A 121,896-nucleotide genomic window follows, 5' to 3' on the forward strand; every position below is an offset into this window, starting at 1 on the left:
CTCTCAAAGCCCCAGGGCGCCTGGGGACTGGACTAACCTGGCACACACCCTTGTGTGGCCAAGAAAACCAAGTTCCCATAATCAGGACCATCCGGTACCTCGCACAGAATTGGCATCTAGTAAGAACGAGGAACACCTGTGTGAGAACACAGGCCAAGAGGCATGAATGACCAGGTCTGAGGTCCAAGGTGAGAACAGAGGGGAGGGCACAAAGCCAAAGCTGGGTCACCCTGGTGCGTGTCATGGTGTTAAGTCCCAGGTGTCAGGTTTAGGATGATGGTCCTTGGGGTCCTCATGGCTCAAGCTAAGGGATGGGGGTTTGGGTCTATGGCAGTCTGGGGAAACAACAGTGAGGGAGGGGCTGGAAAGGAAGAGACAGACATGAGTGGAACAGTGAGGGATCAGCCAGAGGATGTGGGTGGGAGAGAGGGGAGAGAAGCTGAGAACGATGCAGAATTGTGTAGCCTTCCTGAGTGCACAGCACCTACCTGCGTGCCTTTGGGAGTGACTTGGCTCTGAGGCCTGCTTGGCAGAGGCCTCGAAGCAGAAACAGGGATTCTAGTACACCTTGAGAGGCTGCACTCTGGACAAACTGCATACATAGTGCAGTTGGATGGGTACCACCTGACTCCATCACAGGATCTAACTGGGTGAGACCACTCAGCAGCAAACAGGCCCTTTTCAGACAGCCCAGAAGGCTCCATTCACTATACAGAGGTCTTCATTGCACTATACAGAGGTCTTCATTGAGAGCCTTCACAATCGTAATGGCTGAATAGAAATGAAATGGCACTCTGAATTCTACAGCAGACACAATTTTATTTATTTACCTATTTTAGAGACAGGGTTTCGTGTAGCCCAGGCTGGCCTCAGACTCACTGTGTAGCTAAGGATGATCTTGGACTTCTGATCTTCCTACCTTCACCTGTGTTGGGATTATAGATGGACACTCACACATTTAAAAGCATTCTTCACACTTAGAGCTTAACCGATAATCATAATACTCCATAAAAGTATTATTTATTTTAAGACAAAAACCATCAGCTAAGCTGCTCGGTCTGCTCTGGAAGTGTCAGGGCAGAGAGCTGTGAGATCTGTTTGTTTACAGCGGGATCTCTGAGGATCCATACTGAAAAGGGGGAACAAGGGAGGAGGAAATTCTCCCTGTCAGCTTCAGATCGCCCTCCACAGAGCCATAGGCTATAAGACTTCAGAGCAGAGCAGAGCAGCAGGGGACAGAACCCAGGGACACAGGGAAACTTCAGATGCCACAGAGTGACACCAGAGCCCGATGGGAAGGACTGGATCGTGGCAAATGGGCTGGGAAACCCCTGTGCAGAACAACAAATGTGCTCCCTATTTAATTCCACGTGACGATGATGGGCTTAGAGTCCAAGAAGAGGGATGTAGAGCTAAAAGCTAATAGAAGGGAATAGACAGTATCTTCCCAAAATAGGGAAGGGAGAAAAATACTTCTAAAATTAAAAAACAAAAACAAAAACAACCCCCCCCCCACCAAACTAGGGGGTTGGAGAGATGACTCTGCCATTAAGAGCATTTTTTTTTTGCCGTTTTAGAGGATCCAGGTTCAATTCCCAGCACCCACCACATGGTAGCTCACAATTATTCATAACTACAGTTCTAGGAGATCTGATGCCCTTTTCTGAACTCTGCAGGCATCAGGCAAGCACATGGTGTATATATATATATATACACACACACACACATACATGCATGCAAGCAAAACACTCATACCGATAAAATAAAACCTAAAGGCAAAAAAAAAAAAAAAAAAAAAAAAAAAAAAACACACAAAAAAAAAAAACACCAAACTAGGGACATTGAGATGACCCACTGGATAAAAGCACTTGCCGCACAAGCCTGATGACCTGAGTGCAATCCCCAGACCCATGGTGTCAGGAGAGAACCCACTCCCGAAAGTTGCCCTCTGACCTCTACATTCTCTCCGTGGTAAGTATGCACCTTCCCAACACATATACCATGCACACAATAATAAATAAATTCCAATTTTTTTTTGGTTTTTGGTTTTGTTTTTTTTGTTTTTGTTTTTCGAGACAGGGTTTCTCTGTGTAGCTTTGTGCCTTTCCTGGATCTCGCTCTGTAGACCAGGCTGGCCTTGAACTCACAAAGATCCGCCTGCCTCTGCCTCCCGAGTGCTGGGATTAAAGGCGTGTGCCACCACCGCCCGGCAAATTCCAAATTTTAATGCCAAACTATAAGCCAAACAAACCAATGAACTTGATTAGAAAATGTATGTGAGAAAAAACGCAGCGGGCAGAGATTGGCAACAACTGAAATTCACTAAAGACTCGTCACTAGAAAGTAGATGAACCTCTTGCAAATCAGTGAGAAAGTCCCAATAGAAAATGGGACAAAGATCCAAACCATCAGGAAATCTGAATGGATGACAAACAGCAGAGATGGCAAGCCTGTTAGCAATCCGAGGAATGCAGAGTGAAACAACACAGAGCTTTACTGTAGCTGCCATCGGGCACAAAATAATAATGGCATGGGGCTTGGGTTTGGCTCAACCAGTCACAATCTTGCCTTGCGAGCTTGAGGACCAAAGCTCCATCCCCAGAAATCATAGGGAAAAAAAAAAAGCTAGACACCGTGTTAGGTTGGTTTGTAATCCCCGCACCAGGGAGGCAGAGCCAGGCAGATCTCTGGGACTTGATGGCCAGGTAACCAGTCTAGCCTACTTGGTGAACTCCAAGCCAGAGAGAGACTCTGTCTCAAAAAGCCACGGTGGGGCTGGGGAGAAGCAAGGCAGATGAAGTTCTCGTTGTGCAAGTGTGAGGACTGGTGTTCACATTCCCAGAACCCACACGAGAGAGCAGCCGGCGTGGAGGTTCACTGCAATCCCAGCATTCCAGAGGCAGAGACAGGGAATCCCTGGAGGAAGCTGGCTAGCTGGACTAGCTGAAACAGTGACTAATGTCAACCTACAATATACACCGCCCCTTCCTGCCCTGCCCCCACTCACACAGACCAGGTGGACAGAGTCTGAGGAACAACAGCCACGATTGTTTTCTGTCTGAATACACACACACACACACACACACACACACACACACACACACACACACACACACGTATAATAGGAAATGTGGTAAGATATAGATAGAGACATGAGGTGCTGTGGCCTGCTGAGGGAATGTCTCCATCAGTTTACACATGCTCACAGCTCTTTATCTGGGAGTGTCTTTGTGTCTGCCTCTTGGTCTCATATTTTCTTTCATTCTGTTCTGGTTTCTGTTTTAAGTCAACTAGTTTCAAATGAGTAATCCTCCTGTCTCAGTCTTGTGAGTACGGAGATAGGCCTGTGCCATCATACCCAGACTTGATTTGTCTCTCATTTGTCTCAGGCTGGCTTTGAGCTTAATAGATAGCTAAGGATGGCCTTGAATGTATGACCCTCTCTCTACCTCCCAAGCAGCACTGGGAATCCCAGTGCGCCCCACAATAATGGGTTTCTGTTCATAGCTTTTTTTTACCTTCATCATAAATCAAAATATGTGCATAAAATACAAATTGTAGAAAATGCTTATAATCAAAATAATCATTAAAGATATTAAGTAATTACAACATAAAGATCTGAATTCAATTTGAATAGGTGGGCTCTTCCAGAAAACATCTGAGCTTCATGCATCCTGGGCAAGCATTTACCAACAGAGAACATCCCTACCATCTATGATGTAATCATTAATAGTGTCCCCATTCACTCTCTAAGTTGCCCTTGTTTGAATGATATATGGCTATCTCTCCATGACCCATAATTTACTTGTGGCCATCCGCTCTAGGGAAATTCTCAAGTCCTGAGAGACATGCCTGCAGAGATGGTCTTAGCATCAGTCATCAGGGGAGTTGGAGGTAGACCCGATTGTGGAACTGGGAGGAAGGACAGGTGAAGTGTCATAGGTACACACACAGAGGATGATGCAGGTATGAGAAACAATGAATGCCATAAGCCCACGGCACCATGGGTGGGCAATGAAAACAGTGATGAGTCAGGGGTGGGGAGAGCCGATGGAGATATAACCCATTACCTTTATCATTTCTATAATCCAAAATATATGTATACAATACAATTTGTAGAAGATGTATTAAGCAAGCATGCATTAGATGCATTAAATAATTACAACATAGAGAGCTAAATCCGGCTTGAACAGGTGGTCTCTCCCAGAAACTATCTGTGGAGATAAACACTCATGGGTTAGCCAGTACTCTATCTCAGTTGCTAATTCATGTTTGCTGTTTTGTTTCACTGAGTCAGGGTCTTGCTGTGTAGCCCAGGCTTGTCTACAACACTAGCTACTTCTGCCTCGGCCTGCCACATTGAACTGCTGTTGGCTGAGAATTCGTGGAGCTTTGAGGAGTCCCAGAGGAAAAGTGACCACAGTGATGGGCTGAAGAGGACTGAACCTTCTCTGCATCAGACACACATCTTCCAGGAGCCAAAATCTGCCTTGCCCTACGGAATCTCTGACACACGTCACTAACAATACACAGGGAGATTCAGACCAAGTAAATCTGGCCTTATAGGATTTGAGAGTCAGTGGAGTATTTAGAGAACACTCCAGTGGAGGGAAGCTTGGCTCCTGAGTGGTATTTTAAGAGTGGAGAGGTAGTGCTGAAGGTGGTAGTCCTGACTGAACATACCACCAGGCGGTGGTGGCACACGCCTTTAATCCCAGCACTCGGGAGGCAGAGGCAGGCGGATCTCTGTGAGTTCGAGGCCAGCCTGCTCTACAGAGCGAGATCCAGGAAAGGCTCCAAAGCTACACAGAGAAACCCTGTCTCAACAAAACAAAAAACAAACAAACAAGATGCCAGAGGACAGGGAGGTGCAGAGGGGTCCTGGGGAAGCCAGTTTAGATAAATCAGAGCTGAGACTCTGAGATACCAGAACATCTGGGTGAAAAGCCTTATTGTCGGAGAAAGTCTTGAAATGTTTAAGAAGTTTCTATTTTCTCTGGGATACCTTGGTTGACCAATGGCCTGGGCACAGCACTCGATGGGTAATAATCTTTCCTTCCAGCTCCTGGGTGAAGAGCTGCGGGTCGTTTGAAGAGGCCTAATAAAGAATGCTTCTCCCCGTGACGTCTCTTTTTCCATCCGGGCTCCGAGACGTGGCCCTAAGGCTTCACTGCTGATGCGGCTGCCACTGAGGAATGTGTGCAAAGGGACAGCCTCAGAACTAAATGGCAGAATGGATGAGGGTACCTCCCGGTCAGCGGCAGCCTTGATCTCCTGCGTCGCCTTGAGGGATGGAGCAGAGGGCTGGTACTATGAAGGCTCCAAAAAGCCAAGCAGTGCTGGAAGGGGCTAAGGGCCCTTGGTGCTGGCTCCAAAGGGTAAGGGCAGCCTACAGGTGCCAGAGGAGTCCTCCACACAGCCAGCATGCTGTTCTTGTGGGCTCCTTCACAGTGAACAGTTCATCTCCCTGACAGGAGTGAAGTCTCCCTCAATTAGAAGGTCTTCTATGTTGCCAGTTCTGAGAGAAGATAGACAGGCTGTAGAAGTGCTGGAAGGAATCGAGGCCACCAGAGCTTCAGGGTCCCATGACCCAGTCCGGCCACATTCCTATGGGCTTCTCTACCCACCAGTGTGTGGAGGTCCCATCGCTGTCTAGGAGGCAGAGCAGGCAGGAAACCATTCTGAGATGCAAAACAGCCTTTTGTTTGTGAGTGACTTTTTCTTTTTTTTAAAGACACATATAGCCAGGCGGTGGTGGCGCATGCCTTTAATCCCAGCACTCGGGAGGTGGAGGCAGGTGGATCTCTGTGAGTTCGAGGCCAGCCTGGCCTACAGAGTAAGTTCCAGGAAAGGCACAAAGCTACACAGAGAAACCCTGTCTCGAAAAACAAACAAACAAAAAACAAAAACAAAAACAAGACACATATATATGTATATCATATAAATATATAGCATATAAATATATGATATTTATGAGTGCTTTTTCTACATGCATATAAGTGTACCACATGTATGCCACATGTATTCCTGGCGAGAGGGTGTCAGGTCTCTTGGAACCACAGCTACAGGTAATGGCAAGCTATTATGTGGATGCTGGGAACCAGAACTTGGGTCCTTTGTAGGAGCAGCAGTAAGTACTTTTTAACCACTGAGCCATCTCTCCAGACCCAACTTGATCTTTTAAAAAAAAAGAGTTTTCAAAATGAAAGCGAGCCTCGGGAAATGGGTACCTAAGGCCCCCAGTTTGTGATTGGTAGGTCCAGAAGGAAAACATGTTCTAAAATGCTTAGGTAGGCCCGCCTTGAGAAGAAGCAAGCTGCCCGGGGGTGGAAACTCTGCCACCATGTGTGAGTGTATTGGGTGGCCATTGCCACGGGCTCTCTGAATAGGTTTCATCGCTCTGCAATGAGGCAGGTGGATGGGACATCCATCGAGGCCAGTCTGAGGACACAGATCAATTTGCTGGCAAGATATTCCTCCTTATGTAGAGGTGGAGCAAATGAAGGGTTTGGGCACACAGCCCAGAGGGAACCTGCCAGATAGGAAGACCCATGGCCAGCAGTTCAGGCTAGTATACACCACAAACGAGGGGAAATTCCATCCTCGGATATTCCTAGGTCTACGGCCCAGAATGACCAACAGTCTTTGTTCATGCAGAGAATGGAGAGTCTGTGTGCACAGGCCGGCAGCCAGCCTGTCATATCCCCACCTCCCCAACCCCCATGAGGAACAGCCCCTGCTAGTGGTGTTACCAGGGAGTGCCAAGCCTGCCCTGAGAGATAAATGTTGGACCCAATCCACACGACAGATGCTAAGGCAAAGGATGTACACACACACACACACACACCTAGCCTGTGCACGTTTCATCTGGCTTGAAGAACATCTTGAAGAAAAACCCAAAAAGGTTCAACTCACTGCCAACATTTAACAATTGAGAGATTTCATTAAAAAAAAAAAAAAAAAAAAAAAAAAAAAAAAATCGTTTCATGACTTTTTGGGGACATGGGACATTGGCAAGACAGGGTCCACATTCTAGCTTGACAACAGCCCTCCTAGTCATCCTCCTCCTCCAAGTCCCCAGGCCCTTCAATCTGCCTGCATCCTTGTCTGTTACCAGGCCAAAGTCTGAAGTGACTGCCAATACTCAGTTACTGATGGGGCAAGGGCCAGACCCTGTTCCTGGAGTCTTAGGGCTCCACCACCCACTGTCTATGCATTCCTGAATAAAAGTCCCAGGGTCACCTGAGGACCCACCCTGAGGAATTGGCTTGGAAATACAAATCGACCAAGTGACAAGGGCAATTTCTTAGACATGCAGGGGAAATCTGGTAAACTCCAAACAGCCAGAGGCCAAATTGCAATAAAGTGTAGATTTCAGGGTCTTCTCCTTGCAGCCGATCCCTTGCTTAAGAAGAGACCACGTAACCCAAAAATATTTGTCAACAAAATACGCGGTCATATTCAGTCATGTTTCAGCCTAGGTTAAAGCAGTGCTTAAGATGTTACAAAGAAGAACTCATTCTGGAGGGAGTCTTTAAGATCTAGCACAGCACACACAATACATGCCACAGAATCTTATTTGCTGATGTGTCAAAAAAAATTTCTTTTGAATCAAAACAAATTTTAAACCTGGTGGTGGTGAAGACAGAGGCAGATGGATCTCTGAGTTCAAGGCCAGCATGGTCTATAGAGTTGAGTTCCAGGACAGCCAGAGCTACACAGAGAAACTCTGTTTTGAAAAGAAAAAAAAATCAGAAAACTGGAAAATCTTCAAGCTTTTATGTCAAATCTCAGGATCCAGACAGCTACATGTATGTCAAGCCATCGTCGTCGGCATCACAAATAATACACAGCTTCATTTCATAGACCTTCACTGAGTTCTCTATCTTTTGCGAGACTCCATCCCAGGCATCCAGACACCAGGACTGGAAAACGATGGCCTTTCCTGGGGGTGGGGGCAAGAGAGATTCATGATTTTTGTTTGTTTGTTTTTTGTTTTGTTTTTGTTTTTCGAGACAGGGTTTCTCTGTGTAGCTTTGGAGCCTTTCCTGGAACTCACTCTGTAGCCCAGGCTGGCCTCGAACTCACAGAGATTCACCTGCCTCTGCCTCCCGAGTGCTGGGATTAAAGGCATGCGCCATCATCACCTGGTAAGACTCATGATTTTAAAATGCTTACTGTTTATATTTGCAACTAAACAATTAATAACTTTTTAAAAATCTGGAAAATAGGGTGTTTCACGTAAACAGATTTCTTTCCATATGAATCTTTGCACAGTAAAGACAGGACATTTTTAGACTATTGATTGTCCTGGTGAGGGCTAAGTAGGCTTTATCTAGAATACTTTTCTTAAATTCTGAAGATAATGGGATGAAATACTAATATTCATTAAATCTATAAACAGTGGGCACACATCTGTAGACTGAATTCCCTCCCGGAAACTTTGAAACATTAAAATCTTTATAAAGCAAAATAGGGTCTGGAACGACGGCTCAGTGGTTAAAAGCACTGGATGCTTTTCTGCAGGGCCCGGGTTCAATCCCCAGCACTGTCTGTAGCTCTAGTCCCAGGATATTCAATGTCCCTTCTGACCTCCACGGGCACTGCCTGCACATGGTACGCAGGCATACAGGCAAGCAAAACACTCATACACACAACAACAAAAATATAAAAAAAAAAAACCATTTAGATGAAATAATGTATTTTCTGAAAGTATGCGAGGGTACATGTCCTTGCTCTGAGACATCACCGCTGTGATTGTCAATCCACTCCCAAGCTGTGCTGTGTGCCCTGGGAGCTCCTGAGGAATGTGCCCGTGCCTGTGAGCCCAGGTGCTGAGCTCTAAACCCGTGTCTGTTTAGTATCATCAGCTGCCTTTGTGACCAGCTGTCACCTACCTGACACCTGGTCTTCTGGTCGGCTATGCAGCCCATCAAGCTTATTGGAACCCAGTGGTGGGGCTGGGACTGTAGTTAAGTTGGTAGAGTGCTTGCCTAAGCGTGCAAGAAGCCCTGGGTTTAGTCCCTGGCACTCCATAAAACCAGGTAGGGTGGCGCAAGTCAGCAATCCTGGCACCTGAGAGGTGGGGGGCAGGAGAATCAAAACCTCAAAAAGTCAGTCTCAGCTGTAGAGCAAGTTCAAGGCCAGCCTGAGCTCCGTGAGAACTGCCTGAAGGGCCACAACAGGACAATCACAACATGAAATGAGGATGGGGAGACGGCTTCACGGGTAAAGCACTTGCCATGGGAGTGTAACGGCCTGAGTTTGGCCCCCAGAGCCCTGGTAACACTAGACAGAGTAGCACATGTCTATGATCTCATCTTCACAGGAAGATGAGAAACAGAGAGAGGAGATTCCCCAGAAGCTCACGGGCCAGCGAGCATGACAGAGGCCAGGGTGCACAAGAGACCACGCCTTAAACAAGGTGGAAGGTGAGGACCAACACCCGAGGCTGTCCTCTGATCCTCCTGTGCCTACCATGGCACAGCCACTCCTGTACTCACACTCCTACACACACCATCATATACACATTCACACACAAAGGCCCAAAGAAGCAGCAGAGAACACAATGAACACTGTAAGGCATGGACTTCAAGGGGAACCTAGAAAACCTCTGAACACACATGTAAATTGTTGTTAATATTTTGGTTTTGGGCAGCGCTTTGGGAAGTCAAGGTGGTTAAGGAAAAAGACTTCTAGGTAAACCATATCATGGCTAGTCATCACCCCAGCAGACAGGCGGGATGGCACAAGGAAGGTAACCTAACCTGAGAACCCAGCTTTGGCAGTAACTAGTAGTGACTGTTCATTTGCTATGATACATTGCCCCAACATCTACAGGGCCCCAGGCACCGCTCCAGTCCTGACGGCCTGGTCAGCAAACCAGCCAGGCAGGAGTGTTGGCTTTTGTTGAGGCAAACATTAACAACTACAGAGTAACCATGGGCTGGAAGGGAGCCCTGCAGATGAAAAGCTGGCCGGGAAGTGCTCCCCAGAGCCAGGTATTTGGGTAAAAACCTGGGGGACAGAAAAGGCAAGGCTGCTAGATAAGGGTGTCCCTGAGAAGGGGTAGGGGAAGGCTTTGAGGAATGGGGACCCCTTTGAAACAATCAAGAGCCCTGGGGAAACCAAGGTCAGAGTTGGATATGCGACCGAAGCCCTAGGAACTGATGAAATGACCTAGGAAGGCAGGCAGTGTACCCAGATAAGGGCCTGGTCTAGGCTACCCTAAGGTGGGAAAGGCTGGGTGGGGGGTGGGGGTGGGGGGATGAAGGCAGGGCAGAGAACACAGAAACCCTAAGAACAGAACATTTGGGGTGGTGTTCAACTGTGTCCTAGGCGGGGCAGGGAGGTGTGGCCCCGGGAATCAGCAAGCCAGACGTAAATGGCAGTGTTGACAAGGGAAGTCTGCTATTGGAGGGAGAGCTATCCATTCAAGTCCTCAGCTTGCATTCTTGTAAAATGGGGGTATCTGAACAGGTCTGGCTTGGGATTCCTCCTTCTCCTAGTTGTACCACAGGCTAAGAAGCTAGACATGTTTCTTTTCAAGACAAAGGGAAAATGATTAAAAGACAAGTGAATATTACAGTATCAGAAGATATGCTATCTGGGAGTTATTAGCCAAACAACTAGTATGATCATTAGTACTCTTTTCCATAAAACCTTTAAGGATATTTATACAAATTGTTCAATGAGAAAAACTGTTAAAACAGCTATGGGCAGCATGCTTCTTAGCAAGCTGTGTGTCAAAACTGACCCTGGGCCAGGCGGTGGTGGTGCATGCCTTTAATCCCAGCACTCGGGAGACAGAGGCAGGTGGATCTCTGTGAGTTCGAGGCCAGCCTGGGCTACAGCGTGAGTTCCAGGACAGGCTCCAAAACTACACAGAACAACCCTGTCTCGAAAAACAACAAAACAAAACAAAAACAAAACAAAACAACAACAAAAAAACCCTGACCCGGACACACCCTGGCTTACAGTCCCAGAGAACTCCTTACCACGCTTTCTAGATGTAACACACACCTGGACACAGCTGAGCGGCCCCCTTCGGGCTGCTGAGTCTGTGTTGTTTACCCACCCTCACCCACTTGCTTAGAAAGGACTTGTTGCCCTTCCAGAAGCAGGAAAGGGAATTTCAGTGCTATCAGGAATTTACATGAGCAGACTTTATAAGATTGTGTTTCTCCAGACAGAGCTCCCTGTCTTTAATTTTCACGCAAGGTTAAACGTTGAAGGAGCACCCAGATCCCTGGCTGGCCAAGGGCACTCTACATAGATGTGTTTCCCTATCATTTATTGATTGTCCTTTCAAAGCTAGAGACTGGCAGTCTTGGCAGACTTGTCTTAATTGATGGAGATTAGCCCAGCACCTGTGTGGAGACAGGCTCCCAGGTGGTCTGATAGCAAGGCTAAAGGGTATGTCAGAGGAAGTGACTTCTCAAACTACCTATGGCCAGGGAGGCCCCTGTCTGGTTTGGGTTAACCTTGCCCCAGGAACTCCAAGCAAGGCGCCCAGAGTCTTTCTCCTGGCTCCAGAGGAAGACATGTGATCACGCTCCCCTGCCTGGAAAGCAGAAGACCTAAAATATGGTTTCGGTCAGAGTAAATGGCCAGACGAACAGCTAGCGGGACAGTATCCATGAGCCCTGGCTACACCGCTTGGTTTCTCTTTGCCGTCAGAGACACTGATCATCCTGTTAGCAAAACACTACTTTCTGATGACGGGTAAGAGCCTCACAAAGGGTAAAGGGACATACAAGGCAAGCAGCACACATCAGGGTCCTTCTGTTCATACTCCCCAAGTCAGATGTTCTCAAAGTTACATGTGTATCACCATCAGCGGGAGTGGGGGTGGGGAGGGGTGATAGGAGGGTTTGCTAAAGACACAGCTTTCCAGACCACTGCCCTGGACAGTCTCATAGACTGCCTTTGTAGTTCAGATTCCTGCAAGGTCTGGGCTGAGGGGGTTTAAGTCGGAGAAAAAGAGATGACCCTTGAAACATCCTCCTAAAGAACTCCTTAGACGTAATATATGCGGCTTTATTGGAAGGAGGTTTTTCACTGTACAGAGACATCTAAGTGTAAGTTTTAGGGTTGATAGTAACGGGAGATGCGTGAGAAAACCATATACAAAATATGGCTTTGTGATGCTAACTTATGCAAGAAAGAATATGTATACGTTGAATGTACAGTGCTCTCCTTGTCTGACTCAGCAGCTGTAAGGATTCTACAAGATACGTACTATCACCTTTACTTTAGGGACGAGGAGATTGGGTTGTATGGCTTGCCCAGTGACCAGCTGGAAAGAGCTGGAGACAGAATACAGCTTTTGTTGTTGGTTTCTAAACCCTGTCATCGTTTTATTTTTACCACACCACACAGGCTATCTTTCAAAATTCCTCTGTAGGGCAAGGTTCAGAAAGGCTTCGAAAGGCCTCAGGCCACAGCTATTTCAAACTGTAAACGGAGTGAGATCCACACTGGATTAGATGCCTAGGCACTGCCAAGGTATGGGGGAACAAGGCAGCCAGCGAGGCTGTTAGGAGTCCGTCCGATGATCTGAGATCTCTTGCTGTAGGTAATTTGAGCATCTTCCATACTTTATTACTCATTTTAAGATTTTCATTTTAATAAAAAAAAAATTCCATCTGTCAAGGGAATAGACTTTATTGATGAGAGGCTGTCTCAGCCACAGCCTCACTGGGCCAGGCCCCTGACATGCCTAGACATGCAGTTAGGAGCCTCGTGACCACAACTGCCTCGGTATTACTATTCATCCAGCACTACACTAATTTCACATGTGTATTTCATTGAGGTCTACAGCTGCGTAGGCGTTGCTTCTGCGGTTCCCTATTCTACAAATTAGGATACGGAATCCCAGAGGAACTTTTCTCGGTCACTGGTTATACTCTATCCCGGAATGGAGCTGAGTGCGTTTCACATTCAATCCCTCTAATCCTCATTACAAGCCCTCGGAACAGGTGCCATAAAATCGGGCAGTTTTGCCGATAAGAAAAGCCAGGCATCAACCCATCCAGCAGTCCCCCACCCCCGCCCCAAGTCCGCACGGGAAAGTTACTCGGAGCAGCTCAGACCTCAAACCTTCACCCAACACCAACCACCTTCTCAAGTCCCAGGTGGGGCTTAATGCTCTGAACCAGGCTTTGAGAAGCAATATCTTAATCACAGCTCAACAGATTTCACAGATCACCAGGGTACACGTACCCTGGAGTGTTACGGGGGATCCCTTTGAGAACTATTAGAAAAAATAAACCTTCAGAAGTACTTCTTAGGTCTTTAGAGGCGACCCCTTCGGGGGGGGGAGCCTTTTGCTAGTCTAGTCGAGTAAAACTACAAATTAGTTAACTAAGGCACACGGGATGGGGGTCTTCCACGCGCCGTCTCCGTCTGGGAGGCTGCGCGGGCCACGTGCACGGAGACCCGGGGCCGTGACCGGAGTGAGACCCGGCAGCCCCACCCACGAAGGGCCTGGTGGCCGCCGCCCCCACCACGTGGAGCTGCATTTGCTCGACTCCGCTCAGGACAGCGCGGAGCACCAGCACCCTCCCTCTCCGCGCTCGCCCGCTGCACCCGACTCGGCGGAGTCGTGAGCCGGGGGGCGCGCGGAGGGAGGTCCCGGGGCCCGTCCCGTCCCGTCCCGTCCCGTCCCGTCCCGTCCCGTCCCGTCCCGTCCGGTCCAGTCCCGAGCCCGCCGGGCCGCGGCCATCTTGGCGGGCGCACCTCGCGGGTCGTGCGAGCCTGCGGAGGGGAAGGGGCGCGGCCCCGGGACCCCGCCCCGCTCGGTGCACCGCCACGTGCGCTCCCCGGAGGGGCGGACCACCCGTGCACGGATATGGGGTCCCCACGCGTGGGGGAAAAAGGGGGAAGAGTGGAGCTCAAGCCACTGTACGACCCTCTGTCCCGGGGCGGGGGTGGGGGGGAGGGTCCTTCCCGAAGCCGAGGCGCAGCGCGGGCCGCGTAGACACGCCCCCTCCCGGCCGCTCCCAGTTTGTGATGAAAAAAAAAAAAGGGGGGGGGAAAAAAGTGTTTCTCAAAAAAAAAAAAAAAAAAAAAAAAAAAAAAGTCCCGCAGTTGCGGTTTCAGCGCTGGGGCAACGGTTGCTACACGAAGTGAAACTCGCCGGGGCTCGGCCCCGCTTCCCGCGCGCCCCCGCGCCCCGGCCCGCCCCGGCCCGCCCCGCCCCGCGCCGGGCTGGGCGGTGACTCACCCGGCGCCGCCCGGCCGGTTCTTAAGCTCGGGGCTGCGGGGCGCGCTCAGGGCTTCCCTCCGCCTGCCAGCTCCGGACGCCTCTCAGCTGCCGCTGCACAGCCGACTTTCCCCGAGGACCCACGCAGCCACCAGCCAGCCAAAATGCCCAAGCCAGTAAGTCGTCGCTGTCGAGGAGCAGGGGGGCGTGCGCCAGGCTGGCTTCCCCCCGGGAGTCACCTTGCAGGGGCTGCTGCGAGGCAGTTTTTTTTTTTTTCTGGTGAAGGGCGCCGGCTGCCCTCTCGGTACCTGTTGACGCCTTTGTGGCACTCTTTAGTCCCCGTTGCTGGTGTTTTTGGGTCGCTGGCTTCCCCCAACCCCCTCCTGGGTCTTCTGGCTGCTTGAAAAGTGTCTGCTAATGTCACTTGGAAGTTTCTTAACTAGTGCAGATCGCACGGAGACTGGGTGGCTTCTAACGACCTACACCTGCCCGCCCAGTTCCTCCGAGCGACCGAAACCACTTGCAACCCACACCTTCCTGGGCGATTTGAAGGGCATTTGAGAGAAGGGAGGCTCTGTGCCTGGGGTAGCCTGGTCTCAGCCCTTTCTGGAGAGGCGCGGCCGGGCTAAGCAGGGTTTTTGCTGGTTGCTGCAGGATCCCTATCTCGGAGAGGGTCAGCCATGGACCTGAATTGCAGATGAGGCAGTCCCAAGAGGCTTGATAAGGAGGTTCATTGGGCCCTGGTGGTGAACTTGGGCTAATTAACGTGCTGCGTGCCTGCCTCTCCGTTCTTGAATCTGATTGTGTTGAGATTGTTGGCGGGACGGGGTTGGGGGGTGGGGAGAAACAACTGAAAAGCAGGTCCTCAGCGTAATATATTCTACCTGCCTTAACACGGGGGGGGGGTGCGGGGGGTGACTGGATAGAGGGAGAGAGTTTTTTTTTTTTTTTGGTTTTTTGAGACAGGGTTTCTCTGTGTAGCTTTGCGCCTTTTCCTGGAACTCGCTTTGGAGACCAGGCTGGCCTCGAACTCACAGAGATCCGCCTGGCTCTGCCTCCCGAGTGCTGGGATTAAAGGCGTGCGCCACCACCGCCCGGCGAGGGAGAGAGTTTTATATCTGTATTTTTTTTAGTCGAGATGAAGAAAATAATCAAGATTAATAAAAACCACAAAGATGAGGAAATTATTCCTTCTGCTTTTACTACTTTTACCTTTTATGTTCTCTGAAAGGAGGTTCTTCCCTAGAAATCTTATTACTCTTAAAATGATAATAGATCCAGGTATCAATATAATTTTTGGTCCGAGTAATTCATGAGAGAGTATTTTAACCCTACGCAAAATGCGTTTCAAAAGTGACTCATCCGCACAGTGCCTGTGGTATAAAACTGGCCCAGGATGTCTTGCTCAGGCGCCACGCGGATGCTGGGGGGTGGTCAGTACATTAGTTCCGGGTGTGGTTTTCTTGATTTCATTAAAACACACAGAGATAGTGCCCAGAAAAAAAAAAAAAAAAAAAAAAAAAAGGGTCAGGCGCCTGTTCCCAGTCGCTCCTTTTTCTTCTCTCTTTACAAACTGTAGTTTCTCTTTTCTTCTTTTTATTTTCTTAATTATAAGATATACCTAGCATATAATTTATCTTTATAACTAGTTTTAAATGTGTAGGTGAGTGGCATTAAATATATTGTTAATCAACCGTCACTGTCGTCCATTTTTCCAACGTCACTCACTGTTTTACACTGCAACAGTCTCCCTTTCCCTGGCAATCACTGTACTATTCTACCTCTGTGAATTGAGTGTTCTGGGGACCTTATTGTGGATGGAATCTTGTTATTTGTCCTGTCTCGTTTCCATTAAGATAAAGTGTTCATAATTCCAGACACTGCACTGTGTCAAAACTGCCTCATTTTTAAGATTCTCTCTTTGTCTCTCTCTTTTAAATGGCTGGTGTGTTTCAATTCTGTCCTGGTCTCCTGTGGTAAGAACCTCTACTTCTGAAGAGGTAGAGAGTCGATCAGCTGTCCAGTAAGCTGTGTGCCGATCAGCTTCAGTAACAGAGTAACTTTTTTGAAGTCTCTGGTCCACAATAGCCAGAGTTAACAATTTCCAGACTGCTGAGAGGGCTCCTTCCAGGTGCAAGGTGCATGCTTGCTGAAGGAAATCCCTTCCTGTCCCTTTGCAGCTAGCGGGGGAGGATGTTAGGGATGGACCGTTGATAGTGGCCATCTCTAAGGCTGTTAATGAGAAACCAGGTTTGTTAGTTTAGTTTATTGTGGTGGGGGTGGGGGTGGGGGTGGGGTTTGTTTATTTCCTGCCTGGGTAAATGTTAAATGAAGCATCCACCAGCAAACTGTAGGTATGTCCTTTAAACAAAAGGTTATTGATTGTATTTAAGCCTGAAAGGAGCCTTTGCTTGGGTGGCTTCAGTGAGACCCAGACGCTCCACTGTACTAAGTAAGAGGCGACTGAAGTCAACAGAAGACACATCTGAAATAGTTCGTTTCGACCTTCCACATGGTGGTTGAGTTCTTCTCCAGACTGAACCAGCTTTGTTCATAAAAGAGTGCACATGACATGATAGTTAGACCCTGTTTATTACAAGGTTGGATGTTTGTTTATTCACTCAGCAAGCAGGGTGCCTGGCACAGAGGTCAACGTGGTCCTTTTCCTGTGGAGATTCACAGTCTGGTTCTCCAACCGAGACACAGACCAGAGCTTGGTGCTCCCATACCGTGTTTTCAAAGAGGGAAAGATTCCCCAGTAAAGTGCAACCGTTAAGACAGCCTCTGGGTGGGGTGAGGCGTGGGGGAAACCTGTGATCCCCTGAAGAGGACCAAATTTTGACTGAATCCTGCTTGGAAGGCTTTTGGGGAGGGGGCTGGTACTCAAGGAAGGACAGCTGTGTCCTGTTGTCTGCTCGTGGATTTTCCATGGTCACTTTGGAGCTCCGTCTGTTAGGACTGGTGGACTTCCAAGTAAGGCAGTCCGGGCGGTGCTTTGGAGTCCACCTGGGCCTCTGCTCGCCTGGTGTCAGGACTGGATGCTGTGTCGTCTCCTTGGAGACCCAGGTGGGGTTGGGGTGAGGAGCCGCTTCAGGAAGCAGTTGTTGCACAGTCTTTTCAGGCAGGGTAGCCCGGGAGGGAGCTCCTCTCTTTCCCTCCCTTCTCTCTGTTCTCCCCAACCTGCCATCCTGGTCTGGTGGGAAGCTGCCGGCTGGTCTCAGAGAAGGGTGTTGCCTTTCAAGCCACCATCTCAGATATCTCAGAGCTTCAAGGGGGAACTGCCTCTCTGCGGCACCAAGATGCCTTAACCAGGCTCGAGTCCAAAGTGGTGGTATTGACCTTTCTAATGGAGAAAGTTTACCCTTTGTGCGACCTCGAAAGTGTGTTTGAATATCTACTGTGAACTAAAACTTTCTGTTTTGCCCTGCTGCTAAGAATTGAACCCAGGGCTTCATGCATGCTCCAAGATAATTTCTGAGACATTCTTTACCTCTCTGGGAATATTGCTTTTCACTTGATATTTTAACAGGGACAGATTTTTAATGAATATACTGGTAGGCTTTAAGTGCATATGTGCGTGCATGCCCACACCCCTTCATTGAGAAGAGCACATGCATGCTGCTCCCTACCCCCATCCGTTTCACCCAGGACAGATGGTGAATTAGGTAGCTAAGGTTTTGGCATGGGGCAGTGAGAAATGCTGGCTAGGGTTACCGATCTGCCGTCATCACACAATAAGGCGTGATGAATATTTATAGCTCATCCAGGAGTTCAACAGACGTTTGCTAAGTTCCTGGGAGGTGTTGAGGTGCTGGATGGCAGACACAGACGTAACCCCTGTTATTGGGATTCATAGTCTGGTTTCAGGGCAGGCAGTAATCACAGGAAATGCTGAGCTGTGACTCTGGCAGTTGTGGGAAGGAGTGCTGAGCAGTGAGGAGCAGAGGGGGTACTGAATGGGGGTAAGCACGCACCCTGGCCCGGAAGTGGGAGGAATTAGGGTTCCAGTTGGAGCCTGGTTGCTGTGCCTTGTCAGCCATGCTCTGGCATTTTAATCTTGACTCAGGTTTTGACCTTCTGGCCGGAGCCACATGGTGAGTGGCATAAGAGAGTGTGGCAGCCTGGACCAGGGGAGGAAAAAGTGGAAAGCATTGTTGGTAGCTTTGGATACACAGGACCACAAGGGCTGGGTCAGGTGGTTCTGACTTGCGCAGATGAACGCGTGGCTGGGAAAGAACCAATGATTGGACGTTTGAGAACTTGCTTTTGTATGTGTTATTAAAGTTGAAAGAAAAAAAAAGTTTTATTTTTTTAAAGTCTGACCTCGACCTTATATTGCCGTTTTGGACTCTGGCTTGTGACTGAGGTGGGAAAGGGGTTTAGTAGGGTGGGCCTCTAACTCTAGCTAGCTCTGATGCAAGGTGATGCAAGCCAATGATTTGGCTTCTCTCTACATGGGGTCCAGGAGCAGAGCTTAGTTTGGCAGGGGCTGTTTGTTTTTTGGGGGTGTGGGGGGAGGAGCCCTTATCCCCGTGAGACTCCCCTTTCTCTCCTCTTTCCTTCCCCACTGGTCTCTGTCGGTCGCTGTCGTAAACCATAACATTGCGATTTCTCAGCAAAATGTAGACTGACTTGATTCACGTTTCTAGCTAGGGAGAAGAAGACAGCACCACCTAGTGAGTTGTCATTCTTAGTTTTTGAGACCGAGACTTGTGACTCTTTGACCCTTTGGCCACCCCTAGTGTGGCTCGGTGTGCTGGGTCTCCTTAGTCATTGGATGAGTCCACTGTCCTGTATGGAACAGCTCAATTTCACAGTCTGCTTCCAAGATCAGGAGAACATACTGAGTTTTCTTTCTTTTCAGCATTAACTACACGTGGACTTCCCATTGATTCTTAGTTTTTTTTTAAAAATAATTTATTTAACTTTATTTTATGTGCATGAAGGAATCAGATCCCCTGGAACTGGAACTGCAGACAGCCGTGAGCTGCCATGTGGGTGCTGGGAATTGAACCCAGGTCCTCTGGAAGAGCAGCCAGTGCTCTTAACCACTAAGCCATCTCTCCAGCCCCTCTTAATTAGTTTTTAATTTGCGCTGTCACTATTGAAATATGAAGTGCTTGCGGAAGAGCCCAGAGATCTATCTTGTCATCTTTCCTAACATGCTTGCCCGCCATAGCTGTTGGCCCCGGAGTAAAGGCGGTATTTTAGATGTTGGTGGAGAGTTCTCCTGTAGTCCCCAGGCTGCCTAGAACTCACTTTGTAGCTGAGGATGACCTTGAATTTCTGCTCTTCCTACCTCCAACTCCAGGTACTGACTGGGGTTTCAGGTTTGTGCTATCACACCCAGTGTATGCTGTGCTGGGATCAAACCTAGCGGTCTGTGCGCACTAGGCAAGCACTCTGCCAACTGAGCTATATCCCCAGCCCAAGAGTTTTATAAATAACCACAGTAGGGCTGGAGAGATGGCTCAGTGGTGAAGAGCACTTGCTGCTCTTGCAGAGGACCTGGGCTTGGTTCCCAGCGCCCAACATGGTAGGAAATGTGACAGCCTCTTCTGGACCCCCCGGGTACTGTATGATATGCAGGCTCATACATATAAAAGAAAGTTAAAGGACCAAATAAAACCATTCTGTTACACTGTGACTTAGAAACTTTTGACTAAGATATTCAACAGATGGCCAATATACATTATTTTCTAATAAAATGCAGAGAACCACAGAAATCTCAACTATACTGCTTGCTCTTAGACATTTAGTATCCACAGAACTCCGTTTGTCCTCTTTAAGTGCAGAAGATCTACTGAGGATACAGTGAGGCAAGACTTGTATCTGCGGAGTTCAAACAGCTAATCTCACATACTCCAAGCTTTGTGGCTCTCAGGTCCACTTCTGGGTGTAGACTGTCAGTGAAAAGTGGAGTTCTCGGTCAAGCTTGTCCATGACTTCACAGGGAAAGAGCCGCAGGAAATGTTCAGTCAAAAAACCGAACCCCCGTCTCTCACATCTCCTGTTATCAGAATCCCCTGAGATTTGGGGTTCCTGGGTGTGGTGAGTTGTCGGGTACCACTGTGGGCCTGGTACAGGGGCTTTGCCTGGGAGAAGTTCTAATGGAGAAGGTGAGTGTGGGCAAAGGTCATACACGGTGAGGTAGGAGAGTGACCAGCAGCACACGGGGCCAGGGCACCCCCCCCCCCCCCTTGGCCAGTTGCTAGGGGGCAGATAAGGGATCCGGGTTGAGGGCCGAGAACATTTCTGGCCTCAGGCTGGTTCCATTTTTTTTTTTTTTTTTTAATTCAGTACAGTCCTTTTAAGTGCTCCAGATAGATGGTAATGCTGTTTCAAAGGAAAGGAAAACTTCATGAACATATTACCCTTTTAGTTTAATGTATTTGAGAGAACAAACTTTAAAGCCGAAAACAAAAAAATTACTAACTTCAACTCCACTTTCTCTGATGGAAGTAAGGGGCGGACGGGTGTCACTGAGTGGGACCACACAGGTCAGCACAGGCACAGCAGATTTTGGCCTAGCTTTTTGTGAACTACTGTTTGTTGCTTTTCTTTCCTCCTGCCCGAGAGAAAGTCACCCAGCCTTGCTTGGGGGATATTCGTCACAGTAAGTAGATGGTGGAGGTTTCTGTTTTCATTTAAGGAAGGCACAGGTGAACCAACACGTAGAAGCCAGTGTTTTTTTCTGAGGTATCCCAGCTAAGAATGTTTTTAGGTTTCTGAAGCCATACGTGTGGACACCAAATAAGGCCCTCAAAGCCTGAGGTATTTACCCTCTGGGCCTTTACAGAGAAAAGGGCCAATCCCTTGCTTCCAGGATAAAGGTAACTATTGTTGAGCTTTGGTTAGGCCTTGTGTGTGTTTTATGACTAGGCCAATATTTGGAGGGAGGAACACTCCTTTTGCTTCTGGTTTTCACAAAACTGTTCTCATAAAACAAAGACGCCGTTTTTGTCAGTAGACTCTCAGTGCACGTCCTGAGCACAGACCCCTGCTGGGAAGCCTGTCATGGGGTGCAGGCAGGGTTGGGGCTGAAGTTGTGTTTCAGCGAGGCTGCTGTTGGTGACGGCCCGTTGTTTCACAGGGAAAGTGGCCGTATCTTGTGTCACCTCCTAAGCCATGGTCTAATGACAGACTTTTGGCACATGCCGAGAGCAATTTGTACCTGATATTTGAGTTGGAAAGAGAATGTCTGTAAGTGAGTTGCTTTGTTATCCTTGAAAACTTAAAAATGAAACCCAGCTGGAGCGACACCGACCCCTTGTCTTCCTCGTTACGTTTCCTCGTTACGTTTCATAGACCTTAGCTCTGCCCGTCCTGGTGTTTGATACCTGTTTTGTTAATGCCTTTGCTGGCTGTACAGTGAGCGGTCAGACGGTTTAGAAAACACACAAAAGCATCTGCCTGCAGAAAGACCTCTGCATTCTTGCATTATTGACGGTTAGGGAATGGTAGAGTCGGTAGGAGCTTGCCTCTCACTGGGCGCTTTCACTTCCTCTGTGCCTATAAACAAGAACCTACCTGCCGATTTATACGGAGGCCGAGGAGATAGGGGTGTGTGTGTGTGTGTGTGTGTGTGTGTGTGTGTGTGTGTTTCACATACTCGGCCTTGTGCCTGACCCTGGTGGGTTCTGCTTGCAACTACAGAGTTCTCCTATAATTGCAAGTGTCCCTGTCCCATGATGCCCGTTCTTTTCCCTCTAATTTAGAGAGCCCACTGAACTAGGCAGCAGATACAGTTTGCTTTTGCTCCTTCGCTCTCGTGGTCAGTACTGCTCACACCCCTCCAGCATACAGTGTTTGTCTCCCGGGCCCGGGGTTTCAGGTCCTGGGAGTACACTGGCTAACAATCACTGGCCTTCTAAGAGACTGGATCACTGTCACCTTCATACCCCTACATAGTCACACATCACGGCTGACCAGTTCCCATCTGATGTGCATTCTAATGCCTTTCCTGAATATGCCCCACCCTCCCTTAGTGGCCAAAGGCCAAGGAAAGTTAGCATAGGCCTGAGATCGCCTTTGTGCCAAGAGGCCTCAGGGAGCAGTGGTCCCTCTGCCCCTCCCTAGGGTAAGACCTAGCTGTTCTCAAGAAGGGTTGGTACATGATAGGGGTCGAGGGGTAGAGAGGGGGAGTCTTAATAAGATGTGGAAAAGCAGACAGACAGCTACTGCCTGTGTTCAGCTTTATTCATTTGTTTGATTTTTGTTGACCAAAGTGACCACAGTGGGCAAGATGTGATGTTGTTTGTTCTTGTAAATCACTTCTGTTGTCAATGAGCCTGTACAGAACACTGTCTTGAAGGACATTCCTCTAAAACTTTGTTTTCACATCGATTTCGTGGTGGGTATACACCAACATCTTCTGGGTCCCCTGAGACACGTCTGTCATTTCTCAGGTGCTGTGGGTCAGAGAGATTGGCTGAGAAATGTTTGCCTATGTCTCCATGGTGGCTCTGTAGGTTCCTCTTCAGTGTGTCTTGGCAGGGGATCCAGCCTTGCTTGGTCTCTATGCTCCTGAAGGGAACACCGGTCTGGACATGGTCTGGAGATGACGTGGTCTGCACAGCCTAGAGTGAGATCCGTTCGTTGGCTGTTAGTGCTCTCACTGAGATGCTGCCGTACTGGCGTACACAGAGCATTGCTGTTTGGGTGAGCCTCCTCAGGAGGCCTTAGCCAGGGAGGTAGTGTTGGGACAACTGTGCCTCTTCCTAAGAAGCTGGCTGGAGAGGACAGTGTGGAAGTAGTGAGAAGCAGGGCAGCAAAATGTATTAGTTGGATTTGGACAGACCAACCATAAAAGGACCCATGGGGCTGCAGGCTGAAGTGGGTGGGTAGATGGGATTGGAGGTCCTTAAAATATACAAGATTCATCCTCCCAGTAGGTGAAGCATTCCAGGGAGTCTGGTGTCACAATAAGAAGGAAGTGCATGTGGCGTCTTACTGTAGCTCTCCTATTTGTTGTGACTGTTTGGGTTGTCTGTAGGAGAGTTTACATCTTCACAGTTTGATATGGAAAAGGAGGCAAGATGGCTCAGTGGGCAATGGAGCTTGCCGCCAAGCCTGAGGGTCTGAGTGGAGTTCCATCCCCAGGTTCACATGGTGGAAAGAGAGGAGCAGTCCTCTGACCTCCATACACAAAACACGCACGCACACATGCACACGTACGCACACGCCTGCACACAGAGACACAAACAGGCACACAAAGCTTATTACAGGTGCAGAAAAGGGGATAATTCTTCACTTCATTTCCTCATAACATGTATGCACCTTCTTCCAGTTAGAAATCCAGACAAGGTGACGCCCCTGATTTGGGGAGCCTGTCCCTGGCCGGAGACTCAGTGGTATGCTGAGGGGTTCTCCATGAAGTCTTGAAGAGGTGTCGCAGCACTTAGGTGACCTGTGTGTGCCGATCAAATGAATAGCTGATGTCGTGGCACCTGGGCCTTCACCCTCCCCTCAACACACATGTTTTTAAGGTGATCTCTCATCAGAAATTGCAGTTGACATGGGAACCCACAAACTAGGTTCCCGGTGACCCCACTGCTGTTTGTCTGTAGTTTCGAGATTTGGGGTGGGAGGGGGGTGTCTTTACCAGCAGCTTTGTCAGACTTGAAAATGAACATCATGAACTGTGAGGTATGGCTGAGTGGAGAAGGGGGTGTCCTGGTGCTGGAGGCAGGACAGGCGGGGTGGGGAGGGGAGGGAGAACACCAGTGGTGGGGGTGGGGTAGGGGTGGTTGTCAGCGGTAACAAGGGCTGAAAAGTGTACAACCCCGTGTTCTTACCCCCAGTCAAGTACTTGTGCACATAACCCCTTTGTGGTATTTGGTTGTTACAACATGCAAATTGAAGAGTTTGGTTTAACCTAATGTAACTTCAGAAACAGAGAAGTTTTAAAAATAGAAACTTTTTTGAAGTCTGCTTATTCAAGCAGATTTTACAAACATACCAATTTACAGTGGATTTTTTTTTTTTTTTTTAAAGAAAAGTAAAGCTGTTGGGAGACTGGCTGTAATTGCTGAAGGCCAAAGAAAAGACTTCATAGGCATAAATTCAAATAACCCTTATCCAAGCCTCTTATAGGAAAAATGTTCTTTAAACTGCAAAATATTCCTGCTCATGTGGTCTTAGCTAGGGCAGATTTGTCTCAGAAATCACACTGGATTTCAGTGTGGTTGGCTTTATGGTCTGGTCCCTAGAACAACAGGTTAGCAAAGAAATCGGGGCGGGCGAGCTGACACTTCCATTGTTTCCCGGCCCCTCCTCCTCCTCCGCTGGGTTCGAAAAGGAAAGTCTTCACAGACTTCTAAATTTACAAAGAAAACAGTACATTCCAGGTGGGTTTAGTCCACAGGCCCTTCGTGTCCTATGTTCTGTTCTCTGAGCCGAGAATTAAAAATCAGCGTAGCGTGTAGTAGCCATCCTGGCCGTCCCTACCTTTGCTCTACGGGCCTCTCCAGTTTGTGTGTCTAATTGGGCAGGTATTTCAGTGAGCTGCATCCGAGCTGAAGTATGTGTGATACAGCTAGTGAAACTGAAATCAGATGTCATGGGATCCAGACTCCTAGCTTGTTAGCTAAAGAGAAAGTGCCCTTGAATGAGAACTAACTTTGTCTGCCTTGGTGGACAGAGGGGGGTGTGAGTTATTTGTGCTTCGCCTTGGCAGCAGGTAAAATCCTTCGCTTACTTCTCTCTCCTGCCCTGTGTGAGGTGGTTTCTGAGAATTCTTGTTTGATTCCCGTGGAAATCCCAGGCTGGAAGAAATGGGTACCCACTTACAGACAGGCACACACAAAGCATGTGAGAAGTTACAGGTGCCGGGCACTAGGCAGCCTTGCCCTAGACTCGGCAGTCCAGAAAGGGTCCTTTGGGTCGCTCTGCCCACGGGTCGGTCTCTTCTCACTCTCTGCTGTCTGCAGGTCCGTGGGGAGGGCTCAGCACTCCCTGTTCCCAGCCAGGTTTTGAAGCAGAGGGACCTAGCCCTCTTTTGAATGTGAACGCTCAGAAAGTTCCTTTCTGGTTCTAAGGTCAGATTTTTTTCCCCCCCTGATCATAATGAGTACAAACAGGACTGGTTTGTCCGCTCTTTGTGTTTGTTAAGCAGCCTTGGTCTGACAGGAAGTGGGTCTGGGGGCAGGAAGTGGCTTACTTTCTGAGGCAGAAAGGAGCTATTGAGAAGAACTTGAGATTTCATTACATGTTCTCGAAGTTATGGGAAAGTATTAGTTCATCTGAGCTCTTCGCCATTTTCACTCTGCAGTTGAGTAATACAGACTTTTCTATTCAGAAGCCCGAAACTGTTGGCCTCGAGACAAGCTTAGAAATAAACCATAAGGGCTATACAAATAGAAGAAAAATTTTTTGAGTATCGGAAGTTGAGAAAGTTGCTTAAGACAGCTGGGGCTCAGTGGCCTCGGGTATTAAAAAGATTTGACTACCAGTCCAGGCAGGTGGTGTCTGCGTGCTGCCCAGGAGGCTGAGGCAGGTGGATTGGGACTTTGAGGTTTGACTAGGTACTTAAAGAGACCACCACCATCTCAAACAAAGAGATAGGCAGATATATGCCGATGCTCATGCACATGCATGGGGGTGGGCTGAAGGATGACAAAGACACAACACGCGTGCGCACACACACACACACACACACACACACACACACACACACACACACACACTCACACTGAGTGAGGTCTAGGAGTTCCTGGGCAGGAAGCGGTAGCCATTCAGAGTCACCTACAGAATAGTTAACCTTGTCACTGTTGGAGCTGTAGTGAAAACACACACGTTTACGTTACAGGGCGGAAACCTGCCCGGGGAACAGTTGCCAGGTAGTTTCCAGGCCCAGCACCTATGGCAGTATATTAAGGATTTAATGTTGATAGCAGTCTAGTGGTGGCGGCGGTGTAGTGAGAACTGTTTGGAAAGAGAAGTGAGGAGGACGCTATGTTAGCTTTCGTGATCAAAGTTACCCACGGAGTTCCTTGAAGTGCACTTGGCATCTGTAAGGTGAGGGGTGTGCACCTGCCATGTTCCTGGGAAGCCACATCAGGCTGGCTGTGCACACACCAGGGATGAACAAGGCATGGCTTATTATGCTTCACACTAAGTGGGGAGAAAGCCATCCTAGTCATGTTGAAATATACTGTAAGTATCCAAGTATCCCAGGGTGCAGGTATAAGGTGTTTGTAGACAGCTGTGAATGTGGACATAAGCAGAAATGAATCTTGAAAAAATGTGGCAACTTCCATGTTGCCAGACCCGCTTGTGATTTAAAGTTGAAGCGATGGCTTTAGACACTTACTTGGTTTAAAATTTACACTCACATTTTCTCAACACTGAGGGAGAGCTGTGAACTGGAGAGGGAACTGCCTGCTTCTTCCTGCAGTCAGGCTGGCTCCATTGGCTCTGACCTCTCACTTCTCCTTAGTGATTAGTGCAAGGGCAGACGCTAGCCAAGATGGCTGATAAAGAGGCATCAGCCTGGTGGTGGGTTAGCCTTAATCCATGCTACCACCAGGAAATCTGCCCTTCCACACACACAGCCCTGCTTGAATCCCCCTGCTCCTTGACCTTATTATTGGGGAGCCACAGCTGCCCCCAAGAACAGAGTCTTCAGTGGAACTGCTGGCCCTGGCCAGTGCTCCAGATGTTGCCACCATGTCTCAGTGACTTCATATTTCTGTGAGTGGGGTGACTGGCGCTCAGGGTTCCTGGGAAAGCCAGGCAGTAGAACTGCTGACCAGCACTTTGACCTCTGTGGAGCGGCTGTCTGGTTGAGTGACAAGTGGACCCTTGTCAGCTCTGACATTGGATTTTATTATTGTTATTAGGCAATAAAAGATACATACCCTAGTATCGACTCATCATATGGAAACAGTGTTGTTATTCTGAAGACATGCATCCTAGTCAGATGTCTTTTGCCTTGCTTTGCTAGAGACAGTGATGCGTACAGATTTTCCCGCTTGCCTGACGGACGGTTTCTGTAGTAACTGACCCAAGGCTGAGAGCTTCGTTGTGCATATGGCACTCTTCCTTCCTAAGAGTGCCGACGGGGCTGCTTTACACTCTTAGACTTAGAGATGGAGAGCTTGGTGTAAACGGACTGCAGCTTCTCCGAGGGGCTGTTTCATCCCTACTGTGCAATAATCCTGCTGTCCCCACCTTCTGCACACAGCAGCAGAGTGTTCAGGACGCCTGGCAGCAAGAGCTGGAGCTGAGATGTCTGCCAGCCTGCCTTTGAATGTCTGGGTTCAGCTCTAGCTGTGGGCAGGAGGTTTGGGGAAGAACCACACTGCCAAGGCTAGATTGGCAAGCATGTGAGCGTTGTAACAAGTGTGAGGTTCCTAAATAAACAGCCCTGTCTTCAGGACCCCATGTCGTGGTACTTCTCTCCGCAGTACTCTTGCGATAGTTTGGTCAACTCTGGTTCAGCATAGTAGTGCTTGCTTTGGCCCTCTCCAAAAGAAGGGGTAGCTTCATGGAATTGGAGGGGGGGTTACAAATAATTGCTTTCCAGAAACAGTAACAGTATAAAACACTGTCCTGGGAGTTGCCACTGCAGCAATTTTATAGACCTTATGCATATATAAACAGCCCCAGTGCAGATGTGGGCAGTCATGTTGTTACAGATGGAAACAAGGTTATCTTGACAATTGGCCCCTGCGGGTGTGTGTGTGGGGGGGATTGGCTCAGCAGGTAAAGGTGCTGTGCACAGGCTTGGCTATGTGAGATCACTCCCTGGAGCCTACATAAAGGGGGGTAGCAAAAACCAGCTTCACAGTGAGTGGTCCTGTGACACTGTGGTGGGTCCGGGCACACAGTAATAATCATAAATAAAAAACCAAAAACTTTTAACTAGCCATTGCTGTGATGGCTTCCAAAGGGGGTTGTATTCGGAGGGAGAAGAAAAATCCCAACAGTAAGCCACAGAAACTGTCCCCCTGCTGTGGGCTGTAGTCTGCCTTCCATAGGAGGGTGGTTAAGGTGTGCTAAGTCACTGGCAATGTTTTACAGAATTTGGTAATTTGTTAGCCAGCATTTGTACAAAATGGCCACTGTGTCTTAGCAGATGCTCCAAGATGACATTGCATTCGCAGAGACGGTGGTTTGTATCGAAGATGAGAAGGTACCAGAATCCCGAGGACTAGAATATGGGCCCCTCTGTCTCATCTTCCCCCATCCCCCATGCAGATCATGGTCAGCAGGTGCTTTAGTCCCAGCTGAAGAAGTTGCAGCCTTCACCATGTCAAACTCTCTCCCGTGAGCACGTCATTGACTTCACCCCTCACGTACAGCCCTGTCTGACCCAGGGCCTAGGAAGCAAGTGTTTCATTTGTTGGACTAATACCGGCTACAATGTGGCTAACATCCCAGAGGAACACCCAGGTTAGTATTCAGGTGTAGCTGACCACACTTGTTAGACCATTAGGAAAGGTTGTGGCCTGGGTTTCCTCCTCTGGTTGGACACCATAGAAAGTGTATTTCTGCATATCTCCTTCAGCAGGAGCAGGCTCTTAGGGGCGGGGGAGGGGTGGGGGGAGGGGATTCTGTTAATATCAGAGTGTGGTGTGAACAGTATCTTTGGAGTGAGATACAGACCTGAGGACTGAGTCTTGCTTCTGTCTAGGGAGACAGGACCCAGGGAGAGCCTATCTTTCACGTCTGCCCTGGAGGGGTGGACCACAGCTTAACAGCTCCCAGCTCAGCAGCCCACTCAGTCCCAAGGGCTGACCCTGCCCACCGGGTGGGAGTGGAGTGGGATTGTATGTTGCTATGGTCAGGCCCGTTTGTTTGATAGCTAGTCTTGCCATCCCAAGAACATGGAATATTTTGATTTTAAAACTTTAAAAAAAAAAAGCTTCATTAAACGTTTTAGTTTTTGAAAATCAGTCCCCTTTCGTCTTTGTTCCGTCAAGCTGACCATACATAGTCTGGCTTGAGTGACATTGCGTCTTAGCTGTCCTGTCTGCAATCATTAAAGCAACAGGGAACAGACTAGCAAATAAAATGCTTACCCAGTCATTCATCAAGTAGACCGAGGAAGGGATGGGTCCACACAGTGGCATGTCATGTGGCAATAAAAAGGAATGAAGTACTAATACGTGCACAACAGAGGTGATCTTAAACGTGCTAAGCGACAGACAGGGGATTTCATTTATCTGATATACCCAGAATAGGCAAATCATAGAGCCGAAAAATAGGTTATCGGTCAACAAGGTTTGGGGGCTTAAGAATGATTGGGGGGGGTGATGCTAGTATGCACCATCTTTCTTTTTGAGGTGGTTGAGAGCATTCTAAAACCAGCTGGGTATGACAGTGCACACCTGAAATCCTTGAATGAGGCAGGGGGATTGTGAGTCGATGCCAGCTGTGCTATGTAGCAATACCTTGTCTAAAAAAACAAAAAACAAAACAAAAAAACTAAAACTAAAACTTGACAACAATATTTGTGTGTAATTCTGTGAATGATAGAAATCCCAAATTGCACATTGCAAATGGGTTGGTTTTTTTTTTTTAAATGGCATGTAAATTGTATTTCCTCAAAGCTCTTAAAAAAGCATTGATTCAACATGAAAATCAAAACACAGACCTGGCTCCATTATCCAATCAAGTAGCCTGAAGCAGCAGGTGAGCATTCATCTGATGTCACCTGTGACGCCCCCCTTCCTCCCTCTGTGGGAGAATGGTACTACGTCTGCTTCCTATCCCGACAATTTCCAAGCATGTCAAAGGTCCTCCCCAAGTACATGCAGGTTGTTAGAAGTTGCTGAAGTGGCACTCCTGGCTGGAATGTTGGGAAACAGCGCTGACATTTGCATTGATAAGGAAGGCTGACCTCAGCACAATCTTGGGCCCAGACTGAGCTCTGAGCCCAGACAGGTGTGATAACTGGGTGCCGTCTTACCACCGAATCCCCTGCCTGAAATCCGAACATTCAGATGCCACTTTCTGAATTTCCTTTCTGCTCCATGGCATTCCTGATACTTGAAGAGAGGTTCACCTGTAGTCTGCTCCCGGAAGGCTGTGTCACGTGACTGTGTGTGGTGGAATCAGTCTAGAATGATCCCTTTGTCAGAGCTTGTATTGATGTGATTGCACTTAACTCTGTAAAAGTGAGTGTAGAAACTGGCCATGGTGGCGTACGCCTTTAACCCCAGCACTCGGGAGACAGGTGCAGGCGGATCTCTGTGAGTTCGAAGCCAGCCTGGTCTATAAATCAAGTTCTAGGGCAGCCAGGGTTACATAATATAGAGACCCTGTCTCAAAAACCAAAACAAACAAGAGTGAGTGAGAAATCTTAAGCTAAGTTCAAGTCCCTCAGTGACATTACCCAAAGGAAACTTGAGCAACAAGATTGATTTACCAAGGCCAGAGAAAGAGCCAGGAGATAATTTGACATAAGTCAGACTCGGCAATTACACGTGGGAGAGATAGGAGAGACGGTACAAGGTTTCACCGTCGGTCCGTCTGTTTTTTCCCTTAGACTCTTAGAAGGTGTTTTAGATACCATTTTGATAATTAAACTGTAAAGACCCAGAAATGGTGTTTTTCAAAGTGCATTCTGGAAAACCTTGCATCTTTGAGATGCCCGTAGGCAACAGAGTCTGGGAATATTAGCCTGGGCCATCGTGGAATTTTAGTTTGCCTTAACTAAACAAAGGAACAAGAAAATCACTCCACACTCACATGACCTTGGGACATGGCCCCATCCCCGTGTCTTTCTATTCTCTTTAAAGTCACATAACTCCCTAGAGGATCACACAGCCACTGACGTGGCCAGAAGATGCACAAGACGTATTTCAGACTATATGCATGGTGCAAGGTGGGGAACCCCTCTACGGGGGATGAGAAGCGGGGGGGGGGGGGGTCCCAGAAAAAGATTCTGACCTTCTGACCTTTCTGCCCAGTGATTGAGGGACCAGCAAAGGGGAGGCGGGTTTATTTTTCTTTAACAGGGTAGCTGCACCTGGTTTATTCAAAACAAAGCCGGGTTGGGCTGGGTTGGGTGATTAGGTCTTTAATCTCTGAGGCACAGACGCAGGTCAGCCAGCCCTGGACAGCCTGTCTGCCCAGAAAGGTCGTTCTGAAAATTAAGTAGGTGTCCATGAACATGTCCCCCTGGCCGCTTGTCACTAGTCTCTGTTGTTCGTGTCCTCCCTATGGTCAGGTGATGCTATTGACTGTCCTGTGTTCCATCTGCATGCCCCAGAGAGGGCAGGCCATCTGCACCCCAGAGCCACGTCTCTGGACAGACCCTATTCCCCTGGACCAGCCCCAGCTAGCTGAGAACATCGACCTAACTTGGCATCGAGCCTTTCAGACCTAAGGGAGACAGGACTCAGGACTGGCCTTGTTCAGATCAGGTGACTGAGGCCCAAGGACAGAGCATCTTCTGCTCTGGGTTCAAGGACTCGGTCCTTCGTTTTTTATTTTATTTTGAGATAGGGTTTCTCTGTGTAGCCTTGGCTGTCCTGGAACTCTCTCTGGAGAACCCCTGGCCTTGAATTCACAGAGATTCTCCTGCCTCTGCCTCCCAGTGCTGGTATTAAAGGCGTGAGCCACCACTGCCCGACAACACCTTCCTTCTGGCCAAGGTCCGGCTGATGCCTGCATTTGGCCTGCCCTCAGAAACTCTTGACATAGTTTTAAGAAATATGAATCCCTGAGCCAGGTGTGGTGGTGCACACCTGTGACCTCCAGCACTCTGGGGGGTCAGGGGTCGTGAGTTCTAGAAGAACCTAGGCTAGATACCTAGACCTTATAGACTCTGAGACTGACAGCTGGGCATTTAAGCAGTTCCAAGGAAGCTCATGAAACCCACCTAAGGCAGAGGAAGGGCAGACTCCTGGGAGGCCCAGTTGCTGTCTGCTCGTGGTGCCCACAGATGCCTATATGTCCTGAATGAGCCTAGGACGTGGGAGGTACCCACCAGCAGGGCCAGGCCTGTTAATCTCATCCGTTCTGGGGACAGTAGGTTTAAGCTGGGCTAACCTAGAATGACAAACAGAATACTTTGAAAAGATTTAGTAAGCAGAGGGTGGTGGAGTCAGTGTTGATCAGGCCACCGTGCTGTTCTGACCCCAAATACTGTGTGCATCGTGTGGTTGTGTGGTCCCCGTGAATGCTTGTGAAATGCTAGTTGCTTTTCATTAAGAGCAAAAACAAAACCACCAAGTTTTTTCTCTTAATTTTTACTGGCTAGTTTCCTCCTTATTTTTTAGAAATAAAATTTCAGTTCATTCCCGTTTTCAGTTTTAGGTGGTTTGGTTTAAAGAAAACCCTGCACCATGTTCGGGCAGAAATGAGAAACTGGCCCTTCCCACTGAAGTCATTCCCCTGAGTTGTGCTGCCCTGGGGCCACTAAATAGGATCAATGTGACACATTCGTGTATTTATTAGAAGCCCACTTTCTTCACGGAGCTCTGATATTGTCAGTACCATGCTGACCTAGCTTGTGTCCAAGATAACCTCCTTTAAAAGGGATTTTAATGTTTAACTTTAATTAAAATTAAGTTTAAATTACATTTATTTGTGTTGTTGGTGCAGGGATTGTACACATAGGCCACTGGTGGAGATCAGAGGACACATTCAGGGAGTCTGTCCTTCCTTCCACCACGTGAGTCTGGGAGCTCAGACCCGGGTCAGGCTTAGTGGTGGCGCCTTTACCTGCTGAGCCATCTCATGCCAAGATGAGTCATTCCGCTGGGAGTCTGTCCTTCCTTCCACCACGTGAGTCTGGGAGCTCAGACCCAGGTCAGGCTTAGTGGTGGCGCCTTTACCTGCTGAGCCATCTCATGCCAAGATGAGTCATTCCGCTGGGCGGTGGTGGCGCACACGCTTTTAATCCCAGCACTCGGGAGGCAGAGGCAGGCGGATCTCTGTGAGTTCGAGGCCAACCTGGTCTACAGAGCGAGATCCAGGATAGGCGCAAAAACTACAGAGAGAAACCCTGTCTCAGGGGAAAAAAAAAAAAAAGTCATTCAAAGTTCTGACAGCAAGAAGATATTGAAAGACTCCATTATTACCAACCTAAAGGATGCTACATAGTTGGACTTACCTGTACATTTCCATCATAAGCAGTTAGTGTGATTATGTCAGGTTGTTTAGGGATTTTAACATCTTAGAACCCTAGGTATGAATTGTCTTACATCAGCCTCACAATTGTGTGTGGGGAGGTGCACAAGAGGCACACCTGTCTGTCCCCCACCACCATCTCAGATAGGCATGATGCTTTAGAGTACTTTGGCACCCCTGTGTAGCTAGAGTTTTCCTGCCTGGCCCACAGTCAGGATAAATCTCTGTCACCTGCCAGTCCCACAGCCACTCAGACCCAACCAAGTAAACACAGAGACTTATATTGGTTACAAACTGTATGGCCGTGGCAGGCTTCTTGCTAACTGTTCTTATAGCTTAAATTAATCCATTTCCATTAATCTATACCTTGCCACATGGCTCGTGGCTTACCGGCGTCTTCACATGTGGCTTGTCATGGTGGCGGCTGGCAGTGTCTCTCTGACTCAGCCTTCCACTTCCCAGCTCTATTCTCCTCCTCTTCCCGCCTACACTTCCTGCCTGGCCACGGGCCAATCAGTGATTTATTTATTGACCAATCAGCAACACATTTGACATACAGACCATCCCACAGCACCCCTGAGGTAAATCCTTCTCTTTTTTGAATGTTGGGATTGGATTTTAAGTGACTGAGAGGAGTGTGTGTGTGTGTGTGTGTGTGTGTGTGTGTGTGTGTGTGTGTGTGTGATGCATATACAAGTGATTATGCTGACATCAGTCAGTCTTGGCAATTTTGGGATGTGTATGTAGGACCCCAAGTACTAAGAGCTCCAAGCTACACTGCAGCCCTTCAGCATTGCTCTTGACAAGTCTGAGATGTAAATTATCCAGACAATAAGAACTGCCACAGGCTCTCTGCTCTCCCGTCTTCACAGGCAGTTTGGAGTTGTGAGTCCCTTGAGTTCTTTGTGGAACCGCCCTCCTGTCAACAGGACCACTTAGTTCTCCTTTATCCTTGCTATTCAGGCTCCAGACGCATCCAGATCCTCCGAGTTCATTAAAAACCATCATTTACCATGCAAACCTATCATGAGGGGGGGAGAGGGGGGCACGACACGGGGAAGCTGGAGTGGCCGCAGTTGTTGCTGATTTCTCTCAGGCTCCCATAATGTGTATGTGAACGGTCCTGTTAAGTTACTAAAGGTTGCATTTAAATTTTGATGGACGTTTATGCTGCATTGCAACACGTTATTAAAGATTTATACACTGAAAACAATCCTACTGGTCTTTCTGAACACGAAGTAGTCCACTGTGCCATAGACTAGGGCGGTGTGTGCCGCATTTTGGAAATGTGTGTAGTTGGGGAGTATTGCTTTTTATAGGTCCAGTGATGTGGAACACATGTGCTTGGGAACTGGATCTGAGGGATATTGAAGGATCTGTGGTGCTTAGGGCGATCTTGTAGAATGATCACCATGCTGTCCAGATGCCAGCAGCTTCCTCAGCTCCTAGGCCATGACTGGTGAGCAGCACATGCCCACCAACTGAGAACAGTGCAGCCATGGACAAGGGCTGTGCTCACTCGCCGGTCTGTTGCCTCGGTTGCTTAGCACGCCTGTATCGGTCTTATCAAGATTGTGGAGACGGCACTGTATACATGAATCTATACTTAGGTTAATATTGACTGGGCACCTTTAGGGAGAACCTTTTTGTTTGTTGCCTTTGCTTTGTGTATGGTGGTTTTTAGAGACAGGGTTTCTCTGTGTAGCCCTGGCTGTCCAGGCTGGCCTTGAACTCAGTGATCTGCCTGCTTCTTGCCTCCTGGGTGCTGGGATTAAAGGTGTGCACCACCACACCTGGTTTAGGGAAGGATTCTTAAAATCCTGACGTATGCCCAGCCAGACCTAGGGATTGTCCCTTCGGATAGGGCTGGTGGAGAGCTATCACCTTGTCGCTGCAGCTTTGGAGCTTAGGCTCCTGCAGTGGAAGGTATGGAGTCATAGCTTCCCACAGACCTGAGCACGTTTAAGGAGTTCACGTCCCACACTCGACTGAGCGCTAATAGCCTACGTCAGCAGAAGTACTTAGGGAGTCACTTGCTCACCTTTCAGAGTTGTCTGAACTTTGACTAGAATAAAACCTAATCGGAACCCAAAGATAGCACATAGCTGGGTGTGGTGACACCTGCCTGGAGTCTGGGCCGAGGCAGGAGAATTGCCCACGAGTTAGAGGCCAGTGTGGTCTGCATAGTGAGTTCTGGTGAGACTGTCTCAAAAAAAGCCTCCAAGGGGAGACGGGTATTACATTTTACATTTCTAATAACGTGTTCCATGTAGTTTTCAGAACAGTTGGTATCCGCTGTGTGTGTGCGTACACGTGTGTAAATGTGCCTGTAAATGCGGGTACATACATATGGATAGATGCACATGTGCATGTATGCCTGCTAAGGCCTGAAGTCGATGCTGGTACTCTTCTTGATTGCTGTCCCCTCTATTTATCGAGGCAGGCTTTCTCCTGGCACCCCAGGCTCTCCAACTCCAGCGGGTCTGGGTACCAGACTCTGGTCCCCACACTTTTGTGTCAAGCACTGTGTCCATTGAGCCGTCTCCGCAGCCCGCACAGCCGTGATGCCAGCTCGCAATGCTCCGGGCCTCTGGGGTGTCCGTTAAAGCGACCCCTGGTTTGTCCAATCTTTAACAAACCTTTTGATTTTTCCCCTCCCTCCTTCTCCTCTTCCTCCTCTTTCTTCTTCTTGGTTTTTGTTTTTGTATTTTAGAGGGGTGTCTCACTGTGTAGCCCTGCATGATGAAACTTGGTATGGAGACCAGGCTGGCCTCAGACTCAGAGGTTTGCCTGCCTCTGCCTCCCTAGTGCTAGGGTTAAATGTGTGTGCTGCCACGCTGGAGAGAAAGCAGACAAATTCTGTTTCTGGCAAAGGAACTCGCATCTGGCGCCTGCTCTCCACTATTACATCCAGTATCCACTGGATCCTGAGCTGTGTGGACTAAATACTGTCCTCACGACAGGGCCCCTGTGCTGGGAAGAGACCCCTCTGGCCCTGTCTGAATCCCAGCCGCTGTGTGCTGTGGTCTTTCCCTGTGGGAGGGTGACATGGAAAAGCCACCGAGAAGGTTTCCTGTACTTAAAGCCTGGGTTTTCTCAAGCGCAAGGTGTGAGAACTGCCTTGACTTTACTTTTAATTAAAAAATTTTAAAGTTTATACACACACACACACACACACGCCTGGTGCCCATGGAGGTCCGAAAAGGGCATTAGATGCTCTGGAACTGGAGGTATAGCTGATTGTGAACCACCCTGTGGGTGCTGGGGGACTGAACCCGGGTCCTCTGCGTGAGCGACAAATGCTCCAAACCGGTGAGCCACCTCTCCAGCTTCAACTTGTTTACAAACAAAGACGAAAAAACCCTAGCGGGGTGAGAGTAGAGCCTTTTAAGGCCCAGCCGCCAGCGAGCCTGAGGGAGGGCCCCAGCCACTGCCTTCCTCTTACATCTAACACATGCTAGCACTGATAGACGCCGCACTGTTTGTCACGGTTTTCATGTTAGACGCCGTTTTCCCTTCTGCTTCCTAATTACCCTCTTAAATGGCTGCGTGCTGTTCTGTCCTCCTTGGTTTTGATATTTGCTCATTGCACCCTTTTCTCTCAGCTTCTAACGTCCCCCAAACTGTCGGGCACATGGCCCCTACTCCTCCTCGTTCCTTTTGCCTTGCTGTGAACCTCTGGCCGGTACCTCAGGAGCCCCGCCGGCCTCACCTGACCCTTGTGCAGACCTCAACACGAATGTGCTTTCTTGAGGCAAAAGGCCGCATATGAACCCAGATCCTGAACTTGCTGAGGCTCCAGTCAGCTGCCCCTCGTTTAGGACCTGCGGCAGGTGTTTTGTGATTGGCGCGAGGACAGATGTTACAGAGGAGTGTGTGCACCAGCCCCACTGCCAAGCAGCTCTGGGTTTCGGTGGGAGGCCCCTCCGGGGAAGAAGGCACAGGGAGATTCAAGTTTCTCTTCCTGTTTTCCAGATCAACGTCCGGGTGACCACCATGGATGCAGAGCTGGAGTTTGCCATCCAGCCAAACACCACCGGGAAACAGCTTTTTGATCAGGTCAGTCTCCGACACTGGGAAGGGGAATTGACCACTTAGGAGATGTCTGTCAGAGGCCTACCCTTTGCTCTTCTAAGTAGATTATCTTGTTTGGTTCACTCCGGGTAACGGATGAAAAGGGCTTTTGAGAAAGTAGAGTGCTGTTTTAGACCTCGGTCACATCTACCATGAAACACCCATGAAGTCGGGTCTTTTTGTTAAGTAGCTATTCGTTGATAACACTCACTAGATATTGGGGTTTTTCATAGCAACACTGCTCCAAATACAATTTTGTTAAATGGTTCAGCCCTTCTCAAAGTGGGCTAGAAAACTTTATCAAACATTGTTTAATAACCATGTGTCACGTGTCAGCAAGTTCTTTCTGCAGAGGGCCAGATAGTCACTCTTTTAGGTTCGAAGACCATGTGGTCTGTGTTATAACTGCTCATTCTTTCCACTGTTACTGAAAAGCAGCCACAAATCCGTGAATTGTGAGCACATGAATTGATGACCTTGTTCAGATAAAAATACGATACGGGCACCGCATTTTAAAAGGGATTTCCTGAACCTTCAAAAACCAGAACCCTGTTCTTACCTTGGGCCACACAGGCAGTCAGCAGGCCAGATCTGGCATCTGGGCCATAGCTGGCCGCCTCTGCTTTATTTAGAATCCTCTTCTGTGGTTGAGACAGAAGCAGCTTTGCTAATGTGAGCACCATGACAAGGGTGTGGTGGTGCTATCTGACACCTGGAGTGGATCTAAGTGCATCAACCCTGTGGTCCTGCTTGCTTTCGTGAGGAAACAGAATATCCTATATTCATATTCTGTTTCTTAACAAAACACTTCAGGCAGCCAGCTCCAACAGGTGGTTTCATTGCAGAACACTTGGTTTTTGGAAAGCAGTTTTTCCAGAATGTCCTACGTGACTCTCAGGTAGAATGGGGAGAAAGGGCACCTCTTGTTCCCGTCTCGTGGTAGGTCTTGGAAAACCCTCCTTATCTCTTTGCTCTCTGCCCAACTTCATAGAGTAGATGGGCCCAGACAATGGCGAGGGATACGTCAAAGATACCTGTGCCATGCTGGCCAGCAGCTCACCCTTGGCATCCAGGCCCTCAGTGGGGTCTGTACAGGCTTTGTCTGGAGGAAGTAAGGCAGGTGCATCTGTGTTCCTGTGCCTCCTGAGGCCTGAGGTGAATGGCAGAGGGAGATGAGAGCAAGCTCTAGATAGTAGACAAGGGTCTGGGGCACAAGGCCAGAGCAAGGTGAGTCATGCAGCACCTGATCTGGGAGCTTGCAGTCCCAAGTGGCCCCACCACCACGGGCATGGCACTCTGCATTCAAGGTCTAAGCCTGAAAATGAGCACTGTTGCTGGGGAAACCCGGGAAGGGGATCTCAGCACTCCTGCCCATGCTCCATCCAGACTTCTCTGGATAGTGAGCTCAGGGTATAGTGCCAAGTGGCTCTCCCGGCAGCAGAACCCTGGGTGCCAGGGCGTGCCCAGACCTGTTCGGCAGGGCTGGCTGCCGGTCACCATTGTTTGAAGGTTGTTCTCTTCTAGTGAGATTTAAGATACTTTCTGCTCTGGGGTGAGGCTAGATTAAGGATGAAATCTTAAAGGTCACCCTGAAATTCCCAGGGGAAGCCGGACACAGCCACTGAGTGCTGTGCGGCGCCATGTCCAGGACCTTAGCCTGATCACTTTAGACTTCCTTACCAGCAAAGGAGTGGTGGGGCCACAGGCAAAATTGCTTCCAAAGCAGAGCAGGAAGCTGTAGTGTGATCAGAGAATTGAGACCAGAGAGTCACAGATCCAAGAAAGGAGGCTTGTTCCAGGACCAGACCCTCCAGCCTGACGGAGCCAAGGGCATGTCAGCACCCCCGTGACAGCACCCCACTACCCTGCCTCTGCAGCGGCCTCTTGCCTCTCAAGTCCAGCTGCAGCGTGGCACTGGACTCTAGATGGATATCCATGTGGAGCAGGAACTGGGATCGGATGTTCTGTGGGGACTGGAGGGATGGGGCACAGCACTTCAGCTGCTGCTCATTTGGCTGAATCAGGCACCTCTGTCCTGTGTCATAAAGCCTGTCACCCAAACCCTTCCCAAGGCAGAGGGTCAGCCCCCAAGCTGCTGAGACACTCCTGTGGGTGAAGCTGAGAGAATCATAGGACCTTGAAGGCAGTAGAAATGGATAGCTTTGTGGGAATGTGGGGGTTCCCCTCTAGGGAGGACCTATGAGCTAGGGGGTGGCTTCAGAATGTACCGAGGGGAGGCTGTGGGGGGCGGGGAGGCTGTGGGGGGCGGGGGAGTCCCTTCATTGGGAACAGTACGGAGAAAGTGGCGAGTCAGGGCAGTGGGGGCAGCTCTTCACTGAGAGTGGTAGCCTTGGCTGCACAGGATGCTTGCAGACTGACCTGTCCATCCACACAATGCAGGAGAGAGGACTCTTGAGTGGTGTCACTTGGACGTCACTGGAAGCCTAGAGCCATGGAGAGGGAGGTCGAATGGACAGGAAGTTCTCACTAGGAGCTCAGGACCAGGCTGAGGCTGCCTGCAGTCGGGCAGGTAAAGAGGAAGGGTCAGATTAGGGCCGACACCCGCTCGTTACGTGCGTAGGACTTCGTTGTGCAACCTCGGGTCACCGCTGGTTTGTGGAGAGTAGGAAGTCGGCAGGAGTGGACATCGAGTCCTGTGCTGAGACACAGTGGGGATAGCATGTCTCTTCCTCATGGGTCTGATGGGCAGGCCTCTTTCTGACCTGCCTGCTTAGCTCTGCCTGGTAACCAGGGACATTCTTAGCTCTGCCTGGTAACAAGGGCGTGGGCTTCACAAGTCCTGGGAGCAGTGTGTGGAGGAAGCCACATTTCCCTCACAGCATCCCATGGTAAAATCCTGGATGTGGTGTAGCTCCACTCTTTTGTGGGGTGGGCAGAGGGGGAGAATCGGCAGGGTGGCCCACTGCGGTTAACGAGCAGAGACTGGAGGGGCAGCGAGCATCTGCCCCTCCACAGGTGAAGGCGACCGGTCTGGCCAGCGCTCCTTGTTCCCCTGTTTGTGTATGGTTTCTCTTTTTAGGAAAGACACCTTTAATCCCAGCACTCGGGAGGCAGAGACAGGCAGATCTCTGTGAGTTCGAGGCCAGCCTGGTCTCCAAAGCGAGTTCCAGGAAAGGCGCAAAGCTACACAGAGAAACCCTGTCTCGAAAAACCAAAAAAAAAAAAAAAAAAAAAAAAAGATGAGACATTTCACTGTGTAGCCTCTGATGGCCTCTGACTCCCACCCTTCCTGCCTTGCACCCCTGAAAGCTGGGATTTGGTGTTTACCATCAACAGCTGGCTTCCCATGTGGTTTCTGGTGTGTTTAGTCAGTCTAGTGTGTCACGTGAAGCATCTCGGGCACTCTCAGGAGGAGAGCGGTAACCTTTTTTAAAGGTTTAATGTTTCCTGTCATGGCGTTTAAAATTCTAAGATTTGGGGACTTAGTTCTTTTTAGTGTGTGTGAGAGGTTGTGGGGTGTGTGTGTGGTGGGATGGAATGTGGGGGTATGTGAGCGTATGTGTGTCGTTATTTCCATGGGCCGCGTGTTGTGCTGGTTCTTTTCGGCCATCCCCCACCTGAGCATCCTGATGCGGGGCAGTGTGCCTGGACACTCCTGGAGGTGGGCTATTGGTTCTGTGCGCTCATCACAGCCTGCCCCGCAGCCTGCAGTGAAGGGAGAGGGGTGAGAGTTGGTGGAACTTAGAGATAACCTTGAATCTGGTCAGATTCAGGCTAAAGTATGCCACTTGTACTTTGACGTAACATCTGTGGGTCAGAGGTTAAGCTTGAGACTGCCTGTTTGCTGTACCAAGCCGAGTCCCAGTCTCTCTCTGGGGACTGCTGAGCACGTGGGGGGGGGGGGGCACCCGCCGGCTGGACTGCCGTTGCCCGTGTGAGGGTGTTTCTCATGGTGGCCTCTCACTCTCTCACAGGTGGTAAAGACGATCGGCCTCCGGGAGGTGTGGTACTTTGGCCTCCAGTATGTGGACAATAAAGGATTTCCTACCTGGTTGAAACTTGATAAAAAGGTAAGTCGGAGTTAACCATTCGCAGGCTGTTAACTGGGAGCAGATCCGCTCTGTGGGCACCAAAACCAGAATGCCTCAACTGTGTCTCTGTCTGCCTTTTTGTGCCTTGTTATTTGTGTAAAGATTTTTATAGACAGAGAGGCTGCAAGCTTCCAGGAAGGGAGACTGCAGACTAGAGTTAGATCCTCCACTCCTCCCCCGGCTGCCCTGTTGGGGCAGGTGATGGTTAACTGCCGAGTGGCCTGGTTTTTGTTTGTTTTTTTTTTTTTCATGAGATTAACCTAGAAATCATGAGTCACCCACCATATTGTCAGAACCCGCTGTTTTGTTCGAGTCGGCAGTAAATTATCTTCTAGCTCCGAAGATTGGGCAACCTCGCTCATAGGAAAGAAAACACTGACTGAGTGTGTTTTCTTCAGACCCTGGGCAGGCTCTGCTTTTTTCCCTCCGCCTCATTTTCCATGTCACTGTACGGAGGGTGAGTGGAGACATGGCCAAGTGTGGGGGTCAGTTCGTGGTCCGGGACAGGCTGGCTCAGGGCAGGTCACAGCCGGAAGGACATGGCGTCCTTCCTAAATGAGTTCTCTGGGATCGATAGCACTGTCCCAAGAAACGGTGATGTGGCGATTGGTCCTGCTGGCCAGTAGCTGGGTTTCCAGCAGAGCCAGGGTCTTTGGACTAACTTATTACATCACGTGCTACAATGATGAATTTCAGGGCTAGGGAATAATGTGTCTGAGTTGGTAAAATGCTTGCCTAGCATGCATGAAGCCCTGCATAAACCAGCATGCATGGTGGGTCATGCCTTTAATCCCAGGACTCAGGAGGCAGAGGCAGGCATATCAAACTCAAGACCATCCTCCGCAGTGCAACAAGTTTGAAGCGAGCCCGGGATACTCTCAAATGATAACAGCAACACTTGTATAATAACTTTTGTATCACTGGTGTTCGAGGACGGCCTGGAGTTGGTACTGAGAACTGCCTTCTCTCACACAGGTGTCTGCACAAGAGGTTCGGAAGGAGAACCCCGTCCAGTTCAAATTCCGGGCCAAGTTCTACCCCGAGGATGTGGCCGAGGAGCTCATCCAGGACATCACGCAGAAGCTGTTCTTCCTCCAGGTCAAGGAGGGGATCCTCAGTGACGAGATCTACTGCCCCCCAGAGACAGCTGTGCTCCTGGGGTCCTATGCGGTGCAGGCCAAGTTCGGAGACTATAACAAGGAGATGCACAAGTCCGGCTACCTTAGCTCCGAGCGACTGATCCCCCAGAGGTGAGCCGATCGATCGATCGAGGCCGGCCTGGGAGTGGGGAGCAGGGAACTCTGCCAAGGTCATGTGCTCCCTGAGGCTGGGACTCTGGTACTCTCCTGAGTGCTCCTTTAGGAATGTTCTGAGTCAGCAGGCTCCTCTGATGATTAACTGAGACACAGTGGGGATAGCATGTCTCTTCCTCATGGGTCTGATGGGCAGGCCTCTTTCTGACCTGCCTGCTTAGCTCTGCCTGGTAACCAGTAACCTGGCCTCTGGCAAGTCTGCCCTTATTCACTGACGGTGACCTAAAAAAAAAAAAAAAAAATGACCCCTTTTGGAAGAAAAGTCATCTTAAATAGTTTTTAAAAACTTACGGTGGGATTGGGGTCTTTGCAAGGCTACATCTTCAGGCTTATGCTCAAGAAAGAAAAGCAGAAAGTCGGAACAAAAGCCCACCATGATGGTCTCATTCGAAAGGACAATAAGGGTTGAATACACGTAGGAAGTGGCACTGTGGCTCACATCTCACAGCCCTTGAAGGTGACAGTCCTGTATCTCTCCTTTTGGAACCTAGAGTCATGGACCAGCACAAGCTCACCAGGGACCAGTGGGAGGACCGGATCCAGGTGTGGCACGCGGAACACCGAGGGATGCTCAAGTGAGTGCTGCATTTTCAACTTACCTTTTCACGGGATTCCAGGTAGCGAGTGTTTCCAGAGAGGTCAGCGTTCGGTCCTCGTGCTTGGTGACGTCCAGGACAAGTGGGGTTCCCTTGGGGGAGAAGAAAATTAGAGTTTTGTTTTTTAAACAAGGTTCTTGCCTGGGGAAGAGAAGCAATTCAGTTTAAGCCTCCGATGCTAGCCCTACCCATCCCTTCAGAGGAAAGTCCTGTTACCTACACTTATTTAGCTGAGGGGAGCATTGTTCACCATTGTGTGTGTGTGTGGGGGGGGGGTTGTCTCTTGTTGAGGATGCCAGTTCATTTGCTCATTAAGGTTATTGCCTTCAACACGACATAATGTAAGCATGGGCCCCGGGTGAGAAGGGCTGCGAAGCTTGAGGGACAGAGGCTTGGGGGCTTTAGGATACTCAAATGAAGATTCCAGTCCCTGCCTCCGGCCTTGTTGTGCACACTACTTCTTTTCAGTGTGGAACTTAGAAACTGTGTGCCACAGAATTCTTGCAGGTCAGGAGCCTCTGAGAGTCACGTTGGGATCCCTGATTGCTCTGATTGCAAGAAACAGGGTTATCCCTAACAAGAGAATAAAACGAAGAAAAAAAAAATCTGTCTCCTTAGAAACGAGAGCAAATCAGTTAGTTCTACCTAAGAGTGTAGGGCAGATAAGCTAGAGGGTTCAGGCTAGCACAGACCCCTGACGGGGAGCCGCTTACAGGCCTGGCTCATCCGTACCTCCCAGCTAGCTGCCTTTGGTTGCTCCTGGCCTTGCCTGCCCGTATGCCATGCCCCGCTCTGCTCTCCATGGCTGGCCGTTACTCTGAGCATCTGCAGAGGCTTGTTTGTGTCTTTGGGTGTGAATGCTGCTAGCTATAACGCCTGTGTTCTCTTTCCCATTAGGGACAGTGCTATGCTGGAGTACCTGAAGATTGCCCAGGACCTGGAAATGTATGGGATCAACTATTTCGAGATCAAAAATAAGAAAGGAACAGACCTTTGGCTTGGAGTTGATGCCCTTGGACTTAATATTTATGAGAAAGATGACAAGTGAGTTGAAGTTGATCATTGATTTTATCTGTGGGGTAGCAGGTCTGCCAAACCAATGAAGTACTAGGTTGTTGTTTTTTTTTCTGTGTGTGTGTGTGTGTGTGTGTGTGTGTTGAACAGTGCAGTAGTAGCTTGGTGACCCAGAAGTCAGTTGTACTTGCAGTCTATTCCACAGCACAAGGAGTCTGTGGCAAGGGAAGGCCCAGAGTGCACTATCCTTAGGACTCTGAGCCCCGTGAAACAGAGAGAATGTAGCTCCCAGAGATCATTCCCCTCCACAGCTATTCCTAGGCTGTTGCCTAGCCAGAATGGACTCCTAGCTCAGGGCTTGTGCTAATCCAACCAGGAATGTTGATAATGCCACCAGACACTCCAGGATTCCATAAACAGCAGCCGCCTGTATGTAGGAACAATTAGCTAAATCCCCTGAGCCCACAGAAGGTGTCTAATTGCTTCACAGCCATTACATTGTCTGTCAAGCAAGGTCTCTGAGCAGTCAGAGGAAGAGAGCTGCCTGGCGCCATGAGCCTCTTGCCAGCTGCCGGTGGTCACCCCTGAGTTTCCTTCTTCCCACCAGGGACAGTCAGCCAGCAAAGGTGAAGGAAGGTTCCTGGCCTGAGTGCAGGAGGTGGGCTCTGGCTGAGGAGGTGGGAGACAAGAGTGCCCCAGGATCTCGATGTCTTATTTGTGAAACGGAAGCCTGGAGCCCTGAGATGCAGCCAAGCCCTGTGAAGTGTGTCAGGATGTGATGCTCTCCCTCATCTCCTGTCAGCCCCCCATAGCTCACGGTCTCTGCAGTTACCTAGGAGAGTGACCTGCTGATAATAAATGACTTGTACATAAAGAATCCAGCCAGTGGCCAGGTGTGGTGGCACACGCCTTTTATCCAGCACTCAGGAGGCAGAGGTAGGCAGAGCTCTGAGTTCAAGGCCAGCGAGGGCTACATAGTGAGACCCTATCTAAAATGTAATAAATAAATAACTCATTCAGGACATCCGGGGAACCCTGAACCCTTGGAGAACCTAGAAGCGGACTATGGAGGGCTTAATACTTGCTTCTGCACAAGTGTGCATGATGAGGTATTATAGAGAGGCAAGGGCGGGCCTTCCTCCAAGCCCAGAGTAGAGGCTGGGGGCCCTGAGGCACCACCATGCCGGAAAGCCCTGCCTGATGTCAGAAGGTGAGCACTGGGTCCTGGACTTTGTGGAAACGCATGTGGGAAGCTGCCTGTCTTTAGCTCCATTTTTAAATGGCCAGATTTTGTAACGAGCCCTGGGAAGGGCTGTCCAAACAGGTTTTTCCAGCTGCAAGAAACAGCCGTGGGCAGGAACTTGGTGATGTCAGCCTGTAACCACCCTAGCCCACAGAAAGGTTGCCTTTCCCCCCCCCCCTCCCAAATAAATTTTGAACTGTGCCCTACTGGGTCAGCCCCTTCCCAGTCCCCTTAAGACCCCCTCCCCCAGGCTCCCACAGCAGAGAACTGTAATTCTCCCATTGACCTTCAGTCTTCTACCCTGGTGGCAGGAGGCAGTTCCCTCCCATCGCTGTATCCTCTAAAGAAGGCACACGCTCCCTTCAGAGGAAAAGCCTGTAGGTAGACACTGAACCGGCTGACAGCAAAGTTCTTGCCCGTTTGCAGTAGCCACAAGAGATTGTCCCAGGCTCCAAGGGACCAGAGCTCTAAGGTCCTGGGTATTGAATTGCATCCTTCACCAATAGAACTAATTAATGGTGGGGATTGGATATTCTTGATACATTGTTAATAGGGCAATTTGATACACAAATAAACAGATATATCTTTGTCGTAGCCTTTTTGAAATGAAATGGGTTCTGGCTGGGAAATGTCTCCCAGGTACCCCCTTTTCATGATATATATCATAGAACAGTGGGGGCATAGGTACTGGAAGCATTTGTCTGGCCCCCTTCTTTCACCCTTGGCTGGAAGGAGGGGGCTGTAGGCAAACACCACCCCCCAATGGGCTGTAATTCCTCCTGGGATTCTCATACCAGAACTCTGTGACACAAAAATAAATGAAAACTAAGGACACCGAGGCTGACCCTGTGTCCTTTCATCTGTTGCCAGCACGTTTCCCCCTTAGCCTCCCGCCCCACTCCATCATGAAGTAGTAGTTGACCCGGAGGAGCTTGGGGAGATCACTCCATCCACGTGGTCACTGAGGATGACTTGATACACTGTCGTGTTTTCTAGATGGTAGCACCCTAGCAGGTGTGTCTCAAAGTGATGTGTCTCACTGTGAATTGTGGCATCTGTACTTGTTCCAAGAAATGAAAACGCCAATCACTTCCTAGGGCTCAGTAGGTTTACCAAGACATAGAATGTTTATTATCTCAGCTGGGCCATGGTGGCGCACGCCTTTAATCCCAGCACCTGGGAGGCAGAGGCAGGCGGGTCTCTGAGTTTGAGGCCAGCCTGATCTACAGAGCAAGTTCCAGGACAGCCAGGGCTACACACAGAGAAACTCTGACTCAAAAAAACAAAAAAAAAGAAAAGATCATTTCCATTGCCACAGATTTTGGATTAAAATTTAAAAAAAACTATCCTTAAAAAACTGGTTTCAACTTGTTTAAAATGGTACAAAGAATTCCCATAACCTTTTACCCATCTTCCTCCAGCTCTAACATCTGTAGACCCAAATGTGACCCCCCACAGCGGGTTTCGGCCGGCCAACGTCAGCACCACCCTTAGCTGTCCCCGGGGTCTGGATTGCAGTGGTCTTCATCCTTGCTGTCTTGGACTTTCCACGGACTTCTTAGGAAGTCTTCGGCTTGGCATTGCCGGCAGTTTGCTTATAATCGGATTTAAGTTTTGCCCTTGGGGTGAGAATCCCATAAAAGTGCCTCAGCGGCCCCCCACAAAGTAACATGTGGTGTCAGTGGGTCTGTCCAGCCCCCAGTGGGAGAGTCGGTGCGAGCCAGGAGCCTCCACCGTCATGCCTGTCCTCTAGGTAGTCGGCAAGTGTGTTTTAGGGAGACTCGGTGAAACTGACTTCACCGACACAGATCCTTAGACGTTCAGCTATTGATTCTGATGTCCGTGGATGAAACCTTCATGAGATTATTTCTGTGTCAAGAACTGGCAGTCACACATAGACTAGCTAGAAGGAACCAGTTTCTTTTTTCCATTTATTCGGCTCTCTGTATTAACGTGAACTTGTGGGTATTTGTTAGCAGTGGTGTTCATTTTGTTACTCAGGCTGTTTGAGACCTTGACATTGGTAACCGTGTCCTTTCCAAGTAACTCCATTGTGCTGAGGGTGTCCTTACCCTCTCAATCTCAAAACGCCCAAGTCCAATTCTGTGCATGCCCAGCAAGCAGCCATCTCCAAAATACCTCTGGTTCCGGTTGGTTGACAATCCCACACTGTCATTGTCAGCCTCCTCCACTACCCTAGAACTCACAACTCTCCTACCCCGAGTGCTGGGATTATAGGCATGCATTTCTCCCCACCCCCTTCTCAATGGGTGGCACATAAGGGCAGTTACAGTAGAAATCCTGCGGCAGTCTTCTTGGTGGACCATGCCATGTCCTACGTGTGATCTCTGTTTGGACAGGGAGAGGGAAAGAGAATCCTGGGAGACTTCCATTCTCCAACCGGTTAAGAATTAAAGGAAGTCCCTTAACTCAGGAGCGAGTCACAACTACCATGTTTAGCCCATGTGTTTTGATACCGCAATTGTGCTTATGATTGTCACACATGTGAGCTTTCAAAATCTTAAAGGCCACGTTGGACCCAGCCTTTAGAAAACAAGTGCCTGCTGAGCTTGGAGGCCTGGCTCTTCTGGGTCAGAGACTAGAGGGACCTGTAGAGACAAGAGCTGTGGGACAGAGCCTGGCCTCTTTGAGTTTTAGGAGCTGGAGCTGTTGACCTGGCCGCCTGGCAGTGTGACTGTGGACTGAGCAGCTGTCTCCTGGTTCTTAGCTCTTCTGGGACCGGCTTTTGTTCTTGGGGTCTGGAGCAAGTGCTCCGGAGGCTGCCGCTTGTCATTGCTGTGCCTTAGCTTTCCCCTGTGAGGCGGGGCACAGGCAGGAGATGCTGGTGTACCCGGGCTGTGGCTGCATTTCAAGTGTTTTGAGACCCGCCAGCAAAACTATGCTGCTGAGAGTTATATGTGTCCCATGCGTGACGATAAAGTGCATTGGAGTGCCATGACGCATGTTAGTGATGGGTGACAGGCGTAAAGGATGAATCCGTACAGCCCCTACCAAAGGCTTCAGCCATGAACCAGCCTGGCCAGTGTCCTACATGGCTTCTGCAGTTGTGCTGTGACTACTGTGCCCCGGAAGCCAGCCACCGTGCTTAGAAGCCCCCTTGTGGCCTTCAGAGACTGCCTTTTGTTTCTGATCCAGCTTTTGCTGCCCAAGCAGGACCCGCCCTGCCCATTATGTCGTTCGGCACCGAATTTCACCCCAAACCCCAGCCTTGCTGTGACCTGCTGAAAGTAGAAACTGTAGGAAATGACTGGTTGTTTTTCCCTCCTCCTTTTAATTTGTATGTTAGGTATGTGTGGGACAGTGTGGGAGGTAGATGCACACGTGGGTGTGGGTGTGCGTGCACAGAAGCCAGAGAACATCAGGTGTCCTGCTTGATCATGCTCCACTTTATTCCCTGGAGGCAAGGCCTCTTACTGAGCCGGAAGCTGGTCTGGTTGCCAGTGAAACTCACCAAAGCGTGTCCCTGCCGACGTAGTGCCAGGATTACAGATGCCTTTTGTAGGAGTTCTGGGGATTCGAACTCTGGTTTTCATGCTTGTGTAGAGAACACTCTTACCCGTGAGCCATGTCCCCAGCCCAGGACTGTTTTTGATGACAGTACTCGGACAGTGGTTTGAGAGTCTGTCCTTCCAGATTGCTGTTATTTCTGGTAAGGTGTTGGAGAGTCGTGTGGAGGGAGACATGGTTAAGCAAAGCTGTTTAGGTCTTGACATCTCTCGATGGAAAAGCCAGAATTCAACCAGTGATGTAGTGACATCGAGTAGTGAGACTGTGTAGGGCTTCTGTATAGTCTCAGAGCCACCCTGGACTGACTCGGGGCAGCATCCAGCAAGGTTGGGAGCATGTATGTGCTAGGTGAGAACCAGAGGTGAGATCCAGAGGTGCGGAATCCGGCCGTCCCTGCCCGTCAGTCAGCGGCTGATGTCAGAAGGCCCATGTGGAAAGCAAGGCATGTTTTTGTAAAGCTAAAAATAAACATGGTACCTAAATAACCCTGATCTGGTTTGTGTTGGAGAGGGAAGGAAGGGGCCTGGGGGACAGGGGACAAGGAAGCGTGTTGGCCGCCCGGAACCCTGTCTTGAAAGTGTAGTTTGAGAGCTGTAAGGCCACTCTTGAGTGAGTGAAAACCGTTGACCTATCTGAAGAGAGAATTGGTTGGCTGACAGGAAACTAATCAGACCAGCAGAACGGAAGTGAGGGCTCCGGCAGTGTGAGAGCTTGGGTAGGGTAGACGTGTGGTGATCTGAGGCAGGAGGCTCCAGGCCAGGGTCGAGTAGGACAAAAGGGTATTCCTGATTAAGAACGGCATTTACCACAAGACGACCAGGGTGATGCAACACAGCTTCCTGAAACTGAGAAACATGGCAGTGTAGCTGCACCAAGGTTACTGGACCTGGGGTGCTAATGACTGTTGAAATGTGGTGTTTTGTTCTTTTTTTAATTAATTATGCTTCTTGGACTTGCTTTGTGTTTTAAAGCGATATTTGATAAGGTCTCTCAGCCCAAGAACGCCCGTGTGGACATCTACTCAACTGCTGCTTTTCTTCTTATAACCTCAGGTTGACCCCGAAGATCGGCTTCCCTTGGAGTGAAATCAGGAACATCTCTTTCAATGACAAAAAGTTTGTCATCAAGCCCATCGACAAGAAGGCACCTGTAAGTTCAAGTATAGACCGGGCCGCTGCTTTTAGTCTCACAGCTGGCTGGGTGTTCAGGGGAACCCTGAGGCTCCCCTGTGTCCTGGGAAGGCAGTGTTTCTCAGAGTTCCCTCTAATGGATGCCCAGAGATCTTTGGGCCACACGACTGACCACCGCAGTGGGAGGTTGTCATGGAGACCTGATGCGTCCATCCGTAGCTGGATGATGTAATCGCAGCCTTCACACAGAGGAAAGGACAGTTCTCAGTCATTGACCTTGACCAAGCAATAATAAGCATTTCCTAAAATGACACACTTCTGCTGTGGCACACCCAGCTTGCCCAATGTTCGTGTGGGCAGCCAGCCTACCCCTGATACCAACTTGTGGGTGCAGCGCATGCCAGCGTCTCCTTGGTAGCTGGTTGGATCGTAGACAATGAGACTTTGAAGTCCAAAGGACCAAAATTTGGCTTTCTGTACCTTCTTGGGCTTACCAATTAAGAAGCGTTCCAAGTGTTTCAGAGCATAGTGGGTCCCCAGGGTTCCCATCCTGCCTCTCGCTTCTTCCTTCCAATTGAGTATCCCCGCTTTCCCTCTGGTCACCCTGGTCCATCACATGATGTTCACTCAGGAATGGTACTTTGCCCGTGTGGGAAGAGGAATGTAAAGAGCTTTAAGGACCCGTGTATTGTGGAACTGTATTTGGGTTTTATTTCATCAGCATTTAAACTTTTAGCTGATGTTAGCTCAGGATATTGAAGACATAGACGCAACTGTAGGATGGTGGAAATGGCAAGAATTCTGTTTTCTATATTTTTTTAATTGTAATTTTTTTTTCCCTAGAGCTTGCTCTTTTTACAACAGTTATAGATTGGGAAAGACTTTGGGTCCCCATGTCTTTTTTTCTCTAGTTCCAGTGGGAAGCTTAAGAGAGGCAAACAGGGCTCTGTGGAGGTCTGTTAAGCCTCTTAGGACTGAGAGCTGCTTCACAATGGCAGACAGACTCGGAGCACCCCAGGTTACTGCCAACTGCCTTCCCCACACATGGGCTAGGCTATCGGAATTGTAAAGTCAGCAGGTCTCAACTTGGCTTGTGAAAGTATTTTCTTTATTGGAATGCTTCCTGCTGTGTGTAAGCTTGTGAGTCTTCTCCACAGGCACCCACATAGTTCTTTAAAATTAAACTGTGTGTAATACAGACTCGGGCTCCATGGTAACAGCTCCCATTAATATGTCGCCCCACCAGCTGAGGGTCACAGCAGACCCATATTTTGTGGGCAGTGAGGTAGCGTGGCTAGAAAAGCAAGACAATTACAAAGTAGATTGCTTTCTAAATTCTAAAGTAGATTGCTTTTTCAGTGTGGTTCCACTGACAGAAGAGCAGGTCTTTAGGGCTAGACTGTTGAAGAATGTGTGCACCCATGTATACATGTATGTTGGCGTACATTTTAGCTTTGGAAAAGGCAAAGGATGCTGAGGCAGTCATGGTTGATTAGATTGAATTAGTGCATACATGTTCACTATCAGGCAGCCCTGTGGGAAGCTTCACTTAAAGAGATGGAGGTAAGGAGCTGGCTTCCTCAGTCAGGTGCTTGCTATACAGGCTTGAGGCCTGAGTCTGGGATCCCGGCACCCACCTAAATGGCAGGTGCAGTTGGAGGCATCTGTAACCCCAGGGCTGAGGGGAAGGAGAGATGGACACAGGCGGATCCATGGAGTGCATTAGCCAGCCAGTCTAGCCGAGCTTCTGTGAGAGACCCTGCCTCAAAATATGAGGTGGAGAGTGAGAAAGACTCCTGACAGTGATGCACCCCACCCCCCAACACACACACAACCATCTCTGGCTGCATGCACCTCAGGAGCCCGGTGTTCCGGGATTGACCTGTGGCCGTGAACAGTGGCCGTTCTACCTTGTGATGGGAAAAGCAATAAAACCAGGCAGAGTAGGATTCTCATGGTGAATCTAGCTACCACTTAGATGAAAGAGAAGCAGGCTGAGGAGAGGGAAGGGATAGGTGGGCCTTTCAAATGTAGGCCAAAGTGGAGAGGCAGCATTAGTCAGGGAGCTGAGGGGTGATGGAGGAGGCAGTGGCCTGGTGACTTTCTACCCCACCAGGGCTGCGGGGTAGCTACGCCTCAGTATTTTACCTTCGGTACGGAAAGCCACGTTTTCAAGGTTAGGCTTTGACAAAAAAAAAGACAGCAGAAACCCTGAGGGTGAAGGAGGTGTAGGGTGTCTTCCTTGGTGCAGTCTTGCAAAGGGAACCCTGGGAAGTTACAGAACCTCTCCAGAGGACCAGACCGCCAGGCCAGGAGGCAGCTTCTTGCCTGCCAGCTCACAGCGATTTGGGGCCTCGTTTTGACTCCCAGGGGGAGGTTTCTGATCTCACTTCCCTTTCAGCCTGTCCAGGCAGACTGCGAAGGGCCAAGGCAGTCCCTTCTCTTCAGAACAGGCCCTCCCATTCCTGTAGCATCCGGGGAAAGGCAGGGATCTCTCAGGCAGCTGCTCCGTCTCTGCTCAGCTGGTTGCTCGGGCAACCTTCTCAGGAGCCCCTCTGACAGACCAAGATGGTCCTGGGACTGCACTATGGCCTCATGGGAGCTTCCTGGGAGTGTGGCAGGGCTGGTCGCTTTTGCCTGATGGAATTTGGGATGCCTTGGGCTCCCTTTGTTTGAGCCTCCTTGTGCCTGATGTCTGTTTTAGGACACGGGCTGTCCATCACTAAGAAAGCTCCCCTTGTCTCTTCTGTTTTGCATTAAGATGCACTTTGGGGACTTGAACTCGGAAATCTTCAACTTGGAGTCCTAACTGGCTTCTTTCAAAGGCATGGTAGAAATTCGCTCCCCTCACCCACCCACCCGCCAACTCTCTGAAGTGTTTTCTAGTAGTTTCTGGATCTGTTTTTTTTTTTGTAGGAAGGGACGAGGAGTCTCATGTCCACCTGTAGTTCTGACGCATGAGTCTTTGTGATTGGCTTTTTCTAAAGGGGAGGTGGTGCATTTCTTTGCACGTACCTGTGAGTCACAGTGGAACATTTTGGGGGCTGTGTGCCTCTGAAGCCATAAGCCAAGGTTGTTTTCTCTTGTGTAATAAGAGATAGGTGGGTAATAAAAATTCCTGTTTCTCTTAGCTCTGTGGACTCCTCCCTGAGAAACCCAGTGAGTTAATAATCAGTCTGTGAAACCAGAAGGGAGCCCCACCCAGGAAGTTGAGGGTTTCAGGTGGCCTCATGGAGACAGGGGAACTAAACAGGCCACCCTTGGGCGGGACAGAAGCTGGTCCGGCATGCTGTCCGTCCCTAAGGTGGCTGTGGGTGGGATGCACACGGCTGTGTTTCCATCACCTTCCTCCCCAATGGCTGGAGGAAGCCACGAGGCATTTCCAGATAGACCGGGTCTCCCCTCTGTCACCCAGGCTAGTCCTGGAAGGAGCAAGAAGTTAGGAAGGAAAGGTGTCTGTCATCATTGCCCTAAACTTCTGTAGTCACTGGAGACAAAACTTCCAAACACCATGCTCCTCCCTCTTTGAGAAGTTGCCTCCATTTCAAGGACCGAGAGCAGCGGGCACCAGTGGGTGGTCACTGTGCGTGGCAGCCAGTGTTTGCTGTCCCCAGGTACTACTTGAGTCCCGTAGGGACATTCCCATTATATTGTCACCCTCATTCCCTGACTGAGTGATGGAGTAGCTCACTTCGGGTTGTGGGGACCCCCCTGTGGTGGTGTATATTAATGGACTGTCACCCAGCAAATACTTGCTGAACACCAATAGCTACTGAGTGTTGATTCGGTCCTGGGAAGAGAGATGAGTGGACAGCCCCTGCTCTTGGGAGGCCACTGTGTCTAGGAGTGACATAGTGGCGTGCTAGCACGGTGGCAGACCCCTCCGCCAGACACAGCAGGGACAGAAGCAGGACTGGAATCATTGGGTAGACTAGGCTGTGTGGCACCCCGAAGGAAAGGACGCTTTTGAAGGCGGTGCGACAGTGCAGCTCAGGAGTTCGCGTGGATTGTAGGGCTGGCACTGGAAGGCTGTGGCGAATTCCTGGCTCGGGAATCTGGAGCCGTGGAGATCAGGGCGGTGACCAGTGTGTGAGCGGTGACAGGCTCCGCAGGAGACCAGAAGGGAAGACCAGGAGTTAAGGTGTAGTGTACAGGCAGGACCAGGAAAGGCAGGATGGTGACAGGCCGTGGGTCTGGGGCAGCAGACACCAGAACATGGTACACCGGGATGCTCGTGACAACCAGCCCCTCTGCCTTTCTCGGGGCGGGAGAGGCCTCTTGATAGAGCGCCGTAGGCAGAGACTTAGTGTGTACACACCCATGCTAGGCAAACCACACGTAGACCACAAATATGCAAGTGGACACACACACTCCCCACGGGGAGTGAACATTTCCTGGCCCCATCCTCTGTGGCATTTGACCTTTTCGAGAAGGAACTCCGCGAAGTGTGGTCTTGGGAAAGGTGGCTATTGGAGGAGCTGACGCCCACCGAGCCGCCCTGTTCTGCTCTGTAGGACTTTGTGTTCTACGCCCCGCGCCTGAGAATCAACAAGCGGATCCTGCAGCTCTGCATGGGGAACCACGAGCTGTACATGCGCCGCAGGAAGCCCGACACCATCGAGGTGCAGCAGATGAAGGCCCAAGCCCGGGAGGAGAAGCACCAGAAGCAGCTGGAGCGGTGAGTGGCCAGAGCCTGAGACAATGTCAGCACGTCTGTGGGCGTCTGGGACCCCCGGCCTGGGCAGGGACTGCCCCCGGGAACCTCTCCCGCCCGATTTATCACAAACCATCCAGGCCAGCGGCTGTGTCTGCGGGTCGGGGTCCGCCTCCCTCACCCTCCCTCGGTGTCTCTTCCCTGTACCAGACAACAGTTGGAAACGGAGAAGAAGAGGAGAGAGACGGTGGAGAGAGAGAAGGAACAGATGCTGCGGGAGAAGGAGGAGCTGATGCTTCGGCTGCAGGACTATGAGCAGAAGACCAAGAGAGCTGAGAAAGGTCAGCAGCTCGGGTTGCCTGCCCCTTCCCGCCCCACTCCCACAGCCAAGAGGGCACCCGGTCAAGAGTGCTGTCTGTTTAACACAACCCCCCCCCCCCCCCCACAAAGTAGATGACGATGTCGTCACTGAGATCAGAGCAGTCCTGTGCTGTATTAATGTCTGTGCCTGTCACATTTAATTTCCCACTACTTTCCTGAGACTGTTCAGTGAGGTAGAGTCAAACTGTAGCTAAACTCCACAGTCAGGGGCAGAGATGTGGGACACATTGCTTCCTTGCCTTTTAGAATCCATACCAGATCCACTTAGCACATACTCAGCTGTCATAGCCAGCTTGTGACAGCTCTACCATACATTCCTGCCCTCTGGGGACACTTAGAATAGAGGGGATATGCTGCTTGCTGGAGCCTGAAAGACACCAGCAGGCCATTTCTGTGTCTGAGTCAGTGTCCAGGTGATGAGTGGTAAGGGTGTGCTGTGGAATATGGTGCCATTAGGGTGCAGCAGGGTTAGGCCCAGCCCAGGAATGGGGTGTCTCTCCAAGCTGCTCCTCGGTGGTCTCCACACGCTAAGTTATCTTAGAAACAGCAGGAAAGAGCCCCGAGATGTCCCTGCTTCCGAGCCCAGGACTCAATCTAGGGCTTTGCGATTCTGGGATCAGTTGTCATCCGTTCTCCATCAGCTCACTTTGGGATGGGAAGGCCGAGCCTCATTTCCTGCCTGCGAGTCTGAGTAGCTCTGACTCCATGTTCTCCGCAGAGCTCTCTGAGCAGATCGAGAAGGCCCTCCAGCTGGAGGAGGAGAGGAAGCGAGCCCAGGAGGAGGCTGAGCGCTTGGAGGCCGACCGCGTGGCCGCCCTGCGGGCCAAGGAGGAATTGGAGAGACAGGCTCAGGATCAGATAAAGAGCCAGGAGCAGCTGGTAGGATTGCCCGGTTTCAAGATGCTCAATTATGGAGAGGCTGTTCCTGGGGAGTCAAACAAGCAACACCTGCCTTGCAAAGCTTTCGGCTAAGGCTGTAAGCAGATCTGCTGCTGCAGCCGCAGGGAGCGAGCGGGCGGGGGTGGGCTGGACTTGTCTGAATCCTCAGTCAGGGAGGTGGAGGTGGGTGCCCAGAGCCCCACAGACACACAGGGAGGTGCAGAGAAGAGTCCCCTGACCATGAAGGAGGAGGGGGCAAAGCTCATCACCAGGGAGGCCGTTCATTCTTGTGGGTGAATGTTGGGTCACCAATGGACTCTGCCAGGCGGATTCTAGAAACCGCGGTGCCCTCCCCTCTAGGCGGCAGAGCTGGCAGAGTACACTGCCAAGATCGCGCTGTTGGAGGAGGCTCGGAGGCGCAAGGAGGACGAGGTGGAGGAGTGGCAGCATCGGGTGAGTCCGACCCCAGAGACCGGCACAGCCGTGGGGACACCTGGGGCGGGGAGCGTGGCAGAGGGCTCTAGCTCAGCTGCAGGTCACATCACAAGCTTCTGAACCCGCTCAGAATCCTCTGCAATCCCCCAAGGAACAGCCTTGACCCTGTTGAAGAGGTAGACCCAGCAGGCTGGCGTTGGATTAGCAGAGGAACAAAAGACCTACTTAGTCCTTTGCCTCCCTTTGCCTCCCACCTCCCACGCTCTTTCGACCATGATCAGACACCCCCCGATCGATCGGGAGCTAGATTTGATTCTAATTGCTTGGGTGCCCCCTGTGATGGGGTCACGGAGCTTTGAAGCGGGATATGACAGAGTATACTCTTGAACCTTGGAGGTCCCCAGACCAACGTGACAGCCCAGACTCACCTCTGAGCCTGCTTCCTCAGATTGGGGCGGCGTCAGTGTGGCCTTCTGCCTTGTGTCAGTCAGGGTCAATCGGCTATAGGTGAAACAGGGCCCAGACCTCCACTTGTGTTCCCATGTCCCTCTCCACATGCCCTGCTTCTAGGAGTCCCTTTCTGGGGCTGCCCTGGGCCTGCATCTCCCATCCATACCTTACATGTTCTCCAACCTGTTGCACGCAGGTGAAGAAAGCCATTTGTAGGGCAGATGGGGAAGGGGGTGAGGGGGATGAGAACACCACTCAGAGCGAGAGGCATGCACAGACACTGCATAGTTGGAGAACACAGCCACTGAGTGTATACTAGGAACACAAGCAGAAAGAAATGGTGCTCTGAAGTGCCCGGCGTCTGGACATGTGTGGCCCCACTGTTGCTGAGAGCCAAGCAGAGGCAGAATCCCTAGGCTCCCTGCTGGCAGACCACGCCACTTCTTACGAGACGGGCTGTGGGAAAAGAGTTCTCATTTGACCAGCGGTCTCCTCCCCAAAGGCCAAAGAAGCCCAGGATGACCTGGTGAAGACCAAGGAGGAGCTGCACCTGGTGATGACGGCCCCCCCACCCCCGCCACCGCCAGTGTACGAGCCGGTGAATTACCACGTGCAGGAGGGGCTGCAGGACGAGGGTGCAGAGCCCATGGGCTACAGCGCTGAGCTCTCCAGTGAAGGCATCCTGGACGACCGCAACGAGGAGAAGCGGATCACTGAGGCCGAGAAGAATGAGCGTGTGCAGCGGCAGCTGCTGGTGAGTGGGCTCAGCGCCGTGTCCCCCCCACCCCCAAAATCTCTGCAAACAGCCCTTCCTCAGAACTCCACCCCTGTACTCTCTTCTGCCCCTTCTGTAGTCTCATGTCCCAGCCACTCCATGATGTCACGGTGGTAGCACCATGACTTCACAGGGGAGGCAGGCAGGTAATGGACACTTGCTTCGTGTTGCAGACCCTGAGCAACGAGCTGTCCCAGGCCCGGGATGAGAACAAGAGGACCCACAATGACATCATCCACAACGAGAACATGCGGCAAGGTCGGGACAAGTACAAGACGCTGCGGCAGATCAGGCAGGGCAACACCAAGCAGCGGATCGACGAGTTCGAGGCCATGTAAAGGCCCGGCCACGCCACGACCAAGGGTGGAGGGCGCCTTGTCAGCAGGGTGTGTCACACTTGGCTCTTTAGTACTCTTAAGTCTAGAAACCCCCTTGACAGGTTCCTGTCCCTTAAAGAGCAGTTACGGGGCAGCCCTGTTCTGCACCAGGCCCCCGTGGAGCCCCCCTGGTTACTTCCACTTATACCATAGTGCCAAACAGGCCAGATTTCCATGACAGTTACTGAGTCACTTCCTGTTTGCAGCAGGATTGATTGCAGTGGATTCGGATGCCTCTAAAGTCTAAGGAACTTCAAGCTGGCCCGTGTGACACAGGTTCATTATCATTAGGGACCACACTGTGGCTTACACATGGGTGCCATACTTTCTCTAGTTTTGAAATGAGCTCAAATCGATTATGTTCTTAATTTCTGTGAAGGATCCATCTGTGTTTTTTTGCGGGGGGTTGAAAATGATTTTGCAGTGTGAGTCTAAAGCACTCTCCCAGCACAGTTTCCTTCCTGCACACCACTGACCGAGTGTACGGCGGTCCTTCAGAGTGTACGGTACAGGACTCTCTGATACAAAACTGTTTTCATGCTTACTGTTAGCATACATTGTTGGACTTATATACCTAATGATTTGCTATAGAGAATAGTATTTATATAAGTGATAATATGGGTTTGTAACATTAGTTTTAAAAAGGGAAAGTTTTGTTCTGTATATTTTGTTACCTTTTACAGAATAAAAATATTAAGAACCATGTAATCGAGACACTTGATCTGACATGGGGCAGTTGGGAACTAACTACTGCAGTAATCGTATCTGTACAGAATGTTAGTGGGTTTTTTTTTGTGCATGTAAATGCACAGTTCAATTTTCTGTCAGTTTCTTATTTAAAGAAATACACACCGAGAGCATTCATACTCGGACCCTGAAGGGACTCTGCCCCGTTTGTTGTGAGCGCCTGTCCCTACCTGTTTTCAGTTCCTGTCTTCCTCAGTTGTGATGTCACAGCACCAGACGTATGCACAATAAAAGCTCTCCGAGGCCTTGTGTCTGCTTGCGTGGGGGATTTTCGGGACATGCCAGCGTACTAACCAGAAAGATGTCTTCCCAGGCTCCTCCTCCACTGGGAGACTTTCCACAGGAGACAAGGCAAACAACACTCACCACACTTTTTTTTTTTCCTCTGAAACACAAAAGCTTAGAACTTCTGTTGTTAATAAATGCTGGGAGCCGTGGGCCGCTGTTGAGCATTTATTGAAATTAGGACATTTCCACTCAAGTCCGGAACCTCCCCCTGGCTGTGTAGGGAGCAGTCTTGGTTCTGTTCTCTAGCCACACACCAGAACTGCAGTCAGCTACTGGTGGTCCGGTGGGTCTGATTCTGCGATGATCTCACATCCCGTCGACCTCTGCGGTTAGGCAGTCACCTCGGGCCTCAACCTCAGTGCAGGACGAGGGTCATGTCTGTCCATAAGTTGGGACTGGACAGGACTTTCTGCCACTGAAGCTTGGACTGTGAACACGAATCTGTACAACCCGCAGCACCTCCTTCTGCAATGAGACAGTGGGTGGTGGTGGGCGAGAACACCACTTTGCCCTCCCTAGCTTTTGAGCTAAGGAGAAGCCTGTTCTCTCCCTCAACTTGAGCCTAAGAGGCACCCCACCCCTGCACAGGTGGGATTAGAACAGGATGTTGGGTTGGGGATTTAGCTCAGTGGTAGAGCGCTTGCCTAGCAAGCCCAAGGCCCTGGTTCAATCCTCAGCTCAAAAAAAAAAAAAAAAACCCAGGATGTACTTGGGCATTCCTCAGAAGGATGCCCCCAAAGCCTAGGATTCCATGCCCAAAAGCAGTGGTTCTCAACCTGTGAGTTGTGACCCTTGGGGGGGGGGGTTATATGACCCTTTCACAAGGGTACCTAAGACCATCAGAAAACACAGATTCATAATAGTAGCAAAATTACAGTTCTGAAGTCGCAACGAAAATAATTTAATGGTTGGGGGTCACCACAACATGAGGGAATTGTATTAAAGGGTTGCAGCATTAGGAAGGTTGAGAACCATTGCTCTAAAGGGAGGGGAGGTGGACTCCAGACATCCACTTCTTCCCAGTGGGCATCATGGAACTTAATTCTGAGGCCGCAGGTGGTCTGGAGGCCCTGGTTTTTCGTGGAAAGGATGTCTCAGAGGAAGGGGTTGCTTTGAAACATGCATTCTAAGGAATGCAACTCCAAGTCCTGTTTAGTAATTCTTAGCTGGCAGTCTCTTGGAGAGATGTCTGGAGGTGGCTGGGGAGGGCTTAGGTGTCGGAGCCCTGCTGAGGACTAGATGGGAATACAGAACCTGCCCATTCCCAGTAGGAGGCTGTCCATACAATGCCAGCAGCCTCTGGGTAAGCTACAGTGAGTGAATGGTGCCCTTGTCTGTCCCCTGGGTGACGTCTTTCCAGATGTATGTTTGTCTGGGTTAAGATATTTTCCTTAAGAAAATAATCCTCTTATGATTGACACTGGAACAAAAGTAAACACTGTCCCTTGCCTGTTGTGAACCCTGAAGCTTTCGTTTCTTTAGCTGATCCAAATCTGATTTAAATTGCTGAAATACTTGGCTGTATTATCTCTCTGTTGTAGAGTTAAACCCGGACTTGGGAATTCCCATTATGACGGGACAGGGCAGTTTCAAAGCCAGCTGAATGGTTGACACTGTAGAAATCCATACTCATGTAGGGCAATCACTAAGGACGTGAGCCTGTGATTTTCACCGATAAACTCCGGGAGACAGATCCACAAACAGTGAACAGACTTACTTGAACCAAGCCTGGCTCCCCCAAGCAGGCGGTCATTCATACCAAAGATGGCCTGGTCCCAGACAGTCAGCTCCAAGCTGGACTGCCTCAGCTGGGAGCTGCTGACACCATTGAACACGAAGGAGTGTTTCCACTGGGGACAAGCCTGCTTCTTCAGTACTGGGGACTTCACACGCAGTTTTTGCTGGTCTGGCAGAGTGAGACAGCTGAAGAAGGAAATGGGAACCTTGAGGCCACAGCCCAGTGTGTAACCCCCTTCCCCATAGGTACCTGTGGGTTAGTCAGCCGCACCCATTCTCTGCCGAACTGGGTTAGATCTTGAGGCCTGTCCATGTGCCTTCTCCCTAGAATTCCTATTTCCTTTTCGAGCTAGATCCCACATCAGGTATTTGGGGTAAGTTGGAATTCTGTGGCATATGGCCCTCAATGTGATCGCCTCATGGCCATGCCGCCATTAAAACCAATGCCGAAGAGCCAGGGCTCTGTATGTACGTGGCTTCATTTTGTCCCGTTCTCAGAAAATACGTTTAGGAAGGCTAGCTTGCCCTAGGGCATACACAGTAGTAGCAAGGGGTTCTGTCCTGACAAGCCACCATTTTTTCCATGCTTCAGGAACTGGGGTTTACGCCTTTATAATTATTGGTGTTTTCTCTTGAGGACACTGGCATGCCTGTAGTGACTAAGAATGGCACAGAGTGACCATTCGATGCTTAACGCAGGAGGAGGTGCTGAGCTAGGGAACTGCTACCTGAACTTATTCAACTTCGAAACTGATTTCTGGTATATCAAGAACGGACAAGTCTGGGTTTCTGTTTAAAATTTACTATTCCCAGCCACGCTTCTTATAACCAAACCTTGTTTCTTGGACTTCTTGGTTCTTAAAAATAGGCTGTATTTGATTTTCTTTTTTAATCTAATCACTTTGTATGTGCACGCGTGTAAGAACAAGTGAGCATGCCACCCGTGTGTTGGACACAGACCAACTTGCAGAAGCCGGTTTTCCTTCCACTGTGTGGTTGGTTCCAGGGGACCGGAATCAGGTCATCCGACCTGGCAAGGGCCTTTATTCACTGAGCCATCTCACCAGCCCTATTTTAGATTAAATAAGATGAATTCAAATGGTCTACACTTTGTGGTGTTTCTTCCTACAGATTTTAGACCATGCTCAGTGTATACTCACCAACAACATCTAATACCTACCCCTTAACAAATGAGTTTAAGGTACCATCTGAGCGCACCGGTAAATTCTTGGCTCCCAGCACAACCAAACAAAGTTGACCATTAAGCGATAACTGACCTCCTGTCCCTGGAAGGAAAGTCGGAACGTGGATTAAACACGTTCTTCCTGATATGCTAGTATACAGTATCAACGGCCAGAAGGTGGTGGCCCCCAGAGAAGACCCACAGCCTCTTGGCCTTAAGAGAGCAGGAGGGAGAGGACCCACAGCCTCTTGGCCTTAAGAGAGCAGGAGGGAGAGGACCCACAGCCTCTTGGCCTTAAGAGAGCAGGAGGGAGAGGACCCACAGCCTCTTGGCCTTAAGAGAGCAGGAGGGAGAGGCACTGTTCCTCCACACCTTCACGGGCTTTGCCCACACACTGCCTCTGCAGCCATGCAGACGGACTGGAAGGAGCAGTCAAATGCAGGAAGGTGGCAGTTATCCAGAGGACTGGGGAAACCACAGGGACAAAAGCCGTGAATGCTGATCGTAACTCATGGTTTGAGAAGGGAGCCATATACACTCGCTGCTGGTCTAGGGAGGCCCTTCCTAGTGACCTCTGGCAGGTGCATGCTGCCGGCCCTGGGAGCTCGGAATCAGAATGTCCTCCTATTCCTGCCAAAGTCACTAAACTACCCTTTGTCATTGAGAGTCTCCCCCCGACCCCCGTGTCCTTGTCTGCCCTCACCGTCCATGTACCTTGTATTATCTAAGTTAAACAGCTTGAGGATCTGCCCTTGGACCCGCTCCACCCTGATCTCTCTCAGCCTCCAGCTCCCAGTGCCCTAGAAGCATCCTTGGTTCCTGTACTCTGGATGCATGCTGCCACAGTGTCCCTTTTTTTTCAACGGGGCCACCAGAGACTGTCCAGTGTAGACTTTAGGAAGGATGACGTGTGCACCAGAGGCCTCGCCTATTCCCGTCACCCATGTTCCCTCAAGTCACAAGCCCCAGGGACTGGAAAGTATAGGGTCAGTGGGCAGTGGAAAATCTTTTGCCTACCTCAAACTGCCTGCCCTATGGGCTTTGGGGACAGGGACACAAATGCTCCACAGGGCTGGAGGTCACTAACCTTCTTGGGCCTCCTGGAGCTTTCTTGGCCCTGCAGGAAGGACCAGCTTGGCCCGAACAGCAAGTTCTCCATTATTCTGAGGAATATTATCTTCATGTTTCTCAGCCTGAGGGTGAGAGGCAGAGCTCAGAAGCAGGATCTTTGCCCTACACCTCCAAATGACCTATACTGTGTGGTTGTCCCAACCGAGTCCATAAATGCCCTACCCCATCCCCACAGACCCGCTCAAGGCCTAGGGATGGAGTGGGGATGCCTGGTGAACTAGTCCTCTGTCTACACTGACTCATCCCGCCATCCTTAGCCCCTCAGCATGGGAGGAGCAATTCACTGCCTTAGAACATCAGAAGCCACTGGGCACAGCATGACCCCAGGGAAGCCTGGGCTTGAAAAAAAAACAAGATCGTCCCCAGCCACCAGCTCGCTCTAGGTCAGTAAGGATTGGAGCTACCCTTCCATGCCAATGCCTCCTTCGGGTACTGAAGGCAGAAAGGGTTACAGACTGTGCCTAAAGTCATACATGATAGCTCTGCAGGCCATGGGTGTCCAGCCCCTGGAGGGACACCATTCACAAGTGGCTTCTCTGGACAGGAGTGATGTTGTCAGAAAGTGAAGGAAAAACCCAGAGAGATGACCCTGAATCTGATAGACCTCCCATCCCAGGGTGTGGTAGAGTCTGCTGGGAGGGAATGTCATGGCTGCCGCCACCAGAACTGAGAAGCTGCCCTCGGGGTAGCCAGGACTCCTGGAAGCCTGCTTGGGCCAGCAACCATCTACACTGAAGCATTCAACAGGTCCTTCGGTGCCAACTGGGACAGGGACACTTAGGTCTAGAAAGCAAGTCCCAGCCCAGAGTATCCTGTTGCCAGAGCCCCACGGCAGGCCTGAGGACGTTCATTTCTCATTCAGTGACGGGGTGCTGGGCTACGCTTAGCTGGCATCAGGTGGGGTGACTTTAGCTTGGCACTCTGCTGCTACCCCATTCACCAAAGGAGGCTGGGTGGGACACTCATGGTTGCCAGCCAAAGATGTCCCAGCCATCTTCACGCTGCAAGTGTGTGTGTGTGTGTGTGTGTGTGTGTGTGTGTGTGTGTGTGTGTGTGTGTGTGTGTGTGTGTGTGGTGGGGGGCAGTGGTGGCTTATCCTCTGAAAAAGAAGTGAGTTCATGGTGACTGGGCACGGTTGGCCCCTGTGTAGTTTGAATGAAAAAATCTCACTCCACGGGTTCATGAATTTAAACGCTTGGTTCCCAGTGCGGGGTGCTGTTTGGGGAGACGGAGCCTTGCTTGAGGAAGTGTGTCACTGTGGGTGGGCTTTGAGAGTTCAGAACCTCACCCCACATCATCTGCCCTTTCTGCTTCCTGCTTGCCCATAAGGTGTGAGCGATCTCCAAGCATCCTGCCCCTGCTGCCGTACCTCCCTGCCATGACGGACTCTATCCATCGGGAACCATACACCAAAACTACACACACCCTCTGTAAGTGGCTTCTGGTCGTGGTGTTTTTATCACAGCCACAGGAAACTGACAAATATAGGCCCCCTGCTCCCCAAGACACACCTTGGCCCGAAGTGGATACCATCTTGCATTCTGTGTTGAACTGTCCTCAAAGTCCCATGTGGCCAGAGGAAGGATCACTTCTCCGAGGAACACCCTCCGGGCAAGGGTGCCCAGGTGCCACACAGAGACCTGCAGCCTCCGGGTCACCAGCTGGGGGAGGTCGACCTGATACTGAAGATCAAGGACAAGACTGTCAGCGGGTCCTCCTGGAACCAGCCCCAGGCCTGCACAGGCTGAGCCCCGAGCCTCGGCCGCAGCCCGAGTCCAGGTATAGTCAGGATGGGCCAGGCTAGACCTCGCTGCCTGCTTGCCAAGTGCCTTGAGCTCTCCCGCAGTCCAGTTCTCATCCACTTCCACCCCTATTCCCACCCAACACCCTCTCCTATCTTTCGGATGAAAGTCCTTACCTAGCTCTGGGTAAACCAAACCAAGGACTGTGTCAACACAGGCTGCGCCCTTACACAGGACCACACTGAACCGAGCCAGGGTTATCCCAAAATAGTAAAAACCAGACTTGTGGTTTTTTTTTTTTTTTTAAGTGCAGTGAGACCATAGCTGGGAATCAAAGATGTATTTGACACCCTTCAAGTCCTGGGACCCATCCCCAGTACCACAGTAAAACAAATAAATAAGCAAACAAACATAAATAAATGCAAAGTCCAAGACTCCACAGCCATATGTTTACCTTGGGTAGGAAAATGCATGTGAATGGAATGTGGGAACAGGGATCAGGAATGTAGGTGACACACGGCCCTTCTGAAGGCTGTGCCACCTACGTTCCTGATCCATCTCAGCCTCTGGGAGGCCAGATTTTAAGTCTGTACACCATACTTTTTCGATAATGAATACCAAGTGCAAGCTGCTGGGCCCTGTCTTGTAGTGGGCATCTTTGGCCTCCACAGGTACAAGTGAGGTCAATACTGTGAGTCACTTAGAAGGTGGGTGTGGCCCCCCTCAGTCTCCAAGCCATCAGCGCTGAGTGGCATTGCCACCCACGTACCCAGCCCTGAGCTCTCACTGCTGACCTTTGCACCGTGCTGCCTACGCCAGCGTGGTGACATGCTGTAACCAGACACGCGCAGCCACAGGGGACCTGCGCGTCTGCCTGGATTTTACATCCTCCTCGTTCTTGCCACTTTCTCTTGAGAGAGAAGATGGAAGGAAACAGGGAGTGAGACACTGTGACCTGTCTCCATTTACAGACTGAGAGGGGTGGTAGTGATAGGTGCTGTCCCCACCCTGCCCACCTCCTCTTCCCTCTGGGATCCATGTGCCGTGGGTCTAAGCACTCTTGAGCAGCGCATGTTCCCATTCCACAGCCCTTGGTTCTGGTTTTCTCTGCTTTCCAAATCCCTGTTTGAGACAGGGTCTCACAATGTAGCCCTGGCTGTCCTGGAACTCACTGTGTAGCCCAGGCTGACCTCGAACTCACAGAGATCTCCTGTCTCTGCCTCCCCAGTGCTGGGATTAAAGGTACAGGCACTGCACCCAGCACCCCGTTCCATGTCGCCCTCTGTCAAACAAACAGCTAACTCATCCTGTCCCATCTCTCATGAGCAGTTGGTTAAGGCGACTTGCTGACCTCTGAGAAATAAGGCTGTTCCAAGAACAGGGCCATGGTGCAGCGGGGTCACAGTGTCACCTGAAGGCCATTCCCAAATGGCTCACTCCATAGCCCCTTGTAGGGCTCCCTGGGACACTCAGGATTGAGGACATTTCCTAGGTCCTCACTGGCTGCCCACCCTATCTGATGAGCAGGACTAGTCTCCTCCAGTAACTCAATTTACTGGGTCAAACAAGAACTGTCTTCTGCTGTCTCCAAAGCCTGTACCATGGTCTGAGGCTGGTGTAGACTATGGGGTCTAACATACAAACAGCTTCAGAGACCACGAACAGACAAGGACCCAATCTGCCATCTCCATTCCTTTCAGACTCCCAGAGAGTCTCAAAGGGAATAGAAACCTTCTTAGAGCCCAGAGGGCCCCAAGAAACAGTCTATCCAGAAAACATTGGCAGTCAAATTTTAGAGCCTCAATTTTGCGTGTATGGTGTGTGTGTGTGTGTGTGTGTGTGTGTGTGTGTGTGTGTGTGTGTGCTGTATGTGATGGTTGTGTGTCTGTGGTGTATGCTGTATGTGGTGTGTGCATGGCATGTGTGCATGTAGGGCATGTGTGGGTAGGGTGTGTGGGTGTGTGTGTGTGTGTGTGTGTCTGGTGTGGTGTATGCTGTATGCAGTGTGTGTGTTATATGGTATATGTTGTATGTGGTGTGTGTGACGTTTGTGTGTAGGGCATGTGTGTGCAGGGCGTGTGTGTTCGTGGTGTGTGTGTGTATAGTGTGTGCTATAGTATGTTATTTGTGTAGGTGCATGTGCACATGAAGGCCAGAGATTGATATTAAGTGTCTTCCTCAATTGCTTTCCTTTTTTTGGAGACAGGATCCCTCAGCTGAGCCTAACGCTGTTTGGCTAGGCCGGCTGACCAAGGAGCCCCACGGACCTTCCTGTTTCTCTTCCCGAGCACTGAGGTTACACACGCATGTCACAACTGTCTTTTCACATGGGTACTGGCTCCTCATGCTTCTGTGGCAGGTACCTGACCAGCTGGGCCTTCTCTCTAGCCCATGCCTCAACTTTAACACACACACACTTTGGACAAGATGGTGTGTAGTCAGGATGGAATGGCGGTCACACTCCACCCTCATTACAACAACCCATGTTCATTTCTCAAAACCCACCAGAGGTGGTTCTCACAGCCATCTTCCCTTGGTTTTTACAAATCTCCTGGATACCAAACCCAGAGGGAAGGGAAGTGCTGGTTCCTACTACATTTTTTAAAAAATTGACCTGGGCCAGGCAGCGGTGGTGGCACATGCCTTTAATCCCAGCACTCGGGAGGGGGAGCCAGGTGGATCTCTGTGTGTTAGAGGCCATCCTGGTCTATAAAGCGAGATCCAGGACAGGCACCAAAACCATATGGAGAAACTCAAAAAAACAAAAGCACAAACAAACAAAATCAACCTGGAACTCACTCTGTAGACCAGGCTGGTCTTGAACTCACAAAGATCTACCTGCCTCTGTCTCCCCAGTGCTGGGATTAGAGGTATGCGCCACCATGCCTGTAGGAGTTTCCTCAAGAATAAGTTTGGCCTGTGTTAGAACACTACAAAATTAAGACATTATTCTTTCAAATAGATCTAAAAAATTTGCTAAGACCCTAAAACATGCCTAACAGACTATAATTGCGATTTCTTTGAGATCTTGCATATAATTTAAATAAGGCAAGTAAGACTTTTAAATTTAACTCTATAATTAAATACTTATCTAAAGTAGTTCACATCTCATTTCTTGGGCCTCCTCAGTCTTGCATAACATACCTTATTGGACTTATGATGAATATTTCAATATCAACCTAAAACGTGCTGGGTAGCACATAACTTTCAAATGTCTCCCAGCAAGCGAGTAGCCTGCAGACCTCGCTGCAATGGTCGCATGTGGGTGGCCGGCAGAGTTGAGTCTGGGAACAGAGCACATCAGGCCCTGCCTACATCTGCTGAGTCAGAATCTGCAATTTAAAAACCCGAACAGGGGATCCCTAACCACGGACTTTCCGGGACAGCCTCTCCATTGTGAGTTCTTGCTAAGCTTCTTCATCTCCCCAAGTCTAATTTCCCGTTGGCAGATGAAGGTTCTAATACCATCCTCGGTGCGTACATGAAGCATTTGGCCAGAGCAGAGGCCCAGGGAATAATGGCTATTATTATTATTATTTAATGAATTCAAGGCACTGTGCCAGCCCCCCACATGGCCCCTGACTGCTACTACTTGCCAAGAAAGGCAGACAAAGCCCTCGGCCCTTGCCAATGCCAGACAGCAGGGCTTCTGAGCTGCCAGTCATGGCTGGGGTTTCCACAGGTCTAGGCAGCCCATCTGGCTGGAGCAGCCACAGCCCATGCTGGAACTTCCTCTACCTCAAATGAGATGATGAGGGTCTGGCTCTGCTCTGAGGCATAATCTTGTTCCTTAGTAGCACAGAAAATGTAGATTCAAATAATTTCTTTATATTTGTTTTGTCTTTGTGTGTGTGTGATATGTGCATGATGGGTGTGTATATGATGCATGTATGAAGGGTATGTATAATGGATGTGCAGGATGGGTGTGTATGTGATGCATGTATGAAGGGTATGTATAATGGATGTGCAGGATGGGTGTGTATATGATGTGTGCATGATGGGTGTGTATATGATGTGTGCATGATGGGTGTGTATATGATGTGTGCATGATGGGTGCATATAATGGATGTGCAGGATGGGTGTAGATATAATGCGTGCATGAAGGGTATGTGTAATGGATATGCAGGAGGGTATGTAGGATGTCTATCTGCACATGAATGTGAGTACATGTGAGTACAGGCACTTGCGTGGACACCTTTGAAGGTCAGAGAACAACCGTCTACCTTATTTGAGATGGGGTCTCTTGTTTCTCCACTGTGTCCATCAGGTGTCCTGCCGGTTTCTAGGGACCCCATTGTCTCCACCCCCATCTTGCTGTAGGACAGTGCTAGAGTCTGGCTTTATGTGGGTTCTGAAGACTTTACCTACTGCCATCTCCCTGGTCCTGTAATTTGTTTTTTCTATAAAAAAATTTTTTTTATAAAAACTCTTTTTTATTAAAGAGTTATAAAAACTTTTTTATTAAAAAGAGTCATTTTTATAAAAAATGTCTCTTAATTAAAAAAGTCATTTAATAAAAAGAAAAGAAACCTACAGGTTTCATCTATTCCAATAAAGAGGCGCTTCTGCAAAAGAGTAGAACCCAGTAGCCTCATTCTCAGAATCCGCTCCTGGAGAACACCTCTCTGACGTTAAGGCAGATCGATCTTTAAGTCACTCTTCGCCCAAGTGTTAGCGTGAGACGTGCATTTTCCTAGGAATCATTAATCCAAAGCTGTGTCCAGAGTCTGGCAGAGTCAAAGGCTGACGTCTGCCTTCTATCAGCTCGGCACTGATTGACAGAGCCATGAAGAAACGTATCAGTGTCTACATTTATATTTAACTGACTCTGGAGTTTCAAAGAGGCACGCTGACCTCTGACCCTAGACCCAGCCTGGGATAGGAAAGACTTGGGAATGTCTGGCTGGGCAAGTACCTTCAAGGTTTCCTCGAAAGTCGGGTCCAGAGTGTTCTTCTGGACTTGCGTCTTGCGTTTTCCCTGGGAGGACTTGTCCGGCAGCAGGTAGGTCTTGACATACCTAGTGGGCAGAGGCAGAAGAACAAGGAGAGAACTCAACATGGGGTAAACAGAGCTCAGAGCAGTACAGTGCAGCATCAATGGTTTCTTGCCCTGCTTCCCTGCTGGAGCATGAGTTGACAGGCAAGATTTGCATTCTGACTTGAGTAGTGTGTGTGTGTGTGTGTGTGTGTGTGTGTGTGTACAAACATGTACATGTATGCACCTTCACATCAAGGCCAAAGGCTGATGTTTGATATCTTCTTTAATTGCCCTCAACCTTATTATTATTATTATTATTATTATTAACAACACACAGTCTTCTGTTGAACCTAGAGCTCCTCAGTTAGGCTAGGCTGTCTGGTCTGCAAGCCCCAGGGCTCCTCCCATCTCTGCTTCCGCATCACTGAGATGACTGATATGCAGTACCATGCACAGTTTTTTACGTAGATGTTGTTGGGATCCAAACTCACACTTGCAGAGCAAGCACTTTACCGACCGAGACATCCCCCTGTAGCCCACAACTTGAGCAATCAGTGCCGTGGGAGTAACTCCTGACTCGCACAGCTTTGGTCGAGTGTTGAGCATGTAACCCTGCTGAATGCTCCTAAGACTGCGGGTAACCTTGACCTCACTCCCCCCTACTTCTAGAACCTGTCCCCGTTCCTCATCTCCCATTTGATGATGACGGGAACAAGATGTTCCAAGTACGCGCCAAGCCCCCTCTTTCCACTTCCACCCATTGCTACCCTGAGCCCTCAGAACTAAGGAAGAAAATAGAAACTGACTCACACTTAGCTTTTGGCTCAGAGACCTCAAAGACGATACTCTTTCCAACAAAAGATCCTGCCTTTGAACCCATGTAAGGAGAACTGCTCATCTACATCCTTCTATAACTCACTTTTCCCCTCATTAGCACACATTTGAGATTCATCCCCCTGCATATGGCACTCTGATTCCTCCCTTTTCCTCTATGTCACTGAACTGGATTAATTATCACAAGTCATTAGCCTCGAAAGATTCCTTATGTCTCAGTTGCTGCTGTTAAAGTCTACAGTCCTGATATACACTTGCAGTGGTCACAAACCAGAAATGACAGCATATATGCTAACTGCATCCCCAGCCTGTATGCATGCTGTCAACTTTAATAGAGCAGGCCAATCCAATCTCTTTAAAATAAAAGGGACTGTTTGGAAGCCTGGCTTGGTGGCTCACGCCTTTAACCCCAGCACTTGGGAGGCAGAGGCAGGCATTTCTCTGTGAATTCAAGACCAGCCTGGTCTACAGAGCAAGTTCCAGGACAGCCAACAACAATTAAAAGAAGTATTTTAGTCTTTCTCTAGTACTTTATGGTTAAGTTTTAAATAATTAATTTTCAGTCTTTCTTCTTTGTATACATAAACATTGCTTTAACTAAATTTTGAAGTGTAAGAGTCAGGGGGTGTTTTGGGAACCAGGACTATTCCAGATCCCTGGGACTATGGTGTCCTCAGAGGAACAGAAGCTGAGACCAGACACTAAGAGGATCTTTATGGAAAATTGTAATTGCTATAGAAACTTGTATAGCAATTTTGATGAGGTAGGCAGAACTGAGGAGCTATTGACGGCTTTAGAGTGGAGAAGAGTTTGATTAGCTCGTCAATCCATTGCTTTCCCTACTATCACTTGTGAGAGTTAGTAATTGAAACAGTTTGGAGGGGGAAAGGCCTTGCCTTAAGCCATACCAGAAAACCAATTCTTCTGCTTCTAATATGAGGTGAACTAAGGTGAATATATATGATGTTCATATATATCACACACACATATATATGAAGAAAATAGAAATATGTCCATGTGGACATAATTTCCAAGTGGCATGGGAATTCTATACACACAAAAAAGCAGATTTTTAAGAACCTGTTGTTGCTAGAGAGATTGCTTGTTTGTTTGTTTATTTGAAATAGGATCGTGTACATAGTCCAGCCTGTCCCAGAAGTCGCTCTTGTAACCTACGCTGGCCTGGACTCAGACGGCCTCCTGTCTCAGTCTCCCACATATATATTTTGCTTTTTTGTTTTGTTTGTTTTAGTTTTCTTTCTATCTTTTCCTTGTAGTGCTGGCAATTACAATCACAGCAGGGGCTTGCACATTCAAAGCCCATGCTCTGCCTGAGTCCTGCCCTCAGAAGCAGGGCCTTAAAAGGAAAGGCTTGGAGCGGTCTGTGGTGCCGCACGCCTTTAATCCCAGCACTTGGGAGGCAGAGCCAGGCGGATCTCTGTGAGTTTGAGGCCAGCCTGGGCTACAGAGCGAGATCCAGGACAGGCACCAAAACTACACAGAGAAATCCTGTCTCGGAAAAAAAAAAAAAAAAAAGGAAAGGCTTGGAAAATTTATCACACCAAATTTTCCCCAAGAAAAGGCATCACAAATAACCCCGAAAAGAAGCAATAGCTAGAATAAGTGATGTAAAAAAAAAAAAAATACATAACAGATGCAGAACTTTCAAACCCTATTTTAAACAGGGGATCCAGTCTATTTGAAATATGGCTTTAAGCCATTTCCCTATGGCTGAGGTCTAGCTCAGCAGTGGAGTTTGTGTCTGGCATGCACAAGGGCTGAGGCCTAATCCTTTGCACCCAGAAACAAATTCCCCAGGGCTGGAGATGGACTGAAGGTATAAGCTCAATGAGAGAGGGTATCCTTTGCATGGGGCCCTGCATCAATCTCTAGCTTCATACACACAGGCTCCTGCATGCATGTGTACACACACACACACACACACACACACACACACACACACACACAGAGTAATAATAATAATAATAATAATAATAATAATAATAAAAACATGGGCCAAAGACATGAACAGAAAGTTCACCACAGGGGAAACCCAGGTGTCTAATGCCTCTATGGGAACCTTTGCTCATTTCAGTTAGTTGTCACCTCTAAAGATTCATTTATTTATTATGTATACAGCATGTATGACTGCAGGCCAGAAGAGGGCACCAGATTTCATTGCAGATGGTTGTGAGCCCCCATGTGGTTGCTGGGATTTGAACTCAGAACCTCTGGAAGAGCAGTCAGTGCTCTTAACCTCTGAGCCATCTGGTTGTCACCTCTAAATAATAGTGATATTTCTTTTTATATCAGTGGGAAAAAGTTTAAAAGTTACTTTATGAGAGGTTGGAGAGACAGCTCAGAGGTTAAGAACCCTTGCAGCAGGGTTCAGTTCCCAGCACCCACATAGTGAGTGTAACTCCAGTTCTATGGGATCCAACACTCCTTTCTGGTGTGAATGAATGAATGGGCCCGCCTCATAGGCTCATATGTTTGAATACTCGGTCCCCAGTGGTGGCACTGTTTGGGAAGGACTAGGAGGTGTGGCTGTGTTGGAGGAGCTGTGTCACTGGGGGCAGGCTTTGAGTTTTCCAAAGACTTGTGCCAATCCCAATCTCAGTCAGTCAGACTCTCCCTCCCTTTCTGCCTTGTGGATGGGGGTCAATATGTGAGCTCTCAGCTGTTCCCTTACTTCTCCATCATTGACTCTAACTCTCTGAAACTCTAAGATTCCTTGGTCACAGTGTTTTATCACAGCGATAGAAAAGTAATTAAGACACATGGGCGCTGCACACCCGGGGTGCACATACATACATGCACACAAAGCATCCATACACATAAAATAAAATAGATCTTCAAAAAAAGTTATTTATGAATTGTGTGAAGGAAGATGTTAATTTTGTGTTTCCTGTATGAAACCAAACTTCCAACACCCTTTACTGAAGGTCACCTTTCCCCACTGATTGGCTATAGCTCCTTGACATGCACTGAATGTTGTTGCCCCTAAATTTCAACTCCTGTGTTGGAACTTAACTCCCACGTGAGGATATTTGGAGGTGGGACCTTTGGGAGGTGGTTAGGAGTGAGGGTGGCCCTCATGGATGGGATTTGTGCTCTTATACAGGAGTCCTCAGAGAGCTGCCCTTCCCTGCTTCTCCCCTGGGATGACAGGCACAGACGTCTGTCTGTGGACCAGGGAGCTGGCCCTCACCAGACACCATCTCTGTCAGCACCCGGGCTTCCCAGCATCCGCAACTGCGAGGATAAATTTCTGTTGCCTCTTACCCATCCAGTCTCTAGCCGTCTGTTGACAGCAACTCAAATGGTCTAAATGCTCCTTGGGCATCCAAATTCCCATATATGTGAAGGTCTATAAAGGTAGACTTTGATTTTCTATTGACCTGTCTTTACCCTTGCATCAGCAACACTTCCAAGGACCACAGCTACCTGATGCCGAACTTCAAGTAAAACAAAACAAACCCCAACAACTTACGGGTTGCACTTCCTCTTCTTCTCCTCTCCGTAGGCCAGGTTCTTACAGGTCTTGATGTGTATTTCTAAAGAACGGCTTTGATAGCAGTAATGAATGGCAAATTCTATTTCTCCAGTGACGTTAGCATTGTCAAAATTACCCATCTCCGTGCAGGTGCTGTTAATGCTAATTAAGCTTCCCTGGAATCAATGGCAGACATAATAAATTAACTCACAGTCAATAAATACTTTCCAGTTCTGCTCTCGTGATCAATCACAGTTCACACAGAGCATGCATCCTGACTCATGTTAAGCTGATACACGCACCCCAGCATGCACTTTGCTAACCCAAGTTGCCACCTGGGGGACTCCTCAGGCGGTGAGGCATCCTCAGCAGACCGTCCCTCCTTATGTCTCTGCCTGGCAATAAAGTCTTCACCATGAGTCACTGGGGCGAAGTGGACTCGCTCATGTGCCATTCTGTAAACTTACGTCTTGGACCAGATGGTATCCGTGGCTGGATGGTGTGTGTGAAGCAGCAGACAGTGAGACTAAGTGGTGGGGGCTAGAATCAGGGACAACTGACTCCAGGGCTAACGCTGCTACTCACTGGCTATGTCCAAGTCTAACAGAGATCAATAATACCGACCTCAGAGTTACACCATGCGAAGATAACAATACATTACATTTGCACCTAAAATAAAAATGAAATTGCCTTCAAATATTAGAGCAGTCCAAGCATAAATGCTACATGAAGGTGTGCATCCCAGGATGCCTGTGCCTGAAAGATTAAGTCATTGTATCACTGTTAAATTTGCTTAAATAACCGCCACCATTTGTGAGTAGTCCATGTCAGTACTGACTTTGTAGAAACAGTGAAGCCTAAATAACTTCTGTTTCTGATACCCAACGGGCTCCCCCGTACCGTAAAACCAAGAAAGTCTACAGCAGAAAGCGGTAACTGGCAGAGAGAGATAAAAACCAAACCGACTCAAAGGCCCTGGGACCCGCCTTAACTAATGCCAACAGCCAGCGCCGCCACCCCCGGGCTCAGAAAAATGTCGTCTGGCAAACCACGTGACAGTTGGATTGGGAAACAACTTTAAACCAGTATACGTTCAAAGACAGCCTTGACGGTGAGGCGGCGAGGATGAGCGAGGGTGAAAAAGGAAGACTGGGGAAAAGATGTGGGGAGGGGTTGGCAAAAGAAGTGAGCTGCCTAGGAGAGGGAGGAGGCAGCGGAATGCAAGGAAAGGAAGAGCCCAAGAATTCTAGTCATTACAATGCAATTTGTGCCGGGACTGTCGCCCAGCGATAAAGCCCTTGCCCACAATGCAGAAGGCCCTAGGTTCGATGCCCAGGACTGGGAAAAAACTCAAAGAGCCCTTTGCCTGGAACTCAGCCCAGGAGAAGTACTTTGCCCTCCACACGAAATTCTTTGGAGGTGGCTGATAACCTTCCCACCAGCTCCTTGTCTGGGACTCAGTTCTGTTTTCTCTGGAGCCGGAACAGAACTTCAGAGCAAGCTGTAAACTTGAGCAGTAACCGGAGTCAATCAAAAAGTCCTGGCCTAGAAGAGCAAGCTAGATCTGATTCCTGCCAGAGCCAATGGGGCTGACGGCCTTCGAAAGAAAAGCAACTCAGATCAAAACAAAGACCATCCACCCACAGGTGGTCAGGGACCCCGTGAAGGTCACGAGGTTACCTACTATCACCTCAAGCTGAATCCTGGGCCTGTTTATATCACAAAGGCAGAAAAACTAGGAAAACTACAGCTATGGTTTTTCTTTTTAAGTAATACATTCTGTTAACCAAGAACACACGGAAAAGTACTACAGAGTGGGTTCGCCAGCGATAGGCGGACTTTCGTCCCCGGCTGAGCCCTGCTGGCTGTGTCGTCTCCAGCATTTTCCCTCAGTTTCCTCATTTGTAAAACAGACTGTGTTGCCTCAGTCAGTTATAAAAACATAAGGGCTTAGAACCCCGGCCTGTGGGCAGTGCCCAAAGTGTACATGTCTGTTGAAAACTCTGCACCTTCTGGACCCCTTTGCAAGCTGGGCGAACCCTGTCCTTTGTTCTGGTCTCCTTCCTGGCTGTGAAACGCATACAGTATTTAAACAGCGCGTGTAATGCACAAGAGTAGTTCAAAAATAACTGCAAGGTTAACATCTATCCCCACCCGCATGTTAAGAAAAAGAACACTAGGTCTGGGGCAATAGCTCAGCAAGTTAAAGTGTCTGCCACGCAAGCACGAGGACCTGGGTTTGTAACCCTACCACCCACCTAAAGCTGGACTCGGTAACTCATCTATGACCTCAGTGATCCTACAGGCAGAGACAGGAGAATCCCTGGATGTTCTCAGGCCAGCTAGCCAAGCGTAAGCAGTGGAAACAAGAGACCCTGTCTCAAACAAGGTGGCTTGATGATGCTGACACATATATGATGTGACATGTGCATGCCTCTGTTCTCTCTCTCTCTCTCTCACACACACACACACACACACACACACACACACACACACACACACACACACACAAATGAAAAACATCACCAGGATCTCAGAAATGCCCTGTCTGCCCCTCCTTTAGTTAGTCCCTGCCCTTCCTGTCTAGGTACAGCCTGCTTCAAAACTACCTGTTAATCAACTTTATTTTCCTTCATGGTTTCATTAGTACTATCAACTCCCCTCCCAAATACTACGCCTTAACCGGGTGCGCACACAGTTAAAGCATTCTGTGTGCCTATGAACCACGGCGCGTTTTCTGTTTGGTTGCTGTGCCTATGAACCACAGAGCATTTTCTGTTTGGTTGCTGCCAAATTTCCAGCATTAAAACCATTACAAGCAACGCTGCCCGGGACATCCATATATGCACATGGGGGACAACATCCTGTCTGTTCGATTGTTCAAGAGTACCTGCGGGGCCAGGAGTGTAGCTCAGTGGTGAGGGACGTGTTCAGCATGCACGAGGCCTGTGGCAGAAGCAGACACCCCAAGGCTTTTGACTATGTGCCTATACCTCCAGTTGCCCTCCAGGGAAGCTGTAACAATTTCCACTTGCCATGTGGTTTTCAGATGCCTGCTGTTCTGGGCAAGGGCATTTTTTAGACGTTATTAACATCATCCCAAAATAGTAGTTTGCTTAAATTTTGCCCTGATTCCACTACTTGGGAGGTTGGATAATTGTCTCTATTTATTCCCCATCTCTGTGTGTAAGTGGAGATTTCATAAGCGTTTTCTAGCCAACTCCTTGTTTCTCAGAGTTGAGAATTTCTCCAGGAAGGGTAGGCAACATCTTTCCCACCATATTTATACCAGGCTAACTGGCCTTGAGCTTTGGGGTGTTGGGATTATAGACACATTGAAAGAGTATAGGGCACTGGTGGCTGGTGCTGGTTTGGTCGGCGTTGGAAAGGTCACAGTCACAACAGAACCCAGTGGTACCTTTTAGAGCTTTATTAGGAGAAGGAGAGAGAGAGAGAGAGAGAGAGAGAGAGAGAGAGAGAGAGAGAGAGAGAGAGAGAGAGAGAGATGCAGAAAGAGGCGCAGAGAGAGGCAGAGAGCATGGGGGGGGGTGCATGTCCGGCTTTTAGGCTGGGATGCAGTCGCCCGTTGATGACGTAATAAGGCGCCAGACAGACAAGACACACACCACCACCCCACCACCACCCCCGCCGAGCTGCGCATATACAGAATCCTTACACACATGCTACAGCATCTGACTTTTATAGGGCTGCAGGGATTTGAACTAGAGACGTCGGGATTATAGATTTACCCACTGAGCCATTTCCCTCTGCCCAACCTTAATCCTTGAAGGGTTTCCAAGCAGGGATCAGCTATAGGGAGAAGAAACAAGTAAATAAAACGAGTTCATACAAGTGCTCAACAAGCTGTGGGTCACATCTGATGGTCTATGGTTCCCTGGGTTAGGTGACCCCACGTTCTGCAGGCCCTGTAGGACTCAAGTAAACCACCCGACCCCAACACAATCAGGTTGGTCGATTGTGAAATGGACTAACAGTTGATAAAAGGCAGATAAGAGAAGTGGGTCTCAGATAGAAGATGCTAAGCATATGATAAGCCTGGAGCAGGTGAGTGAAATGGGAACAGACAGGGGCCTCTCTGAGAAGGAGCTTCCGAACAAAATTTCAAAAAAAGTAGGGAGTGGTTTGGGAATGTCTGTGTCCTGGGGCTTGAGAGCCAGTGAAAGACCCTGTGGTTGAGATGAGGGAACAATGTGTTAGGGGAGCAGATGAGGTCAAAGCAGGATGGGGGCAGGGTGTACAGGACCCATGGACTATCTCAAGTGTTCTTAGAGATGTGTTGGCTCTGGAACCGTAAGAACGTGATTCTGGCCCATGGAGGAGCGTGGAGCCAACTCTAGTGGGATGCCAGGAACTGGGCAGACTCAGTCCCTCAGGTTCTCTAGGAAGTGAGTTCGGTTTTGTTCTACTGGATCAGTGTGCTTTTGAGTCAACCTCAGGCTCTTGCTGGCTCCTTTCCAGAGCCTCCCTGCCCTCAGGCCACTCTCACTGCCTTGAACCCACCACAGGAATTCACACCAGAAAAGAAGGTTCTAGAGCCAGCCTTGCCCATCTTCAGGGAGATGACGTGCATTGTTTTACGGGCCGAGGAACGTCCTCCGATCTTGGCCCCGCATTTCCCAGCTGCCACTCTCAGGCTTGAGTGGGCAGGGCCCGGAGACCTATCCTCCCTGCATGCTGGCAGTATAACCAACTTGCCAGCTCATTTCATTGCCTGACCTCCAGATAAACAGCAGATGCCATGGCTTCTATACTCCAGATTTGGCATGCCATCTCCCCCACAAGCTCCTGGAACACCACTGCTGCAACCTGCCTCCTCAGCTCCCTCAAGGAACGTTGCTGAGATCTTCCACCATGCGTGACTCCCGGTTCCCCCTCCCCACTTCGCCCCTTGTCAGCTTGAAGCAGCCTCGGGAATTTAGCGCCCTTGTTCCCCTACTTGCTTCCATAACTCACCTTTTTATAATAATCAAAACGGAGGAATGTTAATATTCTGACCCGCCCCTTGAAATCTGGTGCCGCCCTGCGTCCTGACGTAAAAGCCTCATTTTTAAGGAAAAATCCCTCCCTTCCTCTCTCTCTTCCACCCACTTTCTTCCCTGCCATGGGGTGTGCACATCTCTGCTTCTCCTCTCTTCTCTTCTCTCATGGATGCAGCGCCTGGGTTGTGAGCAGCTTTCCATCCTGTTATGTCAACCACTGCCATGCCCGCATGGCATGTCTGGCCCGCTGCCCACCACTGCATCTGCCCAGCATACCAGCATGTTTTCCCTCACACATGGGATATCCTGGCCCAACCAGCTGGGGGTCCCCCGTACAATATATCACACCACTCTTGCCTTTCATCTTTCTATTCTCCAACATCAACAGCCCTGGGTGTTAAGCTATCCTCAAATGTAAGCTCTGAAACCTATGATACGAGATGAGTAGGTCACGAGAGTGGGGCCTTCATGAGTGGGGTTAGCATCCTTAGAAAACAGGCCAAAGGGAGCTCCCTCACCGCTTCCACCAGGTGAGCACACAGCTTGACCATGCCCACCACCAAGCAGGAAATAGGCCCTGAACAGATTGAGTCTACCATGGTCTTGATCTTGGAATCCCATCTTCTAGAATCATAAGTAAACTACTATCGTTTTCAAATTACCAAGTCAGTGGTGTTTTGTGATGCCAACATAGAACCAATCAAAACTACTGTTAATCGAGGCCTCAGGTCTCCGCATCAAAACTCTAGGCATGGGTAGCGTTAGGTTTTGTTTAGTAGCTGAGTGAATAGGTGACTACAGATGCAGTCTAGAAATAGAACAGATTTAAATACTAGGAAGCCATTTGAAAAAGAAGAATAAAATTGAAACACCTACACTTCAAAACTTAAAGGAAAGCTACAAACAAGACAAGGTGGTCCTTACATCAGTATAGGCCTAGTGACCAGGGGAACAGAGTCCAAAATAGGGACCATGCTCATAAGACTTGATGGGACAAAATGATCTAGTCACTAGAGGAAAAACAGTCCTTTTAAAAACAAGGAATGCTGTATTGACTAAATAACCACATAAAATTAGCCTCAACCTGAGCATCATACCAAACAAGTCAGAGTACAGATGAAAACAGAAAAGGAAGATCTAATTAAAGCTTCTAGAATACAGGACACTATCGCCACAGCCCATGAAGATACAAACCACAGGAACACCCACAGAAGAAAATCTTGATAAACGAGACCATCAAACTTTAAAACGTTTTCTCTGGACATGGTGGCACATACCTTTAATGCCAGCACTTGGGAGGCAGAGCCAGGCAGATCTCTCTGAGTTCCAGGCCAGTGTGGTCTACAGAGTGAGTTTCAAGCCAGTCAGGGCTACATACAGAGAGAGACCAGGTCTCAAACAAAACAAAACAAACTTTAAAACTTTTCCTTAAAGCTGGAGGTGGTAGCAACATGTCTTTAATCCCAGCTCTCGGGAGGCAGAGACAGGCAGATCTCTAAGTTCGAGGTCTTCAGAGCGAGATCCAGGACAGACAGGACTACACAGAGAAACCCTGTCTTGAAAAAAAATCAAAAACCAAAAAAGAAACAAAAAACAACCCAAACTTTTCCTTGACACACACCATTATTCTGTTACTGTCTTACTCTGCTTTCTGAGGCTATGATAAAAACCATGACCTAAAGCAACTTTGGGAGGAAAGGGTCTATTCAGCTTACAGGTCACAGTCCATCATGAAAGAAGGCCAGGGCAGGAGCTCGAGGCAGGGACCAGGAGATGGGAACTGAAGCAGAGACCATGGAGGGATACTGCTTACTGGCTTGTGGCTTGCTCTGCCGACTTTCTTATGTAACCCAGGACCACCACCTAAGGGTGACACCACCCATAAAGGGCTGGGCCCTCCTCCAGTCAGTTATCAAGAAAATGCCCAACAGACTTGCCCATGAGCCAATCTGATGGAGGCAGTTCCTCAGCTGGGGTTCCCTCTTTCCAGATGACTTCAGTTTGTGTCAAGTTGACAAAAAAACAGCACAATTAATTACCAGTTACTTTCTGAAGGTAGAAAATGTTCTCCACAATACAACATTTTTAAAAAGGTGAACAGAAAAGCTGGCTTCACCGTATTTTGAGGCTTTCCCTAGCTCCAAATCTACGTGAAAATCACCTCCACGCTCCACTCTCACACTCCCGTGTTGACCACAAGACGAGAGTCTAGTCCTTCCCTTGTGTCTTAGCTACTTTCCTATCGCTATCACCATGGCCAAGGCAACTTACGGAAGAAAGTTTATTGGGGGCTTACGGTTTCAGAGGGTGAGTCCTTGACCATCATTCGTGGGGAGTATGGCAGCAGACAGGCAGGCATAGTGCTGGAGCAGCAGCTGAGAGTTTACATCTGATCCACAAGCATGAAGCAGAGGAAGAGCTAACTGGGAATGGGATGAGCTTCTGAAATGCCACTAGTGATCTACCTTCTCCAACAAAGTCACTCCTCCCAGTCCTTCCCAAACAGTTCCACCAACTGAGGACCAAGCATTCTGAGCCTATGGGGGCCATTCTTATCTAATACACCAGGCCTTACCTACCAGGCCAGCTGGATAATGTCTGGTTGGCTTTCTTCCCTGGTGCTGGGGATTCAACAGAGTTGTACTGTGTACATACCATGCCTGTGTGCTACTACTGAACTATATTTCTAGTCGTTGATGTCTTGAAAATTACATATCTTAAAGAATGCTGGGACAAGACTCACATGTCTCAGGCCTCCAGAGAAGACAGTGCTACGTGTTGGACTGGATGGGAGAGTGTCTTGCTTCAAAACAGGGCTGGGAGAGTCTTTGGGATCTTCTTGATGGAACGCTTTCAGAATATCGGGCGAGCTGACCTTCTGGAGAGGGTAAAAACAAACATCATAGCCCACATCCCCATGTGACTGAAGAGGCCAGCAAGCCCAGCCTTCATCTGCGAAGTGATGTTTCTCACACACAAACTTCTGCCGGCTGAGTAGGAAGACACACTTGTGTTTGGATCAAGGCACACACCCCACACACCGGCAGAGTCATTAGGGACAGTCACAAGCATTGACAGGTGGGCTGCTTTGTGTTACAGGAAGTGCTGAAACATTTAAGTTCTAGCTTTAATGATGATCGTGGCATGCAGTCATGTGAAATAAAGTTTCATATTGACAAACAATTTTACTTCTGGTATGCCCATATAAAGGGAAAAATGCATCTTTAAATTGTATTTATTCTCTTTTTCTTTGGCTAATAATTAGTATTTCTCCTATAACGTCACAGCTGTACTTCTCAATAGCCACTAACAACATGGGGATGGATTTAATCCAAATTAGTTGTAGTAAAATACAATTGATAAACTAGGTTCCCAGCTGTGCCATGCTGAGAGTGTGGCCACAAGAGGACATCCAAGCAGCGGAGTCTACCCAGGCAGGGCCATCTATCCACAGCCTCTCCTGCACTTCCTTGCTTGGATCCCTCCACCCTCACAGCTCAGACAACCTCTGGACTGTGATTCCCTGGGAGGCTCTGTCCCATGGACTCATGCTGCAGGGGAGGGATATGCCAAGGACATGCCACGTGACACCAACATTCAGAATGCCAGGAGTGAGGCCAGAGGGAACCTGAGATACCCTGCATGGGGCACATTTCGCCCCAAGTGAAAAGACAGCACCTCTCATGGCAGGAGTGGGGGAGGGGCTGGAACACTCCAAGTAGGCTTGGCCGCCTCCTTCTGAACACACTGGTCTCTGCCAGCTCTCTACCCCAGTGTCCTCGTCTTTCATGGGGACGAATCCAACAGAGCTGCTTTAAAGATAAATACCAACATGGCCCCTCTGCAGAGAATGATGCCGGGCATGCAGACAGCCCTCAGTGGGGGACACCACCAGACTGATCTGGTAAGTGCTGAGCTGCTGGGGTTCCCTTCCTTGAGCCCTCCTCCTTCCGGCCTTCCCTTGTCCTCACAGGGGAAACTGAAGCAACCTGGAAATTAGCAACATCTAAACCCAGGTTCTGCTCCCGGCACCGTCGTTCCTGAGCTGTGAGCTGCTGGACGTGTTGGTTGGCTTCTGAGTAAAGCTCAGGTTTTTGACCATGGTTGTGGGAGTAAGTCTATTCTGTGATACAGCAGGCAACCAAGGCACCACCTGCCCAGAACAAAGTCCTTCAGAAGTGGACCTTATGCCAGCCCCCATCTGCCCCCTTGAAGAAAAGAGGTTGACTCCAGGGAGCCACTGTGAGCAGATACATTCGCACTTGGGAATTCCAAAGCCCTCCTGAGTATATCTCAAATGTTTGAGACACAAGTCATTGGAAAACTGTCAGCATCAGCAACTGCTTATTACCAGAGGCTCAATAGAAAGGCATCAGAGACCCCAAATATCATGCCCAGTGAGGACTCAGTGATGTAGGAGTCTACACCTCATACCCAGTCCTCACTCAGTGATGTAGAAGTCTCACCTCATCAAGAGCCCAGTGGCTCTCCTCCAGCCACAACTCACAACTCCAGAGTTCAGCCTCCAGACCAAGATGGGACCAGTTCAAACATAGGATTCCCATCTCCAGGTATGTACCTGTGGGCATAGGTCCTAACCTCTCTAAGCCATCATATATCCCTCAGTGTAAAACAGGGCTACTTTTAATACCCATCTTGTTGGGTTGGTAGTCTGTGCAAAGCTCTCTGTACAGAGTCTAACACATCATAACAAATGCTGAAGTTTAGAGATCTATCTAGGTGACCCAGACGGCAAGTTAGAGGCTTCCTTGTCTCTCTGGCTGCATACAGGAGCTCCACGCTGGGCAAATGGAGATTCCTACTATTTTTTATTTTACCAAGGGGCATCCTGGACGCAGGATGATCAGCAGATGGAGGCCGATCTTGAAATTTCTAGAGCAATGGTTCTCAACCTTCCGAATGCTGTGACCCTTTAACACAGTTCCTCCCGTTGTGGTGACCCCCACCACCCTAAAATTATTTTCATTGTTACTTCATAACTGTAGTTTTGCTACTGTTGTGAATCACAATGTAAACTTTTTTTTTTGGAGACAGAGGTGTGCCTGAATACGGATTATATATAATTAGGTTTTCCTGGCTGATTAAGGTTTTCTATCAAATGACAAATAAGTGCAGAGGAAAACAGGTCAGAAAACTCAGAAAAGATGACATGCGGGTGGCGGGTGGCGGGTGGGGAGGCCCAGCAGGCCTCAGTGCCTACCCTGGAGGTGACATTGACGGCTGTGTCTGACTGGCTCCGCCTCTCCGTGTGGACCACACACTGCCTGGGATCCATAGCCAGAAGATGCTTCTCAGAAGTCATGTCATTCTGGGACTTGGAGAGCTCTGGAAGACAAAGACAAGGGGTGACCCTTGGGAAGCACGGAACGTTGCCAAGACTTACAGATCCTAGGGGTCAGAAAGACGAAAAAGGTGACCAGGCAGGGGTGAAGGGTCCACGGTAGAACAAAGGTGTGGCTGTATGCCAGAGGCAGGGAAGAGGAAAGGCTAGACCCTCCAGAGGTCCACACTGGCCCCATGCCTCTGTGGGCAGTCACTGTCAGGGTGGGACTCAAAGGGAACTTCCCACCCAGCTTCCCTGCCCCCCAGGCCATCCATACAATCAACCACCTGCCCTGAGCTATTGACCAGCATCCTCCTGTGACTGCTGGAAGGGAGTAAGGGTTGAGACGGCTCCATGGCTGCTTTAATAACTATGCCTTGGAAAGACCACTTATTTGGATTTCTCGGCACAATAGGGTCCAAGCTTTCGGCTTCTGTGGGCTGTGCTGGATGAGGAACTGGCTTGAGACACACATTAAAATAACAGTGAACAAAGTGTGAGGGAGGGAACCCCATGTAAGTGAAAGCTCTGTATTTCATCCAGACTCCTCCTCAATCCAGCCCCCCACCCCCAGAGGTCCCCCTCAGCTCTCTTCACTGCTGCACCGCACTCTCTAGAAATGTGAATTACCTGTGTTATTCTAAAATATCTCCTTAACCACGTTAACAGGTGACATTAACTTTAACTCTGCATTTCATTTAACACGACGTTCAGATTGTTAAGACAGATTGTGAATATTAAAGTTACTTGTGAGATCACCGACTGTATGATTCTCTGGCATCTAGGGTGTAGCTCACTCCAGCTGTGCTCTTGCAGAAGTCCCTTGGGAACTCATGTGCTCCACATCATCCCTCTGTCCGCTGGTCCATGCATGGAGATATCCCATGCTTCTATTGCCTGCCGGCTGCCTAGTATCTGCACTGTGCAGGGAGAGCCTGGGAGGTCTCCTTTCCTCGACATCGAGGTCCCTGACCTGCTTCCCAAGCCCAGGGCACCCAGTTTTTCAGTCTCGCTTCCTAGTTGCTCTTTTCTGAGGGCCACACCACCCCAGCATTCTCAGGTCTACCATCCAGAAGTATCTGGGGGGGGGGGGGGGCGGGCATCAGTTGATGTCAGCAACTGGAGATGACTAGCACATGGCGGAGATCCTCAATGACGGCCATCCCGCAGCAGCCTGGATGTGAAGGCTCCCCTGTCTGGCCATTAGTCGAAGCTGTCTGCCATCTGTCTGTTCACACTACCTTGGGACTGCGCCTATGTGGTCCATTTCAAGGTTATGGCTCCAGGACAAGAGAACCTGAGAAGTTTGGGGTTCTGACAAGTGGCTTTCTACATTGGTGGGGGTGGGATGGGGCTGAAGAAGCAGAAACACAGATTGCTCCCAAATCAACCCCATCTTCGTCTGCTAAGGGGGTCTTATATAGGCCTGGAATCTCTTTCCTCCAGGTGCTTGAAACAACATTGGCAGACAGAGGGTACCACTCTGGGTCATCATTCTCAAATCCTGTGGTTCCAAACCAACTTTAGCATCCTGGGTCCCTGGTCAGTAGAATTGCTCTGGGCCCTTCCCAAGCCCCTCCCGAGGACCCCAGGCACTAATTCACCTTTCTCACCCCCAAGGTTGCTCTTTCCTCTGTACCCACTTCTGAGGAAAACAAAAAATCAAAATGAAGAAATGGGAATCAGCACCGACAAACGCTACACATCCATTCCTAGGCCCCAGACAGGTGGCGCTGGCTGTCTCTGCCTGTGGCTGATGGCAGGCCGAGGACAGAGGCTGCAGGTTGCCGTTGACTCCCCTATCTGAGGACAGCGGCTACCTGCACCCCATCCGAAGATTAGCTCTTGCTGTCTACACAGACAACTCAGGGCAGGGGTGGAGACAAGGCTACACCAGGTGCACCTCTGCATTCAGGGATACTTGCATGGAGGGCAAGTGTGCTGTGGCACAGGTATCCTGCCTCTTTGGATTTGCGTGGCTGAGGAATCTCAGTGTTGGGATTAATTCTGAGGCACCGATTCCACAGAAGCCTTGGCATGAGGGAGTGGACTAGAATTTCCAGAAAGAAGTTCACCTGTGTTAAAGGTTCTGCAAAGCTGATTGATTAGAATGTCTGTAGAGAGTTGGAATGTTGCAGGTTCAGAGCCAGATTATCTTGGGCTATCTTTAGTTCCCCTAATAGCCATGCACTGCCTACCCCTGTGTGTGACCTAACATCTGTCCTCATGTGACTATTAGGTAAATCCTTTTGGAAAATATAAACAAACTCCTTCCCTCAACCCAAAGGCTAAGAATGTCATCAGGTAACATCTGAGGCCTCTGACAGAAACTTCCCCAGTTTGCCGTAATCCAGCTCTTTGATGCTTCTACCGATGAATTTGAAAAGGGTTCTTGATTTATGACTTTCCTGGTATTACTACCACAAAATTTCCATGACACTTTTGCTGCATTTGACTGTGGGATTTGGGGTAACCTGAGCTGTTCATCTTTGTCTCCAGAACAAGCTCTCTCTTATTTCCTTTGAAATGAGAGCTGTGTTTCTGCAGTGATGGAGAATTCTCGGAAGCCACGTGGACTTGGGGAGGGGTCTGATTTCGAAGGATGCTGTGGGACCATGGGACCAGCAGCGGCCTTGCAGAGAACAGACCACTGTCACAGCCAGGCTGATGTCCGCAGAGGCGCCAAGAGGCCCATGGAAGTCAGCCATTTCCTCCTCCTGAGAGAGACCCAGGACAGCCCACCGCTGATGGGAAGAGCAGGGCCTCATGGCAATGGTCTGTGTGCCAGCGGGGCTTGTGTGGAATACAGACGACTAATTTAAATTCAGCCGTACTGTTGGCTCAGAGCCAATAACAATGAGACCATCACAGGCAGAAAGGAGGCAGTAAATGGAAGATGAAAGAAAGGAGTAGAGAAAGAAATGTGTGCCCCAGGTCCATTTGGACGTGCTCTGTCACTGCCCGGGTCTGATATCTTAGGAGGTGCAAGAAGCAGAAACAGGTAAAGCGTGTCTGAACGGAGGGAACGCTGAAAGAGATGGGGTACCAAGCCAGGGCAGGGCAGGGCTAACTGCACCCGCGACTGGGACATTACTGCCACCTGTGGAAAAGTTTACCGGAGAGGGGAGAAGAACGGATAGGGGGAAGATCCTGGGCTCCGCCAGCCAGAAAGGCCAGGCTTTGGGATTCATTGCAAGGTATGTTCCTGTTTTGTTTTCCTTCCTTTGGAATCCTTTGTGCTGCTGAGCTGGGCAGGTTTGGGCAGGACAAGCAGGAGTCAGAGCGAGGCTGATAGACTGAAATGGCGCCTGCCCTCCCTCCACAAGGAGCCAGAGGCTGCTCCACTGAGCCGTGGTCTTTCCCATCTGGGGCTGCCTGGGCTGGCCTGCACGGGGCAGGGCGGAAGAGCAACTTCTGAAACGTCACTTACTTTTCATCTGGGTGGTGACCGACAGAAACAAGTTCTCCACGGACTTGTTAAATCCTCTGAAGTGACCAAGTTCCTGTAACTAAAACAGACAGGAGACAATGAGCTGTGAGACCCACCTCTGCCTCCGGGCTGCCAGCCCCCAAACACTGCAGGCGGGAAGGGGTGGGAAGGTGTGCCGGTGTGGGTACAAGTGTGCGTGTCTGGAGGGATAGGGCACAGCCCCCAGGAAGGAGGCATCCCTGGCACTCAGCCATTTCCCTCTGTGTTTTGCAGCCTCATTAAAGGATGGAGCATTATCGACAGGTAGTTCACAAGATAACCACCACCTCTTAGACGTAATGACTGACATTTCATTGGCTCAAAGATGGTACTCGGCTAATTATTGCTTGTTTGACCTCCTTCCTCCCCTAGCTTTACACAAATCCGACGTAGAAGGAACAGAATGCAGGTGACTAGCCTGGAAACACAGAGCTCTCGCTTCCAAAAGGGAACATAGGAAGGGGAAAAACAGCAGCTTTGTTCAGGTCTCATCCATCCATCTACCCACTCATTGGCTACTCCCCATGAAGCTGCTACTTATTTATCTATCTGTATCTGCCTACCCGCTCATCTATCTACTCGTCTATCTACCATATCCATTCGTCCAATGTCTATCCATCTATCCACCCATCCATCTAGTTTCCACTTGTCTATGCACCTGCCTCACCATTCCACTCACCCATCCAACAATGCATGCATCCAGAGACCACCTATCCTTCTACCCACTCACTGACTATCCATTTGTCCACCTACTCACTATCCATTCACTTGCCCACTTCATCAACCCATACAACTATCTACCCGGCCAACTACCCATCTAGCCTCCGATCTATCTATCCACCCTTCCAGTGCCCATCCATTCACCGAAAATATGTCCTCAGAACACAATCACGGGAGAAAATAGAGTAGAATTGTGAGGTTCTTTGAACTCGGGAAACAATGAACATGTTTTCATCTCTCAAACAGACATGTATATTTTCCCCATGTAAGACATAATTGTTCCCCTTAATGCACAGATTGATGAAGACAATCAATGCCATACAACTCCGTGGCACGGCAGTTTCCAAGCACACAGACGCATTATCCTGCATGGGAGACAAGTCAAAGAATTATTTCCACTTCCTAGGTGGAAAACCAAGGTAACTCTGAGGTCACACAGCTAAATTCTTTGGACAGAAATGGTTCTGGTCCCCCTAGAGCCTGCAAACAACATTGACTCATTCCCACGGGCACATCAGTCACACACCCCCACACAACCTGCTCTCTACACATGTCAGACCCACACACACCTAAAGGCACAGTACAGAGTCAGGGATGGAAGCTGGGGACAAGAGTCAGGACAAGATGTCTCAGGGTACAAGCAGAAGGAGCCGGCTGAGGCTGCAGATGGTCCCTGGCAATGGAATAAAAAGGAATCCACCTGTCCAGCTCCAGCTCCAGCTCCAGGAAAGTCAAATCTGTCGGCCTAACTCTCCAGCATCCTCAGCTGGCCTGCCTTCCCCACTTCCCATCCAGGGACCCACAGAGAGACAAGTTACCCTGCCAGGGCTGCCGTGGCTCTGACTCTCACTGAGAGGTGGTGGCGTAGGAGGGACCACAGAGATTTTGCTGCCAAGAAGAGACACAATGATAGGTTAGAACTATGCAAGTTACTAGTTTACATATCTACAAACGTGAGTGTACCATTCAAGCTCTTAGCTTTGTTTGAGTCTAATTTCCTTTCAAAGAAAATGACCCAGCAGCACGGCTTAGCCCTGCTTCTCTGAGCGGGAGCTGCATGCTGGTGTCTCGGTAGGAACACGATGTCTCCATCACATTCTGAAGCCACTAGGGGACCCTGGCTCTCCCCACTCAGCTTCTCTTGGACCCACCAGGCTTCTTATGTGGAGTCCTATCTGGACTCTTGTATGCTTAGTACAAACCACACCAGCAGAAGAGCCAACATGTGAAAGAAAAAAACACCTTTGGAGAAAATCTGGAAGCGTGAGCTAAAAGGAGAACAAATGGGGAATGGGAAAATAAAATAAAAGGTGGATGTGGTCACATGCCTGTAACGTCAGTGCTGGGTAGGCCAAGGCAAGAAGATTGCCTGATGTTCACAGCCAGCCAGGATTACATAGCAATAACCAGACCACAGGGCTACATGACAAGCTATTGTCCAGGGAAGGAGAGGAGGAGGAAGGGAGGGGCACGATGATGGAGGGGAGGAGGGGGAGGAGGGGGAGGAGGGAGAGGAAGGGGAAGCTCTAAGTTTTAAGACCGGATAAATTTCATCATGAGCCAAAAAAAAAAAAAAAAGGCCCGTGGGAACTGTCTGTGGTGTTCACTGAACTCAGCAGAACCGGAGTGTGCGTCCTGCTGCTCCAAGGCTGCCAGGGATTCAGAATTCTGTGTAAAGATGTCAACATCTGTCCACAGACAACAGGTATTTTTTCCCCACAAATAGGTAGATGCCTGGCAACAGGGAAGATGCCACAGAAGGGAAATAAAGTCAACTGCATGGTCTGGGATGTCTCAGACGCTCAATCCAAAGTGGTATTTAATTTTTTACAGCATCTCAGGAGAAGCTGAGGAGAAAAACATTGAGTGTAAAAATGGGATAGCTAGAAAGTTCCTCATGAACATTTGGAAGCTCTTCTCAAACTTTTCCAAGAACTTTACACTTTAAAAAAAAAAAAAAAAAAAAAAAAAAAGTCGTGGTCCGAGCAGTGACCTCTAGAGGTCAGGGACTCATGATGTCCTCTGAGCTCCTGCTGATGTGGGACACTCTGTCCTTCCGTACTCACCTCAGCCTCTGATAAGATTGCAGGAGCTTCGCCCCAGCGGTCTCGTGCCTGCCTGGAGGAGAAACGAGCCAAGGGCAGTCAGTACTGAGAACACACTGTGGGTGGCACAAACACAGGACCAACGCGGTGAGGTGGTTTTAATATTACTTCTTGTGTTAGAAAGGGGTCCTTTGGGGGCGGGGACAGAAATGCTCAGGAGTCAGAAGATGGGTGAGAAGGAGTGGCAGGTGAAGGCACGTGCCACGAAACCTCCCAACTCGGGCTGCATCCCCCAAGTCCATATGGTGCAAGGAGAGAGACCCCTCCCCCAAATTATTCTCTGATCACTACTCGTGTGCTTGGCACATTCATGCACGTGTATGCACACATGCACACGCGCTCACACAAACCACTAATAAACATAGCGCTGGCTCAGCAGTTAAGAGCACGGATTCATTTTTCAGAGGACCTGGTTTTGATTCCCAGCACCCAACATGGCAGCTCACAACCATCTGTAACTCCAATTCTAGAGGATCCAAGGCCCTCTTCTGGCCTTGGTGGGCACATATGTGGAGCACAGACATACATACAGACAAAACACCCATGCACATAAAATAAATAATAAACATAAAAATAAAATTATAGATGGTGGGGATTATTGTGCAGCCTTCCAGTCCTGAAAAAAATCACTGGCTTGTTAATAGCAACCCCCACCACCACACACACACACACATCCTATAATCCATCATGTCTGGGACTGCTTCTATTAGAAGCTGATGTTGAATTAGATTTTCTAAATCTGGGTAATTTGAAACAATCCTTTAAGTTCTCTAGTTCCTTCCCCAGGAAACACTGCATACAGAATGCCCCTTGTGATGAAGAGTTAAGCTAATCTCTTTAAAAATGTAATCTACTTATTTCTAGTTAGAGTGACTAATAATTTCCTAAATCAGACGGCACCCCCCATAGCAGCCCCTTTTGGTCTCATGATGAACTACTCCCTCCCCCAGATAAAATTCTGCCTGTCCATATTCCTGTGACCACAGTGGTTCTTAGCCACCAACACGGTGATGGGTGGGGCTGCAGTGTGGTAGCAGGTTTGTAGCTCAAGGAACTTTCTAGAACCTCCACGCAGCCCAACTCACCAGGGCCCTGGGGGGCAGGAGTACTCTTGTGCTGTTTGAAAGATTTTAATCCATTGCACAGATTTGGGTGTCCGTGTTTCCTAAGGACACACTGGCAGAATGGGATATTGAGGACACCAGGATTGGCAGAAGTGCCTCTGGGAGAGACGGACAACATTCAGAGTTAAACCCTGATGTCAAGTCCCAACCCTCAAAGCAGGATGTATCCCCAACTCTGGGTGTTTAGCTGGGCTGGCTTCAGAAGGTGCAGGAATCCTTAAAATCATATCTAAAGGATTTTTGTCTTGTTTTGTTTTGAAACAGGGTCTTGTATAGCCCAGGCTAGCCTTGAACTCCCTACATAGTCTGAGGAGGTCTTGAAGGTCAAATCTTGGTGCTTCCATCTCCCAGGGCTGGACTCACAGGTGTCCATCACTGCCCCTGATTTTATGTGGTGTGAGGGCTCAAACCCAAGGCTTCCTGTTCTCGAGGCAAGCACTCTACCAACTGAGTCACATCAGCCCATGTGTTTTGAGTCTTGATGTCTGTGTACATTTTGGGGGCTTCATAAAAGTATTCTAAAAGCGACCTGGGGGCATCCCCCTAGGCTGGTCCACTAAGAAGTACTTCCCCAAGGCAGAACAGAAGGCCTCTCCTGAAGGCTGCCAGCTAAACTAGTAAAAACAGAAGGCAACACTCGTATCCCCCCATCTACAGGGGCTGCCTCGATGGCAGTGTCTGGGTAGGAACTGAGAGACAGCCAACTCCACTGCATGGTGACGGTGGACACGGAGGCAGAGGAAAGGGAAGAAAGGTTGACGAGGAAACTGGCACAGCCGTGTACCCAACAGGACCCGGGCAGAGACAAGGACAGTGAGCCCTGGGCACCCACGTCATGGCCCATTTCACCTCTCTCCCCTGCTTGCCCTTGGAGATCCGCAGCACCCAGCGCTGAGGCACAACCCCCAAGGCCACTGTTCTCCCACACCCCCAGATCCGATGCTATCATTCTGTCACCCAGTGCCTAAATCATGAGCCCTACACGGTGTCCCTTGCCTTGCCTGGGCTCCTCCATGCCCTACAGCCCTTGCCCTTTACAGTTCAAATAACTTACAGTTTCTTATTGCGTGCCTGGTTTACCCAGGATGCAGCTGACCTCTGCCTCCGCAATTACTGTCACCCCCCCCACCTTGTCTCTTGGGGGTATTTCCCAGGCATCCCTACCCCAGACTGTCATCTCCTAACCCTCTATGAACCCCCAGTCTGGCCTCTTTTCTTAGGCTCCCGTGGCCACAGAAAAGGGCCTTGCCGCTGTATGTCTGGCTCTCTGCTGCCCCCTGCAGGCTATGGCAAGCTGACGCCCAAGACCAAGTGGGAAGCGCTTCCTTTCTCAGGGCCTGTGCTTGGAAAGGCAGCCCTGAGAATCATTAAAGGGTGCACACACAGCTGTGTTCTGACCAAACTTACATGATCACAAACATTAACTTTTTAAACCAATTGAAAAATTCTAGGGGCTAGAAAAATGACTCAGTGGCTAAGAGCTCATGTTACGCTCATCGAAGACCCAGGTTCAGTTCTCAGCACCCACGTGGTGGTTCACAACCCTCTGAAACTTCAGTTCCAGAGGATCGGATTCCCTCTTCTGACCTCGGTGGGCACCAGGCACGCATGTGGTGCACGTACATACACTCACACATCCATACATATAAAAACAAATAAAACCTTTTTTAAAAAGTTCTTAGCTTACAATGTAAGCTTGCCTCGGGTCCACGTGCCGTATTGTGGGGAAACGGGAGGCTACCCAGAACCTCAGATCCACCCTCATTTGTGGATCAGAACAAAATGATGAGACCCCAAAATGAGGGTGACTGGGTGCACACAGCAATCAGACACACCGCCCGATGCGTGTCTTTTATTCATCCCCTGTTCGCTCTTTCCCCTTGCTTGTGGCTTCTAGTTCTTCAAAACCATTAAATCTTTTGTTTGTTAACACGTTTCTGATTCCTGTAGCCCTCTGAGGAAATGTGCACAGAGGACACTCCCTGGAGCTCAGGGGAATAGGGAGGAGGAGGCCTGGAGGGGCCTGCATCCTGCCCAGCTGCAGGCAAGACCAGCTCCTAGATGGTACGGACTCCTTGGAAGACCATGCAGTAGGTCTTGAAGGCAGCTGATACACACATGCGCATGTGTGTACGTACACACACACACACACATTTTTTTAAAATTAGAGTTCTTTGGGCACACTACTTTCCCCTTCCCCTTCCCCTTCTCAAGTAGGTACTTGGCTACCCAGAGTGAAAGCCCAGGGCTGTATCTCCCTCATAGGGCTAGGAGTTCCCTGCATCCTGAGACACTGCCCACCAGACCCACTCTGTTCTCACCTAGAAGAGGACATGGGGGAAACAGGGCTGCTGGGGGCAGATCAAACCAACCATCACAATCCTCATCTGGTAGGGCTGTATCTGTATAAAAGGGGAAATGTGGATCCAAGCCATGGAGACTATATGGAGATGGTAGGTAGCAATGAAGGCAGAACTGGGGTGAAGCTCCTAAAAGCCAAGGACATGCCAGAGGCTGCTGAGGACCACCGGAGGCTAGACCAACACGTGGAAGCATGGTCTCACCGTCACCTTGGTCTTGGGTTTCCAGCCTCTAACTAAAAATAACTCTCCATTGCTTGGAGCTATGAAAGCGACAAAAGGCTTTGGCACTTTATGGTGGTGTCCTAGGAAGCCAGACCCTTTGTGAGCTAGTCATCACCTTCCTCTCCAGGGTCACCTGAGGCCACCATGGTCCCACGCACTTGGTCCCGGTCAGGTCAGCCTCCCAGACACACAGCGTAACTCAGCCGACACTGGACCTTGTCCGTACCTCTTGTTCGTGTCTTTCTAATGGTTTATTTACAGCAGCAGGATGGCTGCTGTGTGCTGTCAGATTAAACTGTCAACTTGGCACACTCTGGAATCACCTGGGAGAGCGCTTCACTTGTGGAATTGACTAATCAGGTTGGAGCTGAGGTTCTAGATCAGAGCATGTCTCTGGGAGACTGTCTGGGTTGTTAATTGATGTAGGGAGACCCAGCCCATTCTGGGCAGCACCATTCCCTAGTTTGGGGCTCCGAATCGTATAAGCCTGAAGAAAACTAGCTGGGTGTTGAGATTTAAGCAAGCAAGAATGCATTCATTTCTCCCTGCTCTTGCCTGAGGATGTGATGTGGCCAGCTGGGTTCCTGCCTTGACTTCCCCTTGGTGATGAACTGTGACCTGAAATTTTGAGCCAGATAAACCCTCCCCTAAGTTGCTTTTGGCTGTTTTATCATAGCGACAGAACTGAACCTGGAATAATGAACTGTCAGTGAGAGGCTGGTCTCTCACAGGCTACTGTACAGACCCTGTGCCTTTCCCATGGGAAGCTGGCTGTATGTTCATGTCCCCCATTAGACTGAGAAATCTCCAAGGACAGGAGCCTCATCTTCTTATCTTAGGTACCCAGGAGAAGGCATTCCATGCAAGGGGCAGTGGTTACGATTATAATGTTAATAGGAACCGAAACTAGCTAAATAGTGATATGAAGGCTTACTAAGTTCTCCTGACCAACAACTCAAAAGAAGGAACCCCAAAACACATCCCAAAGTCATAAATATGGGGAGGGGGTGGGTGCGGATGGGGGTGTTGACAGAGTTGTGAAGGAAGTAGGAAAGGTCCTGGGGAGGGTAATCAGAATGCATTATATATACATATATATCTGTGAAATTGCAAAGGAACTAAATTGATTTTTTAATGGAAAAGAAAATCAAGATTACTACTTACAAACATTGGGTAAAAGCAGAAAGTTTAAAGGTCAAGGTCTCACTTTATCTATTGATCATGAAAGCTGACTTGATTATCTCTGCTCTACCCAGCTTGATTGGACCAGTCTGAAACTCAGAGGCCTGACAAGCACCCAGGCTGCTGGGAGCATCACTTCCAGAGTGCATCATTCCCTCTGTGGTGGTGTTCTGTGGGCTTTCCTCTTAAGGAGAACCTCGAGAAAAAAAGCAATCAAAAACAGAATCCCACCTTTTCTTCAATCTAAGAAATAGAGGGCTGGAGATATGGCTCATCTGTTAAGAGCACCTACTGCTCTTCCAGAGGACCCAGGTTCAATTCCCAGCACCCACATGGCAGCTAACAACTGTCTATAACTCCAAGATCTGACACCCTCACACAGACATGCATGCAGGCAAAACAAAATAAAAATAAAAATTAAACTAAATTAAAAAAAGAAATACACTATTTTATTTCTGGAAAATAAATGTGATTTCACTAAATACACTAGCAGGAGTGTGAACTCACATGAACTGTAAGTGAGCTCTACAGAACCATCCTTGCCGAGTCTATCTGATGAACGGGGTAGGTGGGCGTTCACTGAGTGAACAGTAATGGTCTTGAGCAGAGCTATACACATACTTAATGGAACCTATCTCTTTAAAAAATTTTTGTTGAGCCGGGCAGTGGTGGCGCACGCCTTTAATCCCAGCACTCGGGAGGCAGAGCCAGGCGGATCTCTGTGAGTTCGAGGCCAGCCTGGGCTACCAAGTGAGTTCCAGGAAAAGGCGCAAAGCTACACGGAGAAACCCTGTCTCGAAAAAAACAAAAACAAACAAACAAACAAACAAAAAATTTTGTTGAGAGAGAGAGAGAGAGAGAGAGAGAGAGAGAGAGAGAGAGAGAGAGAGAGAGAGAGATTTGGGAGTCACTCCTCTCTGTGTGGAGCCTGGAGAACAAACCACAGGAGTTGTCGAAGTTCACTGCTGAACCATCTCTCGCCAGCCCAGCTACTCTTTTGTCCTTTCTGCACAGGGATGGAACCCTGTGCCCTGTGCATGCTGAGCAAGCGCTCTGCTCTGAGCTGTACCCCAGCCTCCTACTGCTCTTCATTCATGAGCCCGAGAGCTTCAGGCCCACACCAGTCTGGTTCTGTCTTCAAAATCCTGTGACCAGATGGGCACTGACTAAGTTGCCTGTGTAGAAGAATGAGACCCTTAAAAGTCATTTGAAAAATTAACCCTGCTTGCCCCAGAAGGGGATGAAGATTTCTGGTCCTCCATCATGACCAGACACAAAACTCACCCTGGTTTGTGATGTAATGGGCCCCGGAGACAGTTAGCTGAGGGAGTGTGGAGGGCCAGCTTCCCTAATCATTTTATTTCCAGTTATTCACAATAGAGGAAGTCTGAGTAGATTATTTACATATAACATTTACTCTCTTTTAACTAGTATTAAAAGTACTGATGCTGCTTGCTGGCTTGTGTGTGTGTGTGTGTTTTTGAGACAGGCTCTTCAGTGCTTTGGTCACAGATGTGCATACTGCCTGACTTTCATCTACTTTATGAACACACACACACACACACACACACACACACACACACACACACACACACACACACACACACACACTACTCAAGGGGTCAGGTAGTCCAGGCTGGTCTCAAACTCACTCTGTACCCAAGATGACCTTGAACGTCTGATGCTCCTGCCCCTGGTGCCTAAGCTCTGGGATTCCAAGCATGCACCGCTGTGCTTCATTTTATACGGTGTGGAGGATCAAACCCAGGGCTTTGTGCACAGTAAGCAGATGCTCTACAAACTGAAGACTATTGAGGCATAAAAACGTCAAATTTGTAGAACAAAATAAAAAGCTACCATCGGCACCAGAGTAAACCTGCACTTCAGCAACCAGCCAGAAGGCGGCGCCCAGGGTCAAGGTGATTTCCAGTTTCAGATTTGCAATCACTAGTGATGTAAAAAAACATCCATCATAATTAACATAGCCACTTTATTAGTGACTCTGGAAACCCACAGTGCTCATAAAGAAGGCCCTGGCGACCTGCCTACAATGACTTGTTCAAGTCCCACCTCATCTGATACACCCTCAGGGTCTCACTGTACTGCAGCTTTAGTGTGTGAAGCCAGGAGCTACATACTTGAACCAGTCCCGGCTGATCAGGAAGCTGGGGTCCCAGAAACCACATCAAAAGCCTTCTGCACACACCACCAAATGCTGCAGAGGGCAGATCTAGAGGAAACAATGCCAAGACGGCCAGGGAAGATTCCTAAAGACACTTCAGAGAAGTGAAACTCTGGGTGCACCACGACTCCAGTGAGAACAGATAAACCTCAACAATACTGCAAAAGCAGGGGCTGGGGAGATGCCTCAGCGGGTAAGAATACTTGCTGCTCTTGCAGAGGACCTGGGTTCAGATCCCAGCACCCACATCAGAGGCATCTTCAGTTCCAGGGGATCCAACACCCTTCTTCTGGCCTCCACAGACATCGTATATATGTTGTGCACATACATGCACACATACAGGCACACACATAAAATAAATAATTTTTTATTAAACCCATAAAACTAAAAGGCTTAGAAAAATGTAGTCTATCACCAGGAAAAAATAAGTAAGCCAAAATAAATAATTTTTTATGCTGTTTTTGTGCAGAATGAGGGACTGGGGTTCATTTTTGCTTATTCTTACATCTTTATTATGCACATGGCCTATGTACATAGTGTGTGCACAGATGTGGTGGTGCGTACCTGTGCACACTCACAGTGTTGGCTCTGTCACTCGCCACCTTGAGCCAGGTTCTCTCACATGACCTGGAGGAGACTGGCAGCCCAGGAAGCCTTAGTGATCCTCCACCACAGTCCTGGGGCTACCGGCACATACGCAGTCACACTAGCTTTTTTATGTGGGTTCTGGAGATTTTGAACCCAGAACCTCATAATTGAGCAGCAAATGCGTTCCACACTGAACCATCCTGCCAGCCCTCTCAAGTCTTTTTAAAGGTTGGGAAGTGGGCACAGTAAACACTACCACAATCTATCTCTATTGTTCTTTACTGACTATTACTTCCATGTAGTCTACTTCCACGGAAATTTTGGTAACGTTTATCTTAAATGGTACATGTCTGATAGGACCATTAAGGGAGAAAAGTCAAGCACATAAAAGGGGAAATTGGTGCTGAGGGCGTAATGATCCCTGGAATTACGACTAAACGTTAAACTTGGCTCTAGGTTTCCAATGCTAAAAAGAAAAGCACCGAACCTTAGCCTGAGGTGGGCACTCGTGGATATAACAACGCCTTTATGGTCAAAGAGCCCTGCCTTAGCCGCTACCCACACTCATAACCTGGTGGAACAAATGATGGGACATTCTGAGGATGGAGGAGATGTGGTCGTCCGAAACCATAAGGTCCATGATGTTTAAGTAGCTGGAAAATGTTCTTTACAAAGTACCGCACAGAGAAAAACCAGGATAAAATTAAAGATAAATTGTTCCCAATCACGCAAATATCATATGAAATTGTCATCAATCATTTTTATACCTAAGTCTCTTACGATTCAACTAAATAGTTTTAAAAAATTAGAACATTTTAATTTAGTGTGGGGGGGGCATGTCAGAGGACAACTTGTGGGAGTTAGGTCTCTTCTGCCATATGGAACTGAACTCAGGTTGCCAGGCTTGGCAGCAGGCACCCTTCGCCCCCAAAGTCACCTCACTGGTCCCTAGTTTTTAAAATGGGAATATATGTACATGAGCACACGTATACACATGGGGGTGAGGCAGACATAATGGATAACAGAACAGTGGGGACTGTTCCCTGGTGGAACGGCTTGCTGTTAACATCGCCATTCTCTTTTCCTGCTCTTCCCTCTCCCTCCCTCCCCCTCCTTAGCCCTCTTCTTCTTCTGATGGCAGACTGAACCCAGGGTCCTACACATGCCAGGCAAGTGTTCTATGAAGCCTTATCTCCAGTCAGCCTCACGCTCCAATTTTTAAATGAATCCACAGTACTTAACAGTCAAAACAGAAGCACAAATGGAATTTGATATTATGCTTCCTAGAGGGCCGGATCATGGGGAGAGGGCAGCTGGCCCATCCCGCCACGCATACCAAATGAAATGCCCTCCCTAGAAGGTGTGTTGGCAAAACATCACAACCCTTCCAAGTGTTCCCGCATCCAACCAGCCATCCTCCTTTTGAAAAATCTATCCAAGGGAATTACAGAGAACTGCCAAGGGCCCTGTACAAGATGTTCGCCACAGTGACCTGCCCCGTGAAAATCAAACAAAGCGGTACCGTGCCTGTCAGTAAGGGAGAGGGCGAACAAACTGCAGTCACTCTATTTGATGTATAAGGTGCAAGGTCCCAAGAAGCCAGACCAAACAAAAATGGAGTCACCCATGCTAAAAGACCCTAACCCTGAGGAAGAGGAAAGATCCCCAATAGATTGGCATCCTGGAAACAGGAGTCTACTTGACCCGAGTTGCATATGGAAGTCCTGAGAGCCCCTTTACAACAAGAAGGAACCCTTACCATGAGTGTTAGCCCTTACTAGAGTAAGTGAGCCGAAGTAACCCGGTGTTAGCCACTGAGCTTGTCCCGCCTTGCACACCCCACTCTCTGCCACTGCTTAGGGGTGACTGCTTAGGGTGCACTCGTTCGATTTTGTACACCAGAGCTCACCTCGGTTTGGGGTGCTCGAGTAAAAGACAGTCAGCTCTGTTACTGAAAACACTGTCATTTCATGTTTTGACAATTCCAAGACCACGAGGTTTTTTTTTTTTTTTCCTTTCAACCAAAAAATTCAGTGCCAAATCTTTTAAAACTAGAAATGCTCATTTCACAGCAGTTAAAGTTTTAAGAGCGCTTACCTTCAGCTGGGAATTTCCTAGCTCGTTCCTCAAAGAACCATTCTCCAGTTTTGATTTTCACATTTCTGAAAAGCAAACAGAATTGTCTTGTTGGGAGCAGGCCTCACTCTCTAGCTCAAGCTGACCTGGAACTCACTCTGCAGCCCAGCCTCACACTCATAGCTCCACTCCTGCCTCAGCGTCTCAAGCGTTTGAGATTCCAGGTGTGAGCAATTATAACACCTTTAAAAATATTTATTTTTTTCAACAATAGTATTATTTTTGTATGGGTGCTTCGCCTGCATGCATGTCTGTGTACCACACACATACCTGGTGACTTCGGAGCCCAGAAAGAGGTGTCAGATCCATTGGAACTGGAGTTCCAGGTACGTATTAGCCACCTGGCCTGCCCCTAACCCCTCTCTATGTAGCCCATGGACACCCAACGTTTTGACTTCTCTGGATCAGTTGAATGAAGAATTGTCTTGGCCCACACATTCAGAAGTGTCCAACCTGAGGCCAGCTTTGAATATGGCCCAACATAAAATTGTAAACTTGCTAAAAACATTGAGGTGTGTGTGTGTGTGTGTGTGTGTGTGTGTGTGTGTGTGTGTGTGTGTGTGTGAGAGAGAGAGAGAGAGAGAGAGAGAGAGAGAGAGAGAGAGAGAGAGAGAGAGAGTTCTGTGCTGTGATAAAACACTGACCGAAAGCAGCCTGGAGGAGGAAAGGTTTGTCTGGCTTCCGGCCCATCACCAAGGGAAAGCCAGGCCAAGAAGAACTCCGACAGGAGCTGAAGGAGAGACCACAGGAGAACACTGCTGACTGGCTTGCTCTCGCTCGATGGTTTGCTCAGCCTGCTTTCTTAGACCACATGGGCTTGGCTCTCCCACATCAGTCATCAGTCAAGAAAATGGGCCCCAGACCTGCCCACAGGTAGATCCAATGGACGCACTTCGCCAATTAATGTTCCCTCTTCCAAGGTGACTTTAGTTTGTGTCAAGAAGACAGAATTACCCTGCACTGTCGTCCTTGTAGATGACAATGTTGTGTCCAGATGTCACTTAAAACAAACGAGCTCTTGCAACCTAAGAGTCACGGGCTGGACACTCCTGGAAGGTAGTCCCTGCCTGAGGGAGGCTGGAAGTCTAAACATCGAACACCTGGTGCTCACTCTGCTTCTCGAAAGCATCCATCTTTATGCTCTTCCACCCTGCTAATGCCGAATTAGCAAACGAGAGATAACTGTTGAACGTGCTTTGCAAATTCCAGCACAGATGTTTGCTATGGAGGAGGCTGGAGGAGCTTAGCAGAAAGCTGTTTTGACCTCATGACTACGAGCAAACAGCGAACTAAATAGACATGTAGGGGCACATCTTCGCTGTGCATCAGACCGCTACATCTGCAGGTGGGGACGCAGTTACATTTATGCTTTATGCGCCGAGAAAGTGGATGTGATGTCCCCCGAGACGCTGAAGGTGTGTTCACCGTTCAGCTGACAAGAGGTGGGAGATGGGTGGATCTGCGTCTTCAGAATTCTTTGAATGCCTGAAGCGGCGCATCCCTGCAGGTCTGTTCTCTGACTAAATCCCTGATGGCGAAGAAACCTGAAGGACACCCCAAAGAGACCCTGGTGACTTGCCAGATGCTCAAGATGCAAAAATTCCGGATTAAGTAATGGACTGCTGTGAAACAGAGCAACAGGTTTCCTGCGTGGGCCAGTCCGGCCTCTAACTCCTGCTGAGAGCGGACTGCATTCACCCCATTAAAAACTCTCCTTCAAACAACCCTGCAGCTAAGATGCGATGCAGTGGCGAAGCAAAATAGTGTGGGTTTGTTTTGTCTGTCCACAAGCCCAGCTGATCTGCTTGCAACGTTGGCACAGGAAAACAGACAGATGTTTATGATTAAATCCTAGGTAACTATGAGCAGAGTGGGGACTTGTGACAGAGATAAAGCAATGATTTTATCAGGCTGCTATCAACCCTTCCTGTAAACATTCACCATGTCCCTTCCCCAGGCCCCCTGTCCATCACAGCCAGAGCCACACTCACAGGTCCCAGCACAGTGTACTGGTGAGTCAATGAATATTCCTGCCTCTCCAGGGAGCACCCTGGGAAGAAAGGGATGAGGTGGGATCCAAAGTGGATAGAGGCTGTAGCAGTGTGCCCTCAAGGGGGGTTCATGTTACCAAAGGGACTGAGCACCAGGCGGGAAGCACTCACTATGGGCACAGCCCTCACCCAGAGGTCTGAGGAGACAGCAAAGAGCAGCTGGCAAAATGCCACAGGCAATATCATGGAGCCTGCAAGACCAGGGGAACGACCATGCTGAGCAAGCGTCACCATGGCAACTAGAAAGCACTAGCAGGAAGCAGCTTTCAGAAACATGGCTGTTGCTGCTGCACAAAAGAACCCCAAACGGCAGCAGGAAATCAGGCCAGAGTGAGGAGACACGGGGCAGAGTTCAGGGGACAGAGTGGGGGGTTTAGGACACTGACCAGGCCCGTGCACAGGGAGCCCTGTTGACGCTGAAAAGGCAGAACCAGCGGGCAGCGGCAGCAAATGCCTTTAATCCCAGCACTTGGGAGGCAGAGGCAGGCAGATCTCTGAGTTCGAGGCCAGTCTGGTCTACAGAGCAAGTTCCAGGACAGGCAGGGCTACACAGAGAAGCCCTGTCTGGAGAAAAACAAAAACGGCAGAACCAAATGAGCTAAGTCCTGACTGAGGCTCAGTTCAGCTGCTTTCCCAGAACACAAAAGAAGGAAAAGACAGAAATTCGGGAGAGAATATAACACAAATGGAGTGTGAAGCCAAGCTGCTCACTAAGAATTATTCTCCAGGCTGGGGCTGTAGCTGGTGGAGCACTGGCCTAGCATGTGCAAGGCAATAAGGTCAATCCCTAGCAAAAGAAAAGAAGGGGGCGGGGATAACCAAATGGAAGAGAAGAAAATATTGGCTTAGAAATGGGCAAATTCAAGAGGCTGAAAAACCAAGAGTTCAAAAGTGTGTTCCTTGGTCCATAAAGATCAAGAGGAAAGACCCCCTTTCCCAGACACTTTTTAACTGTAAGGACCGGGAAGGGGGGCCTGTGGGAGTTTGAATGTAATTGCCCCCATAAACTCATGGGGAGTGGCACTATTAGGAGATGTGGCCTTGTGGAAGGAAGTGTGTCACTGTGGAAGTGGGCTTTGAGGTCTCATATGCTCAAGCCATGCCCAGTGTCTCAGGCTACTTCCTGTTGTCTACAGGTCAAGATGTAGTACTCTCAGCTCCTTCTCCAGCACCATGTCGGCCTGCATGCCACCATGTTGCACCATGATGATAATGGACTGAACCTCTGAAACTGTAAGCCAGCCCAATTAAATGTTTTTCTTTATAAGAGTTGCCATGGTCATGGTATCTCTTCACAGCAATAGAAACCCTAACTAAGATGGGGATATTTCTAGAGCATAAACAGCAAGTGATAAAACTCCTTCAGATGTCTCTGTAATATTACATTCCAGAAGACAAGGAGGCATTTATTGAATTTCTTGATTAAAAGGGCAAGACCCAGGATTAGAAAGCCAGTGAGGTCACCCCACTGTGGGGAGGCCCCTAGAAGGCACACTCAAATCCACTGGCTTGGGAAATGCAGTCCTCCGGGTAATTATGGGTAACTGTGTGGAGAGCAGGAAGTTATGGGGAAATCGGCAGACCCAACTGCTTTCTTAGGAAAAGGGCACATTGTTGGTTTCTGAAAACCAGTAAGTATGCATTTGAATCAAAAGAAATTCCAGACTCTAATCCGACCGCCACCAAAGCACTTCAGCGTAGGTGGGATTTCAGAGTATAGCAGCCTAAGGTCAGCTGTATGGTTGGACAGGAACCCCAGGGCAGCCCTCTTTCTGCAAAATAAAAGAGGTTCATTCATGACAATACTGAAATAGCTGTATCAATGGACCGGGTCGGGAGCTGAGTCATCTGACACCAGTATGTCGAGTATGACGTCTGCTGGTTTGGGAATACACTCTGGTCTGTCTTGTGGACATGCATAAGTTATTATGGAAATCCTTATCAAAGCATAATGTGCGGAAATAACCACCTCCACCCACTTGCCCAGACTCTCAACTCCAGCCCTCTGTGACCTTGAGTGCGCACCAGGGTAGCACTTGACTTGATTACCATGCAAAGTGCCAGCCCGGATAAACTGCCTCCTGGATGGTGACCGGCTCCAGCTGAAGTAAGCAGATGACCACGAAGAGTACAAACCAAAGACATCATAAAATAAAAAGCGCACTAATTCTCCAAAGGGTTTTAAAGGCAAGAACTGCAATCAAGTGTTGACCACAGAATGAGCCCGACCTTCCACAAGAATGATGCACACAACTGTGTGGAAGCATTTTCTTTCTGGGGACGCTGGCATGAGCCTGCTAGTTCTACCACTCAAGAGGTGGAGGCAGGAGAATTCTGAGTTTGAGGCCAGCCTGAACTACCTACTAAGGCCCTGTCTCAACAATGTGTTCTCTTTAGCAAGCAGCAAAAAAAGTATTCCAGTGCTGAGCTCAGTGGACACAGTCCGTGTCACAAGTCTCAAGGTCTGAGTTCGGGTCTCTAGACCCCACATAAAGTTAGATGTGACAGCAGGAGCCTGTAATTCCAGCAACGGCCAGATGGGAGGAGGCGGAATTCTCAGGAGCTCGAAGGCCAGCTACCCTGGCATGCACAGTGGTGAACATCAAAGATCCCGTCTCAGACGAAGGTGGAAGACAGGCCTGGAGAGCTGGCTCTGCAGTTCTGAGTGCGTCCTGCTCTCGAAGAGGACCCGGGTTCAGTTCCCAGCACTCACATCAGGCCGCTCACAGCTATCTGTAACTCCGGCTCCCAAGGGATCTGATGTCCCTGGCCTCTGAGGGCACCAACACATATGGGCACATACTCTAAACATACACAATTAAAAATAAATCTCTAAAATAAAAAGGTGGAAGGCGAGGACCAACACCTAAGGCTGTGTCCTCTGAGTTCCAATGTGTACACGGCACACACGTGCCCTTGCTTAGACATACACACATGTACACATACACAAACATGCACCCTCCCAAGTCAGACACACAAAAGCATCCTATCATTTTCTGCATTTTCACTCTCTGCTTGGGCTTCAAGACTTCAAAGAATATTAAGAATCTTTACTCTCTTTTTGTACATGAATAAAATATCATAATCCTGTAACTAATTTCCCTGTTCTTCAGCCGAGTAAACACATTCCACATGAAATGGCATGTGCCACCCCTCGAGGACTAGACAGAACGCTGCCTGTTAGTAATTCTTCCTGGCTAATGTCTGACTATGTGAGATACTTTACACAATATATCTGACTTGTTTATGAAGCATGAGAAACACACAGATCTGGAGAGGCAGCTCCGTGGAGTCCTTGTTAGGTCACTAAAACCCCTGGGTTCCACCCCCAGCACACCACCCCCAAGCAGCACGCACAAACGCCATTTCCATCCGCAGTGCTAAAGGTGAGCTTTAGATAAAAGCCTATCAAGTTCGAAACAGAAGGTGGGCAGTGAAGAAAGTGAACTCCAGTCTCAGAACCGAGTGAAAGCCTGGCTTGGACACTCTCGGCTGTCACTTTCCTCGGTCTTTCAGATGGCTGGCCCTCTCGTCACAGAAGCACCGCGCTCACCAACAACAGCGGATGTGAAGTACTTCACATTCACAGTGGGTGATCTGTCTTTGTAGACTGAAAGTGGTAACTCAGGATTTTGTCTAAACAATGCAATTATGGAAATACTGAGGGTTAGTCTGGAATTTAGAGATTTTTCTAAACTCCAGGAAGTTTTACTTCAATAGGAAACATATTTGTTGCAGGAACTTTGTTAAAATATCATTTGATTTTCAGGCTGGAGAGATGGCTTAGAGGTTAAGAGCACCGACTGCTCTTTCAGAGGTCCTGAGTTCAATTCCCAGCACCCACATGGTGGCTCACAACCATCTGTAATGAGATCTGGCGCCCTCTTCTGTATACATAATAAATAAATAAATAAATAAATAAATAAATAAATAAATAAATAAATAAATAAATAAATAAAATATCATTTGATTTTCAATAAAATTCCTCTCATGCCATGCAGAAAACACAATATTCCATCTTGTAAGAACATGTTTACATCCAATCCAACTCCCAACCTAGCAGGGTCTGGTGATGCAGACGTGGACTCCCTATGGGAGAGGCTGATGCAGGAGAATGAGAAGCTCAAGCTTCTGGTCTACAGAGCAAGTCCAAGGCCAGGTGAGGCACCTTGGGCAAACCTTGGCTCAAAAATGTAAAAATAAACAAATAAAATGGTGGGCATTCTAGCCAGTGAGGGAGCACTTGCCTAGCATGGTCGAGGCCCTCAGTTCCCCAAATCCTAATCTAAAAAGTAATTTAATCAAGGGCTCAGTGGGCAATATACTTGCCACAAAAAAAGCCAAAGTACTGCAGTTCAGTTCCCATCACCCACGTAAATGCTGGGTGGGCGTGATGTCTCCACCTATAATCCCAGAACACAGAGGTGGAGAGAGGGAATCCAGGCTGGAAGAAAGCTGGCTGGAATAGCCGAGTTTGTGAGCTCTGGTTTCAGGGGAGAGATCCCTGCCTCCACGTATCATGTGGAGAAAGACAGCTGGCAGCAACCCCTGCCCTTCACATGCACATGCACACACATGCATGCACACACCAAAAAAGAAAAAGTACTTCAAACCAAATAGAATCCCTTCTAATAAACTCCAGAATCTTGTGTCAATCATTTCTGCTCTATAAGGGGTAACCTGAGAGCGTGGTAATCAGATGCCCAGGGTCAACTTTCAACTGAACTCACTCAAACTCCACTGGCATCATGGTGCGTCCGGGACATTTGAGCAATCTGAAACAGACCCCTAAAACATCAGTAGTATTTGCTGCAATCTGGAACTTTCCATCTCAGACTCAGGGTGACAGCTAGTTTTTTGTCAGCTTGACACAAGCTAAAGTCATCTGAGAGGAGGGAGCCTCAATTGAGAAAACGCCTCCATAAGATCAGGCTGTAAGCAAGCCTGTAGGGCATTTTCTTAGTGATTGATGGGGAGAGCCCAGCCCTTGGTGGGTGGTGCCATCCCTGGGCTGGTGGTCCTGGGTTCTATAAAAAGCAGGCTGAGCAAGCTACGAAACAGCACCCCTTGTGGCCTGTACATCAGCTCCTGCCTCCAGGATCCTCCCCTGTTTGAGTTCCTGTCCCGACTTCCTTGATGATGAACAAACAGTACTGTGAAAGTGTAAGCCAAACAAACTCTGTACTTCCCAAGCTGCTTTGGTCATGGTGCTTCATCGCAGCTATAGAAACCTTGACTAAGACACTTGGCTCTAGTTTTACAAAAATCCCAGGACACACTTATTATTCAAATACTTTCAAACTTGTATAACTCCCCGAGTTTCAGGTTTGAATGTATCCAGTCCAAGCAGAAGCGTCCAACCTTTCGGTATTTAGCAAGACATTGTCATCTACAAAGTTCGTGCATGAGAACCACACACATACAATGGAGTTTTTGTTTGTTTTCTAAGTAAAACAATTCCCTAATGCTTTAAGCAAACAGGATTCACTGTTTGGCCATATCCAGGGGATCCCTGGTCCTATGGGACTGGGGTGCAGCTCGGTGGCTCACTGACTTTCTGATGGCTGACAGTCCACTCCCAGTGTGAAGCAGGAGCAAATACCCCTTGAGACCATCGGCATGCAACTTCTGGAGGGTGTAGCTCGGTGGTGGAGGGCTTGATCAACATGCATGAGGTTCTAGGTTTGAGCTCTGTTAGCAGGGGGAAAAAAGTGTATGCATATAACCCCAGGTTCCATTCCCAACACCACACAAGACCCTGAAGCACGAATACCCAAAGAATAAACGGCTTCTTACAGTCCCAGACAACTACAAGGCAGTAGACAAGAGCGAACAGTTTGAGGACGGGAAGGTCTGCCCAAGAGGAACTCCTCAGAAATCTGCTTTAGACAAGTAAGCAGGCTTCTTTCGGGAGCCAGGGATTTGATTTCACTTCTTATACTGTTCTAAAGGGGGAAAAAAAATCAAATCGTGGCAACTTAGCTTCCCTGACGTTTCCACAGTTGTTACCTTGGACCACTTCACGGCAGAACAGTCTACCTCAACCAAAAACCAAGGGTTGGCGGCCGCTGCTCGCTCACGCTGCTTCCTTCTGCTCACGTGTGTTCCTCTGACTGAAATCGCCTCCTTTTAACTGTGGGTACCCTAGTCCACAGTATCGCCTCTCCCCAGGGAACCACCCCTGTTAGGGAATATTACTTTAAGGTGTGTTACTTTTGTTTATGCTGCATTTGTCTAACTCTGTGAAGCTGTGTTGCTGTGCCTGTGTAAAACACCTGATGGGCTAATAAAGAGCTGAACGGCCAATAGTGAGGCAGGAGAAAGGATGGGCGGGGCTGAAGAGCAGAGAAGATAAATAGAGGGAGAAATCTGGGAAGAGGAAAAGAGATGGAGAAGAAGGAGCAAGAGAAAGAGAAGAAGGAGCAAGAGAAAGAGGAGGACTCCAGGGGCCAGCCACCCAGCCACCCAGCCACCCAGCCACCCAGCCACCCAGCCACCCAGCAACCCAGCCAGCCATGGAGTGAGATTTACAGAAATAACAGAACAGGAAAAGCCCAGAGGCAAAAGGTAGACAGGATAATTTAAAGCTAAGTAAAGGTGGCGAGAAATAAGCCAAGCTAAGGCCAGGCATTCATAAGTAAGAATAAGCCTCTGTGTGTGATTCATTTGGGAGCTGGATGGTGGGTCCCCAAAAAGAGTAAAACCTTCAACAACACACCCCCTTTCCATAGAATCGGCTTTACTGTTGAAATCACATGCTTCCCACGGCATCTCGCTCTTCCTTGGGAATCGGCGCCTCCCATTGGAATCCCCTCTCGCTGGAGTCACCCCTTCCCATCAGCTCCTGCTGACGACCATACATCCTTCCTCACTCCTGTTGATTCCTGACTTCTCCATTTCTTTCTGCTTTCCGATACCCTACAATCCACCTCTACAAGCCATGCTATCTGACAGACTCAGGACCATGCCTCCTCCTTCCTTCCTTGGCTCACTAGAGCCCAGTCCCTGTTTGAATGACCCTTCAAGTTCCCTATCATTCCTGCCATCAGCCCCCTGCATTGCAACAGCGTTTTTACTACACTTTTTAAAAACTGTACTGGGTGTTGACCAAAGGCCATGAACATACTAGACAAACACTCTATCACCGCCATTCTTATTTTTCACATTGAGACAGGCCTTACTAAGTTGTTGGCCTTGCATGGTTAGCCATGGCACAAGCCCCCAAGGCTGGTCTCACACTCGCTCTACAGCCCAGGCAAGCCTTGAACTTGTGACCCCCATTCCTCAGCTTCTGGAAAAAGTGTAATTACAAACCCACACTTCCAGACCCAGTTCCTGTTGCTCATTTATCACTGTCTTCCACTTCTTCAGGCCAGCAGATCACATAGCCACGGACCTTTTGTTGTGGCTGTAGAGCAAGAGTATGCACTTCAACACCAATCCCTGTGGCCTAGCACAGAGGCTTTCCATGTGCCTCTTAGGAGGCTGGCTTCCCAGGACAAGTCCAGCAGGCAGGGCCAGGAATGAAGAAGGGGAGCCTGGGCTCCAGGCTCTACACTATTTACACCATCCTCTGCTTCAGCATCCCCTCTGAAGTGTGAACGGCAGTAGTAGCCACTCTTAAGGGGTGCTTTAAAGAAGGCTTGAAAGCACTCTCCCACTGTGATGATCCGGGGGTCACTGCCAACTGAGTCAGCCTGGCTCCCTCATCTTTCCCTGCCCTGAGCTCTGGGCCTCTCAGCACCAGGCAGGTCTCCAAGAGAAACCTTGCCCTGAAGGAAGATGCCGTCTGCCAAATGTCTCCTGGGGCCCCAGCAGCCCCAGCCAGCACACTGTGCAGGCCTTTTGCTCGGCAGGAATCTAAGTTGTATGTTGGGTTTTTTTTTGGTTTTTCGAGACAGGGTTTCTCTGTGTAGCTTTGCGCCTGTCCTGGAACTCACTCTGTAGCCCAGGCTGGCCTCAAACTCACAGAGATCTGCCTGGCTCTGCCTCCCGAGTGCTGGGATTAAAGGCGTGCGCCACCACCGCCCGGCCTGTATGTTGTTTTTTAAAAAGAGGGTCTCCATATGTAGTCCTCCTGGCTATCCTGGAACTCAGAAGTCCACCGCTCTGGCCCTTCTTCGTACACTTTTCATGGGTACCCCCAAGTCTCCCTCTTTCTTGATTTGAAAAACCTACTTTCCTCATCTAGTTCTTATTTTTTACTGAGGGAAAAGTAGGGGAAAGAAACCTGAATGGACTTAAGACCCGTTCCCAGGTCCCACTCTGTGATATGGGGAGAGCGGGGGGAACAGGTAAGCTCGGCAAGGCCTCCGGATTGTTGCAGCCCAGAAACTGGATGGTGGCCCCGTGTGGACAAAGCTGGAGCTGGGAGTGCGGAGTGTGAAGTGGGCAGAGTGAAGTGAGAGAAAGCCCGAGTTACTGTGAACCCGCTTGCTTCTAACACGGCTTTCTTCACGGATCCACCTGGAGTGACGCAACTATCACAGGTATTTTGAGAAACATCCTTATTTCGAAATAAGGAAGCTGGGGGTTATAGAAATGACATTTTGTGTATTTAGTGGGTCAAGTTACAATGCCGGGCATGATGCCGTGTAGGGCAGAGATTTCAACACAGTGCCCTCCCTAGGAGATTGCCTCAGTCCAGACCCTCTGCTTTGGTTTTTAGTTTGCAGTTGACTATTAGATGGGAAAACATTGCTAAGCGTTCATTATTTCCTTGGTTAGGGTTGATGAAGACATCAAAGCCAGGTGCCTGGCTGAGAGGGGAAGAAAGTCCTTGGACCTGTCTAGAGATGGCTCGGAATCCATCCCTTCTCCAGGCCCACATTTTTCTCTAAGAAAAGCCAGAAGGGCGGGGCGGTGGTGGCGCACGCCTTTAATCCCAGCACTCCGGAGGCAGAGGCAGGCAGATCTCTGTGAGTTTGAGGCCAGCCTGGGCTATAGAGTGAGTTCCAGACAGGCTCCAAAGCTACACAGAGAAACCCTGTCTTGAAAAACCAAAAAAAAAAAAAAAAAAAAAAAAAAGAGCAAAGCCGAAGGACAGTGACTCCAGCAAGCCCAAGGAAGGAGGGCAACCAATCCAGAACGGGGAGACATGGCGCTGTGGCCAAAGGAAGAGACTGGTTCAAACACAGGGCGGAGCCACTTGCTTATTGCAGGGGGAGTGATGTGCATTCAGCCTTGCAAGGGAACAGGAAATCTGGCATTGCTGTTTTAGGCAATAAACAGTTTTTAGGTTTAGGAAGGGAGCAGCTTCAATGCTGCTCTGTGTTCGGATCTCCCAGGGAACAGATGATCTGTTCCAGGGTCCCCTCCAACACGAGCAGTGATATTACAGGTTGCTTTCAGACCCAAGTCTCTGGCCACTCTCCAGATTCACATCTTCGAATTCGTTCATAGATTCCAATCTGCCTCACACTTCCCCCTTCCTGTAAGTCCTGTGGTATTCTCTATGTGTGCTCTTCCTTCAAGTGGGTGTGCCCCTCCATGTCTCAAAGAACCCATGACCTGCTCTCACTTGGGACAGGGGGACTGCAGGTCAACTATGCTAATTTTCAAAATGACTTGTTCAAAAACACCACTTTCTGTGTTAAAAGCCTCACCATCAACCAGGTGCTGTGGTGCACACCTTTAGTCCCAGCACTGAGAGGCAGAGGCAGGTGGATCTCTGAGTCCCAGGCCAGCTTGGTCTACATAGTGAGTTCCAGGCCAACCAGAGCTATGTAGAGACCCTGTCTCAAAACCAAACCAAACAAAAAAGCCTCATGAGAGATGGCTCACTAGTTAAGAGCACTGGCTGCTCTTCCTGAAGACCTGGGTTCAATTCCCAGTATCCACATGGTGGCTCACAACCATCTCTAACTCCAGTTCCAGGGGATACAGCATCCTCTTCTGGTCTACTGGGTACCAGGAATGCATGTGGTGCACAGACATACATGAATGTAAAATACACATAGAAAAATTTAAAACACTCAACATCAAATAATTAAAATGGATGCAGACTCAGTATATAACCAATAGTCACCATCTATTTGTGTATCTGAGCCCACTTCCTTCAAAACATCCTCTGGGAAAGCAGTTCAGGACCCTGCTCACCTCCCTGCTCTCATCCCCTGCCACTTTTCCTGAAGGGGATAAGGTCTAAGAACACCGAGGCACTGGGCTGGGTGTACAGTGGCCCTGCAATGTCAGCACTTGGTGGAGGTTGGACGATCAGGAGTTCAAGATCAGCCTCGGCTGATATACATACATGGAGTTTAAAGTCAGTCTGGGCTTCGCGAGACCCTATCTTTAAAAAGAAAAAGACTAAGGCACTAGTCGAGAAACCCAAATAAATGGTTGAAAATTCTGAGTCAGGACATCATCAGTCACCAAACACATTTTATGGCTGGGCATGAATGACACACTGCTTTAATCCTAGCACTCAGGAGTCAGAGCTCTGTAAGTTCGAGGCCAGCCCAGTCTTGTATCAATTTGTAAGACCTTCCAGAGATACACCTGTCTCAAAAAAAAAAAGGAGATCACCTGCCTCTGCCTCCAGAGTGCCAGGATGGATTAAAGGTGTGTGCTACCACCACCTGGCAATGAAATCATTTTTTAATTAAGATATCTCCCTCCCAAGCAGAGGAAAGAAGCTCTATCTTAGGCAGCCTGAAAGCATCTGTAGATCAGACTGGGTATGATGCTTTCAGGAAGCATCTATTGATGACTGGAGCGTGACGGCTACACCTGATGAGCTTGAAGCCAGGATGGTTCTGGACCATCCCTGCATCCTGGGTCAGAGGAGGAACAGAACACTCATTTGTGTGCTCGTATACACACACTCAACCTACACACCCTACCCACCATGCTCACCTGTCCTCAAAGCACACTGTGCACTTCCACGTGCGAGTCCTCCGCAGGAATACGCGGCACTCGGAGCACACGCGGTAGCTGCAGCCCTGGCACACGGCCCCGCGGTTCAGCAGCAGGCCCAGGGCCCGCTGGCAGCGCGCACAGCACTTCTCCCGGTATTCCCGGCTCGAGCTCTTCGCCCCTTTCCACCGAAGATGCTGCAGGTGTGTTTTCAGTTTCCTGCAACCCAGGGAGTCGAATAAGGATTGGGTGGTATGATGGTGGGCTCTAACTGCCACCTTGGCATAGCCTTGAGTCACCTGGGAAGAGCCTGGACAAGGATTGTGTACACCGGGTTGACCTGCGGACCTCTCTGTGGGAGGTGTCTGAAGTTAATTGATGTGGAAAGAACCAGCCCACTGTGGGCGGCACCATCCCCGAGGCAGGGGCACACTGTATGAGAACGGGGAAATGGAGCTGGGCGGGCAAGCAAGCACACACGTATGCATTGGTTGCTCTCTGCCCTAGGCTGTGGATGGTGTGACGAGCTGTTTGCACTTCCTACCTGGACTTCCCCCACAATAATGGGTGGTAAATAATGGGATCATAGGATAAAATAAACCTCTTTCTCCCCCGAACTGCTTTTTGTCCGGGTAATTTATCGTAGCAACATAAATAAAACTAAGACAGACATGGACAGCAGACTACAGACAGGGGCCTCCACAGACCCGCCGTATAAGGCAAAGGGCTTTGGTATCTGACAAGGCTGTATGAGCTGGTCTCTCTGCTCAGGGTTTTCTGTGAAACATCGCCTTATCTCCCATGGTGCCTGTGAGGATTACATGACAAAAGATGGCAGTTTGTGCTCTGCTCACCCTTTCAGAACAGGACCCTCCTCACCAGTATCCACAGACTCTGTTACTTTTCCAAATACTGTCTCTTTAAATCACCAAAGAGATTTGAATCATTTAGTTGTTTTCTCAGCCTATTATTATTTCAATGAATTAGACTTTACAAGTGTATTTAAGGGGTTTTGAAATAAAGGAGGGAACAGGCGTGGTGACACCCCCCCCTTTTTTATTTTATTTTATTTAGTTTTTTTCAAGACAGGTTTCTCTGTGTAGCTTTGGAGCCTATCCTGGAACTCTGTCGACCAGGCTGGCCTCGAACTCACAGAGATCCTCCTGGCTCTGCCTCCTGGGTGATGGGATTAAAGGCGTGCGCCACCACCACCGCCGGCTGACACACCCCTTGAATCCCAGCATTTGGAGCACGGAGGTACACAGAGGCAGGCAGAGCACTATACATAGTTCAAAGTTGGTCTGGTCTACACAGGGAGTTCCAGGGCAGCCAGGGCTGTATAGAGAGCTCTCGTCTCAGATAGAGAGATAAGTAAATGAATGAATAAAGAAATAAAGGAGCATGGAAAAATAACTTTGTGTCTTTGGTTAATCACACAATTTCCCTCCCTCTTCAAACATTTGACTTTACATGTGTGGTGTTTTTCTATGCATATGGGTGTTTTCCCCTGCATGTATGTCAGAGCGTCACGGGCTTGCAGTGTCTGTGGAGGCCAGAAGAGGGCGTCGCGTTCCCCTGGACTGAAGTTACAGAGGGTTGTAAACTACCATATGGGTATTGGGAATCGAACCCTAGTCCTCCGGAAGAGCAGTCAGTGCTCTTAACGGCTGAGTCATCTCTCTAGTGACCCCAAGAAAAGTTCCCCTCTTAAAAACATTGGCTTGACCCCTCCTTGGTGCTAGGAGTGACCCTAGGGTTTCTTACACACTAAGCAAATGCTCGATCATTCATCTGCTTACTTTCAAACATGCCTAATAGCTAAAAGGTGATCTTGAACCCTTTTTTTTAAATTAAAAAATATTTCAATTTCTTTCAATTTTATGTGTATGAGTGTTTTGTCTGTATGCACGTATGTGCACCACATGAGTGCCTGGTTCCCACAGAGGCCAGAGAGGGCATTGGATCTTCCTGAAATGGAGTTACAGATGGTTGTGGGCCACCACGTGGATGCTGGAAATTGAACCCAGGGTCTTCTGCAAGATCAAAAAGTGCCCTTAACGGCTGAGCCATCTCCCAAGCCCTGACCTTGAACCTCTAATCCTGCCGTTTCTACCTCCCAGGTACTGAGATTTCAGGTGTGCCCATGAACTCTGAAAAACAAGCCATGTATTTACAGAGGGAACCTCCCAGCTAACAGTGGGCGGTTCTGCCGTCCAGAGCTGCCAGTAAGTGCAACCTCAGACCCAACAGCCAGGCCAGAAAAGAAGCTTCTGTTGATAGAGGGGTCAGGGAACAGGCTAAGCAGGTTCACCCTTCTTCCAAGCCAGCCGCAAGGCAAATGTGAACAAAGAGAAAAGGCAGAAATGGATTCCACCGGTTTTCTGTTTCCGACCCTCCTTCTTTGTGCCTCCAGGTACCACGGAAAACACGGGAGGGGGGCTTAACTGGAAGTTTTCCCTTGAGGGGGCTGCCAGAAGCCTGCCGGTGTTCCTCTATTGTTCTCACAAAGTGGGCAAGCGTACAAGAAGCAAATATCACAAAGGCACCCTTTCCAAAGAACTGTGGAATTATTTTAGTTCCATTGCGAAAATAATCCCCACCCCCACCCCTTCCCCGGGACCCTTTTGGGTTAGAAGTTCAGCACCCCCTCCCCGAGCTAGCAGTCACAAGGAAGCCAACAAGCCATGTCCCCAAACAGAAAAAGCCAAGCCCCATAGGACCGCCCAGGTCAAAGCATGGCTTACCGGACCCTTTCTTCTTCCATGCTTTGAACAGCCTGATCTCGGTAGAGGACCCCGAGAATGACCTCCCGTTCCAACTCCTTGAAGGACTCCAGGTCCACTTCATGGGCCATTTCGTCTCCCCAAGACGGACAGAAGAGATCCACAGTCCTGTGGAGACGCCGGAGTCCAGCTGCTTCCCTCGATCCTGCAGGAGCGAGCCCCTCTCTGGTTTCACCAGTGACCGTGTTTGACTTGGGACTCTTGCTTCCTTCCGAACTGGGTCATACTCCCTCGGAGAAGCAAGCTCCGCCAGGCCGCCCCACTGCCACCCGAGGGGTGTTTTCACTGGGCTCTGCCCGATGAGACAAGAGCGTATCTTTTTCTGAGGTTTTGCCAGAGATTGTTATAAATGATGCATGGCTGCTGAGCAGATAATTTCTGTAAAGCACGAGTGATCTCCACCCTGAGGAAGTTCACAAATAGCAAGGGGAGAGCAAACGTTCCCCAGAAAAAAAACTGTGTCCAGGTCAGCAGAAGCGACAACCAAGAGTCGAGCCTGTTTGAAGCCTTAAAGCCTGTTGGAAAAGACAGAGAACAAACAAAGCCCGCATTAGTGGCCCTGGCTCGGCACCTCTGTGGCATCACTTCTGAGGACACAGCTTTGCATTTTAGGCTGCGATTCAAACGTTATTAAAGAAGACATCTTTCCAACACTTCTTATAATTTCCACACTTGGATTCTCCTACCAAGAATTCTGGATCTTCAGCTGTGAGAGGACAAGGAGCCTGGTTTGATGTCCCGAGAGATGGGCAATGATTCTGTCACCACAAACATTAGAGTTCACCAATTCAGTTACAGAGACCCAGGTGGTCTAGCCTGCTGCACACCTGCTATCGGGATGTGCGTATGATATAGCTCACTGCCCCCGGAGTGATGAACAAGACCATACAAGATCAGGTCAAGCACAGAGAAAATGAGGCAACCAGAGGCGTGAAGGGTACGGTGTCCGAGCAACAAAACCCAGCAGACTACTTGGCCGCGAGTTTCTTCTAAAAGTAGAAGACAAACCTGACAGAATACATTTTACAATATGGAGGCCACAGAGTGCACTGTTTGCCTTGGAAGAAGGAGGGTCCAAGTTCAATCCCAGAACCCAAGGAGGCGTGCACTTCTAACCCGAGTGTTGGGGAGGCGGATAGGCAGATCCCTCCGGCTTGTTGCTCAGCGAACTTAGCCACATGACTAGTTCCAGGCCAGCCAAGGACCCTGTCTTTAAAAAAAAAAAAAAAAATCAAGGTGTGTGGTCTGAGGGACAAGAGCTGGGGTTGTCACCTGGCTTCTGTAAGGGTGTTCCTGCACACACAGGAGCAAATATACATAATACACACACACACACACACACACACACACACACACACACACACACACACACGCACACTGGGTAACTCACAACTGCCTGTAACTCCAGCTCCAGGGAATCCAAAGCTTTCTTCCAGCTTCTGTGGGCATTCCCATGCACAAACACACACTCACACAGAATTAAAATAAAAGTAAAAAAATACTATGTTCAATGCATGAACATGTACCATGTTCATTTATCAAGTATCGTCCACGCACATATAGTATGTGCTATTCCAGCCATGCTCTTACCCAAACCATCACAAACATGCCAAACAAGGTAAGAAATTCCCATCTCAGAAATAATCTTATTGGGCCATTATGTTATATATATGTTATATAATTGCTGACGGAAGCGTCTTTACTGAGCACATGGCAAACTCTACATCATCTTAATTGAAAATACATTAGAGGAAGGACGGCCTCAGCTGTTGGCTATTATTTTTACAAGTATTGTCCAAAAAAAAAAATTGTAATCAATTAGGGGAATGTGAGTAACTACAGCAACCTCAACTTGTCAATTATTTATGTCCTGTAATAGCACTTCATTAGGTATCGGGCCCTGTTTCTGTTTAGTTCAAGTCAAAAGATTCTGCATTCATCCATCTAGTAAGAACATGTAGATGGTTCAAGCAGCATGCTTTCTGTAATGCCATTTTAATTTTCCAGCCAAGTGGACCCCTCAGTAATAAGGAGTCCTTTCGGTACTTCAGGAGCTACACTCCTTCTGAATTCATGAATGATAAGCAACAGACGCTATGGCATCCTTCTCTCTCAACAAATGCTCTTAGCTCTTCTTCATCAGTAGTCTGGGGAGGGCTCTGTATCTCAATGCATAAAATAAAGCACATTGGGTTATAAAAGAAATTGATCACACTGAACTATTCAAAAATTGTTACATAGTAGTGTGTGTATTCATTAATACATGAGATAATTAAGGTCTGGCAGTTATTTAATGAGTGGCATAATGTCAAAGTGGCAATGATATAAACAATGCTTTGAGATATCTATGGCACATGATGTCATAGGAAAATACTTGTGATTTCTATTGGGAACAAGGTTACAGGTTTGACTGATTTTTTTTATTTTTTTATTTTATTTTATTTTATTATTTTTTTTTATTTTGCAATACAATTCAGTTCTACATATCAGCCACGGATTCCCTTGTTCTCCCCCCTCTCGTCCCCCTCACCTTCCCCCCAGCCCCCCCCCCCCCATTCCCATCTCCTCCAGGGCAAAGCCTTCCCCACAGACTGAGTTCAACCTGGTAGACTCAGTCCAGGTAGGTCCAGTCCCCTCCTCCCAGGCCGAGGGTCCAGTCCCCTCCTCCCAGGCCGAGCCAAGCAATCCTGCATAGGCCCCAGGTTTCAAACAGCCAACTCATGCAATGAGCACAGGACCCAGTCCCACTGCCTGGATGCCTCCCAAACAGATCAAGCCAATCAACTGTCTCACCCATTCAGAGGGCCTGATCCAGTGGGGACCCCTCAGCCATTGGTTCATAGTTCATGTGTTTCCATTCATTTGGCTATTTGTCCCTGTGCTTTATCCAACCTTGGTCTCAACAATTCTCGCTCATATAAACCCTCCTCATTCTCGCTAATTGGACTCGCAGAGATCCACCTAGGGCCTAGTCATGGATCTCTGCATCCAGATCCCTCAGTAGTTGGATGAGGTTTCTAGCACGACAATTAGGGTGTTTGGCCATCCCATCACCAGAGTAGGTCAGTTCGGGCTGTCTCTCGACCATTGCCAGCAGTCTGTTGTGTGGGTATCTTTGTGGATTTCTGTGGGCCTCTCTAGCACTTTGCTTCTTCCTATTCTCATGTGGTCTTCATTTACCATGGTCTCCTATTCCTTGTTCTCCCTCTCTGTTGTTGATCCAGCTGGGATCTCCCGCTCCCCCAAGCTCTCTTTCCCTCAACCCTCGCCTTTCATTACCGCCACTCATGTCCAGGCTGTTCATGTAGATCTCATTCCATTTCTCTGTCATTGGGCGATCCCTGTGTCTTTCTTGGGGTCCTGTTTTCCAGGTAGCCTCCCTGGTGATGTGAGTAGCAGACAAGTCATCCTTGTTTCATGTCTAGTATCCTCCTATGAGTGAGTACATACCATGCTTGAGATTTGACTGATTTTACCTTGGCTTTTTCTTATATTCATAATAGAAGGAAATACTAAATTTTAATTAAGATTAGTGGAACTAGGGTCTGGAGAGGTTTCTCAGTGGTTAAGAGCACTGACTGCTCTTCCAGATGACCAGAGTTGGATTCCAACACCCACATTATGGCTTACAATTGATCCCAGGGGATCCAACACCCTCTTCTGACCTCTGAGGGCACCAGGCACACAAGTGGTGTGCAAATATACCTATACACTATATGAAACAAAACAAAACACATTTTTCAAAAAGATTAAAGGAAATAAAGATATGCTTCCCCTAGACCAAGTTTATGGGCCTTGCAGGCTGAGGACTGTGGCCTGAAAGGGTCTGTGTTTGTTGGGTTCTCCAGTGTAAGATAAAGCTAATGTAACATTTGTGGGGGTTCCATGGACTGGAAAAGTTAGAGGTCTGAAAAGGGGTTGCTTGGCCTCTGGCCCCCAGTAAAGTACCCTTAGGTACCTTGTCTTAAGGTTTCTATTGCTGTGAAGAGACACCATGACCATGGAAACTCTTATCAAGGAAAACATCTAATTGGGCTGGCTCGCTTACAGTTCACAGGTTCAGTCCTTTATCATTATGGCTGGGAGCTTCGTGATGTGCAGGCAGATGTGGTGCTGAAGTAGCTGAGACTCCTACATCTTGCAGGCCACAGGAAGTGGTCTGAGACACCGGCAGTATCCTGAGCATAGGAAACCTCAAAGCCTGCCCCCACAGTGACACACTTCCTCCAACAAGGCCATGCCCACTCCAACAAAGCCACACCTCCTAATAGTGCCACTCCCCATGAGATTATGGAGACCAATTACATTCAAACTACCACATTCCAAAGAAGTTGGTACCAGGGACTGGGGTAGATCTGACCATGTTTTTGTTTGGAGTAATACGGACTTTGGGACTGTGGATTAGAAACGCAGTTGAAAGTGCTGCTTAATGGGCCAGACTAGTAGGAGCATGGAAGACAGTGGTGCTGAGGGTGATTTGAACTCTCAGGGGCTTGCTCAGAGGTTTCAGAGGAGAAGACTTTTAGTATGTTGCCTAGAAATCATTCTTGTGATATTTTGGTGAAGAATGTGACTACTTTTTGCTCTTGTCCAAAGAATCTGCCTGAGGCTCAAGTGAAGAGTTTTAGATTAATTTCCTTGGCAGAGGAAATCTCAAACAAGCTAGTACAGACTCTGTTGTGTGGTTATTAGTGGTAACTCTAATGAAGATTTATAATGAAAAGGAGAGAGCTGAGTAAGGAAAAATATTTGAGGAGAAAAAGAGCACCAGAAAGTGGACTGGAGCTAAATTCTGTGTTCAAGGAAATAAACAGATTAAGAAACAGAATAAATGTAGTAGTGACCTCAGGGCAAGATCTCACCCAGTTAAGTTTCCATCTTGTGAAAAGGAACTAAAGAAAATTAAAGAAAAGCTTAGAGCCGGATATAGTGGTGCATGCTTTTAATCCAAGCCTGGTCTAGAGATCCAGTTTCAGGACAGCCAAGCTTAGGCAGTGAAGGACAGAAAGCTGGTGAAGGGGACCATGTTCCAGCCCCAGCAGAACTTGGCAGCTTCAACCATGTGGTTCTGGCTTTAGAGTCAAGGATAGAAGGAATGGGTTATGGAATTTGCCTCTGTGCCTAAGGAAAGTCTCTGAGGCCAGGCATGTGTCAGGGGTGTCCTTGAATGGAGGCCTAGAGAGACCCAGAGAGGCCATTGTGTGAAGTTGTGAAGTTGAAGCCTGGATTGCACTGGAGACCCCAAGATGTTGGAGATGCCAGAGCTATGTGATACCTGCCAAGGAGAGCTGCTAACAGGGAGTGGAACCAGCCCAAGAGAAAGAAGTGTGTCACAGTCAACAAAGATGAAAGGACTTGGAGATCTGAAGAGCACTTTGACATCAGACATGGAGATGCAGAGTTTGGAGTTTGCTCAGCTGGTTTTCAGTCTTGCTTTGGTT

The 121,896-nt window shown here is 49.0% G+C and overlaps 2 protein-coding genes across 3 annotated transcripts; one reads left to right on the plus strand and one right to left on the minus strand.

The window, feature by feature from the left end:
- The first annotated feature begins 14,247 nt into the window (after positions 1-14,247).
- On the plus strand, positions 14,248-59,185 carry Ezr (ezrin). The gene is made up of 13 exons (XM_052750876.1): positions 14,248-14,382; positions 37,268-37,351; positions 41,302-41,397; positions 42,394-42,668; positions 43,223-43,306; positions 44,225-44,371; positions 50,165-50,261; positions 54,757-54,920; positions 55,107-55,237; positions 55,996-56,156; positions 56,517-56,609; positions 57,544-57,795; positions 57,990-59,185. The coding sequence occupies exons 1-13, from the start codon at positions 14,371-14,373 to the stop codon at positions 58,152-58,154; spliced, it is 1,761 nt and encodes a 586-aa protein (XP_052606836.1). The 5' UTR covers positions 14,248-14,370; the 3' UTR covers positions 58,155-59,185.
- On the minus strand, positions 58,507-116,937 carry Sytl3 (synaptotagmin like 3). Of its 2 annotated transcripts, XM_052750875.1 has the most exons (15): positions 116,417-116,937; positions 113,673-113,891; positions 100,726-100,790; positions 90,929-90,980; positions 89,681-89,750; positions 88,104-88,182; positions 84,551-84,675; positions 82,073-82,207; positions 74,327-74,505; positions 69,937-70,039; positions 64,791-64,961; positions 63,236-63,341; positions 62,146-62,251; positions 60,946-61,151; positions 58,507-59,693 (listed from the first exon to the last, which is right to left on the minus strand). In XM_052750875.1, exons 1-15 carry the CDS (start codon positions 116,524-116,526, stop codon positions 59,584-59,586), a joined length of 1,836 nt encoding a protein of 611 aa, XP_052606835.1. In that variant the 5' UTR covers positions 116,527-116,937; the 3' UTR covers positions 58,507-59,583. The 2 variants fall into 2 exon arrangements, with proteins under 2 accessions (XP_052606835.1, XP_052606834.1); XM_052750874.1 differs by lacking the exon at positions 58,507-59,693 and having other exon boundaries at positions 59,985-61,151.
- Between the last annotated feature and the right edge of the window lie 4,959 nt (positions 116,938-121,896).

This window comes from Peromyscus californicus, unplaced genomic scaffold (assembly GCF_007827085.1).
Source record: "Peromyscus californicus insignis strain IS unplaced genomic scaffold, ASM782708v3 Scaffold_22__1_contigs__length_63687245, whole genome shotgun sequence".
NCBI lineage: Eukaryota > Metazoa > Chordata > Mammalia > Rodentia > Cricetidae > Peromyscus > Peromyscus californicus.

Coding starts and splice junctions, on each gene's coding strand:
- Sytl3 (XM_052750874.1), bottom strand. CDS start 116,526: ATGGCCCATGAAGTGGACCTGGAGTCCTTCAAGGAGTTGGAACGGGAG. Junction 113,892..116,416: donor ATGGAAGAAGAAAGGGTCCG/GTAAGCCATGCT, acceptor CCTGGGTTGCAG/GAAACTGAAAACACACCTGC. Junction 62,252..63,235: donor GCTCCAGGAGGCCCAAGAAG/GTTAGTGACCTC, acceptor CTTTCCTTCCAG/GGACAGGAGGTCAGTTATCG.
- Ezr (XM_052750876.1), top strand. Junction 56,610..57,543: donor TGGAGGAGTGGCAGCATCGG/GTGAGTCCGACC, acceptor TCCTCCCCAAAG/GCCAAAGAAGCCCAGGATGA. Junction 57,796..57,989: donor GTGTGCAGCGGCAGCTGCTG/GTGAGTGGGCTC, acceptor TTCGTGTTGCAG/ACCCTGAGCAACGAGCTGTC.